Raw genomic sequence first — 144,179 nt, 5'->3', positions numbered from 1 at the left:
AGTCAGCCCGACAGAACCAATGTATGTTTCCCTGGAGGGCACCACGCAGGCAAAATAAACGAAGGCTCATACTGCCGCTGGGTAACAAGGAGCACCAGCATACACACACAAGTGCGAGGGAGCAGGTGTGAGTGTGTGTGGTTGTGTGTGCACGCGCACATATGAATCTCCCTCACACAGACATCAGGAAAATGTGTCCATCATGCAAAATTAAAAATACGTATCATGAGAGGCCTTCTGTTGGCGCGAACTGCACTTAGCACTGCAGGGACAGATGCAGACAGGGTTCCTGCTCTCCAGGGACTTGCCACCAAAGAGACAGACCAAGGACACCAATGCAACAGCGAGGCACAAAGTGAACTGGTAAATGGGCACAACGGAAGGAAGGATTTGCAGAGGCGGAAACTCTAGAGCTAAATCTCAAGAAGGAGCTGGACTTGCCCCCCAGTGCATGGGGGGGGAGGGGCAGAGGAGGACAGTGGGTTGGAGGGATGAAGTGAAGTTGAAGGGGTGTCCCTGACAAAATAAACAGAGGGACCTGGGAGGGGGAGGGCAGGTGGGGGCAGAGCCGGGAAGGGAAAGAGAAGTTAGATATCAGCCTGGAAATAAAAGGATACCTATGCACCTGTGGCACCTGCACTTGATCCTACAGGCAATAGGATCACATTTAACTAAGACCCACAATGAACTGAGAGCAGCCCAATAATAAGAAAAGCCATCTTATTAGCTAAGTAGCCTATGGACTGGCAAAGAGGGCAGATGCTGGGGGAGAAGGGAAGAAGAGTGATGAGAAAACCAGTTAGGAAGCTGCCGCCATTTTGCTGGAAGGAGGTATTTTGAGAGGATCTGAGTTGAAGCAGAGGCGGCAGGAATGAGGGGTCAGATCTTAGAGCTGCTCCTAGACCGGAAGACATGTGCCTGACTGAAGAGAGATGGTGACACAACAGGTGATCCCAAGATTTCCAGAAAGGACTCCGCACCGACCAGGGTACGGGCAGAAATTGTTCACTGATGGTGCAGTATTTCAGAGACACGAAGCCAGGAGCCTGACTTGGTTTGTCCCATCACAGCAGAGCCGAGAAGAAGAGTCTGGTGGACTTTCCTCGGTACGACGGACTCAGGAGCGAGGCAGCCTGTGTTTCAACCTAGCTCTCCCAGCTACTAGCTGCAGGTCTCCAAGCACATTATTAACCTTTCTGTCCCCAGTCTCTTCACCTGAAAAGAGGAGATAACAGTAAGATCTATTTCACGGGAGTAACATGTACTTTAAAGTAAGAGCCTTTAAAGTAAAAGCTCTTAGAAAAGAGCCTTGCGGGTATTCAACGCCCCATCAGAGCTGGCTGTTTCCACTAACATGTCTACACAGCTACGTATTATTTCCCTCCGTTTCATAAAATAAGAAACTGAGGCTCAGGAAAACCCTCTCTTACACTGCCAGTCAGAGGCAGGAACTTGTATCTGCCTGTCTTCGAAGACGATGCTATTGGCCCTGTGCTGTGCCGCTTCCGGAGCTGCTGACTCAATTGCGCTCCAAGAAGTACGTGGAATCCCCATGGCCAGTCCCCACTTGAAGAGCAGACTTGGTTTGGCCTGGAGTTTTCGAGAGCACCTACACAAAAAAGAGGGTGGTCGATGCATCAGTTTCAGAGACGAACAGAATCCTGCCTCAGGATGTGGGTGAGGATGCCACCTCCTCCGGGAGGCCTTCTCAGACCCCCCCAAGTCAGTGTTAGCTGGCGTCCATTCACTGCACAGCAAACTGTGTGTTCCCCCATTCTAAGCTATGCCACTACTGTGTAAGCGTCTCTCCCGTAATCTCTGCGTCCAACTTGTCTATAAGCCCTACGAGTTCAGGGGTCGTCCCTCTTATTCAGCGCAGTATCTTCAGCTTCGGGCAACAGCCTGGAACACTGAATGTGCTAATTAAATGTGTTGCATGAATGATTCCAAGTTCTAATCCTGCTTTTATATGTATTTGTGTCAAGCGGTTGTATTATATGGTTAACAAAGGCCACATTCCTTGGTCATCCTGGGATAGGAGATAAAAGTCCCCTTTCCAGTCGTACATTAATTGAACGTGGCAGAAACCACTGGCTACCTACTCACCAGCTCTTCCTTCTCCTATGAACAGGGCAGCAATGAACACGATTCTAAGGAATGTGCCTTCTTCTAAGGAAGAAGCCAGCCATGGCATCTTAGCACAGACTGTCATAACAAAATACAGCCTGGATGGCAGAACAGAAACTTATTTCTTGGGGTCCTGGAGGCTGGGAAGGCCAAGATCAAGGTGCTGATAAGGTAGGTTTCATTCTGAGGCTTCTTCTCTTGGCTTCTAGCCAGCCCTGTCTCACTGCACCTGCTCACAAGACCTCTGTATTTGTGGAGGGAGAAGGGAAGAGGGAGAGAAAGAGACAGACAGACTGAGCGAGCACTCTGATGTCCTTAAGGGCGCTAACCTCGGCTCGAGGGCCCCAACCTCATGACTCCATCTAACCTAACTATCCCCCACCAAACCCCATCTCCAAATACCATCACATTGGGGGTTAGGACTCAACATACAAATGTGAGGGGATACAAACATTCAGCCTGTAACACATAGAGATCTCATTCCCTTTTGCCAAATACTACATTTCCCAGCCTGCCTTGCGACCAGGAATGACCAAGTAATCCAGGCCTGGCCATCAGGACATAATGAGGAGTCTGCTAGGAGGCCTGGGGGAAAGAGTCTCCTAATACAAAGACTCCCTCTTATCTTCTCTTTTGGTTCCAGTACCAATTCCTATTGGGGGGGGGGGTCTCCCACAGAGCACCAAGTAATTTTCCAGATACCAACAGGGTGCCCGAGAATTCATCTCAATTCTGACACTACCTAGAGAGAAGTTCAGATCCCACAGGTTAAGGGTTCGGTCCTGCAAGACTGGCCACTCCAGTTGAGATGCCAGTCACAAGGCCAGGTTATTACTGCCTGTGTTTCTGACCAACCGGCTACAGATCAGAGGGTTCGAACAACCTCCTTGGGCTTGAGACACCAGCCACAAGTCCAGGTGTTAGCTGTACTTCTGACCAACGGGCTATAAAGCAGAGGTTCCCACGACCTCCTCCTCAGGTTCAGTTAATTTGCTAGAATGGCTCAGAGAACCCGGAAACAGTTTACCTACTAGATTCCTGGTTTATTATAAAAGGATGGAACTCAGGAACAGCCAAATGGAAGAGACGCATAGGGCACAGTAGGGGAAAAGGGGCCGGAGCCTCCACCCTCCCTCCAGGCACGCCACTCTCCCCAATCCCCAGATGCTCCCCAACCTGAAGCTCTCTGAATCGGGGTTTTACGGAGCCTTCAATACACAGGCATAACTGATGAAACAATGGGTCACTGTTGACGGAAGTCCATCTCTAGCCCCTGCCCTTCCTGGTCAGCAGGGGGGAGCTGCGAATGGAAGCTCCAACCCTCTGACCATAGGCTCACCCCACTCACAATCAGTCCCATCTTTTGGTGCTTTCCAAAGGTCACCTCATTAACATTACAAAAGATACGTTGACACTCTCAGGACTTAGGAAATCTGAAGAATCTGGGGAGCTGTGAGCCAAGAATACGGGGTGAAAACCAAGAATATGTTTTTCTTACCAATCATAATATTGCATCCTCCCACCCTCTTCCTCCTGCCTTAAACACTGCTCTATGAGCACATGGCGTCTGGCACCATTCCCACCATCTCGTGATCACCCGCCAGTGACCACAAGGCCCACGTGCTAAAGATGACAGAACAGAAAACTTGAAGGTACCAGTGTCCTGGGCTATAATTATTAAGCCACTGTTCCGGAAGAACTTCCTTCTTCCGGGCAGCTTACGACGTGAGGAAAGTCACGTTTAAACCCACTGTTAAATGGGAATTGTTACACGTAGGAGGGTTTTTCAAACTCACACTGAGCAAAATGCATGAAACGCTTTAACGCACACCCACTCTAATGGGATTCAGCCACCCAACCAGAATTGTAGACGGCGGGGATTTGCAATCAAGTGAACACAACACTCTTTCTATTCTGGGAGAAGACACCTGTCGTTTTGGAAATATTAAAGAGTCCCTACATCACCAGAGAGTTTCTGTTCCTCTCAAATTTTGTACCAAGGGGTCATACATAACATTGCAGGACAGAATAGACAAGAGTGAGAAATACAGATTACTTCCTTTAAGAAAGAAGAGATTAAATCTCTTATTCATAAGAAACCTAAATAATAGACAAGAATCCAGAAACTGAAGGTGTGGTAATATCCAGCTTTTTTATCACTTGCAAATTATGTTAACAAGTGCAAAATTTCATATGTTAAGGAGAAAGAAAAGTCTGACAAGGAACGCCACTCTTAAGATTCGACAATACTACACTGAGAAATGCTTTTTAAGTATTGGTTCCATTCCGTACGCTCTTTGAAAAATGGTTTGTCATGAGTTGACTCAAATGATGAAGTTAAACAAATCTCCAAAACTACTTGCAATTTGTAGAATCGGCTTTTGTTGTTTTATTGTTATTGTTATGTGTGTTCTACCCTCTTGCCAATCAGTTTTCCACTAACATAAAACACTTCGATTCTGGCTAAAGAAGCCACATTTTGTCATTTAAAATTGCAGAGAACATCCTTACAGGACGTTCTGTGTAACAACTCAGTGTTGCCATAACAGACATGAGACAAACTCAAACTTTTTCTGAGGCACCTAGAGGTGTCACAGGCAGCTTTTTTTATGCAACCCCTATATAATTTATATTTCAAGATGACAGGTTAAACCACACAATTGCTGTCTTAAAAAAAAAGACTTAAATTACCCCAAACATCTCAAAATGCCTACAACTTCTTCCAAGAGTTCTCAGACTCTGTCCTTAAACGCATGTAAGTAAATATATTTAACTGAGAAGAAAATCCTACTTTGCTGAGGGGCGGGTAATTACCTCTCTAATTTTCCAGGCTGGCATCTCCTCAGAGACTCTAAACTCTACAGGTAGCCCTATGTTTAGTTCACCTTTAGAGAAGTCAGCCAAACCATGTTAGAGATCTTGGCTCTAAATAAACGTAGGTTAGGATAAAAAACAGCCTGAAAAAGGAGCTTCCTCTAGGGTTTCAGGTCTTAGGGTTCTGCCAACAGACGGTTCCAGGGTTGCGATTTAAGTCCCTTTGTGTCTTCAAAATCTCTCTTAAGAAGCCAGACTCCTTTTTCCCCTTACTCATTCATTCCTTCCTCTGCACTCAGCACATTTCATCAGGAGCCAAAAATGTCAAACACTTCCATGGGTAAACAGAAATCTAGTGGCCTGTGTGTGTGTGTGTGTGTGTGTGTTAACACGTGCTGTTATATTATGAGAGGTGACAATGTAATCTGCCTGAGGCACCTCTCTCTCCATCCATGCCAGGCAGGTCATTTTCTTTTTATCAGAAAGGAGAGCAGCTCATCGGGTTTTAGAGCATGTTGACACCAATGCTAATAAAAGCGAGATAAGAAGCGGCTGCCCTTAAGGTGCCGGAGCCTGTACCCGGCCTAAAACAGATACTTCACAGTTCCTGCACCGCAGCTGGAGCTGGAAAGTGATCTGACGCCACAATGCCTTAACCGCACACACCTCAAGCAGGTAACAGGGTTGTTGTAAAGTGCCGCAGGGATAGCGGAGGTGCCTAACTCTGGCGATCACTCCGCTCTCCTCTGGGCGAGCAAGACAGTTCTTTTACGAAGGCAACGACGAATGAGGACCCTGACTTCCCAAAAAACCAGCAGAGGCATGGGATGCAAGCTGGTGCAGCCACTCTGGGTAACAGGATGGAGGTTCCTCAAAAAACTAAAAATGGAACTACCCTGCGACCCAGCAATTGCACTACTAGGCATTTATCCACGGGATATGGGTGTGCTGTTTCGAAGGGACACATGCACCCCCAGGTTTATAGCAGCACTATCCACAATAGCCAAAGTATGGAAAGAGCCCAGATGTCCATCGATGGATGAATGGATAAAGAAAATGTGGTATCTATATACAATGGAGTATTGCTCGGCAATCAAAAAGAAGGAAATCTTGCCATTTGCAACTACGTGGATGGAACTGGAGGGTATTAGGCTAAGCGAAATTAGTCAGAGAAAGACAAATATCATATGACTTCACTCATATCAGGACTTCAAGACACAGAACAGATGAACATAAGGGAAGGGAAGCAAAAATAATATGAAAACAGGGAGGGGGACAAAACAGAAGAGACTCTTAAATATGGAGGACAAACAGAGGGTTGCTGGAGGGGGTGTGGGAGGGGGGACGGGCTAAATGGGTAAGGGGCAGTAAGGAATCTACTCCTGAAATCATTGCTTCACTATATGCTAACTAACTTGGATGTAAATTTTAAAAAATAAAAAATTAAATTAAAAGAAAAAAAAAAACAAACCCAGCAGGGGCAGGAGCAAGATTCATGGTAAACCACGAGTCTGAAAAATAGTCCTAGCAAACTAAGAGACCCGTTAATCAGTAGCTTTCAAACTTTTCAAGATTTAAATAATTAACTTGAAAGAACTCTTACCCAAAGGTATACGCGTATAAAGTACACAAAAGGGGCCAAGCTCTTCTCAGGCGCCCAGCTCCCGCAGCAGAGCCCAAGTGGTGCCCAGGTCCCAAGCGCGTGTGCAAATCACTGCACCAGACCCTACCAGCCATTCCGCCGTTTCAAGGGCAAAACCTGAGATTTTATTCTTCTTTCTCTCATTCTCTCTCCTTTCTTCTGCTCTTGACAGCCATTAGTTCCTCAGGATCACCTCTGACATGTAAAGTCCCCAGTGAGACCCCAAATTCACTTGCAGATAATCTAAGAAACAAACACGCTAAAAGACTGGATACTTTCTACAACCTACCCTGACAAAGATTTACACACCTTTTCCAAAAGGTAATTTGGCAATATGCATCAAAGGGCCTTAAAAAAAAAAATCGTTCTGTCTTTTGACCTTATGTTCTCTTTCTAGGAATTTACTCATAAAAAAATTTCCTAAAAAGTGCACGTCAGGATGTCTGAACAAACTTAAACACAGCATTATTTATGCTAATAAAGATAAGTGAAGGGGTGCCTGGATGGCTCAGTCAGTGAAGCGCCCAACACTTCGTTTCGGCTCAGGTCACAATTTCACAGTTTGTGGAATCAAGACCCGCACCGGGCTCTGTGCTGTCAGTGCAGAGCCTGTTTGGGATTCTCTCTCTCTCTCTGTCTCTCTCTCTCTCTCTATCTGCCCCTCCCTTGCTGTGCACACTTTCTCTCTCTCTCTCAAAATAAATCAGCTAAAATAAATAAATAAATGAAATAAGCTAAATGGTCAACAAAAGGGGACTGTTAAGTAAGTTAGTACAGATATGATGGCATCTCCTGTGCTTTGGCCCTACAATGCTTCTTTTTTTTTTTTAATTTTTGTTTTTAACGTTTATTTATTTTTGAGACGGAGAGAGACAGAGCATGAATGGAGGAGGGGCAGCGAGAGAGGGAGACACAGAATCAGAAGCAGGCTCCAGGCTCCGAGCCATCAGCCCAGAGCCCGACGCGGGGCTTGAACCCACGGACCGCGAGATCGTGACCTGAGCTGAAGTCAGACGCTTAACCGACTGAGCCACCCAGGCACCCCCTACAATGCTTCTAATATAACAAAATTATAAAAATAAAAATAAAAAAAAACTGTGACAACTCTATATAGTACTATCTAGAAAATATCAATATAAATGGATTGATAGACAAATTACAAAATTTACTTACTGAACTGGAATAGTAAATTTAGTACCACCTTCCTGGGCAGAAGACACATAGTATATGTTGTATCCTAAGAAAGGCAACATAAAAGTTTATCTGAGGCTAACTTGCTGGGAGACACTATATCCTGGCATTACTGTAATTACTGTGAAGTCAGTATGATATTCTATTTTCTAACGTGCTCACGTTCCACCTTCCTTTTCCCTTGACCATGACGTTGGTGACTTCAGGTGGGCCTACGGGAGGAAGTCCCACTAGAAATAATGGAAGACTTTCAAGAGCTCTTCCAAAGGTCTATGCCTGCTCTCATTAAAGTCCAACTCCATGATAAACTGTGTCTCTAAATATTTCCACAGACTACGCCACAACAGGCGACGATGTACTGTCTATTCGGTGCCAGATACTAAGACTACAACAGATGAATAGAAGCACGGACCTTGTCTTCGAGGCCCTCGCCAACCAGTCAAGCGAACAGATAAACAGGTATAGTGAGGTAAAAGCTAAGAAGTGTCTAAAACACTGAGGACGGGAAAAGCACAGAGTCTCAGAGGAAGAGGCATTTGCGGAAATGGCTTGCAAACGCTGTCATTTTCTCCCTCTCTGGGTGCCCCTGAGATGGGAAGATAGGGGTCTGAGGAGAGAAGGACAGCTGGAAAGGCACTGAGGCTGGCGTCCTCAGGGAAGCGGCCCCCCGGTCACAGCAGGAGGACCAGGCGTGAGGTGGCGGAGATGAGAGGGTGGGGGCAAGGGTCGGCCGCAGATAATAAATGACACTGAAACAAGAGGAACCTCATCTGGCAAGCCCAGGGGTCGGAATTTTAACACGCAGCCAGGAGTAAATCCCTGAGAAATTGTGAACAGCGGAGCGACACGGCCACTTCACACCTTGCAAGGTGGCAAGGAACAACCTGACGGGAGGGAAACAGCAGGCCGAGAGCCTAAGGAAATCCAAAGGGCCCGAACACAGGGCTGGCGCCAAGATGAAGAGATGAGAGAAGGGAAGACGTGGGGACGGGGGCCAGGGCGTGGGAACCAACCGGATGAGGCACGGGAGGGAGAAGCGCTGCCCTCCTTCTTCTGGAAGCCTCTCCTCAAGTCTTCCCAGCGCCCTCTCGCTCCTTCCCTCAGTCCGTCCTGTCTGCCGGAAAGAATCCTCCCCTGAGAGCTCTGCGCTGACAACCCAGGGGACGCCTGCCCTCCTACCCTGCTTCACTCCTCCTCAGAGCATTTAGAACCACCAACAGTAGACCCATGTTTACTTGTTTATTTTCTGTCTCTCCCTGCAGCACTGGAGCTCCATGAAGACAGGGGCTGCCTGCCTGGTTCATGGCCAGATTCGGCAACTTAGGACAGGGCCTGGCACACAGGAAGGGCTCAAAAAATATTTGTTGAGTGAGGGCTCGACACTTGTCTGGAAGAGAAGGAAGGAAGGAGGGAGGGAGAAGGCAGGCAGGCCCCTCAGATTTGTGGTTTGAGTACCTGACTAAAATGTCATGTTACCGAACTGACATCAGTATACTGGGTGGGGCGGCGGGCGGGGAGGGAAGATGAGAGACGCCAAGACTGACTGTTTTGAGTTCTAGAATATTTCATCTGGCCAAGGATGGCACCGTGAGAAGTCATTAATAAATCCTTCCCACTTAAAAAAAAAAAAAAAAAGACAAAAGAGAAATCAAGGGGTAGCAGGGGAGGTCCTGGAGCAACTTTTCAAGCAGGGTCTCCTTTCTTGGGTGTTCCGAGTGTGAACATAATCTGAAGACACTGACGCTGAGGGTGTTCGCTGACTCACCCAAGGTGGCACAAGCTGGAAAATGGCAGAAGCAAAACGAAAATTCTCCGGGCGCCCCCATCCACTACACAACAGAAGCAAACCAGAGTTAGTGACCAGAACTTTTCATATACTTTAAGAATACTATTAAGCTTTCCCTCATCCTTCTCCACGTTGGGATGCTTTTTAATTCAGGGTTTCAAATTTATGAGAAAAGATGGCTTCCACTGCCATCATGTTCTGTATCCAGGAAACGTACTGCCTGAGACTGACCTCTGAAGTCTCTAAGACTTAGTCCCGGCCAATTACACTCGCTGTGTCGGAATTTCTTTACCATGAGGAGGACCAAAAGAAAAAAGTCTTAAATGAGATAATCACCATCCACCGCTGCACTATGCCCCCTTCGTTCTTTATCTGAAATTTCAATTCACGCCTCACAACTCGCATCAACGGACCTCCCCATCCCTTTGCAACATCCCACAAAGACCAGAACAAACGTTTCATCCTGTCAGCTAACCCCAGGTACCACCGGGCTCGCGTCTAGTCCCTTAAACCAATGGCCGGAAGCTGACAGAATATGCGAGACAAGACTGAGTTTAACTGGCAGAGGTGCTCAGATCTGCACTGTGCTATCTGAAACTCAGACCACAGGAGACAAGAGTGCACTTTTTTCACCGTGGCAACAGATTCAACCTCTTGGCCCTGTGGAAGCCATCTGAATAAATTTAACCAAAAGGAAAATGAAAAGAGAGAGCGAGAGAGCGAGAGCGAGAGAGAGAGAGAGAGAGAGAAAGGAAAGAAGAGGGAAAACTTCCTATCTTCTGATTGAGGATATATTCAGCACTCTGATTTTTTATGCACATCTGATCATGCTGCTGACAGCCTTGGAAGTTAAGTAATATGGACTGCTGCACAGAGGTTTCAAACCTTGATGGAAACCAATGGCAGGCTCCTTTTGACAGTCCAATAATGACAAGCACGTTGCAGGCCAATGCCCGTCATTCACCAACATCTCCAACCTGCTCCTACTGCTGCACAGCGACTAAGTGGAGGGTCAGAGGTTAAGCTCCAAGAAGCCAGCGATGAAGGGCAACTGTCATGCACCACTGCCTATTGTGAAGCAGCAAGGAGTGGCTGTCTCCTCCAGAACATGCAAAACGCTCTCATTCTGTCCAGGCAGAGACACATCTGAAGGTCCTAAATGAGACCATCGCCAATTCATGAAGCGCCAAACTGACAGCATGCCATTCAAGCTGTCTCCGATTTGACTTTTTTTCCTATTTCAAATCACAAATGCATGCAAAGTATACAGTTAAGCATAACTCCTCAGCCATGGTTTTAAGCAGGCTATGCTTTCGACACATTCGTAGCCTCAGACACATACACAATCTCAGATCCTAAAAAAAGGAAAGAAAACACAAAATTAATTTATTCTTCAGGGAGTTTCTAATAAAGTATATAATGCCACATGGCACAGAAGAACCCAGATGACAGTTTTCTAGGAAAGTTCACAAATTGTGTGCAAAAGAAAATAACCTTAAAAAGGAATGATTTCATCTTATTACCATATAACCAGGAGAGCATAAGACTATAACTATATGTGCGGAATTTTATTTAATGAAAGCAAGAGAATTTTAAGTATGCGGTAATTTATCAATGCATTTTATAATTTTTTATGAGAATATCACTCACAGATTATTCAGAGTTTACATGTGACAGAAATACATCCTTCCATAATTCTAACTTTGAAATCTTCTTGTTTTTTCTGTAATGGAATGACATGATCCCACTCAGATGTGTGTGTTAATATATATTAACAAAGAGATTTCATCTTTATTGAGTAAAAAGAAATGTCTCATCTTATTTAGAAGCCTATGATTGTCACTAAAAGTGACCAGCTAGGATTAAGAATTAAGTTGGACAGGTCTTCTTATACCCTTTTCACCAACAATAGGATTTCTATCCACAAATAGAGCCATAAGTGGCCCTCATCAGAGACAGCCTTTAGCGGAATGAACTTGAAAATGAGCCTTCTATAAAGGTGTTGGTCTATACCAACTATAGCACTAAAGTCACTCTTTAAGCCCTGATCACTATCACCCACTCTTCCTTAAGTAAGCCTGGGGAGAGGAGATAACCTATCAACTATAAGGAACAAAGCCAGAACACCCCATCATTAAAGCCTGTACAGGCTGAGGTCAACTAATTGCCCTATGCTCTAGCAATAAGAAAGAACACAGCTAGTTTCTGACACAGAGATTGAGAAAACCAAACGCAAGTTATTTTAAGTAATGTATGAGCACGCATCAACCTGCCATTCCCAAGCAAAACCAGAAATTACGGTGTATAAACCCAGATTACTATACGTAGTTCTGATCAAGAAAAACCTCACAAGCCGCAAGTACTGATTCACATACTATTGGGACAACTACTTAAATAACACTGTTCAAAACAAAATAGCTAAGTGAGCATTCTGCAATGTAAGAGACTTGGTAAGAATGTGAATATGAAATGACGTCTCTTTCCTGAGGGATAATTTTAGGGGGAAAATTCTTTACTTCATATTCAGGCATATATGGCCCACAAAATCACAAAGACTGAATTCAGAGACAGGCACTTCTTCCCCAAATCCTTTTATTTTAGACCTGGGTTGCAAACATCAAAGCTTAATGTGAACCAATACAGGACAAATAAAAGAAAGTACACCTTTGAGACACCCCTAGAATCTACTAATGCCATTCATATTCCTACGGGATAACACAGAACAAAAACTTAAATGGCTTCAAAAAACAGGCTAGCTGATTAATTAGTCCCAGACTCATAAGGGGTAACAAGAGGAAACCAAGAATTTAGGAGCGGCAGATCCCAAGAAAAATTTTGCATGGCTAAGTCCAATGCTCGAATTATTATACTGGAGGAAAAAGAGGGTGTGGTGCCTAACTGTTCTGTCACCCTCAGATCCGAGAGCTCGGCTAAATTCCCTCCTCAGGCCTTCCTGCTCTGTGACTCTGCATGAAGGGGTCCCCACTTGATCCTTTCATGCAGATGACAAGAGAAGGAGAAGTTGGCTGGACATCAACCTGTGGTCATAAAATCCATCCTTCGTTTCCCCTCTTCAAAATATCCTGGAGGCAGGGGGGACGAGATAACGGCAGTTGGTAGGAATAAGGCGGGTGGGCACGTTCATTTCGAGGTAGAGCAGGACAGTTTTTCATGAACATTCAAAAGGAAGAGCCAACCCTCATATCCAGTCTCTCCAACCCAGGACACGGTAGATACTCAATAAATGTCTGAGGAATGAATTGATACATGAATACTCAATACCCCTTGTCAAACTTTCTACTCGGTTGATACGTAAGGGGAACGCACCAGAATAGCATTTTCTTGGAGAGAAACATGGGACACATATCCTGGAGAGATCAGGAGGACAACCACTGTGCTCCACTTTCCCCATTTATCCCAAATTTCACTATCTAAAAGGTTCTCCCACATGTATATACATTCAGCAAGATTCAAAAAAAAAAAAAAAAATGTTGCTACATTCAGTCAAATGTGATTTCAGTCAAATCAATGACTCCTGCTATTTCAGTGTTCCACAGATCAGTGGAGATGAACAGAATTCCCACAGTGGGAGTTGGGATGCAGAACGTGGTCTCAACAACTGGGCCTGGTAGTTGTTCCAGAAAGTCCCATTAGACCATTAGACGGAGACGACGATAATTCTCCCTCCTCTTAACATGCGGCTTTTTATCAGGCCCTCAGTGATATAGTGACATAGCAACTAATTTTGTTTACCTTTCTTCTGTAAATGAAGCCAAAAGGCCTGATGCTCACTGTTGGAGTGTAGAAATATTGCTGCATGCTCATGGTGGTGGAGGGTGGGGAACAAAGCCAAATGGAGGGACTGCTCTTCTCTGTGTCCGATTCCGCAAGGCGAGATGCTGCGGTGAAGTGCCTAAGTGCTTTGAGATCATCAGTACAGAAGTACCAGCTAACCCAAGCAGGTGCCCTGCTCTCGGCCGAACAAAAGCCAGACACACTCATTTTACCATATTCATTGTACACGGAACTGTTCAGTGCAAGGAGTACCGGTTGCCTCCGGGTCATGAAATAATACTAAAAACTTTATAATCATTCATTGATTAAGTTCTCAGCATACTCTATCATTTGAATCCAATGGGAGCATAAAGAGCTATTTGTGAGGTCAACCACGGTACAGACAGATGCTGACATGCTATTGATGGCAAGGTGGAAAGAAATTGCTAAATACAGCAGATCAATACCTCGTTTCACTGTTACAGCCTTCTGCAGACATAAAATATATATCTTTACAGCTACAAAAATAATAATAATGAAAGTGGGAGATAAATGCTTCCCTCAAGGTAAACTATTTGATTAGCTAAGGGCAAAGGTGACAGCAGCAGTTACACTAAAGTAACTTTATAGTCTTAAATAAAAACAGGAGGAACAGCAGTGGATGAAACGGCAAAATGAATCGGGACACACACAGGCGATTCAGATACAGCGCTTTAAAAAACCACAGCGATAGGCAAAGGGCCACCAACATCTAAGATTTTCCTATGGTCCACAAATCCAGTTTCCTGAGATCTATTCGTCATATGGCTTTACACAAAACATTTCTAAATAAAGCATTTTCTGTTGTGGATGGAGAACAAATAGAGAGCCGAGGACAAATAAATGTGCTATCAACTGTAACGAACAAACAAAAAGCTCAACTTTCGGTTTATACACAATTCCATTTCACCGGAAACAGTGAGAGGCAACCAGATCTTTAGCACCTTACTCGATACATAAAACAAATTTGTAACATGGCTCTTGGCCAGAGGGAGCTTATAATCTCTCTAGGGAAAAGAGAATTACAGGAAACACCACTAGATGTGAGCAATAATAAGATGCGATACCTATTATGACCAAATGTCAAGATGCACGGTATTGTGCCATATGCAAACTTACTGTTGTTACCATACATTCTGACATAGGAAATAAGGTCAGCAGGAAAGAGATGAAAGAAATAATCCTCAAAAGCTTCATGAAAGAGGGAGAACTTGAGGCAATTCCTCAGGGATTGGTAGATCTTATACAGTATCATCGAATTAGTTTTCATTTCGCGGAGATGAAACTTGCTTTGTAAATCCCCACAGTTTGAGATTAAAAACAACCAAACAAAATTTACCATCAATTATCTGAGACATAAAGTCTCGTAGGAATCTTTAAAAATAGCCTAAAGGGTATTTTTGTTTTCAAAAAGTTATACCTCCTTTTTCCCTGCTAGCAATGAACTGCTAAAAAATGGGGGTGGGGGGCGTGCTTTACTAGAAACCACAACACTGAAATGTCAGGGATTATGTAAAGCCCTTCAATGAATATTATTCTAAAAAAATATTTACTAATTACACAGAAAACAACGATCACTCAGCATTTGTATGGCATTTAGCAATTTATTTTTTTAATCTTTTTTAACATTTATTCATTTTTGAGAGAGAGACAGAGCACGAGTGGGGGAGGGGCAGGGAGAGAGAGAGAATCCGAACCAGGCTCCAGGCTCTGAGCTGTCAGCACAAAGCCCGAAGCGGGGCTTGGACCCACACCATGAGATTATGACCTGAGATGAAGTCGGACGCTTAACAGACTGAGCCACCCAGGAGCCCCACATTTAGCAATTTAAAATCAACCTGCTAAAAAATAATAAAAAATAAAAAATAATAAAAAAAATAATAATAAAATAAAATAAAATAAAATAAAATAAAATAAAATAAAATAAAATAAACCTGTTAATCTAGGACTGACTTATCAGATGGCATTCATTTTCCAAAAAAAAACCATGGGAAATCTTAACAGACCATGATACAATACCACACCTCTATATAGCAATAAACAAAACATGTTAAAAATAAAAATAAATCTCAGTGCTAGAGAAGCAATGAAATTGTAATGTAACTATAACTGAAAGGGAAGGAATAACTACATATTTATTTTTCCTCCAAATAAGAATTTTTTTGAAAAAAGCTGTGCAGTACCTGGATGGCTCAGTCGGTTAAGCATCCAACTCTTGATTTTGGCTCAGGTCACAATCTCAGGTTTGAGCCCCGCGTCCAGCTCTGCACTGACAGCACAGAGAGCCTTCTTGGGATTCTCTCTGCCCCTCACCCACTGGTGCATGTGTGCACACACATGTGCACACAGTCTCTCTCTCTCTCTCTCTTTCTCTCTCTCAAAACAAATAATAAATACTTTTTTTAAAGGGCTGCTCTAGGGGCGCCTGGGTGGCGCAGTCGGTTAAGCGTCTGACTTCAGCCAGGTCACGATCTCGCGGTCCGTGAGTTCGAGCCCCGCGTCAGGCTCTGGGCTGATGGCTCGGAGCCTGGAGCCTGTTTCTGATTCTGTGTCTCCCTCTCTCTCTGCCCCTCCCCTGTTCATGCTCTGTCTCTCTCTGTCCCAAAAATAAATAAACGTTGAAAAAAAAAAAAAAAAGAAAAAAAAATAAATAAAGGGCTGCTCTAAGACCTATAAAAATGGAAAAGAATTTTTATCAATTTTATAATTTATTATCAGTTTATATAAATTACACTAGCTTTTTAGTCTTTGTTTTGGGAAAAGAACATAATAATGTCTCTAGCATTCTTCTGCAGAGGAAATGCAATTGAACCACAACATTTACATCCTCCAGCAATGCACATCCATTTCACTAACTGTGTGGTGATGCGGCAGTCTAGGACACCCCACATAAACTAGAAGCTTTTTTTTATCCTAGTAAACTAGAAATTCTATAGGTGGATGAAGGGCTCCTAGGTCTCAGTGTACTTTAGGCTCTCTCGATAATGAGCATTTGAAAATTAAGTCTCAGAAAACAATCAGTAAATATTTACTATTGTATATCTGTCAACAAAGTTGTGTTACATATTTCAGAGGACGTGTGCATACATATATATGTGTGTATATAATATACATATATTTTTTAATACTTTCTCCTCCAAAGAACTTGATACTATGTTGGGAGAGAGAGCTGGGGGAGTAGTGGATAAGACAAGAATACTAAAAGCCTTCTATTTTAAATCATATTTGTATCTACATAGCATTTTTAGTGCTGTGCTCACGACTCTGCATGCATCACAGAACCAAAATACAATCTGTAGAACTAAGAAATACTAAGTGATAAGCGCTACAAAAACATGCACAAATTGCTACAGGAACACAGAAAGGAAAATTATTTTTAAGATTTTGAAATGCTTTTCATATTACAAAAAGGAAATAAATGAACTAAGTATTCATCTCAAGAATTCAGTAAAATAAAAACAAAAGCAGTTTAAGCAAAACCGAAGGAAGGAAACAATAAAGATTGAGGTAAAAATTAATGAATTAGCATAACAAATTCAAGAGATCGTTTTAAAAAAAATAGGTCACAAGCAAACAGAATCAAGCTTTGAAGACATTAGATGAATACATAAAATTAAAAAGAAAAAATAAAAAATATGGAATTTTTTATTATAAAACTGCACAACTCTATCTTATAAGCCAGAGAATGTTATGTTCAGTGCTGTGCTAGTAAATATGAAACCTCAATTTCTGAGAAAGCATAATGACCAAAATTTACTCAAAAGGAAAAAACTATATAGCCCACTAACTAGAAAAGATATTGGTACAGTTATCCAAAAATTACCTTCCCGGGGCGCCTGGGTGGCGCAGTCGGTTAAGCGGCCGACTTCAGCCAGGTCACGATCTCGCGGTGCGTGAGTTCGAGCCCCGCGTCAGGCTCTGGGCTGATGGCTCGGAGCCTGGAGCCTGTTTCCGATTCTGTGTCTCCCTCTCTCTCTGCCCCTCCCCCGTTCATGCTCTGTCTCTCTCTGTCCCAAAAATAAATAAACGTTGAAAAAAAAAATTTAAAAAAAAAAAAAAAAACACAAAAATTACCTTCCCTAACATCACATGAAGAGTTTTACAAGTAATTTAGTTCAAACATCCAAGGGAAAAATAATTCCAATGTTTTTTAAAAGGCTCTAGAGCACAGAAAGAGGAAAATGGTACAAATCATTTTATGACACAGGCTTATCTATGATAGCAAAACTTGACAAAAGAAAGCACAAAAAGGAATGTTTCCCAGCATTTTAACAAGTAAATTATCTTCCCTCTACCATTTGCTGATGAGGATCAGCCAAAAGAGTTTTATTAAATTTTACTAACTATGGTTTGAATTATGACTATAACATGCATATTAAATATGGCTCACTGAAGATTCTGATATACCCTGGGGGTACTACCATCCAGCTTCCTTGGTAATCACTGCTATAGACCCATCTTGCTTTCCTAATTGAAATACTACAAGGTTGAATTCAGTAGTATGTTAAGACATAATGTGACTAAGTAGGATTTATGCCAAGAAACCAATATTAGAAACTATATTAACAGGTTACATTCTATCAATGAAAGTCAGACATTACCATCTAAATAAATGTCTAAATGTCAAAAATATATTCAACAAGGGGCACCTGGGTGGCTCAGTCGGTTAAGTGTCCAACTTCAGCTCAGGTCACGATCTCACGAATCGTGAGTTCAAGCCGCGAATCTTGAGTTCAAGCCGCGAGTCAGGATCTGTGCTGACAGCAGAGCTTCAGATCCTCTGTCTGCACCACCACCACCACCACCACCACCACCACCACCACCCTGCCCCACTCTGCCCTTCCCCTGCTTGCTCTCTCTCTCTCTCTCAAAACTAAAAAAGCCATTTTTAATATATATGCATATATATATGCACATGTATATTAAACATGAATTCAACCTCAGTCCCTAGAAAAAAATAAACTAAAAATCAAAGATTATTGTCAGTAATTACCATTACACTCAATACCAGAATCCTGAAACATAAGTAGTAAAAGCATGACTATCACCTCTATTCAAAGGTTTTAGACAAAGTAATAACACAAGAAAAAAAAAAAGGGAGGAGAATATAATTACTGAAGGGGGAAAGACCAAATTTTATTTGCAGATGATTAAATTATATGCCTAGTATATGCCTAGAAACCCAAAAAAATCAAACAAAAAATATTAGAATAAGAATATTTCTATATTGTGGCCAATTACAAAAACAACACATAAAACAAGCTTTCCCATGTACCACTCTAAAAGTATAATTTAAAAATATCCCATTTGCAATAGTAACCAAAAATAGTAATCAAATTATGTAAAATATACAGTAATAAACCCAAAAGGTAATAAATAGTACTTACTTGAATAAAATTACAAAACTTTATGAGGACCATGAAAGAGAGCTTAAATAAATATAAAGACAAATCACATTGTGGAATGAGAAAAAAAATTTTTTTAAGTTTATTTTTGAGAGAGCGAGTGAGAGTGGGGGAGGGGCAGAGAGAGAGGGAGAGAGGAAAAATCCCAAACAGTATCCACACTGTCAGTGTGGAGCCCAATGCAGGGCTCAAACTCACTAACCACGAGATCATGACCTGTGTTGAAACCAAGAGTCGGACACCTAACCGACTGAGCCACCCAGGCAACTCAGATGAGAAAAATTTTTTGCCATAATTAGTTCTTTCTTTTTGTTTTGTTTTTTTTTTAATGTTTATTTTTGAGAGAGAGAAAGAGTGCTAGCAGGGGAGGGGCAGAGAGAGAGGGAGGCACAAAATCCAAAGCAGGCTCTAGGCTCTGAGCTGTCAGCACGGAGCCTGATGCAGAGCTTGAACTCATGAACCATGAGATCATGACCTGAGCTGAAGTTGGACACTTAACTGACTGAGCCGCCCAGGCGCCCCTATTTCAGTTCTTTCCAAGTTAAGTTATAAATTTAATGCAATAATAATTAAAATACTAAAGGGATGAGGTACCCAAGAGACTTAAAAAAGTGATATTTTAAGTTTATCTGGAAAAATTGTTAAGTTGTCTCCTCCTTAAAAAAGAAGAGCCAAAGAACTTCTAAAAACAAAGAACAGTCATGCAGGTCTTGTACTGCTAGAAACTGGAAGGCATCATGAAACTCTGGTAATTAAAATGGTGTATCAAGAACAAGAGACAAAACAAAAGAATCAATAAAACAAAATAAAAACAAACAAAAAGCAGATCTGAGTATTTCAGCATTCAAATCAGTCAATTAATTTGCATAATTCCGAGGTGGAAACTGGTGAACCACCTGGGAGGAAAAGTTAGATAGCTACTCCATTTCATACACCAACTAAATTCTAGATGCATTACAAGAATGATATAAAAATATAGGGGTGCCTGGGTGGCTCAGTCGTTTGAGGGTCCGACTTCAGCTGAGGAGGTCATGATCTCACAAACGTGAGTTTGAGCCCCGCGTCAGTCTCTGTGCTGGCAGCTCGGAGCCTGGAGCCTGCTTTGGATTCTGTGTCTCCCTCTCTCTCTGTTCCTCCCCTGCTCCTCTCTCTCTCTCAAAAATAAATAAAGATTAGGGGTGCCTGGGTGGCTCAGTTAGTAAAGTGTCAAACTTCGCCTCAGGTCATGATCTCACAGTTCGTGAGTTCAAGCCCCGTATCAAGCTCTGTGCTGATAGCTTAGAGCCTAGAGCCTACTTCGGATTCTATGTCTCCCTCTCTCTCTGCTCCTCCCCCACTCATGCTCTGTCTCTCTCTCCTTCAAAAATAAATAAAAACATTAAAAAAAATTTTTTAATAAATAAAGATTAAAAAAACTTTTTTTTAATATTAAAACACAAAATACCTAGGACATATAAGTGACTAATTCAACTGATAATCAGGTGGGAAAAGTTTCCCTATACATAAAGAACAAAAAATTTTTGAATAATAAAAATTCAAAAGTAGAAGGCAGGCAACAAACAAACTAGGAAAAGTATTTCCATCAGTTGATTAACGAAAAATAACATCCCTAATATTTACGAAGTAGTCTTACAAATCAACAGGAAAAGACAAACACACATTACCAAAATGGACAAAGGCTATATAAACAAGCAAATCACAAAAGAAATATATTGTTGGTCAATAAACACAATGAGAGGGAATTCAACCATATACTCAGTAATTAAGAAAATACAAATGGGGGGGGAAGAAAATTCAAATTAGTTCTACAATGAGCTCCTACTTCACCTCCTCCAAATTGGCATATATTTTTACTTTATGCTAATTCTCAGGGTTGAAGAGGACATAACAAACGTGTATTCTCAGGCAGTGTTTCTTACAGTAGAAACTGGCATCACCTCTCTGGGGGGCAATCTGACAGTGCAAACTAAAACTCTTTACAAATGTTAACCTGACAATTTGCCTTTTTTTAATTTACCTTGTGGAAAATACCAGAGGTTTGCACAAAGATTTATGTGCAAGAATGGTCACTGAGAGATAATTTATAATAGCAGGAAAAAAAAATCCGTATGATGAAATAGTACATAATGAAAATCCATATGATGAAACACTTTATGTTTTGTTTAAAGTATCTTATATAAATATGTTGTAGATAAAACTGGGCTCACAGTGATATACTGGGCATATAATAGGCATAATAAGAATAATATAGTATTTTAACAAATACACCAATATACTAACACAGAGGTTATCCCTGGAAAATTATAGGCTTTTTTTTTTTCCTGCTTGGTATTTTTTTGTATTTTTAAATTTTTCTAATATAACAAACTATCATGTAATTGGGAAAAATAATGTTTTAAATAAGAAATGCTTAATTATCTGTGCCCCACATATTGTTGTCATACATTTACAAAGCTGTCTTTCATTAGCCGCATGTTAAAAATAATTTCACTACCTAAAGTCACATCCATGGTAATATTAATCACAGCTAATGCTTACAAAACACTTACCCAACGCTATTCTAAATACTTTCTATATATTAAATCATTTCATCCTTAGACTATTATTATCATCTCCATTTTACAGTTGAAGATTGAGGCTCCAGGAGATGAGGTGAGCTGGCCAAGATCGCTCAGCTAGTAAGTAGAGAAGCTAGGGAGAAAACAAGGCCGACTGGGTGCAAAATCCATACTCTGAAACACACAACAGGCTACTGTCTCTCCTGATAAACTATACTATAAAGCAACAAGACTGATTTACAATATATATGTCAGAACATAAACAATCAAATAAGCACTATCCCCTTTAAAGTAGTCTCTGTGGGAAACTATACATATCCAAAAATGTGGTCACTGATCAAAACATTTTTGGAAATCCTTCCTTTGACGGTCTCCAGGGGGCAGTAAAAGTGAGAAAAGACGAGATTTCTATCAAACAGCTAGGAATCATTCAGCCGCGAGTCTTAAAGTGTGATTAAACTGCACAGTTCTGCTTTTGGTAACACAAGAAAAATCGATGAGGCTGATTTTACTATTGCACCCATACCTGGTATCCGCTTCCAGGAACTACATTCACAGGAGGCTTTCACCACTTGCTACCCTGCAATTACCGTAATCATTTGCTCACTGAGCCGAGGTCCTCCATGGCAAAGATTATATCTTACTCATCTTTGCATTTCCAGCCTCTAACACAATTCTTGGCACAACAAAGAGTACTGGTTAAGTACCTCTGAAGGAACTCTAAAGAGAATGCCATACATACAAGTGCTCTGAGCAATGACAATATAGAAGAATGAATAAAAATACCACAAGGAGAGCATCTGAGCCTGTGTACAGGTAAACATATAATGTAGGTAGAGACTACGATGGAAATTTTAAGGAGTAATTCTTACAATTCTAAATATTAAGGAAGATAAAACTGAGTTTTTAACAGGTCTTCTTAGGACGATTCCTAGCTATAGTCATTTCACAAAACACAAGGAGGGGGAGTAGATATGCCTCATTGTCTAAAAAGCAATCTACTGAACCAAGGATGCAGAAATAACCATAAACTTTCTCAGACAACGATGCAAAAACACATCTGCTACACAGAAGACACCAGGATGCATCCTGCCTATGGGTTCAATCGACAAAGCACAACGTGGTGTCTGAAATATAAATCAAAGCACCTTACATCCCTGGTACTTATTGACATTTGCTACCTGCAAATTTCTAATATGTGCAAGATGGGCCTATTTTTATTTACAGCACAAACCACAGACTGAATGTAAAACAAGACGCTTAATAAATCCAGGGGAACATAAAACACCAGCATAACTCAGACAGCAAGACAGACACTCACTCCTTAATTAAGTGGGTGATGTTCTGTTTAAAACAAAAAGACAACCCTGGGCTGCAGCTAAGATTAAGCACTCAGTGTTGCGAGGGAAACGCCAACCATTTTCGGGGCAGAGGCTTTAAATCATGAAAAATAAACCATCTGATAGTCTGTATTCAATAGTAAGTAGACAGTCAGGACACAGACTGATTTGGATTAACACATTTTCAGTTATAACAAGTAATTTTACAGAGGATTAGTATCTTGATGGTCTGATCAATATGAGGCACCGCTGCCATTACAGATGAAGAGAAAATTGCCCCTCTGGTAATAAAGTGTGCGTGTCTTCGTTCTCCTTCATTTGCTGAGTCCATTACAGTAATGGTTCCAGCATTAACAGCTGGGGCAATTTAAGCAGCAGGGGTCTGATGAATTTAAAAGCTGGGCACACTGGCTACTCATCCTTTCCTCTCCTTCCAGGCTGCAGAGGCAACTCCTCGGCCTGGCTGCCTCCAACACGAGGATCGTGTTTCATGAGAACAACGGCCACGGTACGATTTGCCAATTATTGTCTCATTAATAGTGTTACCAGTCAATAATGTGACTAAAACAAAAACCGCTCGCAGCACATTGGCTGCTGATCCTGCAAAAAACTGCCAACTATTTACCTAAATAACAAGATTGACGTGACAACAGGCTAGAGTCCACATAAACTGGAATGTTTTCATTCATTTGCCTGATGCTAGTCTCTAGCCAAACACAAAACAAAAACAGAACGTTCGCGCTGACAGGGAAGAAAAAAAAAATCGTCAGCAAAATGTTCCATCTCTGTTCTCAAAAAATGGCAAACTGGAAAACAATGAGATAATGGACTGCGGTGCACAGAAACAGAAAATCCATATTAATACAGCCTTGAGACTTTAATCATGCCCAATTCAACAGTGAGTTAAGGTTGCCACATCAGCCCATTTTATATGATTATTAGAGAAATGCTGGCCCTTGAGGCTCAGCCTTGAATGATCCAGTCACTAAATGAAGGCGCCAAAGGGCAGACTTAGGGCTAATGCAGAAATCAGAGCACCAAATTTTCTGATCACAAACGGTTATGAAAACACTCATGCACTGGCAACATCTCTCTCCCTCAGATCAGCTGCAACACAATTTGGTCCTTCAGACTGAGTTTTCTACTTCGTTTCTACCAGCTGTAAAGGATCTCAACTGCCATTTATCCATATGGCAGTTCTTTAGCATAAAGGAAGGCATGGTCCCTTTGCAAGCAGGTCATTTCCAAAACTACAGAGCAAATAAATGATCATAATGGCAACAGGACAGATGCTCACAGCACAAACAAAAATGTGAGCCTAGAGCACCTATGCAAGGTTCAGCTTTCAAACATGCACTGGCCTTGCAAGAGAAACACGATGCCAAGGCCAAGGGTGTGGAAACTTCCTACCGATGTCAATCTTAATCTCCTGAACGTTTCCTAACCCGGCCCCAAAATCCCCAAGATTCCTCCCAGCTTCCACTGGAAAATCAACTGGTGAGACAGTTTTGTAAAATAATACAAAATCAGTGAGTATATAACAGAAGGTCACATGAATGTGGTTAGCAGAACTCTAAATTTACCTTCTCTGAACTGCACCTTTTTTTAAGGTTCCAAAAGTACCACCTCAACTATAAAGTTCTTGTCTTCTAGAGATTAGAAAGTCATAATTTAAATGTAACTTTATCAAGAAATCTGCCATAATAAACTAGCACCGACAAAATACACCAATCCTCCAGGGTAAATTAGCATCTTAAATTTAAAGGGAGCACTAGAAAACAATTGTTGGCAGTTGCTAAAGCATGTGCCGAAGAGAAGAATCCTATTTCTCAACATTAATACCTATACCTATGGTGTGTCAAGTAATTTAAAATCCATATTTAACCATTTTGCATTCTTTCTTTCAGGTTCCAGCTTCAGCTCTCACTAGGGCAAAGCCTAATGACCAATAGTAACGGGTGATGCTTTGGGGGAATTCACTCATTCTTTTGATAAATCTGTATGCGATATTTACTATGTGCCTGGAACAGTGTGAAGTGCCAGGGATACAATGGTGAAGAACAAAACTACCCACGGTATCTACTTTCTCAAAGCAAACAGTCTAAATGCCAATACCTGTATTGCCAGACTTAACCACAATAGAATCCAATCGGCAGCCGGGGAGCCAATACGATCATTATTAAGGGTCACATGTAACCTGTATCAGATACTGGAGGCTCTCAACCATTCAATCTTCAACAGACACTTACAAATGTCTCTTATGTGCAGGATACTCTGCTGGGTACAATACAGAGAAGTAAGGATGAATAAGAAAGACACCAACGCAGTCTTCAGAGAAGTGTCTAAAGCGTCTAAGACTTTTCAAATGGCTATTTAGTTTTCAAAACCAACACAAACATGGTAATACAAAGTAACAAGAATTCAATGTGACTCAGTGGGTTAGCTAGTTAACTTTTCAAGGAAAAATACTTAAAGTGTTTTGGAAACCATGAATAAACTAACCCTTCTATCTAGAGAAGGCAATCCAAACTACTAAATAGTGATTAAAGGTTGAGCCATACACTCGAAGAGAGATCAAGCAAAAGATAAAGAGAGACATTTGGGGGGGGGGGGGGCGGATCACACACTGGAATACGGCAGGAGAAGTTTTAATTTTTTAAGTCGGCTGGTCATTGGCCACCACCAAAAATGTTCTACATTCAGTTTCCTAAATCTGTGACAGATAAGCCGGCAATATAATCCAGGATGGTCCATAGTGAAGGTAGGGACCAAAAGAACCTTTCCAGAACCTTACTAAAATGCCAAACTGCAAAAAACATAAAATAAAACTGAAGTAAAAAGACCCAATGAACACATACACAAACCACAAACTTCCTTTTATTCCACTATCATATTTATAACTCACTAGACAGTATAACATAAGGTTTATCTTATTAAATGATATCAAGAAAATAGCCACCAAAACAGAAGACTTTGTTAATGATTTTTATTTGAAACAGCAAGTTTATTCTGGATATGTTCCTTCACTGATAAAAGTGTACATTACTGGGGCGCGTGGGTGGCGCAGTCGGTTAAGCGTCCGACTTCAGCCAGGTCACGATCTCGCGGTCCGTGAGTTCGAGCCCCGCGTCAGGCTCTGGGCTGATGGCTCAAAGCCTGGAGCCTGTTTCCGATTCTGTGTCTCCCTCTCTCTCTGCCCCTCCCCCGTTCATGCTCTGTCTCTCTCTGTCCCAAAAAATAAATAAATGTTGAAAAAAAAATTTAAAAAAAAGTGTACATTAAACAAAATTATCATGTTCCTAATAAGTGTACAGCCCTCTCAGTAATAAATCTTAACTAGTTATATTTTCAGTATTTTTTAAAAAGATGATCTTATCCATAGGAACCTTTGAAACGAACTTGGAATTCAACATCTACACCTTTTCACTCCATGACTGAAAAACAGTTCTAATACCCTATCAAAATACCAATGGCACTTTTTACAGAACTAGAACAAGGAATCCTAAAATTTGTATGAAGCCACAAAAAATCCCAAATAGTGAAAACAATTTTGAAAAAGAAAAACAAAGACGGAGGCATCACAACTACAGATTTCAAGTTATACTACAAAGCTATAGTAATCAAAATAGTATGGCACTGGCACAAGAATAAACATATAGACCAATGGGACAGAACAGAAAGCACAGAAACAAACCCATGAGTATATGGGTCATCTAACCTTTGACAAAGGAGGAAAGAATATGTAATGGGAAAGTCTCTTCAACAAATGGCGTTGAGAAAACTGGATAGCTACATGCAAACAAGTGAAATTGGACAACTTTCTTATACCATAAAAAAAGATTAACTCAAAATAGATTAAGGACCTAAATGTGAGACCTGAAACCATATAAATCCTAGAAGAGAGGATAGGCAGTAATTTTTCTGCCATCAGTCATAACAACGTTTTTCTAGATACGTCTCTTGAGGCAAGGGAAAAATTAACTATTGGGAGTTCATCAAACTAAACAGTTTCTGCACAGCAAAGGAAAAAATACACAAAATCAAAAGGCAACCTACCAAATGGGAGAAGGTATCTGCAAATGACATATCCAATAAAGGGTTAGTATCCAAAATATATAAAGAACTTATAAAACTCAATACCCAAAAAAAACAAATAACCCAACTAAAAAATGGGCAGAAGACAAGTACAGACATTTCTCCAAAGAAGACATCCAGATGGCCAACAGACACAGGAAGAGCTGTCCAACATCACTCCTCATCAGGGAAATGTAAATCCAAACTACAATGAGATATCACCTCATACCTCTCAGAATGGCTAAAATCAAAAACACAAGAAACAACAAGGTTGACAAGGATGTGGGAAAAAAGAACCCTCTCGCACTGTTGATGGGAATGCAAATTGGTGCAGCTACTGTGCAAAACAGTGTGGAGGTTCCTCGAAAAGTCAAATACAGAACTACCCTACGATCCAGTTACTGCACTGCTTGGTATTTACCAAAAAAATACAGAAACACTAATTCAAAGGAATACATGCACCTTCATGTTTATTGCAGCATTATTGACAATAGCCAAATGATGGAAGCAGCCCAGGTGTCCATCAATAGATGGATGGATAAAGATGATGAGATATATATAATGAGAGTGAAATATTACTCAGCCATATAAAAGAATGAACTCTTGCCTTGTGCAATGACACAGTTGGAGCTAGAGCGTATAATGCTAAGTGAAAATAAGTCAGGGAAGCACAAATAACATGATTTTACTTATATGTGGAATTTAAGAAACAAAACAAAGAAACAAAGGGAAAAAAAGACAAACCAAAAAACAGACTCATGACTATAGAGAACAAAGAGACGGTTACCAGAGGGGAGGTAGGTGGTGGATGGGTCAAACAGGTGAAGGGGATTAAGAGACACTTACCATCCTAAACCTCATAAAGGCCATATATAAGGACCCACAGCTAATATCATCCTCAATGGGGAAAAACTGAGAGCTTTCCCACCAAGGTCAGGAACAAGACAGGGACGTCCTCTCTCACCACTGTTGTTCAACATAGTACTGGAAGTCCTAGTCTCAACAGTCAGACAACAAGAAGAGATAAAAGGTATCCAAATCGGCAAGGAAGGGCTCAAACTTTCACTCTTTCCACATGATATGATGCTCTAGGTGGAAAACCCAAAAGATTTCACCAAAAAACTGCTAGAACTGATACATCAATTCAGCAAAGTCGCAGGATATAAAATCAATGCACAGAAATCGGTTGCATTTCTATACACCAATAATGAAGCAGCAGAAAGAGAAATCAAGGAATAGATCCCATTTACAATTGTACCAAAAACCATAAAATACCTAGGAATAAACCTAACCAAAGAGGTGAAAGATCTACACACTGAAAACTACCGAAAGCTTGTGGAAAAAACTGAAGACACAAAGAAATGCAAAAACATTACATGCTCATGGATTGGAAGAACAAATATTGTTAAAATGTTGATGCTACCCAAAGCAATCTACACATTCAATGCAATCCCCATCAAAATAATATTAGCATTCTTCACAGAGCTAGAACAAACAATTCTAAAATTTTTATGGAACCAGAAAAGACCCAAATAGTCAAAGCAATGTCGAAAAAGAAACCCAAAGCTGGAGGCATCACAATTCTAGACTTCCAGCTGTATTACAAAGCTGTAATCATCAAGACAGTATGGTACAGGCACAAAAAACAGACACATCGATTAATGGAACAGAACAGAGAACCCAGAAATGGACCCAGAAATGTATGGCCAACTAATCTTCAACAAAGTAGTAAAGACTATCCAATGGAAAAAAGAAAATCTCTTCAGCAAATGGTGCTGGGAAAATTAAACAGCGACATGCAGAAGAATGGACCTGGACCACTTTCTTACACCATACACAAAAATAAACTCAAAATGGATAAAAGACCTAAATGTGAGACAGGAAAGCACCGAAATCCTAGAGGAGAAAACAGGTAACAACCTCTTTGACCTTGGCCACAAGTTATTAAACAGGTCTTCAGAGGCAAGGAAAACAAAAGCAAAAATGAACTACTGGTACCTCATCAAGACAAAAAGTGAAGGAAACAATCAACAAACTTAAAAGGCAGCCTAGAGAATGGAAGAAGACATTTGCAAACAACATATCAGATAAAGGGTTAATATCCAAAATCTATAAAGAACTTCTCAAACTCAACACCCAAAAAACAAATAATCCAGTGAAGAAATGGGCAAAAGACATGAATAGACACTTTTCCAAAGAAGACATCCAGATGGCTAACAGACACATGAAAAAATGCTCAACATCATTCATTATCAAATGAAAATCACAATGAGATACCACCTGACACCTGTCAGAATGGCTAAAATTAACAGCTCAGGAAAGAACAGATGTTGGCAAGGACGCAGAGAAAGGTGGAACGCTTAAGCATCATTGGTGGGAATGCAAACTGGTGCAGCCACTCTGGAAAACAGTATGGAGGTTCCTCAAAAAATTAAAAATAGAGCTACCCTATGACCCAGCAATTGCACTACTAAGTATTTATCCAAAGGACACAAAAATGCTGATTCGAAGGAGCACATGTACCCCAATATTTATAGCAGCACTATCAACATTAGCCAAATTATGGAAAGAACCCAAATGTCCACCAACTGATGAATGGGCAAAGATGTGGTATACAGACATAGATGTAGATATGGATATATAGATATATAGACATATAGATATACATATATATAAACAATGGAATATTACTTGGCAATCAAAAAGAATGCAATCTTGCCATTTGCAACAACGTGGATGGAACCAGAAAGTATTATGCTAAGTGAAATACATCAGTCAGAGAAAGACAAATACCTTATGATTTCACTCATGTGTAATTTAAAAAACAAAACAGATTGGGGCACCTGGTGGTTCAGTCGGTTGGGCATCCAACTTCAGCTCAGGTTATGATCTCACAGTTCGTGGGTTCGAGCCCCGTGTTGGGCTCTGTGCTGACAGCTCAGAGCCTGGAGCCTGCTTCGGATTCTGTGTCTCCCTCTCTCTCTCTGTCCCTCCCCCACTCATGCTCTGCCTCTCTCTCTCAAAAATAAATAAACATTAAAAAAATTATTTAAACAAAATAGATGAAGATAGGGGAAGGGAAAGAAAAATAAAAACAGAGATAGAAGGGAACGCCTGGGTGGCTCAGTCAGTCAAGCATCTGACTTCGGCTTAGGTCACGATCTCACGGTTTGTGAGTTCGAGCTATGCTATGTGGTAACTAACTTGGATTTAAGTAAAATTTTAAAAAATAATAGTAAAGCAGTTAATTTAGCTATTATAGGGGGAAAAAACAAAAAGAGTACACTTATCATGATGAGCACTGAGTAATGTATAAAACTGTTGAATCACTATTCTGTACACCTGAAATGAATACAACATTGCGTTAACTGGAATATAAAAAAAAAAAAAAAACAGTTCTAATATTTCTGGACAACTTCAAAAGGAGTCTCAGGTGTCTTATAAGGATACATCCTTAGACAGATCTTAGGAAGGAATTCCGTGATGCCAAGACCAGGTTAAATAGATCTTCCTGAGGAAGGAATTCCAAAACCTCCATAGCACAATAGATCCTCCTTGCTATCATGTCCTGCTCCCATGATAAAACACAGCACTCCACTGTTGGTACCTGTTTAATTATTACCTTTCATGGAAAAGTGGCCAGTTCCATGGGACCAAATCTGCCATATTTCCCCATGTGCCCCCAAAGTACCAAATCTGGTACTTAACTAGATTCCTCATCTGAACCACAGAACACAGAAAATGGTTTGAATGACTATTTTCTTAATTCCTCCAAAGGTGGTACACACTTTATACCATTTGAGAGGCATAGGACAGAAGTTAGTGGAACCCCAGTTGAGAAAAATCTGTCCAATTAGCTGACCTAAGTTTTTACCGCATGACTATTCTGAATATAGGCTAAAATAGCTATGGGGATCAGACAGGTGGAAATGATGATGCCAATGACATGATGGTGGTAACAACATCTACTTTGAAAACATGCTAGAATGTTCCAGGTGCTTAACATATATCACACTTAATTCTCACCATGACCGTAACTATCACCACAATTTTATTGCTAATGGGCAAAGCGGGAGTGTAGCAAAATGGAAAATCCATTTCCCATCTAAAGGGGGAGCCAATATTCAGCTGTAGTTACTACAGTGCAGGGCAGGTGTTGCCAGATAGTCTAGCTTTCAGGAGAGCCAGACATCCAGATTTTTATCTCAACTTTGTATTAGAAAATAACTCAAACTTTCAAACACAGTTTGGGCCAAGTAAAACACATTTACAGGCAGGATGAATACGTGAGTTGTAAATGTGTGAACTCGAATGGCCCCTACCTTTCCGCAAAAACATACGTGCCAAAAATGCATAATCTGAATCTCATTAGGAAATATCAAATAAGAATCCTGAGATAGTGTACAAAACAAATATCCTGTAGTCATCACAAATGTCAACAACGCCTTCCTCATCACAAATGTCAATTGTCATGAAAGAAAAAGAAAAGCATAAGGAACCAAATTAAGGAGACCAGATTAAAGGAGGTTAAAAGAAACCAGATGCATGACAATGAAAAGTAGTGTGTGCTCCTGGATTGGAACCTGGGCCAGGAAAAAAAATGCTAGAAAAGAAATTATTAGGACAATTCACAAAATTTGCATATGGACTTTGGATTAAATGGAGTATTTTATCAATGTTAACTTTCCTGAACTTGACAATTCACTATGTTTCTATGTAAGAGAATGTCCTTGTTCTTAGTAAATAGATGCTGAAGTATTCAGAGGTAAAGAGGATTGAGGTTTTCCAACTTCCTCTGTAATGGTTCATTAAAAAAATAGTAATAGTGGTTCCTGTGTGTCTATATAGGGTGAGAGAAAGTGAAAAAGCAAATGTGGCAAGACGTTAACAACCCGGGAATCCGCACGACAGGCCTAGCAGAGCTCTTTGTTCTACTCTCGCAGCTCTTCTATAAATTTTAAATCGTTGTAAAATAATAAATTATGTCATCGGAAAAAAAAAAACAGAAACATGGGGGCAGCTCTGCATTAGCAGAGGGCTCTCTGGACAACCAAACTCATTTGAGGCCATACCTACTGTGTCCCTGGCACAGTGACCAAACCTAATCACACTGGACCCTCACGGCACCCACAAAGGCAGCCATTCTTTTCTTTCCTCTTTTTTTTTTTTTTAAATTTACATCCAAGTTAGTTAGCATATAGTGCAATAATGATTTCAGGGGTAGAATTAGTGATTCATCATTTACATATAACACCCAGTGCTCATCCTGACAAGCGTCCTCCTTAATGCCCCTCGCCCATTCAGCCCACCCCCCACCCATACCCCCTCCAGCAGCCCTTAGTTTGTTCTCCGTATTTCAGCCTCTTATTGTTTGTCCCCCTTCCCTGTTTTTATATTATTTTTGCTTCCCTTCCTTTATGTTCATCTGCTCTCTATCTTAAGTTCCACATTTGAGTGAAGTCATATGATATTTGTCTTTCTCTGACTAATTTCACTTAGCATAATACACTCTAGCTCCATCCGTGTTGTTGCAAATGGCAAGATTTCATTCTTTTTGATTGCTGAGTAATACTCCATTGTGTATATATATATATATATATATATATATATATATATATATATACCACATCTTCTTTATCCATTCATTCATCCATCAGTGGACATTTGGGCTCTTTCCATACTTTGGCTATTGTCGATAGTGCTGCTAGAAACATTGGGGAGCCTGTGTCCCTTCAAAATAGCACACCTGCATCCTCTGGATAAATACCTAGTAGTGCAATTGCTGGGTCGTAGGGTAGTTCTATTTTTAATTTTTTGAGGAACCTCCATAGTATTTTCCAGAGTGGCTGCTTGCAGCTTGCACTGCAAAGATTAGCAGTGCGAAATCTTTCTCCGCGTCCTCGCCAACATTTGTTGTTGCCTGAGTTGTTAATTTTAGCCATTCTGACACGTGTGAGGTGGTATCTCCTTGTGGTTTGGATTTCTATTTCCCTGATGATGAGTGATGCTGTGCATTTTTTCATGTGTCTATTAGCCATTTGGACAGAAGCAACCATTCTTGACTCCATTTTCTGTCAGGAGAAACTGAAGCACATGCCAACCCTCCCTCCCAACAGCAAGGAAATTTTAAAGGGCGTGATTCCAATTCAGACTATCAAATACTAATCTGGACCATACCACTGTATGTCTTACGAAAAAAACGCATGAATATACCTTGCTGTTCTCTTACCCTTGAACATAGATTAAATAAATGTTATCATGAAAAGCTAGATAACATTTGTCCAGCCTTTTTATTCACCTCCAAACTTGGAAACTGTATAAAAGCCTGTATATAAGCAATCACAAGAAGAAAATACAATCTAAGCTATTTCAAAAAGAAAAACCAAAAGTAATTACCCATTATGGGGATGATAAAGTTTAATTTAAAAAGCAAACAAGAAATCTTTGTGACCTTGGGATAGGTAACGATTTCACCGATATGACACAAAAAGCATTAATCATAAAAAGCAATATCAATAAATTGGACCTTTATCAAAATTAAGTACTTTCGCTCCTCAAAAAACCATTAAGTAAACTAAAAGCCTGGAAAACAATGTTCACAATACATATCGCTGACAAAGAATTTATATCTAGAAAATATAAAGAGCTCCTAACACTTTATATTAAGAAGACAATCCAGCCAAAAAAAAAAAAAAGAGCTGAAGATTAGAACAGACACTTCACAAAAACAAATATCTACATAGTCGATAAACACATGAGAAGCTCTGCATCGTCAGACGTTTGGGAAATGAAAATCAAAACCACAATGAGATGCTGCTGCACACTAAGATAGCTATAATCTAAACGACAGTAGCAGGAGGTGACAAGTATGTGAAGAAATTGGAACCCTCAAGCATCGCTAGTGCAAACATAAAATGGTGTGTCCGTATTGGAAAACAATGTCTTAGCCCATTCAGGCTGCTGTAACAAAATACCACAGACTGGATGGCTTATGAACAGCAGAAATGGACCGTCCCAAAGGCTGGAAGTCCAAGATCTACGTACCAGCATGGTCAGGTTCTAGTGAGGACCTCCTTCTGGGTTGCAGACTCCAAATTTCTGGTTGTGTCCTAACACGCCAGAAGGGGTGAGGGGCTCTCTCAGGCCTCTCTTACAAGGGCATTAATCCCATTCTTAATCACCTCTGAAGGCCCTACCTCCTAATACCATTACCTTGGGGATTAGGATCTCAACATAAAAATTGGGGAGGACTCCGAGATTCATACCAAAACAGTACAGTACTTTCTTAAAATGTTAAACATAGATTTACCATGGGACCAGCAATTCCACTCCTAGGCAGCTATCCAAGAGCTTAAAGGAAAATATATGTCCATATAAAAAAAGTAGTATATGTTCACAGCAGCATTTTTCATAATAGCCAAAACGTATAAATAACCCCAAATATCCATCAACTGGTGAACGGATTAAACAAAATGCAGTGTATTCATACACTTGAATATTATACTATTCAGTAACAAAAAGGAACAAAGTACGGATACCTCTCAAAACATCGTGTTGAGTGAAAGAAACCAAACACAAAAGGCCACCTATTGCCTGATTCCATTCACAGGAAATCTCCAGAAAAGGCAAATCTTGAGAATAAATGATTAGCAGTTGCCTAGGGATCGGGGCGGGGGGGTGAGGGGGGTGGAAATGGAGATTAACTACAAATGAATACACACCTTCTTTAGGGGATGATGAAAACGTTCTAAAATAAAATTATGTTGATTGTTGCGCAACTCTGTAAATACACTACAAATCACTGAATTGTCTGTCCACTTAAAATAGGTGAGTTTTGCCAGTACAAAAATTGTACCTCAACAGCTTTTTAGAAAAGATACTCAACCTCATTAGTCATCACTGAATGCTAATTAAAGCCACCATGAGATACCACTACACGTCCATTAGAATGGCTAAAATTTTAGAGACTGACAACACTAAGCATTGGGGAGGTCACAGAGCAACTAGAATTCTCGTACACAGCCGATGGAGATACAAAATGGTGTACTGGGTGTGTATAACATTCCCCAAAATGACATGTCCAATCTTAACCCATGGTAGTTGTCACTGTGACCTGCTCTGGGAAAGGGGTCTTTGTAGATGTAATTAAATGGAGGATCTTGAGATTAAGATCATCTTGGATTTAGGGTAGGCCCTAAATATAATGACTGGTGTCTTTACTAGAGAAAGGAGGGGGGGAGATTTGACACACAGAAACACAGAGAAGGTGACCAGGGGAACACAGAAGCCAAATAAAGTTAAGTTGCCCAAACCAAGAAATGCCAGGAATCACCAGAAGCTACAAGAGGCAAGGAAGGGTTCTCCCCTAGAGCCTCCAGAGGGACCATGACCTATCAAAACCTTGCATCCAGACTTACCTTTAGAACTAAGAGAGTATAAATTTGTTTTAAGACACCAGGTTTGTGGTAACTTGTTCCAGCCGCACTAGAAAACTAACACAAATGGCAGAATCACTTTGGCAGTTTCTTAGAAGGCTAAACAGAGAACTCAACAATTGGAATTCTGAGTGTTTACCCAATAGAAAGAAAGACAAAGATTTATACAGGAATAGTCACAGCAGCATTTTTTACATAACAGCCCCACACCAGAAACAATTCAAATGTTCTTCAGCAACAGGTGAATGAATAAACAATATGTGGTAAATCCACACAGTAGACTATCACTCAGCAATAAAAAGGAATGAACTATTGATATATACATGACAACATGAATAAGTCTCAAAAATCATTATGCTTAATGAAAATAGACTCAAGAGTTCATACCGTATGTTTCCATTGGTATGAAATTCTAGAAAATATGGACTCATCTACAGCAAAAGAAAACATTATCAGTGGTTGCTTGGGAGCCAAGGTAGGGGAAGACACTGACTGCAAATTAGCAAGAGGAAATTTCTAGAAGGGACTGAACTGTTGTCTATGTCAACGATGATGGTGGTTTTGCAGGTGTATACACCTGTCAAACTCATCAAATTGTACATTATAAACGGGTGCAAATTATTGTATGCAAATTACGCCTCAATAAAGTTGATTAGAATATGAGAAAGTAGGTCATGAGTAACTGAACATCTCCTATTTAAGATTTAAAACTCAATTGCCTATACTTTGTTCTAACCGATGATACTGTCATAAGCAAATTTTAAATAAATATCAAAGAACTTCTTTAAAGAAAACAGGAAGACAACTTGCTCTATCAATTCAACATGTTTCACCAGCAGAAAATGGAAAAAAGCTTTGAGTCCGATAGACCTGGTTCTGAGCCCTAGTTCCACATAGCAACCAAGTGGCCTTGGGCAAGTCATGATTTCCTTAAGCCTTGGTTTCCACATCTGTAAAATGTGGAAGACATGAATAACTTATCTCACAGGCAACGGTTATGGTTTCAGTAGAGTAAAAGCTTCTTTGTGCATGGATTCTATCTTAGCTAAAGTCATAATGCCAGTGTCTAGCAAATAAATAATAGGTGCTCAATAAATCTTAACAGAATAGATGGATAACACAAATGTAAAGCTAAAAGGTGAGAAAGACATCATACACAATGCCACTGGATGACATTTCTCTCTTCCTTTACACTGTTGCGGACTAATGCAAAAGAATCTTCCCTTCCCCTCCCTTTCCCCCTGTGGAACCCATCTTCAGTATTCTGTCCATATCACAGGCAGACCCTAGCATGGAAACTTCAGGTCCCCAGTGCAACCTGGTCATAACTCAGGTCATTATAGGGCAGATTTTATATTTTAAATCCATAGAAGTATTCCCTAAGACAAACTCACTTGTAGGATTCGAAATTCTACAAGAGCAAGAACTGTGTGTTATATTTATAATTGGTTCTCACTTCTAATATTTGCCTAATATAGAGTAGGCAACATAACAGCATGTGTAAAGGCTATGTAACCAGAGAGAGCAGAAAAGAGGGCCTTTTAAAAAGGCCAACGTGGCTGATGGGCGAAGAGTGGGCAGAATGTCATGTGGGATGTCCAGGCCATCATAGGCCATGTGAGGTTCTGTCTCTCTCTTGAGAACAACAGGAAGTCATGGAAAACTTTTAAACAGGTGGTTGGCAGAGGAGGGAGGAAGGAAAGGGACATGATCAGATTTGCATTTTGAAAAGATCACACTCCATAGTGTGCAGAAGAGACTGGCTGTGTGTGAGAAAGGGGATGAGGGGACAAAGGAGTGTTAGTGTGTAGAGTGAGTGCAGGCCAATAAGGAGCCTGATGCAACAATCCATTAAAGACATAATGGTAGCTTGGTCCAAGGTGGCAGAGATTGAAAAAATGGACCGGTTTACCGACGTATTTAAACAAATCAACAGGACTTGATTTGGGGAATGAGAGAGAAAAACACTCAATTCTTCTGAACCTCAAGGCTTCGCCTGTAAAACAGGGCTGTTGATACTCCATCTGCATAATATCTATCTTGAAATCTGCTGCAGTGAGAATATGAAATATAAATTTTACGAACTTAACGCAGAAACTGACATGTAATAAATGCTTGTAATAAATGACAATAAATAAATGCATGTAACAAATGACAAAACAAAACGTCGCTATAGATGTTATTATTGCCATCCCATGGAACGGCAACTACCTGAGGCTGAACCCCAAAGGTAGAAAATAGGATTGTAGTTAGATTCATACCCGCTGTGCTGAAGACACAGAACAAAACAGGCAACCACTGAGACAACTGTTCCAAATAAATACATCTGACCGCACAGATATTTCATCTGAACCAATCTCGTCCTCATTACCGAAGAGAACGCACAACTGTTACGATCACAGTCATCTGAGAGTCCGGTAAACTGAGGCACAGGGTAGCTACAAAGCTGACCAAGGAATGAAGTGCAGAAGCAGGAAAAGGAAATGGGTGTCGTGATTCTCATTGGTGAGCTGATCCAACAGGATGCTAGGCCTGCATCCTGAGCAGCACGAATGTAATACACCCCAATGTCTCTGGTTCCCTTGCTGACAAGGCCTTGTCATCCCCTGGCTTAAGACCGTGCGTCCGTTCGCCAGGCAGCCAAGCCCTTCCGGTTCCCGGCCCCTAGCTATACGTGCACCAAAGATCCCAGACTCTGGAGAAGCCCACATACCTTAGCTTCGCGCTCTCGTTCCTCGGCGGTCGGGGTCCGCTTCATGCTGCCGCTACAGCCGCCTTCGCCACTGCTAGCCGCGTAGATTCCTCGCTCTGGACCCCGCCTCCTGCATGTAGTTCTCTCGGCGTCCTGCTTCCGCCCAGCTCCATGCTCCTTCAGAGCCTCGAGAACTACCCTTCCCAGGATGCAAGGCGGCGACGCCCGAGAGAGCCTCGGGGTTTGGGGCAGGAGAATTTCCCAGGGCCGACAGCTACGCAGCGAGAGGGCGGGCGAGGGCCGGAGGAAAACTACATTTCCCAGGAGGCAACGGAGCCTGCCATGTTTTTCCCGTGCTCCTCACGGCCAGCAGCCCAGCACGCTGTCGGCGCTATAGCAACGGTAGCTAGCTGCGGGGAGACAGTGGCGGTGAGTACTCTGGGGGAGGTGAGGGGGACGGAGGTGGCCCCACCCTCTACCTACAGCACGGGTGGGGGTCCTGGGATCCGCTCTACGGCCTAGAGAAGGCCCTAGAGTTCTGCTTGCGTGAAAAGCAGCCCAGCACGAGACACCACATCCTCAGGCCTGAATCACAGCCCGCCCATTATCCCCACGCCCAGCACCGGTTTGAAATTTTACAGCCCAGCCTTAAACCAGGCTGATGAGAGTTGATGCTGCCTGCCGTGCCTTTCCAAGTCCTCCTTCATATAGAAGGGCACATAAACACAATTCGCTCCTTAACCCTGGGTTAAGAGTTGGTTGGTAGCCCCTTTAGCCTCTTAAATGGCCTATTGTTGGCTTAGTGATTTATAATTACTTGTTTATGGTTTGATTACCCCATAGCCTGTTAACTACAGACAGGCGGGGATTTTGTTTACCATTTTAGTCTCAAAGCCAGGTTTTCATTTAAACATTCAGTAAATATTAATGTCGGTCTTGCATCAGTGCCTTGCATCAGGCCCTGTTCCCTACAGCTGTGAACAGGACTGATACCCGTCTCAAGATGCTTCTGTTTTACTTACTAGGTGACAAACTGGTAGTCAACTAGTAAACAAATAAGACGATTTTAGGTAGAGATGACTGCTACAACAGAAATACACAGTGATGAAACCGGAGGGAAAGTAACCATAGGATGATCAGGGAAGACATCTCTGAGGAAGTGGCATTTGAGCTGAGCCCCAGAGAATGAGGAGCCAGCTAATGCAAAGGCTTTGAGCAAGGCGAAGGGGACCCTGGATTTGAGGAACCTAATGTAGGAGTGTGATTGGGCATGGTGAGCGAGAAGGGATGACATGAGATGATACGGAGAGGCGTTGCAGCGTGGTGCAGGATTTCTCAGCCTCGGCGTTGTTAACTTGTGGGGCCAGGTAATTAATTCTTTGCTGTGGTTCCCGTGTACTGTAGGATGTTTAACATCATCTCTGGCCTCTGGATGCCAGTAACACTGCCCTCCACCTTCCCAGCCATGACAAAAATGTGACCAGACGCCTACTTCTTAGGTGTGTGACCTTAGGCAAGCTCCCTAGGATGTGTCCAGGTTTTTTCATTTGTAAAGTAAGAACCATTTGTGTAACAACCTCACAGGGATATTGTGAGATAATTGATTAATTCCTAATCAGAGCACTCAGAAGAGTGTCTGGCACATTTTAGTAAGCATTCAGTAAGTAAACGTTAACTATCATCATCGTCGTGATCATAAAAGCTACCATAACTCTGTCATGGCAACGTTACCATTTTCACAAGTGTCCTATGTTTAAACTGTTGATGATTTGCTTCCTAAAATCGACCTTTTCTGTAGTAGTGTTTCCAGAAGTAGGAGATGATCTCTCAGGTCTATGTCTGTTAATTGTTTGTGTCACAACTGAATGCAGTGGTTCTCAGCCTTCGGTAAGTTACAGTAAAAGTTATGAGCCCTTTCCCTAAAAGATAGTGTGCATATACAAATATGCATACAAGATTTGATAAACCATCTCTTGGGTCCCAGACCCTAAAGCTCCATGGATTCCCTTCATTCAACAAGTATTTAGCAAATGCCTGCTATGTGCTAAGCTCTGTGCTAGCCTCTGAGAGTACAGGACAGAGGTGCACAGGACAAATTTGGTACTCTCTTGGACTTTACATTCTAGGCCCGCCGTTCTAGAGATTGAGAACCTCTGCCTTAGGGCATCTCACTGGTAGTTTGCATTTGGCTTTCGAGGTAATTTGAAATGAAAATACGAAATCTTTCTTTTTCCGCATACTAGACATTGCATGGACCATTTACATCCACATACAAAACTGAGTTACTGTGGGGCATCTCTGTGAACAATAGAAACTGTAAAGATGCCAGAATTAACTGGACAGCTTGTATGTTGAGGTAGGAAGCCCTGGGACTAGGCCTCATGGCGACAGAGACAGGACAGAACAAAAACTCAGTGGGTGAATTTATGAAGCATCTTTTTGCAAAACTTGGACCTACCCACTCATTTGCGCACCAAACTGGAAATTAATATTCAAGTAGTATTGACCTTCCAGGCAAATGTGCTCACTGCTATTAGTTTACCATCTCACCCTTAGAATAACTCTGTGAGGTCGGTATTATTTTCTCCATTTTTGAAGTTAAGGAACTGAGGCACCTGGCTGGCTCAGTTGTCGGTAGAGCATGTGACTTCTGATCTCCAGGTCATGAGTTTGAGCCCCATGCTGGGGGTAGAGTTTACTTGTATACATACATATATACTATGTAAGGGTGTGTGTGTGTGTGTGTGTGTGTGTGTGTGTGTGTGTGTAAAACAAAGTAAGATGACCTTTTAAGAAATACTGAGATTAAGGAACCGAAACTCAGACTAGGTGACTTCACCAGCTAGTAAATAATAGAACAACCATTTGAATCAAGTTTCTGACTGGTTTTTTTCAAAGTACCTGCTTGCTTTGGGGGGCACAAAAGGGAAAGGGGGATGGAGAGGAAAGTATTTCTTAAATTAGGGGGGAGTTTGTTTTTGTTTCAGACAGAGAAATAAGAAGAGAGAAGGAAGAATGATAATCTTACCTCATTTCCTAAGCAAACTATAGGAAATACACTGTTGAAAGGAACACTGTCTCCATGATTGAACGTAGTATTACTTTTAAAATGAAGCTTTCATCTTCTTCAAGCAGCACATGTGAGCATTAAGAAGTCCATTAAAGTCATAGTGCCTTATTCATTTTATTTGGTTCATTCCATTGCATAATGTTGTATGTTGAGAAGATTTTATTTGAATTTTCTTTTCTCCGCAGACAGGCCATGTCTGGTCCAACTGATGAGACGGCAGGAGACCTGCCTGTGAAAGATACAGGTCTAAACCTCTCTGGAATGGGAGGGTTACAAGGTACGGCCAGCTGTTATTTATTATCGTTATGAACTTTGATCAGTAACTTCTTTTCTGTTAATTTAAAGTATTTCTGATATCCTCACCAATGAAGCCGTTTAAGTAACTATATAGCTCTTGATTGGACTAAACAGGCACATGGAGAGTTTAGAACAACATATGGTATTTTACTGCGTGCATCAATTATCAACAGCTCATAGAAACTGTAAAATCCCCCTCTGTTCTGATAAAGAATTGTTATAAATCATCTTTTTAAAATTCCACACATCAGTAGGAACTACGCAGAGAGTATCAAGCCTCCAAACCGAATTGCCTGGTTTAAATCACATTCACCATTAAAATGTTTCTTTATGTTGAAATTTTATATGGCAGGAAATGCCATATTTAAAAATTTTTGCCTTTCAAGTAGAGTACCTCAAAATGGTTTGTTTATCCAAGCGATATTGACTTTGTTTTATCAAATTAATATACATTAAAGGTTTTCTTTATCCTTTTATCACTTAGTGGTTGCTATAGAGCTCAAGAAGCACTTTAAAATTGAAAAGGTAAAATAACTGCTTTGAGGAACAATTGAGAGTGTAGAGCTATGTTTTTGTGTATACAGCATGTCGTGCCAGTGCATTTGTCATTGAGATGGCTGGAATGTAAAATACACTCCATTAAAGTGTCTTCATACACCTGTTCGTTAGAACAGTTCAAGTGGCCATCTTGAACTACCACAGAAAGGTGGTCAGTATGCTTTTTATTGAAAAAGATACGTCCAAGTCTACAGATTCTATTTTTTAAAATGAAAAGTATGTATAAGCTTTGTTTTAGGTTTTTGGTAGAGTACCAAGTATTCAAATACCAATAAATTTTAATTGTGCAAAGCTATTTATTGGAATTTGCTACTTTAAGTTCAATTCTTGCCCTCAGGAACGCACCTAGGGGCTTTAATCTTTGTCCATTTGTTCTTTGTTTCTTTTGGATGATTGATGAAAATTAGCCAGTGATATGGAAAATACCAAATTTAAGCATATATATAAAAAAAATACATATACATGCTGAAAGATATAAAAGTTCTTTTAAAATATGTAAAGTAGCTTATAAATTTGTAAAGGTTGGTTGATTTCGTTGTGTGGACTTGCAAATTTTACAGTTTATGTTCTGTAACCCAAAACACATACATAGCCCAGAAATATATCCTGTGTTCACCAAATTATTGTTACAACTCTTTTGTAAAAAACAAACAAATAAAAAAAAACTTTCAGATACTTTGACTTTTAATTTGTTTTTTTCAACATTGAGCATATAAATTGAAAATCTTATTCGATCAGAATTCTCTTACAGTCTTAAAGAATGGTCATTTCAATATTGTTTGAATGGATATTATTATTGCTGAAATCCTTAAGATTGCACATAAACTGTAATAGCAAAGATTTTTATTCTCCCCTCTGCTTGGTGACATAAACAATGTTATAACATTTTCTACAACAATCTTAATTATATGTCAGAAAGGAACAAAGATGAGTGCATCAGAGATTATATTAATATCAACTGTTACCATTTTTAGAGACTATGTTAAGTAATCCCACTGTTAATTACCTTGGCATTTTTACAGAAACTTCAACAACACGGACAATGAAGTCTCGCCAGGCAGTGTCACGTATCAGTCGTGAGGAACTGGAAGACAGATTTTTGCGCTTGCATGATGAGAACATTTTACTTAAACAGCATGCCCACAAGCAAGAGGATAAAATTAAAAGGTTATGATAAAAAGCTTTTAGCTTTTTTTCCTGACTCTGTAAAGTTTGGAGGATATGCTGTTTTATAAACTTAATTGAAAACTCCACCTGGAATCTTTTTTGGAACAAGGCAGGTTGTAAATAAATACAATTTTTAAAAATGGAAAATCTTACAAAATAGAATAATAAACCAAAAAGATTATGAGTGTTTATTATGTCTGAAGTTGCTATTTGAAAGCAAGAGCTAATAACTAAGAGTACAAGTGTATCATATCTATAAATAACTTCTGGTTTAATATTTATAGTTTAATAAGCAAATGGCCAAAGCATCTGTTTTTTAAATGTCTTGGCTTTAAAATGAAAGTTTGAAAAAGTAATTAGCTATTCTAACTTGTTAGGATACACGTTCCCTTAAGATTGGGGGTTTACTAATGAAAACCTCACTTCAATGTCTGGAACATATTTAACTTTGCTTGGATTAGTCTAGAACCTATATTTCAAAGAGTCCTTACTGTTTCTAAAGAAACATTGTCACTTGATTTGTGTGCAAGAAATTTTTACAGGGGTAACTTCTTAAGAGTAGACTTTCTTTCATTCTTTTTTGTTCACAAACACCATTACTATCTTTGGAATGTATGGCCTTAAAAACAAAGAAGTACATTCCCATTTGTAAGCTTGCACAGGCCTGTATTCATATTCATGTTCTAGGCTAAATGGAAAGGTGGGACAGCCATGGAAGAAAGATGATGGTATGGGGAGGGGGGGTGGGGGGGAGGTCTTTTCTGATTAGAATTTATCCTGCTAAGAATTTATCTGTACTCTGTGGGCTTTGTTTTAATGACTCACTGACCTGCTGGGTGGGGGGCTTTTGAGTTCATTTTTGAGTCCTGATAACTTGGTTTTTCAAGACCTGTGATTCGCTCACCTGATTCCTTTTCTGACCAGTAACACACACATGTCCTATCAGAATGAGGAATGCAGTCTATGACCACAGAACCATTTTTTTTCCTTTGTAAGCCTAATTGGCCAGTTAAATAATTGAATTCACAACCTTGACCTCATTAGTAATCTGTCCTAGCCAGAAAATATAAAACAACCTAATAACGAGCCATGTAGTTTAATAGAAAAAGGACTCGGCTAGGAGTCAAGTTGTATACATGTGTTCTATTATTTCTCTGCCACTAGCCTATGGTATTAGGCTGAAGCCATTTAAGCTCTTGGGATTTTATTTTATATAGCCCTGAGAGTAGTGAACCAAGGACCACTATGACCCAAAGCTCTAAATCCTTTCTGAATTTTATGCCACTGACACTACCTACAAACATATGTAAGACTGCTTTTATTTATTTTTTTAAGATTTTATTTTTGAGTAATCTCTACACCCAACATGGGGCTCGAACTTACAACCCCAAGATCAGGAGTCACATGCTTTACCGATTGAGCCAGCCAGGCGGTCCAGAACTGCTTTTAAATTTATCCTTAAGATGGAATTAGTATCACGTTGGTATAAATGTAGATTTGATAAACCACCTTTTTAAATAAGTACTCAAACTTTTACCAGATCACTTATGATTCTTCAATGTTACAAAATAATCACCTGAAACAAATGAAAATTATTGCTATTCCTGTACAAACATGCAATCTTAGGTTTCTTGACAAAAAGTTTATTTGTACATCCCTGAAGGAATTTAAAGCCACTCTATTGATGTGCTTTGCTTTCCTTCAAAATTTGGGTCATTTGTTATTCTCCACATGTTGACTGACTTTTTATATTAAACCTGTGTCCTTTGGATGTAATCTCTATCTCTGTGAAAGTCTCTTGGTAACAAAAGATTCAGATATTTAGCTCGACATCTCAGTTGGATGGCTACAGTATTTCTGTGGCTAAGCCACTGGGCAGGGCTAAGGATGCTAAACTCATTAAAGGGATAGATAGAGTGTGTGGCTCTGTTGGGCTTATGATACCTGCCCCAATTTCCCAATGATATATCATTCTCTGGATTAGGTGGAAAAGGAACTAATCCATTGATTATTTTACTAGAGTGTTTGTGGTACTCTTGGATCTTGGTTTTTATTATCCTATATCCCTTATAAAGCATGTTTAATGGATTTGCCTCAAGGGAAAGAGAAAACAATCTTAACTGATTATGTTATGCATAGCTCTCCCTGATGCCACATGCTGTAGGCCGGGTAGCCAGAAGTGTAGATAGACCTGTATTACTACCACTCTTACAGAGGACTCTGCTCAGGGCAAAAAAATGTTGTTCTATGACATCCCAAAGCTATTAAGGATTTTTTTATTTCACTTTTGTTCTCTTAAGTAAAAGCTTCTGTCCATAACCATGGTAAAATAAAGCAAACCCCATTTAAAGAAAAATGAAGTGAGTTTTTATTTTCAATCTCCGTCTGGCTCTTTATAAAAATAGATTCACTATAAACCAGAATCAGCTATTGAAGATGTGCGACCAATTTTGTAAAGTCTTGAACTTGTGTCTCTCATCAAAGCCACCTTTTCTTTCTTGTCCTGCCAACATTTTTCCACTCACTGTCAGGCATGTTTTCCGTACGTGTATATTACATCACCCCCATGTGCCCTTTCTGTCTTTTGTTCTGTCTAACCAGTTTTTATCAAAACTTAAAAGAATGAAAGGTATAAACTCCTGAGATGTCAAAAGCACAACTTATGTCTAAATTTAAAGGTAGCATTAAAATAATGCTTCTTGCATCTGATTACTTTCTGCCATCAAACACGAGGATTTCTTGTTCGAAGCAGCATTTAGTGGCACATTTTGGTTCCTCTGAATTTTTCACTGGGCTTTTTATAAATGTGTACCTGTGCATTCTAACCTTCTTGTATTTGTAGTATGTCTTAATTCTAGAGAAACTGAAAACAGTCCGCCTAAAACTTAGCAGTGCTGCAGTCTTAACACTTTTCAAAGCTGTAACTTACTGTGGCTTGCATATTATAACCCACCACATCCACAATCTGTAGCTACATTTAAGTGCATACAGCATTCCTACATAAGGTCATGCGTTAAAAATTGCATTTGAGGAACATATGGAGTAAATATGTGTCCTCTCTTTACTAACCTTAAATGATAAGCCTTAGGAAACTGTTATTTGTCAGTGCTATAAAGCAGATTGTTGCCCAGTGGTTTCAATTATCATCAAAGGATTCTTCACAGGCAGTAATAGTTACATCAAAACCTGAAATTTATTATTCAGGTTCTGCACTGAAGTCCTCACAGTGATTATGTTCCTTTCAACAGAATGCATTTTATGCTGACTTCTCACATTCCTTTTCATCTTTTTATTATTTCCCTAGAATGGCCACCAAGTTAATACGGCTAGTTAATGACAAGAAAAGATATGAGCGGGGTGGTGGCGGCCCCAAGCGGCTGGGACGAGATGTGGAAATGGAAGAAATGATTGAGCGGCTGCAAGAGAAAGTGCATGAGCTTGAAAGACAGAATGAAGTCCTCAAAAACAGACTCATTTCAACCAAACAGCAACTTCAAATCCAGGGTTACAGGCAAACACCGTACAATTACGTGCAATCTCGTGTTAACACGGGGCGTAGAAAAGTGAATGAAAATGCAGGCTCACAGGAATGCCCCAGGAAAGGTAAAGTAAGCTTATATTGACTTATATTAGATCCTAAATGTAACTCTTTTAATAGGTTGTTTTACACACACACAGAGTTTTATTTCCATATTTTTCATGGTTTTGAGTAACTTTAGAAAGAAAAATGTTTTTGACTTGCTTTTTGATAAAATGTTAATATTAACATGAAGATCCTTTTATTCAAGAATCCCTAGATCACACCCAAATTTGTTAGGTAACACCTTGAACGTAATTCTTATCCTGATGCGGGAGATACATGTGCAACCGTAAAATAGAAGTTTAGTTTGAGTTGGTTTTCTGTGTTGCAGACGGAAATCGCATTGACTCAGGCAAACGAGGAAACCAGCTAGTTTGCTTATTTATGATCGCACTTAATTTCTTTGTCAGAAGGCTGTTTATAAAATTTGCAGAATTGTTTAAATCCTTCATCGTATGGCAACAGCATGACAGTGCAATATGGGTATAACTAAGGGTTTCAAAAACTGGGTTCCTGCTCCTCTACTTACTGTCTGGTGACCTTGGACAAGTCATCTGATCATTCTGACCTTGATCTTTACATGTAGGATAAAAGGATTTAAGCAAGTGACCATAAAGGCCTCCTCTGTCTCCAAAAATGATCATAGGTCAATCACTTTCCTCATTTTGAAAATGAGTCCCGTAAAACGTACCCAGGTTACAAAGCAATTCAATTGCATAGATGAAACTTAATATGAAAAGAACCTAAATACTTCTAATAAAAATCCCCAATTCTCTCTGCCCATGATGAACTTACTTATTTATGATGAAGCGAAAAATCAGTATGTATTTTAAGTAATATTTTTAAAATTTCATCAACTAGGGAAGGAAATAACATGATAGCCGTAATTGATCTTTGTTTGGAACGTGCTTCACATCAAGACCAAACATTTTGAGGGACACAAAAAAATCATGTAAAACTTTCATTTCAATTCATTGAGGAGAGGGAAAAAATGCCGTATAAACAGAAAAGGAGAAAATTTTGTTCTATTTTTTTTTCTCCAGACTGATTATTGACACTATCTCTTCCCCAGGCAGAGTTCCCTGGAAGTCACCAAGGCCTCCACCTAGGAGACAGCTGCAGGATGGCAGGGCTTAGCTACTCTAGCTTGTGAGGTTGGCAACAGACTGAAAATAACCAAAGCAATCATAATGAATTATAAATTAGAAAATTATTCTGCTGCTAATTAACGTGGAAGAGAGCACTTGACCACTCAGAGCCTCATTCTTCCTATCTGTAGAATGGAGTGATAACAGCAGATTAGCCAAAAAGTCAAGAGATGGTAACGCCATGGTAAAATATGTTACCTTTCAGAAGTCACCTATCCACTCCAAAACTTAGTTTTGGCATCTGTGACTATAGCTGGGCAAGATGATCTCTAAGGTCTGTAAGGTCTTTTATACTAAATAAAAAAGCAACACCCAAATTTTAGATGAATATGGCAAACTAATCTAGTACTATGAATTGCTGTTTAAAAAGAAGAGTCTGATGGAAGTTTTCTCTTATGGAGGGGAAAAAAAGAGCTGCACAGTCTTTACAGTGTGACTACATAGCTTGAACTTCTCCTTGTGTTTATACAATCTTAGTAATTCAGGGGCACCTGGGTGGCTCAGTCGATTAAGCATCCGACTTCGGCTCAGGTCATTTATCTCACGGTTCGTGGGTTCAAGCCCCACATCAGGATGTGTGCTGACTGCTCAGAGCCTGAAGCCTGCATCAGATTCTGTGTGTCTCACTCTGCCCCTCCCTCACTTGCACTCTGTTCCTCTCTCTCTCTCAGAAAAATAAACATTAAAAAAAAATCATACTAATTCAAACCTTTTTCACTGCTTGGTACGGAGTCCAAGAGGTAGAAGCTGCACAAAGTGCTAACTGGTGATGAATACGTTCTCTTTCTGGGTAAACTCCAGGCACCATTATCAAGGTTGATACCTTAGTAATCTGAATAGACTCTCGAAGACTGCCTTTGAGCTTGGGACTTAGGCCACACTTGTCAGAAATATCACAGCGTAGGGTGGCCACGTGCAGACGGTAGACCCTCTCTGGCTATGAGCAGCCTTGCCCTCAAGCTGCTGTACAAATACTACCTTTTTCTATGCGTGCCTTGTCAGGATAAAGCATGGAAAGTACTGGTTTAACGTGCGATCATTGTAATGTAGAAAGAATCCTTACTGTGAAGAACCGGTAGAACAAAGATTTTTATCAAGTGTGTATGTTTTACAATGTAACCATTGGCAAACCACTATTACACCATAAGTATTAAGATTATTTTAAGGATAGGGGCGCCTAAGTGGCTCAGTCAGTTAAGAGGCCGACTTCAGCTCAGGTCCTGATCTCACGGTCTGTGAGTTCAAGCCCCACATCAGGCTCAGAGCCCGGAGGCTGCTTCAGATTCTGCAGAGCCCAACGCGGGGCTTCATCGACCGTGAGATCATGATCTGAGCCAAAATCAAGAGTCGCACACTCACCCGACTTAGCCACCCAGGCGCCCCAAGAAAGAATTTTTATCTATACCTCGTATCTGAGACTATGCTCCACTAAAAATCTAAATTATTTGTCATATTTAATCTACTTGAAACTCTAGTTACTTAATTATTTTTTAAGTGTAATCCAATCATGTAATTAAAATCATGTCTCACTTTTAACAACGGGACTAGACTTGTAAAGTTGCATGTAACGACTTTTACAAGAAAAACTGTATTTTTAAGGCAGCAGCAAAATTTTTTATTTAAAGGAATCTCATTCATGATCACTTCTTGAATTACCTTTGTTTAAATGTGAATTTTCTTATTGAGATGGAATAAACCAAAGTGTAGAACATTTTGATTCACACTCACAGTATCTGTGAGTCGCACAAATGAAGATCAGGTTCAAAATGTAAGGGCAAGGAATGTGAATGGCTAATGGAAAAAAAATTTTTTAAATCTACATCCAGGGATGCCTGGATGGCTCAGTCAGTTAAGTGTCCGACTTTGGCTCAGGTCATGATCTTGCAGTCTGTGGGTTCGAGCCCCATGTTGGGCTCTGTGCTGACAGCTCAGAACCTGGCTGGAGCCTGCTTCAGATTCTGTGTCTCCCTCTCTCTCTGCCCCTCCTCCACCTGCATTCTGTCTTTCTCTCTCTCTCAAAAAAATAAAACATTAAAAAAAATTTTAATAAAAAAATAAAAATAAAAGTCTTTAGCCAAAATATAGGGGGCGGGGGGGAAGTTAAGTCATTGGAATCTCTTTCCTTCATACCTGAGTTTATATCGTAAAGCCCTGAATTGAAGACTTTGGTTCTTTCAGAATGACTTTAGGAGTTATAAATCTAAGTGGAGTCAAATTATTTCTAGGTCATTTGGTTTCCATAGCAGAATTTGTTTAATGGGCAATACTTACTGCTGTGTGCACTTGATGCCAATGATACTCCCTTGGGCAATGGATTTCTAAGTCTCTGCACTATAGAGCTCCTGTATCTCAGTACTTAGGAAATTTTCTTATATACACATTTCTTTATGATAGCAAATCAAGAGTCCTTCTTTATTAATTTCACTTTTATAATCTTGCTGATTGACTTTTAGGTATTCGCTTCCAAGATATTGACGTAGCAGAAACTCTACAACCCATGCTTACAAAACATGGCAACAGTTTACTTGAAGAAGCCAGAGGAGAAATAAGAAATTTGTATGTATTCTTTTTATGGTCATTTTAGAGCTTTATTTATTGATTGATCATGTCTTTTTTGATCCCTCCCTTTCCTTTATTTTAAACACAATTGGCTTATGTACAAATAATTTGCTCCGCTAAATACATCTTGATCCGTGGGGTAAGAACAGATATTATAGAACATGTTTCCAATAAAATGAGGCAAATGAGCAACTTAACCGACTGCATCAATGGAGGGGTTTATAGAATAGTCTCTGTATTACAATTTTCTCCCCAAAGGAATGGCGTAAAGCCCAGTCATTTAGAATAGTATAAGCTTTAGAGGCAGCATTATCCACGCTCAGAAAAATTACAGGTAATTTTTTTTTTAATCCCGAATTAATTAGCCTTTTTGCAGTTAAAAAAAAAAAAAGAATTGGAGGGAGTGGCTTAAAAGTTTGGAGTTATCAAATACATATGGATTTCAGATTTTGTTTCACTGTGATTCTATAGCACTGCATTCTTCATCATACTCTGGTTTTGAAAAAGTTACTTCTGCCGCATTTAGCTTACCTCTCCAGTTAATGAAAGCCTCATGGCTTCAGTGTCTGTGAGTCACAGCAATGAAAATAAGGCTCCACCTTATCGACACGCGTTTACCTGGATCATCAAAAAGTAACCATTCTAAATGAGGAAAGAAAACATAAAACAAAGCATCACACTTTAGACCATTGCTTAAGGATAGTGTGGGCTTCAAACTAGTTCTTTTGAATATTTTATTTTATTTTATTTTGAATATTTTAAATACCAGTTATGGCCATGACTATCCTGTAAAGGAATAAAACCAAAAGATTATACCTAATCTTGTTACCTGCTAATAGTCTGAAAAACCAGGTTCATACCAGTTTCCTGAGGCTCAATACGCTGGGATACTGCCACCCATGGTAGAGATAAATAAATATATGCAAAAAACCTCTGTTCTGTTTTGCAAATTTCTTGCACCCTCTCTCTCTCTCTCTCTCTCTCTCTCTCTCTCTCTCTCTCTGAAGTGTTAATTTGAGTGATCTATGCATATATACATAGGATAGAACAAAAGCATATAAATTATCTATGACCAGGTTGTGGAGGACAAAGTAGGTAACCCAGTAACAATACTTAGTGAATTGAAGTGAACCAAAGTCCAGGTTATTGCGTAGGATATTATTATATAAAAAGCAATATTTTGAATTGTTCCATATGCACTTCTAACTCGTCACATTTCATCTACTATTCACTATGTCCAGAGGCACCTAAGCTAAAATTTTTAACTCTTACTTGCTCTTTATTATGAAGGACTTTCTTTGTCCTGATCTTAAATACTGCAGATTTTTCCTCAAACTACAAATTCTTGTAAACGTTCTTTATTTCAGAGAAAATGTTATTCAGTCACAAAGAGGCCAGATAGAAGAGTTAGAGCACTTGGCTGAGATCCTGAAAACTCAGTTGAGGAGAAAAGAAAATGAAATTGAGTTATCTCTTCTTCAGCTTCGAGAACAGCAGGCTACAGATCAAAGGTATGTTAAAACAGAAATCTCACTTTGATAAGGTCAAAATTAGTTTAAAATACTTTATCATATGCCATGGAAGGATAAGTCTAGTCTATTTTAAAAATCATGTTTTCACTTAACATTCTTCATAGAAGCCGCTCTAGACCTACTAACTGCTATCAACAACTCTGTATAAGAATGTTTCTCCCTAACCTACTCTGGCTCACCTTGTTCCCCCACTCTTTGGCCCCTTTTGCTGCATTTACCATAACTGTAGGAAGTTCTGATGCCATCCAGTTGCACCCACCGAGAGAAAGGTGTGTGACAAGGACCCAGCTGTTGGCATGTCTTATGAATAAGTCCAGCCTCATTTAACTTTTTTTTCAACACTAAAAGTGCCGTAATACGGCACCAAGTTGTTGGGGTTGTTTTACCCCAAAAAGATGCTTGTCACCTCTCCTAATATTCAAAATCTGCTTCAAATTCTGTTGATTGTCATGGATGACAGTGGAGACCTTTAGTAGTCTACTTGCTGCCCCTTCAGTGTTGATGTTTTGTAATGTATACAATGTTCTTTTCCATCCTCCTTTGTCAGGTTTGGTTCTAATTCCTCTCTCTCATTTTGTATTTCCACACTGTGTTTCCAGCAAGACTCTTCTTACCATGTTCTTTCTTGAATTATTTTCTCCCCTTTGTTCCTTTTTTTTTCTTTTGTTTCCTTTTCTTTCCTTTCTGTTTCTTTTTGTGGACCAAGGAGACCTAGAAGTAGAGGGAGTGGTATTTTGAATTTCCAGGTACCCATCACTTAGCTTAAATGATCACTACCATGTTCCCGATCTTGTTTAACCTATCCCTTCAACTTTGTTTTCTTGAATTAATCAGCCTCAGCCAGATGGGATGTCATCTCACGTAGGAATACTCTAATATAAATCTCTGATAGGGAATTTGTTTAACATGGCACCATGCTGTTATCACATCTAACAAAATTAATTGCAATTCCTTAATATTCTCTAGTACCCAGTCCCTATTTAAACTTCCCTGAATCTGTCTTGTCCTGTTTGTCTGAATTGGAATCCAAATGAGGTCTACACATTGCATTTGCTATCTCTTAGGTCTCTTCTTTCTCTCTTAGTGTCCTTCAAACCAGACCTCGAGCCTCTATTCGTTTTTCCCCTCTCCAGTGTATATGATGTCATGCTTATGTGGCTAAGTTCTCATTTAGAAACACCAGTATGATTTTCTAGTCTTTCATTTCAGATTCAGAGTTTAGTCCCCCTTTAACAAACTAACTTGACACGGTAATATTTGAAAAAACTAGGAAAATATGCCTATGAGACTTGTTTTAAAAACAATAAAGTGGGCTGAAAATATACAAGAAGCTTTATATTTCAGAGACTCAAAAGGTTAGTATTCTCTCTCTTAATTTCTGTTCCTAAAAAGTTATGTGTAAAATTTAATTAAATTATATAATGAAATTCTATATGTTTAGTGATGTTTATATACCCTTCTAAGGACAGGGCAAAAGAAACATGAGTCTTTTTGAGAATTATATTAGGGGATGTAATGTGAACCCTGATTCTGAACCAGCTTGAATACCTAGAAGTCATCCATGTTCCCCCAGGAAGAACTGGTTTAGACTTGGTCTGATTGGAAAACCAAGACATGATTCCTTGTGAGGAACAGTGCTAAAGGACCAGACCCCAACACTGAATATGATCTTAATAAATTGCCAACAACCATATTTAAGATATTAGCTAAATATGAAAATTCTATACTTAGACCAAGCCCAAGCTTAGAGCCCATCCTTACCACCTTTACTCGACAGCTGAGTAGCAAGGTTATCAGAGACCACTTTCTGTGTTATACTTCCTAAATTCCCAAAGAGTAGGATGGATACTGTGTTGGCCATTTCCCTCTTCCAAAGGGGTATGATCACCTAGGAACTTGAGTGTTCAGTTCATTGAAATGGAAATCCAAAAGTCCTTCAATCCTAGGACTAGAACAGCAGAAGAAATAGAGTGATAGACAGGTATGCATGTTTTCTCCTACGAATGTTGTCAGCAAGAGACACCAACATATGCACCTAGACGAGTTTACCTTAACAACTAAACTATGGCCCTCCCTCAGTAGCAGTTTCTTTTGTCACATCAAGAAGTAGAAGTAGAAACAAAATGAGTATTACAGGTAAAGGAACTTTTGCTGCAGAGGCCAAAGAAATAAACTTTAGTAAATAGCGTATTGTTCCTTGAAATACAGTTGTTGAAAACTGAAGAAATGACTTCCAATAAAGGTCTTTAAGTCTTTTTTTCTTGTATGTTTACACATAGCTCAAAATTTTATGTGTCACAGCAATTTTTTGAGACTAATGGAAAACTGTTGAAAAAAATGTTGGGGAGAATATAAAACTTGGTATAATTTACTGTAAAGAAAAATCACAAAATGGAAAACATATTTAAACTTCTCTTTCACGGATACATTATTTCAAATTTGAAATTCTAGAAGTCTGATCAGGATGTTGGGCTCCTTGTTCTCAAACATGAACCTAACGTAGTTGTAATCTTCAGAGTGCAGTGCTTGATATTTATGGCAGAGAGCCTTTTCATAGAATATTACAGAAACTCTTCGTAGTATGTGTTTAATAGACCAGTTTGGTTTGGCATCAACTTGACATAAACTGTTGGTTATCCAAAGCCCTTAATTGCTTTGAAGTAAAAGCCCAGTGCTGTTGTTTTTTATTAAAATCATGTTTTTTCCTGTGATTGTGGTCTATTTTGGAAGACTGACTTGTGATTTTTGCATATGTTCTACATAATGCCTCATTAGCAAAAAATCTTGTATCATTTACAAGTAGCCTGAATGTCTGTGTTGTTTTGAACAAAAATCCATATTAAAATTTAAACAATATAAAAATGCACATTTTCTGCTTATTAAAAAGGCCGTCTTAAATTAAATGCAAAGCAGTAACCAGTGAACACATGTACGTGAACATTAAAATCAGAATGATTTTACCTTTTATTGGCTTTTTCAACTCCAAAAATATTTATACTCTTACCAAATGTGTAACTAGTTTGTACCAAGTAGTTTTTTTTAAGTAAATGTTACAGTGTTTACCTTCTTAATTAAAAATCATGTAAGTTCCCTAATATCCCAGTGGAGGAAATTTAACCTATAAATGTTCCAAACACTCTTGACTTGCCCTCTTCCCTTTGGTTGACAGCGGACTGTCAAATCTCAAAACAGAGAATCCTTTTGCAGCCATGCAGTGTCAGAAACAACTTGGCTTTAAGGGCCCCATCTCTCCCCTCTAGGCACACGCAGGATTACTTCCTAGCTCTCTTAAGTTCTTCCCCAGCCTTTTATTTTGAAAAATTACAAACCTACAGAAAAGTCTTAGGGATAGTCGTGTGAACGCTCACACGTACCTTTCACCCCTTTGCATATTTGTGAATGACACAAGCCTCTTCTGCATTCTGCACGTGAGGCCTTTTCCCTTCTTCCTCCTCCTCTCTACTCTCTCTCCCTCCCTCCCACCCCCAATCTGACTTAGATGCATGTTGGGGCGCCTGGGTGGCGCAGTCGGTTAAGCGTCCGACTTCAGCCAGGTCACGATCTCGCGGTCTGTGAGTTCGAGCCCCGCGTCAGGCTCTGTGCTGACGGCTCAGAGCCTGGAGCCTGTTTCCGATTCTGTGTCTCCCTCTCTCTCTGCCCCTCCCCCGTTCATGCTCTGTCTCTCTCTGTCCCAAAAATAAATAAACGTTGAAAAAAAAAAAAATTAGATGCATGTATCATTTCACCCTGTGTACACTTCTAAGTATCCTCTAGGAGCAAAGATATCCTCCTACGTAACTACAGTATGGCTATCACATTCAAGACATTCAACAATACAGTAGCATCACCTAATACACAGTCCACATTCAAATTTCCCAACTGTATCCCTTTATAACTCTTTTTTTTTTCCCCAATAGCTGGTTGTGGTTTGTTTTGCTTTGGTTTGATCTAGTATCCATTCAGGGATCATACATTGAATTTAATTGTCCTGTCTTTTAGCTTTCCATTATTCTGGAGTGGTTCCCCATTTCCAGCCCATTGATAGTTGTTTGCAGAACACCCCTCAATTTATATTTGTCTGATTGCCCGGCCCCCTAATTTAGAGGGCACATCTGGTCCTTGGATGGAAGGGTAACTGGGGCCGGGGATAACCACGCACACATTATTATTACAGGCAGGTGATCTGTCACTTTTTAAAAATATATCCACCAAGCTTGGACTGTTGTTTGAATACCTTAGAATTTGCCCAGTGAAAAGTATCGCACTCAAATACCATTTCTTTCATCCCCATGTTTTTTATTATTAATATTATCTAAGATTGTCCTGTGATAGCAGCTTGACGTATTTTCTCAGCCCTTTATCTGAACCACAGAAATTGTCACAATTAATAGGAAAACTAGTGTGTTAGTGCACAGTTGAGAGTGGAGAGAAAGCTAAAACTAGGAACATCTCAGAGGAAGGAGACCACTTAGAAGAGTGGGAGGAATTGATCTTTTAGAATTGGATTTGACTGTCGGCTCCCTCACATAAGGACTCTGGCCAAATTCCTTACTTCGCTAAGCCTCAGTTAGCTACCTCAACTGTGAAATGAAGCGATTGAAACGGGCAAGTGGTTCTTCCCTACCTTTTAAACGGCAGCTAATTTTATCCCTTGGGAACTCGTGTCTCTGAAAGATTTTGTCTGCCGAATAAGCAGCATTTATTAATTTAATCAATTCAGTGTGCTTTTTTTTTTATTCATCAAAGACTTACATCATGCCAATCACTGCTTCTGATAATTATGAGATAACCTGTTTTATTGAACTGACTTGGTATAATTCTATCAAAAAATAAAAACAGGGGTGCCTGGGTGGCTTAGCCGGTTAAGCATCCGACTTCAGCTCAGGTCATGATCTCGTGGTCCATGAGTTCGAGCCCCGCGTCGGGCTCTGTGCTGACAACTCAGAGCCTGGAGCCTGCTTTGGATTCTGTGTCTCCCTGTCTCTCTGCCCCCTCCCCGCTCATGCTCTGTCTCTCCCTGTCTCTCAAAAATAAATAAACGTTAAAAAAAAAAATTTTTTTAATAAAAAACAATACAAAACCTTCACTTTTGCAACTTAGTTGCTGGTGAATCTCTATTTCCCATTGGGCTTTTTGATATATTAAATATAATTCTCAGATTCCCATTACTAGCTGGAATCCATTAAACTTGATCTTCAAAATGATCCTTTTAAGAAAATCAGCCAGGATTTCAGGTCTTCCCGCCTCCAACCGGTCCTTCAGAGTCCTCCCTCCATTTTCATAAAAGAGTGGTTATATGCATGTGGAGCTTGACGTAATGTTTCTCTCCATTCCTTGTGGGTGTCAAGAGTGGGAAAACACTGAGCTCTGATTTATATTTTGACCCACCACCACGAGAAAGGTATGATCCAGAGGCAAATAGACAGACACAGATGAATTTTTTCCTTTATGCAATCTTAAAACAGCATTATTTTCACCTATGAAGGCAGGTAGCAGTTTAGAGCAAAAACGGTTGCATTTCAAATAGACTTTCCTCAGCTATTTTAGTAAAGCCATTCCATTTAGTTTACTAGCAACCTTCTGTGATCTTACTCAGTATTGTTACTTTGCTAGTGATGGTTGTCTGTGTATCCCTAGTAAAAGCTATAAATGACCTACATTTCTTGTAACAATAAACTTACATAATGTCTGCCACCGTTTAAAAAAAAAATGTACCGTAGAGGTGTTTTAATTTTAAGGTTGTTTTCAACCTTATCCCCCAAGTTCAGTCAGCCTAAAACTATTATTCAAAAAGAGCCTCTCCACTCCGTCATAAATATTTTACTCAACTACTGTCCCGAATCTCGTAGCCTAGCTTCTGTATTCTACAGCCCTCTCTTCTAAATGGTGTTAAATACTACATTATAACATTTTTGCCTCAAAAAAATCAAGAGGCTTTCTTGAACATCCATAATCTTTACTGTAACAGAGTGAAATGGCAATGGAGGTTCGGGGGGTGAAGTGAGAGAATTATGTGCCTGGGGAATGAAGTATAAGAAACTTTCACTGGAGGAGATTTTTGCCTCTTAAGATTTCATATTAGACTATACATTACATAGCTCCACTGAAAGTTTTTCCTTCTCCAGTATATCTGAGGTTTTAAGTTTCTGGATTTATTATGGCACCCAGTAGCAAAGCCAGAGTCAAGTGTTTTCAAGGCTTCCATTAGAAATTCCTTTTTCAGAGTTTATTGCTTGACTGTTTCCAATTATATGAGGGAAACTTGGCACATAGGTTGTTGAACTGGATTACTTTTTTCAACATAAAATCTAATTTATTTCAGTTTGTTTTTAATCTAGAGATGGGCCAACATCTCTTCCAACCGTTGTAGAAGATTTGATCATAATTCTAAATAATATGTCTATAAAAAAAAAAAAACAAGAAAAAGAAAAGAAACCGCATTTTCCAACTTAATTGCCCAAGGTTTTTTCAAAATCCTTGTTGAAAAATTTGAGAAATTTATTTTTACAAAGCACATAATTAGTCTGCTTGATATCTGTTTGCAGATCATTTCAGCATGTGTAATGCAGCATGTATGAATCGCTTCAGGACTGTCAAGAGTTCCTCTGAATATTTTTACCGTGGATTGTTCTTTCTGTTAGAATGTCATCCTCCTGAAGATGTGATGTTCCCATCACAGTGCGTGAAACAGAGCAAGAAAGTAGGATGTGGTGGCCACTCAAAACACCACTTATAAAATGAGCCCCATCTCTGTGCTTCAAAGGAAGCCAACCTGAGACCCTCCTCCTAGTGCAAAGAGGTCTAGGACAAGCCTCTAAGCACCGACCCTGGCCCCCTCTTGCCTCTTATCATCCTCACATCCCTTGTCAGCTTTTTGTGACATTCCTTCCCTCTTGTCCCTCTCATTTCCACCCTCATTCTTTTATCACATTTCATCTGTGTAAGGATGTTGAGTCAGTTGTCAGGTTGGAGACGATTTTTCATTGTACGCCTTCCTAGAGGCCAGACCACATTTATCACATTGTTGATTTTGATCTTTTATGTCTTAGCGCTTGCAGCTGAACAGCCAGTCGTCCTTTCCTTCTCCCTGTTAGCCTCAGAAATATCTAATCATAGTAATGACTCCTGGATAAAGCCCCCAAAACTGACACTTGAAAATAATTCTTAAAGACATCTGCAGGTGTTGCACGCAAACTGATTTCTGTGTAAAGCACCACATGATTATTGTTGTTTTCTAACTAGTTCGGTCATCCTTGTGCCCACCTGTTGGGCATTACTAGCATAAAGTACTAAGTCACTTTTCTTGGCAGTATTTTGAATGAAAAGTTTGATCTTCAAGGAGTTTAAGGAAAATATTCAAGGAAGCATCCACCAGTTAAACCACCCTGAGCGTTTTTGGAAGATGCTTAGCAGCCTTGGCCTTGCAAGGAAAATTCAAAATTAAAACCTGCTATTTTTCTGTGACCCTAGGTGGCTGAATGGGTTATTGGGACTTAATTCTTGCTAATATCATTAAGCAAGTATTATTACTCAAACATATATATGTATATTTTCTTGAAAATATTAACATTCTTAAAAACTGGAAGAATAAAATATCAGAGGCAACTAAAAATATAAGAAAAGATTTGAAATTATTTGAAAAAGATTCTGTCCTTGCATAGAATAACTGTCACTCGTTGTCGAGTGGTCAAACCAAGTAATTCTGAGGAAAACAGATTAAGCTATGTTTTGACTTCTAATTATGAAAAAAAGGGGGGGGATACTGTCTTTATTAGACTTGTTTAAAATATATTTTTCCTTCGTGTTCTGATGTTTTTGGCGAGTACAGATCACATAGTGGGGAATCATAGTGGGGTACTGCTGAACGTGTGCTCAGAACTCTACTAGTTAGCATGTTTTCGGCACAGAATCATTTTAACATTGTGTTAAGACTGTATCCTGGGTACGATCCAGGTTCTTGGACTTGTTTATCTTCTGTGTGAGGACAACTAACTGTCCGATGCCAAAATACAATGAACTTTCAAATATCAAAGAGGAAAATTAAGTATTTCAAGTCCTCAGCTGGTTTACAGATGTGTGAGCTTTGTAGTCCGTTTTCTGGTTCCAGTAGGGCATTGTGACAATTTTTCCAATATGTGTACACTAGATAAAGTTTTGGAAGTAAAATTACTTACTTGAAGTCCTGAAATAATTTTCTGAATCTAAAATTTTTACGTTTACTTTTTTTTTAAAAAAAAGAATGAAGTCTAAAACTGGGCCTCACAATTTTTGAAATACTTTTGAATATAAAACGTATTAAAGAACCTTTCTCTGTCAGGCAAGTAAGTGCCTTTTGAAAACGGGTATTCATTTAGGTCTATGATTAACCTTTAACAAGATCTTCCTGTTAAATTCTACATTTGCTTTAATCTCAGTAGGAAAAATACAAGCTAGTATTGCAGCATATAGAGTTTCTATATACCCTGTGGACGTTAAATGATCTCTTACAGCTAAAGGCACATCTGCAACATATTTAAATGCCAGCTTTGGGCATTATTAGTATAAAATGCTAAGTCACTTTTTGGGGAAATATTTTGAAAGGTTGAAACTCCAGGAGGAAACTCCAATGAATGGTAATCTTATGATACCATTTGTTTCAAGGGAGTGGTAGGAAGATGAGTGGCTGTCTTGCGCATTTTTGTCTTAGGGGAAAGTGGTAGTAGGATAGTCCTCTTTCAAGTAAGTCCGAAGTGCAGGGCGGCACGATCGCTGTGCTGTATAGACTGACGTCCTTTTGCACCATCTTTCAGGATGCCGTAAAATGGTTTTAAGCGCGTATTACAAGATGTCAGAGAGGTGACCCAAGTCATCAAATTTGGGTCTCCCTTCAAATCCTGAGAATCTATGAATTTATGAAAGTTCAAGAGCAACGATTGGTTGGCTTTAAATAATGCATCTGTCCTACGTGTATGTTAAGCTAAAAACCCTGTGACTGATAAGCAAGTGTGCAAATTTTTCCTAGGTAACTTTGTAGTGAAAAATTATGATTCCACCACAGGTTGTTTTCTTTTGCCTTGCATTTTTTACTCTGTCTCTCTTTTTCTTAAACACATTGTTGAAGGTCAAACATTCGGGACAATGTAGAAATGATTAAGCTTCATAAACAACTCGTGGAGAAAAGCAATGCTCTTTCAGTATTGGAAGGAAAATTTATTCAGCTTCAAGAGGTACTGTGATCATTTATCTTATTATGGTGATACATAGACACAAAGGTTCAAAGAGAGTGTTTAGGTTATACTTTTTAAATAGAATGGTTGTAACACTACAAAGTTATTTTTAAAGATGCCCTTTTTATTCTTAAACGTGTATTATTTCACTTCATGTGTTATTTGTAATTTATAACTTAATAGCTAAAGAAATAACTAACCGGTTGGACTGTTTATAAATACCTGTGTCATCTTAAAATAATAAACATATTTATCATAAATTATCTCATGCCAAGAAAATTTATTTTTAATTCCTCTTCTCTGAGTTCATATGGGCACATAGCACTGAAGGGTTAGACGTTTTTGCATATATCTTCAGTTCTAAGCATTGATGAAATAGCCAAGACAGACCAAGTTATAAATAGGTCAGTAACCAGGTTTTGTTCAATCTTTCTCTGATGTGTTTTGTTTTGTCACTGTCTCCCATTATCACAAAATATTTGAGACCCGTCATGTCAGCAGCTATCAGTGTACTTCTTTTAATTCTTGATCATTCAGGTCGACAATACTTGGGACCCTTCATCCCTATGGTTGCTTTAACAAGATTGTGGCCCTACATGAATGTGCCATCGGAAGGTTCCTGTTGATTGGCACTGCATAATTAACATAGATTCTGGAATTAATGAACTCCCAAACATTCCAGATGAACACAATTCATATTAAACAGTACTTTCTCTGAAGTACTGAGACCAGGAAAGCAGTAAATTGATGGAAAGCATAGGGTCATCGGAAGCCTAAATTTACTATTGAATTAGATAAATATTTTTAAACTTGTACTCTGGTTTGTGCTTTCCATCCTGCAGGAACCTCCTTAAATGCAAACTAATAACTGTCTTCCGTATGAATATGAGGGTTTATGAAAGAAAGAAGGCTAATTGCAGAGTGGAGACAATAGCCCTGTCTACCTATAGATACAAGAGGGAAATTCAGAAAACATGGAGCTGAGGGCCATTTCTAACATGGGGAATTAGGAAAGAAAAACAAAAAAAAAAAACAATGATATTACCTTCTGTCACTTTGACCACCTGACTTCCATTTAACAGTGATGCCAGGTACTTCTTCCAGTACCAACAATTGTTAAGTGTCTGTTATAGCACAGGCTCCTCTTTTGAGGACTGATGTTGGGTAAAGAAAGGTTTGACAGGTTCAGACCAACAGCTTCAATGAATGAGGTAGGAAGCCCAGGAAAAGCTGGTTAAAGATAATGTGTTATAATACCAAGATTAACAAAAATTGAACTTCAGTTACTCAATAGCTATGTTTGTTTTAAATGATTGAAGAACTTCAGATTTTATCCTTTTTTTTTTTCTTGAGAGATGCTGTGCATACACATGGGCAAGGGAGAGGCAGAGAAAGAAATCTTAAGCATGGCCACCTCCAGCACAGAGCCCAATGAGGGGCTCGATCTCACGACTGAGATCATGATCTGATCCAAAATCAAAAGTCATATGCTCAATTGACTGAGCCACCCAGGTGCCCCACAACTTAAGTGATTTTAATTAGCACATGAACCATTACATGTTATGGCTATGGTCTCTGTGAAAAGACTTTAATATCATCACCTTTTTTATTTATAAAAAAAAAAGTAGGGACACCTGGGTGGCTCAGTCGGTTGAGCATCCAACTTCGGCTCAGGTCATGATCTCCTGTCATGGTCGGTGGAGCATGTGACTCTTGATCTCAGGTTGGTGAGTTCAAGCCCCACTTTGGGCATAGAGATTACTTAAAATAAGAATAAAAATTCTTTAATTGAAAAAACTTCAGTAACTATTTTACTGAATTGAAAATTTTAACCTAATTGTATTAAAATCAGAAGCTAACCTTCTGTTAGGCTGTTTATATGCTGTGGTGACAAATCCTTTCAAGTTTCATTATCTGTGGTCAGCATTTATTTTTGACCCATGCGGCACCATTTTTAGACAGCATGTCCAACCACTGTAACCACAACAGAAAGAAAAAAAATTTGCCAAAACCAATTTACTCACTGGTCACTAATCAACCAGTCAAAAACTAGAAGGAAGTAAAATAAAACACAAAAAGTTTGCATTATGTGACTCTGTGCTAAGAAAACTATATTCTTTTCCTAATTATACACTTGGGTCAAGAGTGTCTCCACGGACAAGTAGCACATATACTTTGTGAGGTGAAGAATAAACTGTATAATGTGAACTTCAGGAGTAAATTCACTTATAAAATTGCAATCACTTATTTAACATGGAATCCAAAAATAATTTCGAGAAGATTTTGTTTTGTAGAAGCAGAGAAGTCTCCGGATCAGCCATGATGCCTTGATGGCAAATGGAGATGAGCTAAATATGCAACTCAAAGAGCAGCGTTTAAAATGCTGCAGCCTTGAGAAGCAGTTACATTCCGTGACATTTTCTGAAAGAAAAATAGAAGAGGTAAGCTCCCAAGAGGTTATTAGCCATTAGTTGTGTTAAAACTTCTCTGTAACTGTTTTGAAAAAGTAAAATAGAGACATTCTAAGCAGTATATTTATTTAAAAATCCCAAACTACATACACGGTGCTTTGAGCACAGCAAAATATAGTCCGTTTGTTATGTGCAAGGCACATCAGTGCTTAAAAATATGTGCCAACATGCTGATATCCACTGTTCACCTAAAGGGTTGATTCTTGAGGAAAAAGAAAACACATTTTGAACTTACCTGTGGAACCTAACTTTCTCAGCCTTAACATCTTATTAGCCATTTGAGACACCAGGACAAAGGAATACACATCTGTTTCTGGGGAGAAGGAAGGATATTCTGTTCCGCAACATCAGCAATTTTGTGAAATTATTTAATTTTTTTCCTAGGAAGTTGTTTGAAAACTCATCTTTCTATTATCACGACTCACATCTCCCAGCGAGCACAATCTCTTTCTGTAGTCTCTTAAATTTGTTCTTAAAAAGAATGAAATAAAGCAATGAAATAAGATGCTTACATTCTGTTCTGATCTTGCGAGAATCTTTACTGTGTCTCATACTTGCATCAAAAGGGAATTATCAAAATGGAAATGAATTTTAAGAGTACTCTGATCCATGGGAAAGGATTGTTAACTACACAGTATACTGGTGAATAAAACTTTAAACATAAATGCTAGAAAGAAATACAGAGAGCTACATTTTAGTCATAAAGGTATTAATGATAACCCTCAGTTTATTTCTAAAAATGTCATTCATCAGGATAAAGCAAGGTATACAATTTTATCTATTCATTCATTTATTTAAAAGATGTGCTGCCAGCTCTTTGTAAATTCCAGGTAACATAAGAAATTAGGTCTTCAGAGTAAATTGTGCTTAACGCAATTTATTTGAACCACGAACCAAAAGAAAGGTTAATCCTTTTGTTTTTAATGGGCCAATTAGAAATTAACACAAAATTAATACAATGATGGAATTCATTGGGGAGGGAAGTAAAAAAATATGTTTCCCAGACTTCATAGCAAACTTTTAACACATTCTTTATTGAGTTTTGGCACATGTCAGCATAAAGCAGTGCATACGTTTCTACTAAATTAAAACAAATATTAATTTCGTGTTTACTTAACAACTTAGAAAAAATCAGTGCTAAATTAAATGCAGACAATATTAGTTGAGTAGTTAGCAGCTGCAATTTAAAAATCAAGACTAAAACATGTTAGCCTCCTCTCGTGTTATTTTATCCCCATGTAGTTTTGATATGATAATCACCTAATGTGTCATTTTCTTTTCATTTTAGTTGCAGGATAGAATTAATGACTTAGAAAAGGAACGGGAACTTTTAAAGGAGAACTGTGATAAACTTTATAACAGGTAAATCATGATACATGTGTTCTCTTGTTCTCTTCTTTAAGATGTTTTATATCAAAGCAGTAGATGTCAGAATATCTAATATTGATTAAAGAATTAGCAATGGGTGATTGCGAAAAATATATATGTATCATAAAAGAAAAATAGAAAAATAAGCTTTTGGGGAGTGTTTGTAATAAGCTCTTTAACCTGAGCAGTAATCTACGACTAGAAAACCGTTATCAGTTTGTATCACTTATTGAGCATAAACCGTAAGTGAGCAGGCACTTTGCTAAATATTCTTCATATTAAAAGTTTCTTAGAGCAACCTGGAAATGTGGGTATTGTAAATGCCCATGTTAAGTTTATTTATTTAAATAACCTCAACACTCAACGTGGGGATCAAACTCACAACCCTGAGATCAAGAGTCACATGCTCTACCGACTAAGCCAGCCAGGCGCCCCTCAAGATAAATTTTTAAGAGCTACTTCAATTTTGTCTTTTAATCTACTTCATAATTATGGTATTTTAAAAATGAATCCCTTCTGATAATTTTAGGAACAAAATTCTGTAACACAGCTAAGTTTAGTTAAGTGGTACAGATATCTATCTGTGTGCGTGTCTATGTATATATGTGTATTTTTAAGTCTTTTCAGTATGTGCTAACTGATAAAGGGTAAATACAGGCTTACATGAAAGTAAATTTAGTATACATACTGGAAGATGTATGTTAGAGCAGATATTCAAAGGTTGCTTCTATTGATAATATTCTGAAACGTCACAAAATAGCCATCTGATGTACCAACACACTTTTTAACACTGTGTTTTGTTTTTTTTTTATGTTTTGTAAACTCAATTTACATTTTATAAGGTAAACAAATACCTAAAGAGTATAGAGATAGGCTGTTATTTGTTTTTACTTTGAAAAGATACACAGATTAATGTTAGGCATCATTCCAGTGGCACGGATCATCTATGTTGTTTTCCCTACTAGTGTTGATGGTCCTTACACGAAGTGGCTCATGATGTTAAGAGTTATCGATAGCAGGGGCACCCAGGTGGCTCAGTTAGTTAAGCATCTGACTTCGACTCAGGTCATGATGTCGCAGGTCATGAGTTCGAGCCCCATGTCGGGCTCTGTGCTGACAGCTCAGAGCCTGGAGCCTGCTTCAGATTCTGTCTCCCTCTCTCTCTGCACCTCCCCCACTCACACTCTGTCTCGCTCTCAAAAATAAACATTGGGGCGCCTGGGTGGCTCAGTCGGTTAAGCGGCCGACTTCAGCTCAGGTCATGATCTCGTGGTCCATGAGTTCGAGCCCCGCGTCGGGCTCTGTGCTGACAGCCCAGAGCCTGGAACCTGTTTCAGATTCTGTGTCTCCCTCTCTCTGACCCTCCCCTGTTCATGCTTTGTCTCTCTCTGTCTCAAAAATAAATAAACATTAAAATAAATAAACAAACATTAAAAAATAAAAAAATAAAAAACAGTTATCAATAACAGATTCAGACATCAGTTAAAATAATATCTGGGGCTCTCTAGCAAGGATAGACTGGTTAAAAATCTTTATGTGGTTCTGCCTTGGACCACTTCCAAATCATTTGGCCCCATGGCTTTGTTCTGGCCCCTCTCTCATGAACCCTGATTAATTTTACCTAAAGCATTTATTATACCTCCTTTTTGTTTTTAAGTTTGTTTACTTATTTTGAGAGAGAGGAAGAGGGGAGGGAGAGAGACAGAGAGAGAGGGAGAAAGAGAATCCCAAGCAGGCTCCGTGCTATCAGTGCAGAGCCAGATGTGGGGCTCAAACCCAAGAACCACGAGACCATGACTTGAGTTGAAATCAAGAGTCCAACACTTAACCGACTGAGCCACCCAGGTGCCCCTATATTCTCACTTCTATAGAACAATACAAGGTTTATATTGATATATATCTAAGGATTTGGTAGTTACGTGTTTGAAATTTCCAAATTTCAGTATATAGATCACACAACCACTGCATTGTAGGGCAGAGAAAATAATGTTATCCCCATATTTTAGAGATGAGGGAATGGAGAGTCAAGAAACATTAAGAGACTTGTACGGAGTCACACAGCATTGCTGAGACTCCAGTAAAGGACCCAAACCCAATTCTTTTGACTCTAAAACTTGATTTGTTTTCCCCCTGTGCTTCACTATCTCTCTGATTTTAATTGCATTGGAAAACTGGTTCTGTGGAAGGGAAACATTCATGGAATAATAGAACTACCATACATTCAGGAATTTTTATTGATTTATATTTATCTTCAACATCTTGTAATTTCAAATAATTTAACATGGTCTTAATACAAGAAAATAAGTGCCATTTGGCCCTTCCTTACACTTTTTCTACTTCCCTATTTGAGGATTTACTGAACATACCTTCTGGGAATAAAAAACATTAAACTTAGCTGGGAATAATGCATAACTGGAATTTTGAGAGGAACATGTTTTTCTCATATTTACTTTCTCACCGTGAAACTTTATCTTTCCATATTAGAAGATGATCTGAGAGTGTAAATCTGACTTTGAAGGGTTTTTTTTTTAATGTTTTATGCTTGAGCTACATTTTTTCCTGTCACATTAAAAACAGACTTCATTATGCTGCTTACACTTGAATTTTGTGTGAGGTATATGGAAGTAAATGTGTGTAATGAGTGTCAAAACATTTTGTGTCCAAAAAAAAATTAATGTCACTTAAGCACAAAACCCAGCAAGCGCACATGATAGCAAACAGAACTGTAAAATTCTCTAATACAAATTTTTAAAATATAATATGTTTTCAGAAACAGTTGGAGAAACTTCTACAAAAATCATTGTCATCTTTAAAATTCTTTAAAGCTCTTGTATTCCATGGCACTGTTACCATCATTGCCAACAACTAGTGCTCATCAAAAACTAAATAAAATTTACTCCCTGTTTGGTTAGTCATAGTGATAGCATGTTTTTAAAAGGGAAGCATTTGTTTGTTATTCAAAACTGGCTAGTTTTCAGGAGAAAAATATGATTTGCAGATTACATTCTCATCTTCCTTTCCCAAATGAAATTTTGAATGTGTTTATTACTTGACATATGACATATTAGAGAATCATCTGGTAAGATAAAACCCTCATGTTAGTATTTGGAATGAGCTCGTTTTAATATGAGAAAACATTTTTGATACAATGCCAAGAAGTAAGTATAACCTTATTTAAGAAATACTCCATTTGAAAATTCAGAATAAACGTTTTTGCAATTAAATCTATGTGGTCAGAGAGAAACTATGCTACGATATTGCAAAGCTGTGCCCATCTTTGAAGTTAGTATAGTTTTAGGGTGGTAGCTCTCATGAATACAATAGTCCTTCAGCTGTAGTATATATGTATGAATAACCTGGAAAACAGCAAAATGTAGCTTTTACCACCCCTTTGGAACTTCCCTCCCCCAGCCTCGAGCCATCACCATCCAATTCAGATTTAGTCAATTTGGGACAGGATCCAGAGAATCTGTTAGAGGTGGTTTTAAGGCATTAACTCCCTGAGAGACACTAATACCTATTTTAAGAAAAAAAAGACTTGGTCTAGTTTTTGAAGATGGTATCAACCATTTTTGAGAATTGGGTAAATCAGGTTTTTACAATGTAATTAGTAGCCATCTAATATCCAAAATTCAGTGGAGCCCTGCTGACCACCCATAGATTTTCTGGGCTCCCTTTCTGTAAAGTGAGCACCTGTCCCCTGCAGTCTTCTAGGAATCATGAAAGCCCATATGATCAAATATGAGCACTTTGTGCTTCTCAGAAATCAAACTGAGTACATTCGGGACATTATTTTCTTTCAGTAAGTGAATTATCCCTATGTAAATATGTGTTTAATTTCCATTAGGTCCTAACTAAAGTATCTGTGGATTTCTTCATGGATGATTTAGAGCTTATTCTTCCCTCTCTTTCACATTAGGGTGCCCTTAAACATGGGAATAAGTAGAATTTCTTCTGCAAGAAAAAAGCCTTAGGGTGGAGATGAATTCTTTAGCCCTTATTTCAGTCTGATCATGTTGTTGATCAACAGTGTGTGAGCTGACCCATGACCGCCAGTGGACGTGCCAGTGAGCACAGGCACCAATGGACATTCAGCTGTGGATGGACATTTTCTCACTTCAGCAACATAATGTAACAAACGAAATGTGCACACAGACCAACTATGATTTCCCCCCCCCACCCCACCCCCAGTTGTCACTGTAGGCAATATACAAAAACATTTTCATGAATAAAAGGTTCTCAAAGACTGTTCTCATATGCAGATTTAATCATGTACACAGCCTTTACAAAGAAAATGGAGCCAGATGTGGTTCACCATTTATAGTTACACAGATGGCTCCAAGCACAGAGGAATACAGTAAATTCAAAAGGAATTCCTCATGAAACTCCAGTGGAATGTAATCCTAAATTTAGAGGGAAGATAGCAGTGGACTAAATTCAGATTGACTTATGCTGATTTACACTAGTATTTTGTGGGTTTGGAAAAACCAGGCTGCTAAATTGTTCTTAATTTAAACACATACAGCTTCTGATGTTTCTGCCAGATTAACTGTTGGTGATCTTTTTGCTGGTACTAATGCTATTGGAACACTACTGTTTCTAATTTTTGGCGTCTGATATAATGTATAATTGTGCCTATTTCATCATGCTAATTTTTTTTTCCGGGTAGTACATGTTTCTAATAATACAAGACACACGCGCGCGCGCACCCCCCCCCCACACACACATACACACACACCCATATACCCACATACATACATATGTGTGTGTTTGGTTTATATAATTTGACTAGACACAGAAATTATATTTGTCTTTATTTTAAAAAGTGAAAATGTAAAGGAATATTCTTTAATATTTAAAGTGCATATTTTGTTTGGATTTCATTTAAGTCTAGGTAATTGTACCTTTGATCAAATTAACTTAAAATATTGGTATATAGATTCATGCATTTTTTAAGGTTCCATATGTGAGATGAGAACATTGATAGAAGAAACAGATGTCATATTTAGAGAAACTTCTAGAATTTCATTTATTTTTAAGTTCATATTATTTTAAATGCAATAAAAGCATTCAAAATGTAAAATAGATACATAATTCTGTTCCTTTGAAAGCTATGCCTCCCAGAAAAGTACCTCTTTTGGAATAAAACCTCAAGACTAGCTGGGAGCAGCATTAAGGGCAATTTTCAGTAATAAGTTTTTCTTCCATTTGCTTCATCATCAGTACAAAACCAGATTTTATAAATTTTTGTTTCATTTACTGGGTTTAAAATAAGGAGAAGGGTCAAAGCTGCTGATAATTATTCAGTCATATCAAGCTTCACAGATAATAGTTTTCTGCTGAAATACAGATCAAGATCAGTTTTTCCAAAACCTGGCTATCACCTGCAGAAGCTTTATAAAACTCTGGATTCCTGGGCCCCAAGATCTTCATTTTTAAATCTCCCCAAGTGCTTAGTATAGCTGGTCCAGCACCAGTGTTTAGTTTATCAGCATTTGGAAACCACTGGCATAAATGAATGTTGGGATTTAATCATGAGTGGATTTTAACACTGGTTTAAAATCTTCATCATTCTTACCAGGGTGTTCTTACCAGGTTTTCATCCCAATCACATTACAAGTAAAACTTTGTTCTTAGCCTGTTAATGCGGTTTAGTTTTTTAGGACAAAAACTCCATTATCACTACTTCATAATAGCAGAGTTGCCGTCTTGTATTTCGGCGTGTTATCATTTCATGGCTGAAATTTTGTGAATATGGTATTAGCACGGACTCTGTAAAAGTTTCAGATTCTAGAAGTAGAGATCAGGTGGCGAGCCCCTTTTTCTCGGTTTTAAGAGGGTTTGTATGTGGGAGAGAATAGTTTTATCCGAGGCTGATGGCTGAGGTTTGGAACTGCGGATTCCTCTGGAGTATGTACAGTATCTGAATTCCTTTACTAGTCCCACAAAAGCTGCACGCTGCCAACTTTTCTGACTGGAGAGCTCTAAATTAAGGCCAGTTCCTTTGCTCATCCCACAAAGCCTTTCATGTTTCCTAACCGCAGCCTGAGAGAGGCGCCTTGGTTTCAACAGCAGCAGACCAGCATATGTTTACTTAATTCCTAAGACATGATGACAGTGGTCTCTGTGCCACTAAAAGCTTTTCTCTTTCGCGTTCTCGGTCGAGGCCGATCTCCAGGCTCTCCTCTGCATGTCATGTGTGTTTTGCAGTGCCTTCAGTGCTGCCCACGAAGAGCAATGGAAGCTAAAGGAACAGCAGCTCAAAGTGCAGATCGCTCAACTCGAGACTGCCTTAAAGTCTGACCTAGCAGACAAAACTGAAATCCTTGACAGAGTCAAAACCGAAAGAGGTACATGCAAAACCACTACCGACTTGTCTCAACAGCCATCCACTTCCATGCGTTTCGCGGTCACTTGAAATTTCCATTTACTCAGCCTCGCGTAGAAGCCCAAGGAATTTTTTTTTTTTTTTTTTGGTCAGAGATACTGTCATTTAGGTGGTCTTTTAATTTTTTTGTTGAGCCTTCTTGTGTTCAGCAGTCAACAAGCATTTCTTGAGCCAGGCACTGTTCTAAGTTCTGGGGGTACAGCAATGAGCAAAGCCAAGGCCTTGCCCTCACGCAACATAAATTCTACAGAGAGAAACTGACAGTAATTAAACAAGCATGCCACATGTCAGGTGGTGGCAAGGGCAGTGGGAACAAAAACAAAGCAGTGTAAGATGACAGAGTAGAGAAATAGTTGCTTACTGGTTTTGATAGGTCAAACAGGGACGATCTCTGTGATAATGAGATATCTAAATCTACTCTGTGACAGTGAACTTAAATACCAGGAAGACTTGCCAAGATGTCCCTGCTAAAATAATAATCATTAATAAGTTTCATGTCACAGATCTCACCCCTCTCATCTCAGGGAAATAAAATAATCATAATTAATGTAGATGTCTGATTTACTAGATTATACACACAAGTGCACAACAGGGGAATTGAATTATTTGCTTCAAATGTTGTATCTGTTGTTCATCCACTACGCAAACCAAGTGATGTGATAATAAGGTTGCTTCTTTTGAACATTTGTAATTCTGTTGCATGCAAGCGTTTCAAAGTTTAATGCAGGCTCCGTTAAAAAAAAAAAAAAACAAAAACAAACAAATTACAAATGTAGTCAGTACTCTATTTATTGATTTAGCTCACAATGCCATATTTTATTAACTATAAGAGAGAGTTTTTTTTCCCATTTTGACATCTCTGAAATTGGGATGCATCTTATAAATGATAACTTTTAAAATTATGGTCTTTTTCCAACACTCTAGGAAGACTGTAATCAGAACATTTCTTACAATAGATGTAGTCTTAATTTCAATGAAACATATGTGCAGTATTTATTTGCCAAGTGGTTAAATTTCATGAAAAATTATTTGTGAATTTTTCTCAAGAATATTGTGAAGAGAATGAAATGGTGACATGATTGGTGACCGGGCAGGTATTTAAAAGTTTTGATGTCAAAGATGTATCGTTCCTGATTTTAATGTGGTACTTAACAGAGTACTTTTGTTTAATAGTTGCTCAGTAAATTCTTGTTGACTGAAGGAAGGAGAAGCACTCTATATTTCCCGCTTTTTTCCGAAAACAGATATAAACTGCTCTGAAAAGAAGAGAAATGAAAACAACCTGTCTTATTTGTGTGCTTTCTGTATTTCCCTAAATATCAAGAATTTCAAAACTCTTATCTCTAAACATCTGCATTGGTCTCTGGAAAGAAACTCTTAAGGGAATAGAATCTTGGTGGTCTTTTTTTAAGACCTATCTGTTGTTGTTTAGTTATTTCCAAAGATTCTTTTAAATTATTAAAATTACAGTTGCAAAGTTATTTTAATCCACCGAATCCATTCTTATTTTTTTCACTAGCTTTTGTGTCTTCTTGGATTTTTTGAAAGATTAAAAATAATTCACGTATACCATTAAAAAATCCAGTGAACAAAAAAATTTCTAGAAGTCACTCACTCCCACACCCCACAAGATAATCACTATTAATATGTTTATGTTTGTCCTTCCAGAGTTGTTTGTATGTGCACAGGTACAGTTTTTATAATGTGCTTTTTATCTTTACTATGTTATGAAACCGTTCCTTGAGTATAAATATAAACCCACATCATCATCACTTATAATGTCTGTCCTGGTTTTCCATGTGAGGATGTACAAAAAATTGCTTAACAATCTTCTACTGATGAATTTTTAAAGAGTTTCAGTTTTGTTAAGTATCATAAACATCTCTCTACACAAATATTTACACATTTATTCAGTTGTTTTCTTAAGAAGAATTGCTAGTACTGAATCTTTATTTTTAAGTCAACTGTTATTTTAGTTATTTTGCTTGAATACCCGAAGTTTATAAGTCTAATGACTGAAGTTTGGGATCGTTTGGTGAATATGTTACAATGGATTATAAGAAAAATATTACAGCCTTGAACCATTTTTTTTTTCTGGGAAGTACTAAACAAACAAAAAAAAATTGAAAATCTCTTTATAAGGAAATCTTTCAATATGTAGAAAGTTCCTTTTTGTCTTACAGATTTTGAAATTGTTTCATTCCACTTTGAAGTCTCTTCACACATTTACCTTTTCATTTGTCGAGTGTTCTTTGCCAGAAGATGTTTCCCTGGCTTCTTAGACTCATTCATCTAACTGGCAAATTATTTTTAGAGAATACTCACCTCTTTATTCAAGGTACAAATTAGTTTCAGATTGTGTGAATATGTGGGGGAAGAATATGTAAATGCAGTTTGCATTTGGTTAATGCTTAAATTAACTGCATGTGTTTAAGGGCCCTGCTTTTGAAAGTTCCTTTCTATCTTTAGCTGAAATGCATAATTCAGCATAATGCATATGGTTATATTGATCACAGCTGAAGATATTAGCACAAAGGAGCTCTGAAAATTGTTTAGTTGGATTGTTCTCCGCACTCTGCTTATTAATGGTGTGCTTGAAGAACATAATTTTAAAAGAGTGAAATGTTATCCCATTTGAATAAAATGCTGTTTAGCTTAACCTGCTTTTTGTCAAATCATAAGGTAAGGAGGTTATTTTTCATCTTGTACAGGGTGCTTTGATTTTTCTTATTATAATCCAGCAAGGCTATCTCTTGTTTGAACTACAGCGTCTCTTAAAGACCCAGGAATTGTATCCCCAATAAACAGTTTGAGAAAGGAAAAATACTGTGGATAATTCTACATAAAATCTAGTAGAGAGAAAGTTACTCATATTCAGTAATGTCTTCCCCCACTAATAAGCTATTTTCCCACTACTAACACCCTAGTTTTAAAAATATCCATGAAACGGGGACATTGTTGACACAGAAATCAGCAAAGGAAGAAACATTTGAATAAGTTCATGTATACCTACTAGCATTTCATTCTTAGAACCCTGCTCTGAAATATTGAAAGAAGAGAGAAACAGGAGCATGAAAATAGTAATCAGAAAACGCTCTATCTGGGGGAAGGGGCAATAGTCCTGTCCTTTACACTTTACCTCGTCATCAGAACCCCTAACCCGTTTGCAGGCCAAGAAGGAAACTACCTTTAGTTTTATATTTTTCTTACTATATTTACCTTTTTTCTGTTACCTAACCATTTCTATCTAGATTTTTTAACCTAATCAACAGAAAATAAAGTGTTCTGCATTCTTACCGTACTCTGTAACTGAAAAAGTTGTTTATCTCCTCTAACAATTCATATTTACTATTAATCCTAATTTTGAGTTGAAAGACAAATAGTTGACCTTTACCTTCAAAATTTCCGAGTACTGTTCACACTTGTGAACTCTTATTTAGGTCACTAAATATTAGCAAAAGGATAACCTTTTAACTTTTCATCGATAAGATAAAAATGTTTATATATTTGATATTAAAATGTCTCTGCATACTCTAGAGTCACTTTTTTTTTTTTTTTACTTTTTAGTTTTCCAGGAAATATGTGACATTAAAAATATCCAAATTTAGTCCATTTCTTCTTAATTGTGTAATTTACTATTTTTACTTACATGCAGTATGTATATCCCAAGTTAAATCTTGGGAACACAAAAGCATTATAAACGTCAGAAATGTATTTTTGTATAACATGCATTCAGCGTGCAAATGTATTCATGCAAAGAATTCTTGGCAAATGTGTTGACTTGCTTTTTTTAAGAAAAGGAAACAAAAATGTACAACTTGAAGACTTTTGGTAAACACAAATCTTTGAAACTAGGATGAAATTAGTGGAGACACTTTGGATGACATGGTTTAGAGTTAGTGAACGGGGAGCCAAAAAGGAGGACACCTGACCCCGACAATGAACTCTGTTGAAGAGTACGCTTAAGAACATGAGACCAAAGAATAGATTTGTTAGCTTGCTTTTTTTTTTTTTAAGTTAAGCATATGTTTAATGCAGGGAGTAAAAAATTCGTCTCTTCATGGATTTATTACTATTTTCTGTAGCTCTGCTCTGTGCTCCTGATTGTGGGTCAAGGCAAATGAGAACCTAGGTGAATGTAACCTATCTCTATTCCTTAACAAGAGCTCTGAGTCCATGTCTTACTAATTAACAGCATGAACTCAATGAATAAAGAACACACATGAATTATTACTGATGCTACCATGCCCTGGCTAAGAATCCATTCCTCCTATCTTAGCAGATTTGTTCAAAGTGTGGTTGATTAGAATTACAGATTTAGTTATTACCAAAGAAATTATGTTGTTTTAATAAAAAGACTTAATGCTAAATTGGAAAAAGAAAACTCAAGGAAGTCAATTAAAACACTAAAAGACAAAAAAAAAAAAAAACAACTTTTTTTTTTTTGCATGCCTTTCAGGACCCTTAATAAGTAAGTAAAAATCATAGATTTAGAAACATATTTTCTTAGGTATTTTAGATAGAATGTTCCTTTGAAGTCCCAGAGGCCACAATTTCCTTATATTAATACTATGAACTTCAGTCTTCAGTTTTTGATAAGAAACTGGATCATATGGTAGACACATGATCGTGTTCATTTGTTCCTCATTCTCCTGCTGCCTTTGTCTAGGTGCTAGCATAATTTCCTCTCTGACCAGAGCAATGCTAGATCCAGCTTGGTGTGTATCAGGAATTAAATTAATTTTAAATGTGTTCTTACCTCATGCTCTCTTACCTTTCTAATGGCATTGACTTTATTTTTAAGACCAAAATGAGAAACTCATCCAAGAAAATAGAGAACTACAGTTACAGTATCTGGAACAAAAGCAACAACTTGATGAACTTAAAAACCGCATGAAGTTTTACAACCAGGTGAACTATTTTCTTATTTAGGAGATAAACTCCAAATCTGTATCTAAATATTTTATACACAGAGGAAACACTGTACTACAAAGCAAAAGAAGACAAATATATTACTTGGTTAATTAATTCATGGTCATTACGCAGCTTGCATTTCAGAAGGAGATTCTGAATAGTCGGAATGTCTCTTTTACTTAGTTTATTAATTCATGCTATCAGGCAGCTTATGTTCCGTGAGGATAATCTGCATAGTTGGAATGTCTCTTGTACTTTCCATTAATATCTCATTGTGAGCTTTTACTCATTCTGTCTTTTGCAGGACAGTGATATTAATGCTGATGAATTGAGTGAAGCTCTCCTGCTTATAAAGGTAACTTTCTGAACTTCACCATGAATTTCATGTCTACATATAACTGTTTCAGCATAATGATGACCCTTGTCTGTAACCCTTATACTTGGAGAATAAATTATTCAGGAAAGTGGTCAGGTGACATTTACTTACAGCATATACATATTTCATAATGACATCAAAATTACATTAAAATAGACCTCAAAAACTCTTATTTAAAGCACTTTCTCCAACTGTACAAATATTTCACTTTTACACACCTCACTATAAAACTAATCAACAATTTTGTCCTAAGAGACCTTGGTACACCCTATTATCTTAAGTAAAATATTGAATTATAAATGTTACCAGAAGATATTTTTTCAGTTCTAGGATATTCTGTTATTTATAAGAAGACACGAGAAAATACATTTCTTTCCCTTTAGATCAACACTGTGTAGCATTTAATCAATTGAAGAAATAGAAATAAATGTACATGATTCTTCTTTATGTCATGAAGTAATAAACTGTTTTTTGAATTCTCTGTAATTGTTCCAAATGTCTATCTAAATATATTTTCTGTATCAGGATTGTTTTATTCCTGATGGAAAATGGAAATATATCTGTTTTCAATTAATGATTTTTCCTTGCCATATCTATATTAATTCACATGATTATATTTTAGAAACTCTTATTTCAGTAAGAAAACATGTTTTTATTTTAGGCTCAAAAGTCACAAAAAAATGGAGACCTTTCCTTTTTAGAGAAAGTAGACAATAAAATTAACAAAGATCTAGAACGCTCCATGAGAGAGCTACAAGCAACTCATGCAGAAACGGTGCAAGAGCTTGAAAAGACACGAAACATGCTAATTATGCAACATAAAATTAATAAAGATTATCAGGTAAGGTGCAACACTAACTCGGAAAATAGATTTTCCTTAATAATCAACTGATGATTTACTTTTCTAAGCAGTGTTATGTATTATCATCTGTTATAATCTCTTATCATTTATTACCACATGCCTGGAATGTGGCCTCATAACTAGGTACTTAGAGTCAGTAGTTGAAAAACAAACTATGTTTTTTTTAAGTCCCTGGTTTTAGAGACCAAACACCAGCAATGAATTCACCTTTGCTCGTATTAGCACATTCTGCAAATGGGTTATAGTTATCCTGAAGTCCTGCCACAACCACGTGTGATTGTAGCCTGTAACAAACGGGAAAATCACCTCCATGGGAAGGGATCTCGGGTTTTGTTAATTTTACTTCTGATTTATGAACATTGCCAAGCATAATTTTCTAAACTGTGAGCTGTTTCAGAAAACCATGGTTTACAGCTTCTGGTATCTCCAAGATCTAGGAAAATGCTTGTCATAGTCGCTTTAAAAAATGAAAAGGGAACTAATCCTAAGTATTGAGACTTGTTATCTCCTCTTTTTTAGATGGAAGTTGAAGCAGTGACCCAGAAGATGGAAAATTTGCAGCAAGATTATGAACTCAAAGTGGAACAATATGTTCATCTTCTTGATATCAGAGCTGCACGCATTCAGAAACTAGAAGGTACGATGCGCACAATTCTTCGTCTACAGTAACTAGACGAGTAGAGTTTACGACAGTTGAAAATGTCATCCAAATCTACACTCACGATTTCTCTTTGCTCTATTTTTTTTTCTCCAATTCATAGCTGTAAGGAGAATTTACCAGAAAGGTTGTTTTTATCTGATTCTTTTCCACTCAAGAATTTTTAGTAACTTTCTACTGCTTTTTGGATCCAGTGTTGCAGGCAAGATTTCAAAGTAGTTTATGGAGCACGGCAGAACTAACTTTACCACCTCATTTCGAGTTTCTCTTCTCAGCAAGCTATGCCTCGCAGCCAGACAAGTCTGCTTGCTCTTTGTCAGATTCACCTTTCTCAGTCCTACCACTGGATCTTTGTTCCGCCTAAACCTCCTTTATAGCCAGCGTACACCCTTTTTACCCTGCTTCGAAATCTAACCAAATGCAATGCATGCCGATGCCAGGAAGCTGGCTCTCATCACTCCTAACCATTCATGCCTCTACTTGAAATGCCCTTACAGTGGTTTCCAGACTTAGGCAAGTATGAAAATCATGTGGGAAACTTGTTTCAAATGTAGCTTCCTGGGCCCTATCCCTGGAGATCCAGGGGCCCATGATGCTGCTATATTTAGAAATCCAAGCGACTCAGATGCAGGTGCAAGACCACACTTTGAAAAACACTGCCTCGGTACTTACCATCCTTCCTCTTATGTACTCGGAAAGTATGTTTGGGGACTGTATTATGGAAGTGTTCTTTATTGTTGGAGTTTTGCAAGTTCCCTGTGATGGCAGGATACGTTCTTCGATGCCAAGTACTGTGTCTCTCTTTCATGTCCCCTGCCATACAATGTTTAATGTATGGATCTAGGCCAGCAGTAATTCTACACTCTGAAAAAATCACTGAGGATCCCAAGGGCCTCTTGCTTCTATGGGTCATACTTACTATACTTCTAGTAAGAATTAAAAGTGAGAAATTTGGAAAATATTTATTTTATGTCATGCTAAAATAACAGTAGTAAATCCGTTACATGTTAACATAAATTACAGTATTTATTTTTAAAAAGCTGTATTTTCCATACCAAAAAAAAAATAGTAAGAAAAGTTACACTGTTTTAAATTGTTTTCCTTTTTTTTTAATTGTTTGACATTTTTACAAACTTTTTGGTGTATACCTTAATAGAAAACAGCTGGGTTTTTAAACCTGCTTCTGCATTCAATCTGTTATGATATCACACATCATGTAGAGTTTGGGAAACTCCATCATACACTTGTGAGAGAATAAGAATGAAAAAGGCAAATGACATGTCAGGATTGTTTTAAAAATAGTTTTGACCTCACAGGCCTCCAAAATCCGTTTCAGGGACCCTCAGCATTCCCAGACCACACTTTGAGAACCACTGCTCTAAGCAGAAGGGTTCGATCCGCCTGAACAGGGTTTTCCAGCAGTCAAAGAGCAGTATGTACCTTTTATTTCAAGTAGTACTCAATAAAAATTTGCTTAATAGAATTTTCCTGAATCACACGGAGGTCACGTAGCTTGGGATTTTCATTACTTTTGGTCTCACTAAATCTTCACCAATATATATTATCAGTCCCCAATATTCACTGATTCATCCCATAAACCTGCTCAAGCTCTTCCTGCATGCTAAGCGAAGTGCTGGGCAGTGAGAAGCCAAATAGGAAAGAAAGCTCGGGTCCCACCCTCAGCGAACTCAGAAGATGGAGGAAGTAAATAGAGTATCCCTTCCCGGGAAGAGTGGGAAGCTAGGAAACGCGAAAGATGCGGAGGAAACGTTAAGGAGAGATGCCTACTTACACCTGAAGACTCGGGGAAGACTGCCACGCAGTAGGTTTGGAGTCTCCGAAAGCTAGAGAATTCACCACTAAGTAAAAGCAAGAAGGGCCTTCCAGGAAGTAGAGGAGGCAGGTAAAAATGCCCTTAATGTGAAGGGCTGCCATTCATTTGCAAATGAATGACACCACTCCTGGTTAATAAGGGGAGGAGGATCTCCCAGCAAGGCTGGAGAAAACCAAGTCATCCAGGCCCTGCTTGCCACCCTGAGGAGTTTTGTTTTTGTTTTTAATTTTTTTTTTATGATTTATTTATTTATTTATTTATTTATTTATTTATTTATTTATTTATTTTGAGAGAGAGAGAGAGAGAGAGAGGAAGCACAAGTCAAGGAGCCGCAGAGAGAGAGGGGGAGAGAGAGAATCCCAAGCCGGCTCTGCACTGTCAGCACAGAGCCCGACGCGAGGCTTGAACCCACAAACCGTGAGCTCATGACCTGAGCCGAAGTCGGACCCTTAACCGACTGGGCCACCCAGGTGCCCTTGCCCCCCCTGAAGAATTTTAACCTTAATTACCTAACTAGAAAACCACTAAGCAGTGTTTAAGGTGGACAGTAATACACCAGAACTGCATTTGGGAGATTATGCTGTAGTTACTAGGAAGAGTGAGTAAGATCTGAAGGAAGGAAGCAGTTTGGGTTCCATCATAATCTGGGTGATAAACACTGGGAGTGTAAGAAAGGTAGCATTAGTGGACAGAGAATGAACAGGGGCAAATTTGTAACGACTTAGGAAACACTGTTGAATACTAGTGATGTGGGAAGAATTAAGAGAAAGGGAAACTAGAATGATCCCGTGGTATCAAGCTTGGGCAACTGGAGGGATGCTGACATCAGCGCCTGAGATTCAAAGTACAGAAATAACTGGAAGAGACTACTCTTTGGTGTTAGATGCATGCTATTTTGGATATATCGAGTTTGAAGTGCCAAGGGGATATCTAGACAGAGGACCCAGCAAGGCATCAGATCTCTGGGTCTGGAATTCAGGACATAAATCTGAATTAAAAATAGAAAGCTTAGGGTGCCTGGGTGGCTCTGTCGGTCAAGCGTCTGACTTCGGCTCAGGTCATGCTCTCGGGGTTTGTGGGTTCGGCCCCACCATGGGGCTCTGTGCTGACAGCTCAGAGCCTGGAGCCTGCTTCGGATTCTGTGTTTCCCTCTTTCTCTGCCCCTCCCCCACTCCTGCTCTGTCTCTCTCTGTCTCTCAAAAATAAATAAACGCTAAAAAAAATTTTTTTAATAGAAAGAGGAGAGTCTTCAGCATATTTATAGTAGCAGAAGTCATAAAAGGGGGAGATTACCCATGAGAATATGTCATCTAAGGAGAGGATAAAAACAGGACCCCAGCAAATGATGAGAAAAGGAAAGAAACCCTAAAAGAATGACACAAGAGGTAAAAGGAGAAGCCGGGTTGATGATGACATGGAAACCAAGGTAGGACAGAGGTTCAAAAAAGAGAAAGTGATCATCAGTGTCAAGGAAGGAAAGAAACCACCTAATACAAGGACCAAAGCCCATTCAATCTAGCAATTAATTCATTGCTGGTGACCTATTCTGGAGCAGTTTCCTAAGAAAAGTAAGACAGATACTATTCGCAAGAAGTTGAAGAAGAGTGTCTGTTAGATGTGGAGTTGTAGACTCCAGTATACATTATTCTTTCCAGAAATGTGGATATAACATGGGGATAAAATATGTATCTAGAAAGAGATACATCTGTGGCTCCTGAGTGGCTCAGCTGGTTGAGCGTCTGACTTTTGATTTCAGCTCAGGTCATAATCTCACAGTTTATGACTCTGAGCCCCACCGTCGGGCCCCGAGCTGACAGTGAGGGGGCCTGCTTGGGATTCTCTCTCTCTCTCTCTCTCTCTCTCTCTCTCTGCGCCCCTCCCCCGCTCACGTGCTTCCACATGCACTCTCTCTCTCTCAAAACAAACTTTAAAAAAAAAGAGATATATCTGTTTAAAAAAACAGCTTTGTAGAAGTATAATTAACATACTTTAAACTGCATGTATTCAAAGCATACAGTTTGGTGAGTTTTGGGCCCATGGATACACTGTGAAACCATCACCGTAATCAAGACAATAAACATTATCCATCACCCCTAAAAGTAGGAAAGTATGTATTTCAATAAGCTGAAGGGAAGGAGCCAGCAGAAAGAGAAATCGACTCTAAAGGAGAGAAGGTAATAAAGCAGAAGCAGAGGAACAGGAAGAATCCAAATATTTACCTCAGCTGTACTTTCAAAAGCCTTTTCTTCTTTTTTTCTTTTTCCTCTTCCCTGGTACAGGCTATATTCTAACTTGAGTTGTAATTTTGTTGTTAATAAGCGATGTCAAAACCAAGGACGAATTTTTGTATACTACAGTATTACTCACAGAAAAACAGTGTGGTCACAGAATTTAAGATTGAGACTCTTCACCAAAAGCACTTCGGCTTCCTACCACTTCAAAAGCCAGTTTGTATCTTCATATGTCAATATTTAAAAATATCTAAACTGTGTGTCTTCTCTTGCAGCCCAATTAAAGGATATTGCCTATGGCACCAAGCAGTATAAATTTAAACCAGAAATCACGCCAGATGACTCTGTTGATGAATTTGATGAGACCATTCACTTAGAACGAGGCGAAAACCTATTTGAAATCCATATCAACAAAGTAACCTTTTCTTCTGAAGTTTTACAGGCGTCTGGAGATAAAGAGCCTGTCACTTTCTGTACCTATGCTTTCTATGACTTTGAGCTACAGACCTCTCCCATAGTGCAAGGCCTCCACCCAGAATATAACTTCACTTCTCAGTATCTTGTTCATGTTGACGACTTATTTTTACAATACATTCAGAAGAATACTGTCACTCTTGAGGTCCACCAAGCTTACAGCACAGATTACGAAACACTTGCAGCTTGTCAGCTGAGATTCCATGAAATTCTAGAAAAAAGTGGTCGCATATTTTGCACAGCAAGTTTGGTTGGTAAGTACAATCTTATAAGCTTTGGATGTGTGAGTCACTAATTTGGTGTATAGGTTACTATGATGCTCTACATTAGTATCTTTTCTCGTATGGATTCAAGATCCCTTGAGGCTGTTGGACAGTGTTCTCTAACTGAGCTGCCCAGAATAGACTGGACTATCCTAAATGTCATTGAGGATATCAGTGCAATGGCTATTACTTTTTTAAAAGCTTCTAAGTACATGTATTTATTTACCGTATCGATACCCTTTTTTGATCAAATGTTAATTGTAGTACATTCATCAAATATTCTGTAAGATCATTTGATATCAATGTTAGCAGGCATTGGAAATACAGGGGTCGGTGCTAAATAAGACAGAGCCCCTGACATCGTGTAGCCTACCTTCTAGAGGGGAAGACAGGCCATAAAACAAATATATATCTCATCAGATGGAGAAAAATGAACAGGATAAAGAGAGAGAGAGAAGATGGCGAACTCAGACAAAGGCATCCCTGATGGGTGACATTGGTAGAGACCTGAGTGAAGATCCATGACAGGATCCGGGGAAAGAATGTTTCATGCAGTGGAAACACCAAGTACCAAGGTGGAGGGACAAGCATGACATATTGGAGGAGCAGCGAGAAGGCCAGCGGCTAAAGCAGGAAAGCGATTAAAACAATAGAAGGATGACTACGCCAAAATAAGGCTGTCAGAGGAAGGCAAATAGCATATGATTTCACTCCTATGTGGAATTTAAGAAACAAAACAAATGAGCAAAAGGAAAAGGAGGAGGGGCGAACCAAGAAACTCCTTACTGTAGAGAACAAACTGATGTTTACCAGCAGGGAGGTGGGGGGGGGGTGGTTAAATAAGAGATGGGTGTGAAGGAGGCACGTCTTGTGATGAGCACCAGGTGTTGTATGGAAGTGTTAAGTCACTAAATTCTACACCTGAAACTAATATTACACTGTATGTTAACTGGAATTTAAATAAAAACTTTTTTGAAGATACACTATAAAAAGAAAAACAGAAAACCAAGGGGCACCTGGGTGGCTCAGTCAGTCAAGCATCCGACTCTTGATTTCAGCTCAGGTCACAATCTCACAGTTCAAGCCCCATGACAGTGCGGAGCCTGCTTGGGATTCTCTCTCTCTCTCTCTCTCTCTCTCTCTCTCTCTCTCTCTCTCCCACCACCACTCTCCCCCCTTCTCTCCCTGCCCCTCCCTTGCTCTCTCGCTCGTTCTCTCTCTAAATAAGCTTAAATAAAAGAGAAAAACTATGGAAGGACTAGGTCATGCCGTAAAAACTTGTAGGTCTTGTAGGTCATGGTGAGGAACGTGGAGTTTTTATCTCTCGGTGATGAAAGTCATTGGAGAGTTTTGAGGGGGGAAGTGACATGATCACACATAGATTTTATTTTTTTAATGTTTATTTATTTATTTCTGAGAGAGAGCGAGCAGGGGAGGAGCAGAAAGAGAGGGAGAGAGAATCCCAAGCAGGCTCCATGCTTTCAGGTCAGAGCCCTACGTGGGGCTCAAACCCATGAACCGTGAGATCACAGTTAAGAGTCGGCTGCTTAACTGAGCTACCCAGGTGCTCCCACATGTAGCTTTTAGAAAAGCTGCCTTGGGTGCTGTAGGAAGAAGAGTCTGTAGGGGCCAAGAGAGAAAATAGGACCATTATCAGGCTATTGCATTAATCTGTGGAGAGATGATGGTGGCTTGGATTCAGATGGTAATGAGCGAGGCACCTTGGTACAACCTGGCTGAGTTAGTTGAGCTTCAGGTTCTTGATTTCAGCTCAGGTCATGATCCCAGTGTCGTGGGATTGAGCTCCAAGCTGGGCTTGGAGCCTGCCTGAGATTCTCTCTGCCCTCTCCCCCCAACTCGCACACTCTCTCTCTCTCTCTCTAAAAAAAAGAAGAAGAAGAAGAAGGTAATGAGAAGATTGACAAATGATTATTTTCAATGTATATTTAGTTAACTGTTCCTTTAAGACTTGCTTATCAATTGTATGTAAGGTAATGAGAGAAGTGGAGGGCCAAGATTTCTGGCATGAACACCAAGGAGAATTGTGAGCCCATTTATTGAGGTAGGCCTGAGAAAGGAAGGCCTGAGGAAGAAAATCAAGAATTCTGTTTGAACAAGTTAAGACTGACCTGCCTATTGGACAGCCAAGTGGAAATGGCATATGGGCTGCACTAACTAGCCCAAAGGTCAGGGATAAAGATATGAAAGGGGGAGTCATTACCATATTGAATATATTTTAAGCCTTTAGCCTAGGTTATAACACATGGAGAATGAATGTACAGAAAGCAGAGAAAGTGGCCAAGGACTGAGCCTTGGAAAACCACAGAATTTAGAGTTCAGGAGGAAGAAGAAACACCAGCAGAGGAAAGTAAAGAGTAGCCAGTCACTTAGGAGGCAAACCAAGAGTATACAGTATCCTAGAGGCCAAGTAAAGAAACCATTTCAGAATGATAAGAGGGTGACTTAGCTTCCGGGGAAGGATTTTATTTTATTGATTGATCACAGGGGTAACATAAAAATCAAAGTCAAAAAATAAAAAAGTGAACATTTTTGCCATAAAATCTCTCTCCCACTCCTGTCCCTCAGCTACCGTAGGCCCCCTCACCAAAGGCTACAAATTTTCACAAAGAAATTTTAAGCATATACAAGCAAATATGTGTATCCATAAATATTCTTGTTTTAGGACTTTTTTGTTTAATGATAGCAGATTTGAATGAAGTATTATATGTTGACGAGAATGATCCATTAGCGAGAAAGAAACCAATGAAGAGAATGGGGAAATAATGTTAATAATATGGTATTTTAAGAAAGTTTACATATAGAATATCCTCTGTTCACCAAATATTGAGTACCCGTTATGTACTAGTCCCTCTGGTAGGAATGTATCAATGGAAACCACAGCCCTGGCCCTCAAGAAACTTAAGAGTGCAGGTAGAGAAATAGGCTGGCGAATGGACAGTTATGTGAAAAGAGTCAATGTTCTAATGAGAGGATATCCTTCTTCTCTGGGAAGGAGTCCTTAAGTCCCCCAGGAGCTATAGGGGAAATCTTCACAGAGGAAGAGTGATGAAGAGCTGCCTGAGTCAAAAGGAGCACTGAGGGTGTATGGGGGCAAACATCATGCGAGCATGGCTCGCATATATTTGGCACAGCTGTGGCATTTATCCCCGTACTGGTGGCACAGTAGAGAAGTGGAGAGGTGCCCAAGATCTCTTGGAAGTTGAATCACAATGTGGAGTATCACATTTATAATTGTGGGCTTTCATATTGTATCTGTCAGTCTACATTGAGTGCAACTTATTAAAAACAAGCTACTGTCGCATCAGAAAGAATCTGTGGAGTATTTAAGACAGTGTTTAGTTTTTTCTTTATATTTTAGAAGGATTGAAACAGTATAAATTGGAATATCTCAAGCATAATTTGACATAGTTCTTTAATAATACTTAACATACAATGAAACTCATGCTTGCAGAAGTAACTTTATTTTCTTCAGCTCTGTTCTTTGCCAATCACACATCATTCGTGCAAGTCATATATTATTTTACTCAGTATAAAATTTTAACAGTGAGTTATGCATTGGTTTGTAGGAACTAAAGGAGACATCCCAAATTTTGGCATAGTGGAATACTGGTTCAGATTACGAATTCCCATGGATCAAGCAATTCGACTTTATCGGGAACGAGCAAAAGCTTTGGGATATATAACATCAAATTATAAGGGGCCAGAGCAAATGCATTGGGTGAGCTGGTTGGACTTTAAGACATTTTTATGACACAGAAATTTTATAATATGTCTTTATATGTCATGCTTTAAACCAAAATCATTTTCTTTCATAGCCATCAAGTGACTCTTTTTAACTTTTTATTTTGAAATAATTATAGACTTACAGGAAGTAGCAAAAACAGTACAGAGAAGTTCTATGTACCCTTCATCCAGCTTCTCCCAGTTGTAACATCTTAAATAACTACAGTGCACTCTCAAGACCAGGAAATTGACATTGGTATAATACCATTAACTAGGCTACAGACCTTATTCAGATTTTTCAGTTTTTATATGCACTCGTGTGTGTGTGTGTGTGTGTGTGTGTGTGTGTGTGTGTGTAGTATTAGTTCTGTGCAGGTTTATCATGTGTATATATTCATGTAACTGCCACCACAACCAAGGTACAGAATTTTCTAATACCACAAAAGAACTCCCTTGTGCTACCCAGGGCACTTTTGAAAAATAGAATTGCAGTTCTGTGAATTAGAAGTTTAAATGCAATTCCTCAGAGCAGCATTTCCCAAACTATGTTTTATGGAGCCTTACTGGCCATACTTCCAAAAGAATGCCATGATCCAATGAATGCAGAAAACACTAAAGTAGGCAAAGTTAAATAGAGTCCTTGACTTCTCATGTATAATAAGAATCCCAAGAGGAAAGCATAAAGTATGCACTTGGGTTGAGTAACAAAGGAATAAAATATAGTTGAAACATTTTGGAATGTCTGCTCAAGTCATAGTTATCTTTTTTCATTTGGACTGCCGTCACTCCCAACCCATGGGGTTGAGCCTCCAGGGGCCAGATTTACGTTCAGTGATCCTGTTCTCTCCTGCTATCCACCCGACTATTACTAATGATTCAGGGATATCCACCTGACCTCAGTTGAGCCAATCAGATTCTGCCTTTTTTTTTTTTTTTCAGGAATAGAATGTAGTAATTCATCACTTACATATAACACCCAGTGCTCATCCCAACAAATGTGTTCCTCAATGCCCCTTTAGCCCTTCCCTCCACCTAACACCCCACTAGCAACCCTCAGGTCTCTGTACTCAAGAGTGTCTTATGGTTTGTCTCCCTCTGTTTTTATATCATTTTCACTTCTTTTCCCTTATGCTCATCTGTTTTAAATATTAAATTCCTCATATGAATGAAATCACATGATATTTGTCTTTCTCTGATTTATTTCACTTGGCATAATACATTCTAGTTCCATCCATGTTGCAAATGACAAGATTTCATTCTTTTTGATGGCTGAGTATTATTCCATTGTGTGTGTGTGTGTGTGTGTGTGTGTGTGTGTGTGTGTGTGTGTACACACCACATCTTCTTTATCCATTCATCTGTTGATGGATATTTGGGATGTTTCCGTACTTTAGCTATTGTCAGTAGTGCTGCTATAAACGTTGGGGGGCATATGCCCCTCCAAACCAGCACTCCTGTATTCTCCGCATCCTTGCCAACATTTGTTGTTGCCTGAGTTGTTAATTTTAGCCATTCTGACAGGTGTGAGGTGGTATCTCATTGTGGGTTTGATTTGTTTTTCCCTGATGATGAGTGATGTTGAGCATTTGACATATGTCTGTTAACCATCTGGATGTCTTCTTTGGAAAAGTGTCTATTCATGTCTTTTGCCCATTTCTTCACTGGATTATTTGTTTTTTGGCTGTTGAGTTTGAGAAGTTCCTTATTGATTTTAGATTCTAACCCTTTATCTGATATGTCATTTGCAAATGTCTTTTCCCATCCTGTCGGTTGCCTTTTAGTTTTGTTGATTGTTTCCTTTGCTGGGCAGAAGCTTTTTATCTTGATGTGGTCCCAATAGTTCATTTTTGCTTTTGTTCCCCTTGCCTCTGGGGACATGTCAAGTAAGAAGTTGCTGCAGCTTAGGTCAACGAGGTCGTTGCCTGTTTTCTCCTCTAGGATTTTGATGGCTTCCTGTCTTACATTTAGGTCACTCATCCATTTTGAGTTTCTTTTTTGTGTATGGGGTAAGAAAGTCGTCCAGGTTCATTCTTCTGCATGTTGCTGTCCAGTCTTCCCAACACCATTTGCTGAAGAGACTGTCCTTTTTCCATTGGATATTCTTTCCTGCTTTGTGAAAGATTAGTTGGCCATACATTTGTGGGTCCATTTCTGGGTTCTCTGTTCTGTTCTATTGATCTGTGTGTCTGTGTTTGTGCCCGTACCATACTGTCTTGATGATTATAGCTTTGTAATAGAGCCTGAAGTCCGGAATTGTGATGCCTCCAGCTTTGGTTTTCCTTTTCAGGATTGCTTTGGCCATTTGGGGTCTTTTTTTGTTCCATACAAATTTTAGAATTGTTAGTTCTAGCTCTGTGAAGAATGCTGGTGTTGTTTTGATAGGGGTTGCATTGAATGTGTAAATTGCTTTGGGTAGTATCAACATTTTAACAATATTTGTTCTTCTAATCTATGAGCATGGATTATTTTTCCATTTTTTTGTGTCTCCTTCAGTTTTTTTCATAAGCTTTCTATACTTTTCAGTGTATAGATTTGTCACCTCTTTGGTTAGGTTTATTCCTAGGTATTTTATCAGATTCCTTTCAAGAGAAAGCAAGACTCTTCATGCTTGGAACATGCTTGGGAGCCATAGGGCAGCCATCTTCTTGCTGTTAAGCAGCAAAGGAAAGAAAATGGGACTGGAGAAAGAGAATAATGAGCAAACACACAGAGAAAAATGAAGACTAGATTGAGAGGAAATTCTGATGGTTTTCCAGTCCTATTACCTTCCTAAGGCCCACTCACATCTCTGCTCTATAGTTCGATGAAATAACCATATGGGCTTACATTAAAGTCTCTTTTGTTGTATTTGCTAGACAGAATTTGTTTCTATAATTTTCAGTTAAAGAACTATGACTAATATGACAGATTCCCAAACTTAAGAAAGAATGGCACCTGTTTCCCAGAGATCATCTTTCTGGACTAGTATTCTTCAGAACATACTTTAGAAAGTGCTGTAATGGAAAAAGGAATTAAAAATAGAGAGACCAGGTTATTTATTTAGTTTTGTAGTTTGTTTTTATACTTCCATTTTCTGGCTTGGGTGAGTCATTTGTTGGAATTCCAACTTTTGTGGGTAGATTTGGAGTGAGAAGCAGAAGGGATACTTTTTAAAAAAAATTTTTAACGTTTATTTATTATTGAGAGACAGAGAGACAGAGCATGAGTATGGGGGAGGGGGGGCGGGCAGAGAGAGGGGGAAACACAGAATCTGAAACAGGCTCCAGGCTCTGAGCTGTCAGCATAGAGCCCGATGTGGGGCTTGAACCCACAAACCGCGAGATCATGACCTGAGCCGAAGTCAGACGCTTAACCGACTGAGCCACCCAGGTACCCCAAGAAGGGATACTTTTTAAATCATTCCACTCAACATTCTATAGTTGAATACAAACCAGCCCTGGGAAAGCAGTATTGTGATTCCCTTTTCAGGCTTGCCCTCTCCACATCACCGATGTCTCTACCAAGGGCATTATGACTTTGGTTCTATTTCACCTTCTCCAGTTAACTTCTCTGGAGTCAGAGGTTCCAGATGCTCAACCCAGATTCAAAAATGCTATGAAAGAGGGGCCTCTTTGTGGAAAGTAGAGAAATTTCCAATGCTAAACTGAACAAGGCCCTGGAACACTAATGTTTCTTTGTCCCAGGTCATCAGCTATGGTGGACTTAACAATTAATTGGTGTATTTGTTTGCTAAAATACTTATGCACAGGCTCCCTGAACTGTAGTTCCAAAAGGGGCCATAGAGTAACTTCTAGCTCTGCCTAATAATTCCTGTCACTCATCTTTCTTCTGGAATGTCCTCCCAGTTCTAGCTTTTTCTGCCCTCTAAGATTTATCTCTCACCCTGTTCTCTTGTTGTTATAGCAGTTGAACCTCACTATACTTGCTGTCTTGGGCTAATATATCTGCTTCCCCAAACACCATTGGTTGAGGATGAGGGCCAATCCAAATGTAATGAAATCATCTCTCTAGGTGGGCTCCATCAGGTTCACTGGATTCTTACTTAAGAGTGGGATATGATCTGAATAGCTGGAATGGTTGAAGAATTAGCTCTTAATAGTGAACTAGAGGACATTTGTCATTGGACCCATCTGTTAACTTTACTCATTAGTCATTAAATAGAATTAAAGAATATCAGGTGTTTTTTTTTTTATTTTTTATTTTAACAGCAGTCTCTCCATGTATACCCAGTCTTCTGTGTTTATTGCTAATCACTTAAGATCACCTGTTCACACATGTTCTAGGGAGTATTAGTTTTGAGAAATTCACTGTGAAGTTGCAAATATGCAGTTCTTTGTACATTTACAAAATTATTTTGTTTGGGGTTTGGCAGCTGCTGTTGATCTTGTCACTGTATTATTACTATAATATAAATATGTATTTTTTCCAGTCAAGTCAGCAGGCACCCAAAACTGCTCAGCTCAGTTCTACTGATTCCACAGAGGGCAACTTAAATGAACTTCATATTACAATAAGATGTTGCAACTGTCTGCAGTCCCGAGCAAACCACCTTCAGCCACACCCATATGTTGTGTACAAGTTTTTTGATTTTGCAGACCACGATACAGCCATCATTCCCAGTAGCAATGATCCACAGTTTGATGATCATATGTGTTTCCCAGTGCCAATGAATATGGATTTGGACCGATACCTTAAGTCAGAGTCTCTGAGTTTTTATGTGTTTGATGATAGTGACACTCAAGAAAATATTTACATAGGAAAAGCCAATGTGCCTCTGATTTCACTGGCACATGACAGGTGTATCTCAGGTAAGTGTATTTCTTGAATGTATGAAATTGTAAAAACAAACCTAAATTATACTTTAGTTATGGATATGGTCTGTCTATAACTAATCTTCCTAATGTTCTCAAATAATCCTCAACTTTGGGCCTATGGGTTTTTTTTCTAGTTATTTTTTTTAGTAGTTCTGCAGATTACAATATGTGTCTTAACTTATCACAGTCTAAAATTAATACTAACAGTTCCCCTCAAAGTATAGAAAGACTGCCCCAATATAATTCCATTTCCTCCCCTGTCCTTTGTGTTATTATTGTCCTATATTTATATATAGAATGCCTATATATGTTGTAAACCCAACAATACAATGTTATAATTATTGCTTTGTATAACTTTTTGTCTTTTAAGAAATTAAGAGAAGGGACAATATATATAGGAGACTCTCACATTGACTTATGCATTCATCACTTCTTGTATTCTTTATTTCTTCCTGTAGATTTGAGTTACTGTCTGGTGTTGTTTCCTTACCCAATGTAGCTCCATTGCCTCCCTCTCCTTTGTGCTGTTATTATCATATACTTTTTAGTTTTTTATAAGTTAAACAAGAGTTTACTATTATTGTTTTATGCATTTGTCTTTTAAATCAGTTAAGAGAAATCTCAAAAAACATATTTATACTGTAATACGTAATTACCTATGTAATTACCTTTATTATTCTCTATTCCTTTGTGTTGATTTGAGTTACCATCTGGTATCACTTCCTTTCAGCCTAAAGGACTTCCTTTACTATGCTTTGTAACTCAGGTCTGCTGGTATGATTCTCTCATTTGTTATCTAGGAATGTCTTTATTTTGCTTTTATTTTTGGAAGGATAGTCTTGCAGGGTATAATATTAGTCATCAGTTATTTTTTTCTTTTGTACTTTGGGTATATCAGATGACTAATTTCTGGAATGTATTGTTTCTGATGATAAATCAGCTATTAATATTATTATGGTTTCCTTGCACTCGATACTGTTCTCAAGATTTTGTGTGTGTGTGTGTGTGTGTGTGTGTGTGTGTATGTGTGTGTGTGTGTGTGTGTGTGGTTTTAAACAGACGATGATGTGTATAGGTGTGGATCCCACTGTGCTTGTCCTATTTGGAATTTGTTGAGCTTCTTTATATGTAGGGTAACCTTATGTACCAAATTTGGGAAGTTTCTGTTTCTTCATTTTTTTTATGCCTTTTCTTCCCTCTTGGGCAGAAAATGTGTGGGCAGAAACATACATGTGTGTGTTTAATGGTGTCCCACAGTTCTCTGAAGTTTTATTCATTTTTATTCATTTTTTCTCTGCATATTGGATAATCTTTATTGGTTAGTCTTCAAGTTCACTGATTCTTTCCTCTGCCAGCTCAAATCTCCTATTGAGCCCCTCTATTGAATTTTTTCATTTTAGTAATTATACTTTCAACTCCAAAATTTCTATTATGTTCTCTCTTTTATAAAATTTCTATTATATTTTCTGTTTTATAAGTTATTATCATATTTTCTTTTAATTCTTTAAATGTCAATTTTTTAAGTTCTTTGAACATATTTATAACAGCTGTTCTGAAGTTTCTGTCTGCTAAGTGTAACATCTAGACACTCTCAGAATGTGTCTATTGATGGCTTTTTTCCTATATTTTCAGCATACACTCGTGCTTCTCCATAGGTGCCATGATTTTTTGTTGTTCTTTAAAATTGGACATTTAGGATACTATATTATAGCAACTCTAGATTTCAACCCTCCCCTACTCCACAGGGTGGTTCTCTTGCTGTTTTTGTTTGGTGACTTGCCTGAACTAAATCTGTATCTTTCCCTCATTGTACCCACTGATGTCTCTGGTAAGGTTTTATTTGTTTGTTTAATTTTAAGTTTGAGTCAGCATAGTTTAGTGGTCAGTCATTGATTGGTGAAAGGTTGCACTTAAACACTTTGAGCTGGTTGGCTTCCCACCTTTTGTCTATGAGTTAAGGAATGGGTTGGGTAAGGGGTTTTCAAACTTCAGGCAGTCTACAAGTCTCGTGTTCAGCCAGGGAAGTAGGTTACTAGAGTCTGCTCTGACTCTTACTGTTGTTACTGAGTTTCTGTAGATTCTCTTAAATAAATGCTTCTCAATTTGTTGTACACCTTTGTTTAATTTCCAGAGCCGTTAAATGGTCCAGTTTTATTATTTCTTTCTTTTTGTGGAAAGGATTTACTGAGCTCTTCATTCCGTCATTCTAGAAGTCCCACCTGTGCCTGTAATAGAAGTTTATCATCTCCTTCTATTCCATATATCATCTTTATTCTTTGGTTCTAAGGTCTAGAGTTGTTTTGTTTTTTCTTTCCCAGCCAGCCATTAAAAGATGTGTGAAACCCTTGAGTCAGAACAGACTCTAGTAAGTAAAGGAAGGATACCCCTGAAAAAAGTTATACTTGAAATATAGTTCTGTTTTTTTCAAGTCCAAGATTTTTCAGTATGACTAAAATTTGTGACTCTATATTACAGTTACAACTAGGTGATACTTTTTAAAATTACTATTTTAGATGCTTTGTTTATCTTATGGACGTTTGTTTGCTGTGTTGCTATTAATTGGGAATAATTTAACAAATCCCAGTAAAATATATTTTAAATTATGATAAAAATTATCATAAAATTAAAAATAAAGTTATAAAATTATATGGTAATATGAAGTCTTCCTTTGATATATAAATTACTTGAATTTGTGAAGTTCTAATATATTTTTCTATAGAGACAAGTCTTTTGCAAGAATATTCAAGTCAAGATGAAGGTTGATTTTTGAACTATAACCTAGATAATATCTTAGCAGAAGGCTAAGAACTCTGAATAATCTCCAAATTTAATTTCATTGAATTAAAATATTTATAAGTTAATTTTCTCATCTAAGAGTCAGTATTATCACTGAGACCTTAATTTCTGAAAGCAGTCTGCTTGAGAGATGAACCTATCATAGATTATTTTGTCTTTATTCTCTAAGCCATTTGAGGTGTGAGTAAAAACCAAAATTATTTTTAAAGTCGTGGGTAGTTCTCTTTGTTCTTCTTTAATTCTTATGGTAACAAAATTTCACTCTAGCATTAATTAAAATTTTTTTTCATAATTTGACAGGAATATTTGAGTTAACAGATCATAAAAAGCATCCTGCAGGAACCATCCATGTTATATTGAAATGGAAATTTGCTTACCTTCCACCAAGTGGATCTATAACTGAAGACTTAGGAAATTTTATACACAAAGAAGAGTCAAAAGTTGTTCAAAAACTACCTCCAACATCCTCTATTAGCACAATAGTTGTAAGTAACCGTGACTCTAGCACTAAAGAAATCGTTTAAAAAGAAAGAAAGAAAAAAATAGCTGAAGTCTTATCTAAGTGCATGTTTATCATACTCACTTTAATGTATTGATTTATCTTAGGCACCAACACCTAAACCAAGACAGCGTTTAACACCTGTAGATAAGAAAGTATCTTTTGTGGATATCACCCCACATCAGAGTTCTGTAAGTAGTAAACACTGAAAATACTAATTTTTTTCTCCCATAATAAGTATTTGAAATACATGATATAGTTATAATATACTCTACCTGATTTCAAAGGAAACCAGTGAATAAAATGCTTCTTTTTCCTTTAAATGTTAGCTTAATAATTTGGCACGGTTTAGAAATGTTAATTCTTCTTACTCTTTGATCTAAACCCTCCTTTGGCTCCATCTATGTCTCCAGCTACTGCTTTAATCCTCTGTCCTCATTTATGGGGAAAAAAAATCCCTTCAAAAAGTTGTCTTAATTCTGTCATCCTTTCTTCACACTGTTTCTTGAACTCACTCTAGGCTAATTCATCCTCATTTCAACCACCCGTGCTAAGGTCACGATGACTTTGACTTTGCCACAGCCAATAGTCAATTCTGAGTCCCATCTTCATCTCCCCATAACATCTGACACAGTGGAATACTCGCTTCCTCTTCACTTGGCCTCTGGAACACTGTGCCTTTCTTGCCCTCCAACTTTACCAGTTATTTTTCTCACTTCCTTGGACCAAATCTCTCAAGATTGAGGTGCTTCAGCATTTAAACTGCAGACCTAGACGTCTGCTCAGTCTGTATCTACATTCAGAGGTCTTATCCAGTCTCATAGTTTGGGTTTTTTTTTTTAATGTTTATTTATTTATTTTGAGAGAGAGAAAGCATAGGCGAGGGGCAAAGAGAAAGCATAGGCGAGGGCAAAGAGAAAGGAAGAGAGAGAATCTTAAGCAGGCTCCACGCTGTTCCATGAACCACAAGGTCATGAGCTGAGCCGAAACCGAGAGCCAGATGCTTAACTGACTGAGCCACCCAGTCACCACCAATCTCACAGTTTGGAACAACATCTAGATGCTGATACTCCCATATTTGTATCTTCAGTCTTGATCTCGCTGCCCAATTCCAGATTTATTTTCTTCCTGCTTATTTCATATGCATTGGACGTCTAGTAGAAACCTAAACTTCACATGTCAAAACCCAGATGTCATCTCACCAACCCTCTTCCAAAACGTTTCTTTCATTGTTTCCCATTCTCATAAATGACTGACCGTTCAACCAGTTGCACAGTCATGAAATTTCAAAGTCATCCCTTTGGCATTTCCTCTTTCACATCCCACATCCAGTTCATCCACAAAACCTGTCAGCTATACTTCCAAAACATATCCCGTAGTCAGTCATCTCTACTCTCACCACTCGAGTTACCATCATCATGTCTTTTGGACTTTAAAAAAATAATAACTTATTTGTAATTGACATATCTCACACATAGGTAAAGGACATGAATCTTAAGCACACAGCTCAGTGAATAGCTACACAGCCACCACCCAGAGCTTACAAAATACCTGGCATATACAGTGCATTTCATATATATGTGCTAAGTAAATGAATTCAAGAATTACTAGTCAGGCAGTATTTAATAGCTAATACTTACTGAGTGCTTATTATGTGTCAGACACTGAGCTAAATGCTTTATGGCCACTGAACTCATTTAATTCTCACAACAACCTTAGGATCATACTAGAATTATTCCCTTTTAAAGATTGGGAAGGTAATGTTTACAGAGCTTAAGTAACTTGCTCAAGGTCAAAGTATTAGATCTGGGATTCGAACACAGGTAGCCTGATTCCTACATAAATGATCATAAATATAAAAAAGATGTGCATAGAGATGTTTGTTGCAGCGTTCATCACAACAGCTAAAAATGGTGAACCAGTTATATGTCCAACACTAGTAAAGTGGTTCATTAAATTATGATACATTCATTTATTTTAATATTATGTTTTATTAAAAATTATGTTTACCCAAAGTTTCATACCAAGAGAAAATTTTATGTTGTGGTATTAAGGGTTTTTTAAATGTAATAGGATATATTGTATTTATAATATAATTACTGCTATGTAACCAAGAGATTTCTTTATTTGCATTAAAAATTAACCATAAAGAAAAAGGTAAAAAATAAAAAGAAATCTATTATTAACAGATATTACCATTGGGTAATGAAAATATGGATTTGTATTAATTTCTTTTGCTTTCTTGTTTATCTTTCACATTTTCTTTTATTTAATATTTTTTAATGCTTATTCATTTTTGAGAGACAGAGAGAGACAGAGCATGAGCAGGGGAGGGTCAGAGAGAGAGGGAGACACAGAATCTGAAGCAGGCTCAAGGCCGAGCTGTCAGCACAGAGCCCGACACGGGGCTCATACCCATGAACCGTGAGATCATGACCTCAGCCAAAGTCAGATGCTTAACTGACTGAGCCACGCAGGCACCCCTATCTTTCATATATTCTATATTGGACATGTTTACTTTTAAAATAGCAAAAATGATAAGCTGCATTTTAAAAATACACATCAGTTTATAAATCCTGGAAAATGATTGATTATAAATTGATTTTTGATACAGTTAAAAAAGAATGTTGATCATAGAAAGTACATTATCTATCCTAGTACATGCATTTTTTTTAATCACATGAGTAATGTATAATCATTATAGAAATATTAAAAAATACAAAGGAAAATTTAAAAACATTAAAAATAAAATTAAATTTCCCCAAATCTATATGTCAGAGATGGAATTTTGGTGAATTGTCTTCCACACTTATTCCCATGGGAATATACACATTGTTGGCTTGTTTGTTTTTTAACAAAAGCGTGTACAACTATATGTATTGTTCCATAGCTAGCTTTTCTACCCAACGCTGTATTGCGTACTCTCTCTGTCAGTGTCAGTACACTTGTACAATGTCAGTGGCAGTGACAGTGTCAGTAAGTACTAATAATGATCTACATTATTATTTTTTTCATGGTTACAAAGAACTCAGGTATTTGGATGTACCGTATTTTACTTAAGTAGCCCTCTACTGTTGGACATTTGCATTGCTTTCAGTTATAAACAGTCCTGCAGTGAACTACACTTGCCGTTCTTAAATTGTGTATATACCATGATGAATAGCAACCATTGTACTGAAATACATTAACTAAATTTAGGGACAGATGGGTAACTACGATATTTACTCACATATATATGTATATACGTGTGTGTGTGTGTATGTGTGTGTGTGTGTGTGTGTGTGTGTGTGTGTGGATGATTTGAGATTTAGTAGTAAATACAAAATAACATACATGCATGTTTTTACATCAATAAAAGGAGATAACTACTTCTCCTGAAGATGGGAAGGAAATTTCATCAGAAGTGGAGCATACACCAGAAATAGAAATTAATATGCCAACTCTTTCACATATTCCTGAGGTATGTATTTGCATTAAAATTCTTTCAAAAGGTTTATTTGGTTCTTAAAAGACTTTGTATTAACATGGATCAAGAAATCATAGCATTATCCTATTTTTGTGTACAACTTCCTGGGAATAGAAGGACCAAAAATATGACAAGGGTTGTAACAGCTACAATTATGCTGATATTAGCAGGTAGTAAATAGATATATGAATTAGAGTAATCTGTAAAAGTCATTTTGATGTTAATGCATTTTTCATTCTTGGTTTATAATAACATTTTCATGTATCTGCATATTATCATTTGTGCAATTTCGGTGATTGTTTTCTAACGAATCACTTATGTGTAATGCTTGTCTATATATTTAAGTCTCAAGCTTGCATGCTTTATTAATCCAGTGTTTCAACAAGTATGTATACATGTGATCTAAGCAACAGTGTATCAGTGTGCTTTCCTTTCTTCAGGTTTCTCAAGGAAGCAGTGTAACGAAGGTAAAAGAGAATACTGAGAAAATAGAAGGAAGAGATGATGATGTGTCTTGTCTCTCTGAGGGTCAGCTTGCAGACCGAAGTTTGTCTTCTTCAGAAGATGAAACAGAAATAACTGAGGAACTAGAACCAGAAGGTGATTTTTTTTTCCTTTTTTTAAGTTAACATTATTTCCTTCTTTGCTTTATTTAATCTGTTAAGAGCATGCCTTTGGGGCGCCTGGGTGGCTCAGTCAGTTGAGCATTCGACTTCGGCTCAGGGCATGGTTTCACGGTTCGTGGGTTCGAGCCCCGCGTCAGGTTCTGTGCTGACAGCTCAGAGCCTGGAGCCTGCTTCAGTTTCTGTGTCTCCCTCTCTCTCTGCCCCTCTCCCCACTCGTGCTCTCTCTCTTTCTCTCTCAAAAATAAATAAACATAAAAAAAAATTTTTTTAAAAGAGTATGCCTACAGGGCATCTTCATTTAACAGTGGATCTACCTCATGATACCTATCTCCCGACAGAAATGATGGGACAGAGTTCAGTCTCGTCAGCTACGGTCAGGGGAATGACTGCACACCTTCTTATTTCAGCTTGGAGTGCCCCACTAGCATCCAAGTATAACTGCTGACCACGTGTCCAGTTTATATTTTAAATAATTTCATATTCTCTGTGGGTGTTATACTATCATCTGGATTATTCTAGAGAAATTAACTTTTTAAAAATTAAAACTAAGAAGTCAGACAAAAAAAGACAACTCATGACAGTATTCAATTTCTATGAATATCTGGAACAGGCAACTATAGTGACAAAGCATTGAAGTCGCTCCCTGGGGAAGGGCAAATAGGAACAGAGAGATGCAAAATAGGAGTAGATTATCGGGGGCACGAGGAAACTTATGGAGTGATGGATATAGTCACGATCTTAATTGCGGTGATGATTTCACAGAATTATGTATATGTCAAAATATAAAATTTTGCATTTTAAATATGTGCAGTTTATTGTACGTCAATTGTGCCACAATAAAACTGCAAAAAATTTTAAAGATGCTTTTAAATACTAAGAGTAACTTGATTTTTTGCACAGTATAATTGGTTAGGCTGTTAGAAAACACCTATTACCCTGTTCTCTTTAAAAAGATTATTTTTAGGGGCACCTGGGTGGCCCAGTCAGTTGAGCGTCTGACTTCGTCTCAGGTGATGATCTCACAGCTCGTGAGTTCGAGCCCCGCGTCGGGCTCTGGGCTGACAGCTCGGAGCCTGGAGCCTGCTTCGGATTCTGTGTCTCCCTCTCTGTCTGCCCCTCTCCCGCTCATGCTCTGTCTCTCTGTCTCTCAAAAATAAACAAATATTTTAAAAAATCTTTTTAAAGATTATTTTTCAATTTCACAACAAGCTATATTTTTATTATCTTTGTTTCTACTAAAACTGAACTTGGAATTTTCAGTCGGTTTTTTTTTTTTTTTTTTCTCTTTCCTAAAATATAATTTAGGGGCGCCTAGGTGACTCAGTCGGTTAAGTGTCTTACTCTTGATTTCGGCTCAGGTTGTGATCTGACAGCTCATGAGATCAAGCCCCATGTCAGTCTCTGCGTGGAGAGCACAGAGCCTGCTTGAGATTCTCTCTCTCTCCCTCTCCCTCTGCCCCTCCGTTGCCTTGCTCTCTCTCTCTCTCTCTCTCAAAATAAATAAATAAACATTTAAAATAAATGAAATAAAATGTAAAAGTAAATATCTTTGCTGTTAAAAAAGGTCTAGATGTAATTATCATATTGTTCTTTTAAGGTTGTCCTTATGACATGTGCTTATTTCTGTCCATTTTACAAGGTATATTTGCTTTAATAGACTTAAACTATTGAGTTTTATTTTTTAACAGATGAGGAAGAGAGATCAGCGTCTGACAGTGATGAATGTATTATTCCTGGTCCTGTCTCCGAGAATATCAAACAGGTCAGTAACTTGATGCCAGCTAGAAAATTGTAAAATAAAGTTGTCTTCATTCGTAGTGTATCAGTCTTCATGTATGAAAATCTTCGGGCAAAAATATTTCTGGGAAAATGCTAATGTATTTTCACAGTCTTACCCATACAATCGTCTAGTACAAAATAAATTTATATGTAGTTTCATAATGTGATGGGTGATAACTTCTGGAGTTAGTTTGGCTTACATGTTAACAATACCTAACAATAGTAGCTTTAATAGTTAATTGATAAAACCAGTTGACTTCCCTGACTCCTTTTCAGAACCATTGTACAAAGGTATGTTAAATCACATCTCAACTTTAAGAATTCAAAATGTGATATTGCATTCAAAACTATAATAGCTTGCAAATGTGAATTCATACACTATTCATATCTAAATATGTCCACTGATAAACTATTAAAGTTATTTCATTTCTGCCAAAAAATTAAACCCTGTTAGATCTTGTATAGTGTTTACGTGTTTTGTAGCACATTGCTGAAAAGTAGTATGTAAATTCAAATTTTGAAAAGAAAATTGTACTTTAATTTACATGGGAAGTATACCACTTAGCGGAGCATTTTTTATTTTAAGGGGGGGCCATTTTTATAAAGTAAGTGTAAGTAAAGTAAAAAGGCTCTAGCTTTTTCTGTTCATCTACATTAATTTTCCTGAAATGATTAATTGTACACCATTTTTTAGAATTTCTACTTTTTGGGTAAGAATTGGAATACTTCTTTCAACTCTTAAAATTCTCAGCTTAACCTCTTTGCAGAACAAACCCAAATGCAAACAGAATAGTTCATCTGTCCAAAGTTTTATTACCATTGTTATTAATTATAATACCACCTGACCCATGCATCCTGATATATGGAGTCTTTTTTCTTCAAAATCAATAAATCAAGGAAGAAATCTTGAATATGGTTTCCTGGACACTTTTAATAAAGCATTTAGTTCAATTAAATTTAGCTTTTTTGCTTTATCAAACCCGAAATTGTTTATCAAACTGATGAATAGAAATTCCATGCTGTCTATTAGAAAATTGTGATAAGGGGAATTAAAGGGAAAATGGGCCCCTTGTGTGGATAGCCATTTGTATTAGGGTTTTCCAGGGAAATAGAACCAATAGGATATATATGTATAAATGTCTACATATAGAAAGATTTATTATAAAGAATTGAGCCACGTGACTGTGGGGACTGAGAAGTCCCAGGATCTGCATTCAGCAAGGCAAAGACCCAGGAAATGCAATGGTGTAGCTCCAGTCTGGGTCTGAAGACCGTAAAAGTTGGAGTGCCACTGGTACAAATTCGAGCTGGAGAGCAGGCAGGCAGAGACCCGACAAGAGTCAGTGTGTTCCATTATCACATTCAAAGTCAGGAAAAGACCAACTTTGCATGTGAAGGCCAACAGGCAAGAGGAGTTCTCTCTTTTTGTTCTCCTTTTTGTTCTGTTTAGGTCTTCAATTGATTAGAGGAGGCCCCACCCACATTAGAGAGGGCAGTCTGCTTTACTCCATCTACCACCTCAGATGTTAATCTTATCCAGAAACACTCCAAGGACACACCTAAGACAATGTTTGACCTATGTCTGAATAGCTGGTGGTCCAGTCAAGTTGACAGATAAAATGAACTATCACATCATTTTATGAAGAATGTATTCTCATTACACCCAGCACAGTAAGCGTGCATGTTTGAATCAGACATTTCTTCCTGTATATCTTCCTTAAGAACTGCTTCAGGTAGCACTTTCAGGACAGTGACACATGGCTTTCATCAGAAGGAAAGGACGACTTGAATGGTGCTTCTGACCTAAGCACATCCTGCGTAACATGTCCTTTAATTATCACAACAATCCTATATTCCTTAGCATCTACTCTGTGTCAGAAAAGAAGCAATCCCTCGCCTCAAAGAAGTCACAGTCTGCAAGGAAACACAGTCACAACGTAAGGTGGTCGGAGTTAGGGGAACGGAATGCACAGGGTGCTGCTATAGGAGCATTCAAGCAAGTACCCAACAGCATGAGGGACCCTCATCAAGGATGACTTCCAAAAGTCAGTGAAGCTTGAGCCAAGTGTTGAAGGTGATGAGGAGTTAGTGAGAGCCATAGAGGGGTCATTTCAGGACAGAGGAATGATAGCATAAAAATTAGAATGTGGAGCATAACTTGTTCTGGAAATTCAGAATGGTTTTAGGGTGGACTACATCTATGGCACACCTACCGGGCCCCAGGAGAATATGCTGAAAAGGTAGACATGTCCTCAGCGTTGAGGCCTCTCGTGTATCATCCAAGGAGGCTGAAGTCTATCCTACAGTTCTATGAGCGGCCAATAAGGGCTTTTAAGGGAGGGGGAAGATCACTCACTCATTAAACAGGTATTTGGGGAGTATTTGCTGCATTCCAAGTTTTGTTCTAGGCCATGAGAATATAGCAGTGAATAAGAGAAATAATCCTCTTGCTCTTAGGGAGTTTACACTCTTGAATTCAATTTTAAAAGAAGAGAGGCACAGAGACTAATTAAAAAGTAATTAGAGAACCCTACTCTGGTTCTCCCCATTTGATAAGATTTTTTTTAACCAATTGCCTCTACCCTCTCATGTCACAGAATTGAGACTAAAGTAGTATCCTAGATAAGTATCATTTATGCCAATTACACTGTGAATCTGAATTACCTGCTACACTGTATAAGCACTTGAAGATCACCCAGTTTCCTCCTTGCATGTTTCAGAATCTCTCAGCTCACAGTTATTTCTTAGAAATGTTGATCCTTAACAGGAATCTAACAGATTTCCCAGGACTTAGACATATTACTTGGTTCTTCCTCTTTTCTTTATGTCTGTGATGTATAATTAATCATAGATTACTTCATTTTGTTTCATTTCATTTACAACATTTATGAGCTTCACTTTGTCAGAGTGAAATGCTTGTCCCCTCCTTTTCTTTCCAAAGTGGCATAATTAGTGTTAGCATCTTTTTTAACAGGCTACATAAAGTTTAGTGGCTGGATTAAATCAAGTCATTAACATAATGTGCTACCCAATTTGCCCCTATCGCTCTTCGTTTCCAGGACATCAAAGGGCCACAGAGCACCAGTGTAATTGGGCCTTGCTGGCCTGTCAGATTCCGTCAGCCTGACGACTGATTCTTTTACTAAAAAGCTTCTAGGCATGATAATTAAGTGGGGTGGGGGGAGTCTGAGAAATGTAAAACTTTGGACATTTCTCTATGAATATTTTATTAATTTGAATAATCAGAAGTTAACAGTATCAATTTGATGTATAATACATTGATTAAAAGCCTTGTTTTAGGTCCTTAAAATAGACATCAAAACCAAAAATTTGCATCTGCCATGACACTAAAAAAAAGAATTAACAATCCTCCTTTCGGAGTGTTTCTAGTTTTATCTTTGAAGCAACACAGCTTTCCATTTTCACTACGAAATGTATGGCCATCAATTCACAGATTTCTTAAAGTGCGCCCACAGGTAAGAATGGGAAGTCACACTCTGAAAGAGCAACGGACTCTTCTGTGCATTGCATATTTACATCGTTCTCTTTCTCTGTTTCTACTAATGGCAGTTTGGTAAAAACTGCCATATTCAATTGGACGAAATTGCAATTCCACCTGGAAACCAGGTCCTCTTGAACAATATGAGCTGGCATTCCCAGGTGACTGCAATAATGATGTTCAGCAAAATATGCTTTAAAGATTTGAAAGGCAAAATGCATAAAGCAACTCACTACTTTCAGAATTCATGTATTAAAAAGTATTAAATCAGGGGGCACCTGGGTGGCTCATTAGGTTAAGCATCCAACTTCGGCTCAGGTTATGATCTCACTGCTCGTGTGTGTATGTCTCTCTGTCTCAAAATAAACGTTAAAAAAAATTAAAAATGAATAAAAATAGAAAGTATTAAGTCAGGGCACCTGGGTGGCTTAGTCAGTTAAATGTCTGACTCTTGGTTTCTCATGGTTCATGGGCTCAAGCCCTGAGTCGGACTCTGAGCTGATAGTTTCGAGCCCGCTTGGGATTCTCTCTCTCTCTCCTTCTCTGTCTGCCCTTGCCCCGCACACGCACCCGTGCTCAAAATACATGAGTAAACTTTAAAAAACTTATTAAACGATTTCAGAATCAAACATGATATCCTGTCAATGTGTAAAATAAGCCCCTCCCGCTGTTTTACATACGGACGCTTCAGCTAGATAGAGCACGTTTCAAAATATATTTTAGGTGAAACCAGAAATGTTGAATTACTCTGCTGGTAGATCCTTCCAAAACTATTTTTTATGTTTTGCAACTTAATTATCTCTTACTAATATACTATGGATGTCTTTCCATAGTAGTATATTCCATTTCTTTTAACAGATGCATAATACTGCAATGCATAGCCATACCATATTTATTTAAATAAGCCCCTTTTGAAGGACCTTTAGGTGAGGGCATCTAGGTGTCTCAGTTGGTTGAGTGTCCCATGGAGCCTTAGGCTTCTTTCAGTTTTTGCTAATGCAAACATTTCTGGTTACAGTAACAACGTATAAAAATTCCTGCTTCCTCACATCACACCTTTGCCAAACCAATGGTGAAGAAATTACACCTCACTGAAAATTCCATTACAAAGAAGCCAAGAAAGAGGAATATTTATATACACATACGTACACATTTTTATATGAGCATACAGACACAACATTTAGGTTTATGTAAACCAAGAAAATGTCTAGAAATATATAATCCAAACACCATTAGCAGTGAGTATCTCTGGGACATGGTCAGGGCAGGGGTCAGCAAACTATGGCCAATGTGTCAATCCCAGCCCTCTCTCTACCTGTTTTTGTAAATAAAGTTTCACTGAAACACAGCTACACCCATCATTTACCTATTGTCTATACTGCTTTCACTCTAGAAGAGCAGAGTTGAGTGTTTGCAACAGAGACCATATGGCCTGTGATGCAAAAATTATACAAAACGTAATTGCCAACCCCTTTGGCAAAAAATTGCCGAAAACAAGGAACTTTTATATTTTACTTTTGGGATTTATATTGTTGGATTATTTTTTTTAAGTGTATTTATTTATTTTGAGAAAGAGAGAGAGTGAGCAGGGGAGAGGCAGAGAGAAAGGGAAAAAGAGAATCCCAAGCAGGCCCCCACACCATCAGCACAGAGCCAACATGGGCTCGAACCCACAAACCATGATCATGACCTGAGCCGAAATCAAGAGTCAGGCGTTTAACCTGGTGCCCCTCTTGTTGGATTATGTTTAATGATGAGTATAGACTCCTTCCAGAAAGGAAATAATTTGTAAGCTAAGTCTGTACTAAAATGTTAAATAATAACTAGAGAACAGTTTCATATGAATATCATGGAAGCTTTTTTGCAAATATCTTAGAAAGGGACAACAAATATACGTTGAATCTTTCTTGGTTTAGAGCAGTGATTCTCAAAATGTGGTCCCCAGACCAGCAGCGTCAGCGTCACCTCAGAAACTGTGAGGATGCAAATTCTTGGACCCCACCCCACACCTCATGAATGAGAAATTCAGAGACGGAGGCCCAGCAATCCGTGTGTTATTGAGCCTTTCAGGTCATTCTGGGGCATGCTAAGAGTTTAAGAACAACTTTAGGGAAAAGTGGTACTTCTCACCGTGACTGCACACTCAGATCACCTAGAGAGCATTTTTAAATGCCAGGGCCTGGCTCCATCCGGATCAGCTAAATCCGAATTTTGTTTAAAGCTCCCCGGGTGATACTAATGTGCAGCCAAAATTGAGAACCACTGTACTATAACATCTGTTTTCAATGATGGTGAAAGTGGAATAGCATATCAAAATCACCTGAAATTGAGGGTAATTTTTAAAATTCTCTCCTTCCTTCACATTATTGCCATAGTAAGCCACAGTTAATGATGGAAATGTGTCATATCCCTCAGGTGTATTAGGACAGGAAAAAATATTCCAACCATTGCTTTAGAACATGTGGTAACAAGCTTCTGTAATTTGCTGACCATTATAGATGCAGTAATTTTCATGGTGTATAAGGGAGACCATGACAGTATTCGAAAAATAAGCCCTCTTAACTCTAGCACCATTTTGATCTCCATCACTGAAGTTTTCGGTATTTACATTATTTGTTTAATATGGGTCTTTCACAGAACACGTGAGAAAAGATAAGTTACTGCCACTGATGAAAGCTGGGTTTTTTTTTGCTTTTGTTTGTTAAAAACATTATTGTCTTGACAGTTTGAGTTTCTCTTTACTCTTCTTTCTCCCAAAGAGCTTTTAAGAAACCAAATATTTTCAATCAAAACATGTATGAAGAATGGATATGATTCCTAATAAGGGGAAGTTTTAGAGCCTAGTGTGAGTTGAGAGGACTTTTTTTTTTTTTAAGTTTATTTATTTATTTTCAGAGAGAGAGAGAGAGCGAGCACGAGCAGGGGCAGAGAGGGAGGGAGAGAGAAAATCCCAAGTAGACTCCACACTGTCAGTGCAGAGCCCAATGTGGGGCTCAGACTCACAAACCGTGAGATCATGACCTGAGCCGAAACCAAGAGTTGGTTGCTTAACTGACTGAGCCCCCCAGGCTCCCCTGGGAGGACTTTTTTTTTTTTTTTTGAGATGACTCTGCCCACCCCCAGCCTGAAGAAGGAAGTTGTAAGAATCACTATTTTTTTTTTTTTAATTTTTTTTTTTTCAACGTTTATTTATTTTTGGGACAGCGAGAGACAGAGCATGAACGGGGGAGGGGCAGAGAGAGAGGGAGACACAGAATCGGAAACAGGCTCCAGGCTCTGAGCCATCAGCCCAGAGCCTGACGCGGGGCTCCAACTCCCGGACCGCGAGATCGTGACCTGGCTGAAGTCGGACGCTTAACCGACTGCGCCACCCAGGCGCCCCAAGAATCACTATTAATCAGTGTGCATTCCTACCCTGTTTACCTATGGCTCTGTCAATACCAATGGTGAGCTTTTCTTAGAACTCACCCCAATTAAAATTTTCCTCTTAAAGGGCATAGACATAGATTATAACCTTCCATGTCCATTTTATATCTTATCAGTTTGCTGTATAGTACCAAGTTCTACCTACTCCTATAGGTAGGCTTTGTTTATATTTATTTACACACATACACACGTATGTAACACATTTTTGTAGTGATAAATGTAATACCCATGTAAATTCATGGAACCATTTGGGGAGTAATTTGAATTTCTCACCTCTATCCCTTAGCAATTCTTCTAAGAGAATCATTCACATACACAAGAAAACATAAAGGAATGCAACATTGTTTGTAATAGCAAAAAACTGTGGACACCTGGATTGTTCATCAGTAAAGAAATAAGTGGACTATAGATTATATATGCAATATAAATGGAATTCTATAGAACAGTTAATATATAGGAATTGGATTTTAATTATAAACGTGAATAAATCTAAAAATATATAGCATTCAGTGAAAAAAAACACAAGTTGCAAAATGATTGATAGAGGCTGATACCACTGATACAAAGCCTAAAAACAGAACAATACTCTGTGTCGTTTATGGATATATACCTATGTTGTAGAAAGTATAAAAGCGTGTTTGGGAGTGATACATACCAACTTAAGAATAGTGGTTACCTATGGGGGGATGAGAAAGGAAAGAAAGGAACTAGGAGGTAGGGGCTTTACCTGTATCTAACTGAAATGTTTCATTTCTTCAACAGTAATAACAAAAAAAGTTTGAAGCAGATACAGCAAAATGGTAACATCTGTTTTAGACGTTGAGTACTTGAATATGCCAAATTATTTTCTATACTTTATAATTTTTAAAGTTACGGAAATGCTTATTCACTGTAGAAATTTAGAATGAAATAAAACTCACATGTAATCTCACCAGAGTTAGAGTTAAATCTAATGGACTAAAACAAGTTGAAAACTTTTATCATAGGCCATCCTCAGTTAAGGGATACGATGTTTAAGGACTGTCAAGTATAATTAGTTTTTAGAAGCCTAACAATTCAACTCCAATGTGACTGCTCTGATGCTTGAAACCAGAGGAAGAATTCAGCATGATCCTCTGAAGTAAAACATAAAAAATTTAAGCATGCCAATAAAAGCTTAAGTAAATACTGTAGAAAAATATGGCCTAAAAAGTGAATTAGCATCAGTCAGGAAGCAATGGTGGAATTGAGCCAAAATCATGAGAACTTTTAACTTTTTTTCTCTGCGAGTAATACAAGCTGTCATCACATTTCTAGATCATTCAATCACACAGTATGGAGTGTCCATCTATACAGGCAAGTAAAAATAACTTCTTACTTGAGTGACTTCTATTACTTCTGTTCACCACCGTCGACTTTTAAATGCTTTTTTTTTTATATGCTAACGTCAACATCTTGCTAACTAGAGATGTAAATAGGGCACTTGGTGAATAAGACAAAAGTAACATCATACTTAGTAACAAACGTTCACACATACAGAATAGAAGACAGGAAAAGCCTAAAGCCTATACCGTGTGGCCAACTTACTACATGTGAAGGCTACCAATACCCTACAGAAGTACAATTGTCTTGTTCTAGAGATCCTAAACAGACATTATGATGCATCTGACTGCAAAGACTTGTTTGAATCAGTGTATGGTTATCCCTTGCAAGTCTCCTAGTGGAACTTTTCATTGTTTTATTATGAAAAATTGGAAAAGTTCAAAAAATAGTAACCTCCCATCTCAGTTCCACAATATTGACCTGTCTTTGAAATACTCTTACTTAACTGAAACCTTAAACAGCAAGATTTCTATATATTTTTCAACAGTTAGTAATAACCAACTTACCAAAACACGGGAGACACAATAAATATTTGTTAAAAAAGAAAACCTAAAAAAAAAAAAAATGCAGCTACACCTTTTACTGGCAATATACAAAAGATATTCTGAATATATAAAAAATATTCAGCCTCCCTTGACTCCATATCTTTAAGTATTTATTGAGAGCCTACTATGTGCCAGATAGGATGTTAAATAGCAGAAGATTAATAGGACAAGGCTCTGGCCTCCAGGAGCTCACAGTCTACAGAGAAGCAGATAGGCGCAAAAAAAAAAAAAAAAAAAAAATCCATGAAGTATAACGTGACTAGAAAGTGTAGTAAGGACCCAGAGGAGGAACCAGCTCACCCTTGGAGAGTAGAAATGCTATCCTAAAAGGACAGCATGTGTGGCCCAGGACATAAAATAAGTAGAATTTTGTCTGGTGAAGAAGATTTCAGATGCAAAAAACCTAAGCTATGTAAACAGCACACCACTGGTCCCAGAAAATGGCTAGAGTGTAAGTTAACAGGCTTTCAAGCAGAAAGGGTGATACCTGATTTGTTTTTAGGGAGAGAATTCAGCCGCAAGAAGGGCAGCTGAGACTCCAGACCAGGGATTAGGGGCAGGAGTGCCTCGCCTCTCTTCTAGCCGTGAGAGTAGATCCCTTCGTTTCTGAGCGTGTGCTGCATGCCAACAGCAATGATGTCATAAGCAGGGTAGCTTGCGTCCCTGAGTCCCCGAGTTTATAGGCTGGTACCGTACATCTGCGTCCAGTTCGGCCGACCAGTTCTCTTTCATGATCCCTTCTCATTTCTCCCTTGTTACTCCGTCAAACTGCATGCTAATACTAGGCAGCTGTTGAGTGAGTCCTTCCCCCAGATCAGATGAGAACCTAAACAAATTTCTCTAGAGATAAAAATGAAAAGAGAAGCCACATCCTGTTTTGTCTTTTTATCCCCAATAGCTGATACAATGTTGAAACACAAGCTTTCAATAATCTGATGAATCATTGTGTTCAGGAAGTGGCATGAATAGGGATGGGTGATCTCCAGGATGTGGTGGGTATGAAAAATGAAAATGGCAACCGTGGCTCCGAGGTCTCCTGGCTGTAGGGTGGCCAGGTGGCTGGTGATGTCACCTGAGATGGGAAATATCGGAGGATGAATGAGATCAGGGGAGAGGGTATGAGTTCATTTCTGACACGAAGTTGTCTGACTGAACCGTCAGTCAGACAGCTGATGTACTTCTTAATCTTCAAAATCTTTATTTACAATCTAGTTGAACTTTTGATTCACAGAGGCAAAAACACAACCAGAATTGTTCCAATGTTGAAAAATAAATTGGCTAGCCCCGGTAGCCAAAAGGTATAATGTTTAGAAAATTCTTTATTCAGACAGAGCATGCTTCCCTGGATATATACTATTTGGAACTTATCCGTCTTCTAATTTATTTTAAGTTGATTTATGTAGCATAAAAAGAACAAAGATGGGGCGCCTGGCTGGCTCAATCTGTTAAGCATCCAACTCTTGATTTCGGCTCAGGTCACTATCTCACGGTTCAAGGAATCAAGCCGCGCATCAGGCTCCGCACTGACAGCATGGAGCCTGCTTGGGACTCTTTCTCTCCCTCCCTCTTTGCCTCTCCCCCACCTGCTGTCTCCTTCTCTCTCTCTCAAAATAAGTAAACATTTTTTAAAAAGACAAAAGGGGCACCTGGGTGGCTCAGTTGGTTGAGTGTCCGACTTCGGCTCAAGTTATTCAAATCTCACCATTCATAAGTTTGAGCCCCACATCGGGCTCGCTCCTGTCAGCCTGTCAACACAGAGCCCGCTTCAGATCCTCTGTCCCCCTCTTTCTGCCCCTCCCCCGCTTGCGCTATCCCAAAAATAAATACATATTTAAAAAAAAAACAAAGAAATGGTAACTAATAACTTCTATACATAATATTAGAAAATTTAAGGGACATGGGATAGAGGTAATGAGGCTCGAGGGGGAATAACAATAAAAAACTGGACCAGAAAGGAGATGATGCCATGTAAGGAATTTAAAGCTCTTTTAAATTTATTTGAATATGATGGGTTTTCTTTTGGTTTGTTTGGTATTGATGTTTTTGCTTGTTTCTTTGGCTGTAATCTACTTTCATTTAGAATTCTATTTTTGTATATAGTCTTATTTGATAACCTAAATTCGTCCTTACAGTAATGCAAGTTTTTATATGGGGATTGTACACTTAATATATTATTAATAAAATAACCGGTTAAATAAATTTGATTCCCCTGCTATTTATAAGTTCATTTGTCTCTTCATTGGGTTCTGTGATAAACAACTTTAAATTCTTCTCTGCACAACGTAGAGGTAACCATGCCTCTCAGTGGCTATTTTCCTTTAATTCTTTTGTGCCAAGGCAGGAATATTTTATAAGATGTTATTGTTATAACAATTCTGAGTTTTTCAAATTACAAGGCATGTAAAAAGACTTAATTATGCAAGGTGCTCCATTTGAACCAGAATTATAAAATGTGTGTGCGCATGTGGTATTCTGACAACCACGATGCATTTTAAGGAAAAAATAATATCACTTAAAATATTTTCTTTCCCATGTTAGTCTTCAGCAAGCAGAGAAGGGCTTTTCTGAAGTGAGGTTAGACAATAGAGCCAACTTCATTTTTTATGCACGTGAACGGAGAGGGCTCGAGGTTATTAGTTGAAACCGAGTAACCTTTCCAGGCTTCCATCTCTTTCTTTTCAAATTTGAATATGAAAAGCATATTCAAGTCAAAGACCATCACTTTAATGACATTTGGCAGTCATTTGATTTATTAGGTTTTAGAAAAAATTTTCCTTTAAATATTTCATCATACTATGCTAATCCTAGTAATATTGCCAGCTGCAGCCTCGTACCTGTATTAGTGGAGACAGAATGGTGTGGAATTTTCTCTGTCATCCTAGTAAAATTTCCATGAATCTACTGAATAATAAAATAACCTTATTGAAATATTCAGATTTGGGTTTTTAGTTAAAGTGTCTTAGAATACATAATAAAAGAAAATGTCTTTTGAAAGAATGGGGCAAAATTACTTCATCAAATATTGAGGGGGTTTGACAGCAATAGAAATTGTTCTTTATGGGGATATTTTTACAATAGGATAGTTATGCTTTTCAGTTTGATTAATTATATTATATGCTTTGAAACATCTAAGTAGTCACTATGGTGAATTTGCACAACTGATTTATGTTTGACAATGAGTTCCTAAAAAGTTGCCATATAGACAGGTCCTGGTTTCAGGATTTTCTAGCGTGCTTCTGAATTTAGTAAAGAGGGGTTTAGTAAAAGGGAATGAAGTATAAATTTAAAATTGTAAAAAAGTTTACAGTTCTAAGGGAGGAGTTACCTTGGTGTGATCTAATTTTGAAGTCAGAGACTGTTGTTTGTTTTAAGTCATCACTCAAGGAAACATATATGGCTTGTATAATAATGTCTGTGACACCAAAATGTATTAAGTAAGGATTGAAATGAAAATTACACAGTAAAACTGTTATTTGTAACTATTAAATCTGTAAAAATGAGGTTAAAAAAATAAATCACAAGGAAACCTGTGTTAAATTAGGTAGACAGTTTGTTTCTCTTGTTTGAAAACATTACTTATTGAATGAAATATGTTGTGGCAGAATATATAAGACAATGGACTATAGTTTCTGCTCTAGTTAATACGGATTCATATAGCAACGTATACTAGCATAATCGCTATGATGTATTCAACAGGCTTTGATCTCTAAATAACTGAAACTTTCTCAGGTACAATAGATTAAATAAAAGCAGTGATAAACATGTACTTCATTACATAGTTTGAAACAAGGCCAAGTGATACTTGTCATTCTGAAAGCAATCGGAGATGAAGATCTCATAATCTTCGGCCCTGATAGACTACTAGTGGGGTATTTATAGCCTCAAATGTAAATCAGGAGACTATTGCCATGACACTGTTAACTTCAAACCCTGGGGCATTAGAATCTCATTCTCTCTCTCTCTGTCGTGAATAATCTATCATGTGTAACTACACAGTCGTGTACAATGTGTTCCAAAAAAGAAACCCATTGGCCTTCATGTTTTATTTAAAATTGATAGTGAAAAAGAGTAAATGGGTTTCTGCTCATTTGTTTTATGTTTCTTTGTTGTTTTTTGTTTCTGCTCTTGAAACAGCCATCAGAAAAAATTCGGATTGAGATCATAGCTCTAAGCCTTAATGATTCTCGAGTAACTGCAGATGACACTATCCAACGGCTGTTCGTTGAATGCAGATTCTACAGTCTTCCTGCTGAAGAGACACCTGTGTCACTTCCAAAACCCAAGAGTGGGCAGTGGGTCTACTATAACTATAGCAATGGTATGTATGGTTCATTTATAATACAGACTTTTGTTTTTGTCTTTCAGTGAAGGTAGCTGTAGGAACAAGGACAAAGTATAATTCTCTAATGTTCACACAAAGTGATGGAAGTCTCATCAGAATAGATTAATAAAAGTCAGGTCTGTAGCATCAGGATTAAGAATTCAATTTGAAGTAATACTAAAGTTAAGAGAAAACAAAAGTGGTAGGAAAACAACCTCTCTGGGTGTTCCCGCTATATCACAGAATCAAAAGAAAAATGTCACACGTGGGTCTACAATTGAATCAAAACGTATAATGTTTCGAGGGGGATAAAAAAAAACTACTATCTTTTTAATCACGATCCAAACAATTCCGTGGCCTAATTTTTTCTACCTTTCTGATCAATGTCCTCACATAGATGTTTTTACAATATATATATACACATGTCTCCCAGTGTCTATATGTTCAGGATTTTAATTGAGTGACCTAAATTCTTAGAATACGTTTTCATGTTTTAGTCCACACATGCGTTGATAGCTGCAGGCAGGTTGTCTCTTTTAGGGCTTCACCTATCAGCTGGTTGCCATCTAAGTCAGACCCACCTGGTACCCTGTAAATTCTTAGATCAGCCGACTTTAAGATGTTTTAGAGAATCATATATATCAGTATATAATTAATGAGGAGTAAAAATATCATATCAAGCTGACATGACCCTATGATAAAAACTGCTTATGAAGTTCTAAAGCCCTATATTTAAACAAACCATAAAGATGGAATGTTGCATTATCTTTAGCAAAAACAGGCCATCTTATGCTAATTGAACACTAATATTTTTACTCCCCAGTTTCATAAATTGTATTTTAATCAACATGTGTAATAATGCTGTTGATTGTATGTATATCAGCTACTGGTCATGCGGTAAAAATACAGATGGCCGTGGTTACTTCTATGTGTGTGTACGCATGTGCACACACCTATTTTTAGAAATGTGGTCATTGCTTGAGACAGTAACCATGAGCATTCCAAGGTCTGTTCTAGTCTTCCCTGGATCCACAGTTCTTACTAGTTACGTGAACTTGGGCAAGCTATTTAAATTTCATGGGATCCTTGTTTCTTATCTATTGAATAAGGCACCCTCTTAGATCTCTTCCAGCTCAAATTCTATAATTCTATAATGACAGATAGGTTGAGAAATCACTTAGGAAGCAAATAATATAGTCAGGACAAGAATCTGATTCCTCCTTCCTTTCATTGACTTGATATAACAGAAACATTTCCAAAAATATTTTCTCAAACTTCCTTAGAGATATTTTACCTGCAAAGTGTCAGAAAAGTAAAACACACCAAATATTATTAGTAATGAGAGAACTGTTTAGACAACTAATTATAATGAAAATACCCCCAAGAAAAGAGACAAATTCTTCTGGCTTTTGTGTTATTCTTCTTTTTTTAAAAAAATTTTTTTTTCAACGTTTATTTATTTTTGGGACAGAGAGAGACAGAGCACGAACGGGGGAGGGGCAGAGAGAGAGGGAGACACAGAATCGGAAACAGGCTCCAGGCTCTGAGCCATCAGCCCAGAGCCTGACGCGGGGCTCGAACTCCCGGACCGCGAGATCGTGACCTGGCTGAAGTCGGACGCTTAACCGACTGCGCCACCCAGGCGCCCCTGTGTTATTCTTCTTAAAGGTCAGCAGTAGAATGTTTGGTTGGACTGACAACAAAATTGCTTTTTAGACATTGTACATGGAGAAGTTTGGCCTGCTGCAGAACAGATTGTTTTTATTTGCTTAAGAAGCAATGCAAATCATTCTGGGGATGCAACCTGTTAACACATCCTCAAGTGTCCTGAATTTTGTATCGTTCCCACATAGTAACCTAGGTCTTTGCAGGGTTTTCGTTGGTTGGTTGGCATTGGTTCAGATATATTTTTTCCTTTTACTGCAAGATACCCCTACTATCTAATTGGTATTTTAAGAGCTGCTTATGTTGCTAATGAAAAATCAGTCCTCCAAAAGCAACAAGAGAACCAATAATTTATTAGAAATGAACTCAGTAGAAGTGTTTACTGTATCTTTCTTCAGCTTCTCTTCCTACCTATTGAGATTCAACTATGTAGTATTTGCAAAGTTGATTGAAACAAATTTTAAGGATATTTAAATCCCTTCATGGTGGGAGGGGAGAGGACCGTACTTTGTGCTTCCAAGCAAAATAATGCTGTTTTTTTTTTTAATCTACTATATCTGAAAAACTGTAGTCTTAGGTCATCAGCAAATTCTGAGAAGTCATGAAAATTAACCTTGTAGAAGGCTTTATTTTATTTTTCACTCAATTATGACCTAGTGAAAGTGTTTATTTTTAAATTATTATATTTGCATCACCTTCATTGCAGAATCTCCTTGGATCCTTGGTTAATAAGTAACTATCTCATCTAATTATTGTAATGATTTGCCATTCACTTGTGACTTGAAGTAAAAGGTCAATATAATGCAGCCTTACATCTCCCAAATCATATTAAATGTTAATGAAAGTAATTTTATTTCCAAACTGTTTAATTCAGATGGAAAATCTAAAGGACAATTAGTACATGCTGTCTTCTGTTTGAATGCCATACCAGTTGAGAGGTGGACTGAACCTCACAATGATTTTTACCCTATATAATGGCTTGAATCTTTTCAAAAGGGATTTGTATCCTGAGGCCTAAGTTGGGTACATAAAATGAGAGGTTTAGTCTAGTGATCCTCATGATTATAGCCCAATTCGGTCTTGATTAAGAGGTGTTAATACCAGGTTCACTTACACAAAAAACAGATCTTCTTAGGGTTCCTAATGCTGGCAGGAGCGGGTGGGGAAGCAAGGTTGAATTCACTTGCTAAACATTTGTAGCAAGAAGAAAACATTTGTGTTTTGTTGGGCCTGAAAATTTTGCTCAGAGAATGCTGACAAAGCAGGAAAATAGTTTGGAAAAAATAAGATTGATGGTAGGTCTGAAGAATGTTGTCTGGGCTGAATAAAGCCTTCTAGGGAATTGACAGTGGGAAGAAAAAAGATTAATGAAATCGTCCAAAGTTTTTATGAGACTTCTACAGATCTGGACCCTTATCTGTGAGCATTGAACAGTCTATGTTTTGGAACAATTAAAGTTTAATTCAGAAGATGAAAATGATGCGGACTTTACATTCTGTCACTAATAGGAAAAGAAATTTGGCAAAGATGAGGATTAGGGGAATAACACGCCAACACAAAAAGTTTTCTGAGATTCAAGGTTATCAGCCCTTTGTAATTAAGCCATCTGCATTTCTTCTGCCAATGACACTGATAAGAATATAAAGATCTTTCCAACCTGCATAAGTGAGGGATAAGTTTTTAATGGTAGACAATTCAAGATCAGCTTAGATATTTAGACTACTATTTGGAACCTTTTTTGAGACATATGCTTTCAATAAGTTCATGTGAAAATCTAGCAAGTCTTAAACAAATGTGATTTCTAATGAGAATTAAAGGCAAAAATAGCTTAATTTTTGGAGAGTTCTGATAGTTTTCAAATCACCAGAGTTGCCTTTTATTTTATTTTTTTACTTTATTTTGAGTGAGAAAGAGAGAGCACCAGCGGAGGAGTAGAGAAAGGGGGAGAGAGAGACTCCCAAGCAGGCTCCACACTTGGGCACAGAGCCCAACTCAGGGCTCAGACTCACGACCCATGAGATCATGACCTGAGCCAAAATCAAGAGTCAGACGCTTAACCGACTGAGCCACCCAGGCACCCCAGAATTGCTTTTTAAAAGACACATTTGAAGTTTTGAAACTGTAGATTTTTTTTTTAACCATCTGGTTCCATAACACCAAATGGATGTCCTTAGGACCATGACCTAGAGGTGGCCACAGTGTTCCGATGTCCCGCGTGTTCAACACAGAAGTGTTCATTGGCAAAGGGATGTTGAGCTGCAGCCATGGTTCTCTGTGTGGGACGTCCCAATCAGCAGCAGCAGCAGCAGCTGGGAAGATAAAAATTCTCAGGCCCTAACCCAGACCTGCTGAATTAGAAGCTCAGGGTGAGCTCATTAATGTGCATTTTAACCAGCCCTCCAGGGGATGCTGGCATACATTAAAAGGCAAAGAACCTCTGGGCTAGATTAAGACGCCCACCTTCCAGGCCTTGTTTGTGCAGGCAGAAGAGCTGGACTTCGAATTTGGTAACCTTCAGAGAACTAAGCTTATCGGTAAAGAGCTTGAGTTTTTTCAAAAAGGAATTTTAAAAGCTGTTTACCCCAAGAGAGTGAAGGCCCCTGGCTGGACCAGCTGAACCTAAGCAATATCCTTTCCTGAGAGAGTTCAAGGAGAATGAGATGGCCTCCCGTGATACAGGTACGGAATTCTCTCTCACACTGCAGTCTGTGTTAATGACACGGTTGCAGCTTAAACAGCAGGAAAAGTTTTGACTTCCTATGGAAGAAGGGGACGTTATAGCGTGGAGGTTAAGAAGGCAGACTCTGGAGGCAGACTTTGCTGGGTTCTGCCACTTTCTAACTAGGTGAGCCTGAGCAAATTACTTAACTTCTCTGGGTCTATTTAATCATCTGTCAAGTGTGGGACAGCATGGTCCTTAACACATAAGAAAGGTATTGAGTGCAGTACCTAGTACATAAGCATCACTCAACAAATAATGGCTGTCACTATTTTTATCATTGAGAGAATAGGAAATACAGTGTGCTGGCCAACTGGATGGAGCAGAAGCAGGGGTATCCCTGCTATACCATTTTTTCACCAATTTCAATGGTAAAGGTGGTCTGTTTTGTTTTTAAGATGTAGAAATTGCCATGTAGTACAGCAGTTCAACTTCTGGATACCTACCCAAAAGAATTGACAGCAAGGACTCTGACAAATATTTCTGATGAATACATAGCAGAATTACTCCCAATAGGGAAAAGGTGGAAATAACTCAAATGTCCATCAACAGACAAATGGGTAAAGAAAATCTATATATCACAAGGCAACATTATTTAGTCTTAAAAAGGAATGAAATTTGGGTAAATGCCATGGATGAACCTTGAAAAAGATTTATGCTAAGTGAAATAAGCCAGATACCAAAGGACAAATATTGCATGGGTCTACTTGTAAGAGGTACCCAAAACAGGCCAGTTCATAGAGACAGAAAGTAGAATAGAGGTTACCAGGGAGTGGGGAGGAGGGAGGTGGCAAGTTACTATTTAACTGGCACAGAGATTCAGTTTGGGATGATGAAAACGTTCTGGAGGTGGATGGTAGTGTGAATGGACTTAATGCCACCGAGCATATGCTTAACAATGGTTAAAATGATCAATTTTATGTTACGTGTATTGTACTACATTAAAAAAAATTTTTTCGAACTACTGAGATTTATCAGAACTGGCCTAGTTGAATTGAAAGACTAGCTAGATGCTGGAGTCTGAACCCATTCTTTTTTGTTTTTCTTAATCACTGAGATAACCCTTATCTTCAAACAACAGAGACCACTATAGTTAACAAGACTCTGTCGTGTATTTGAAAGTTACAAGAGTCGATCTTAAATGTTCTTATCAGAAGTTAAAAAAGAATGTGTGACTCAGGGAGGTAATGGATATTAATCAAACTTACTGTGGAAATCATTTCTCAATATATACGTATATCATTATGTTATACACAAGATTAGTACAATGTTCAAAGTCAATTATATCTCAATAAAATGGGGGGGAGGAAATGATCCAAAAAATTATCACCAAAAAACCCCCAAAATTATGTAGACCATTATGGCTTTTAAGTTTTAGAACTCTGAAGTCAAAAAAATATGCTCAACCGTCTCTTGAATTGGTGGTGATTAACAGCAAAAACAAAAAATTCCCATTTGGGGAAAAAAGTTCCCATTTGGCTTGGTGTACTGGTGGCCAAAATGAGGTGCAGTCTCCCAACATTAGTGGTACTTATCCGTTAGCAAGCCTTTTTAGCACTGGTAAGCAAAGCACTAGACTCACAAAATACTCTGAACCTTTTGTCTTTTTTGATTGCCGTAAATCTCCGTAACCTATATAATTAGTCACATTCACTGATACTGCATTATGCAAACAGCAGTAAACCAAGAGCCACTCTTTGACCTTGGTTCTCACTTCTCTTAAATCCTTAACCCACCCCTACACAGACACTTATGTGTCTCCCACCCTGTGTGCCTCAGTGCCCAGCACGTCAACGGAGCCAAATGACTAAATGAACTGATAGCATGGTAGTTTGAGATTGGACTAAAATTGTCCAGGGAAACATTCTCAGTATGAAATATGTTCTTTCCCAGCGGAGTCTGGCTTTGGAATTGTCATGGTATCTTTCACCCTTTGTGTACTTTTGATCAGGATAGTCTCTAAATTGAGAGCTGGTCACAGGGGAGACTTTACCTCCAAAATGGCATGTGAAAAAGAAATGTCTTCAGAAGCTAAGGCATGGCTGAAAGGCTGCTGAGCTGAGAAAAAATAATCAGGTTGAAAATTGGAGGGTTCGCACTCTGAGATGCCATTTTCCCAAACTGCAGACGCTTATTTACAGGTTCAAGTGCTCACTGCCTTCTTCCTGGTGGGACTTTAGATCAGCTATCTCCCCTCATATTTCAGCCAAGTAAAGTCTGGCCACATCCCTGCAGGCCAACATGCACCTTTCAAAACCAAAGACAAACTTCCTACCCTAAAAAGCCTCTCTCCCTTCCTCCACATTTCTCTCCCATACCCCCCACCCAAACACCAGTAAACGTCAGCCTGTGGATTTCCTCAACCCAATACGCTAGATGCCTCTTTTATTGCATGTTGTGGCAGGAGAGAAGGATTAAATTACCGAGGCTGTCAGAAAGGACAAGCTCTCTGCCATACATTATCATTATCACTCGCTTCTTGGGTGAAAGAAAATGCAGTAAATCCCTCAAATACAAAGCAATAAAGACCGCTGGCTTTTACTGTCATGACTGCCAGTGCCATTAACAGGCAGTGACAGCGATGTGGCACTCTTAGATGTTGCTTGTATCTTTTCTGACAGTGTGCACATAAACCTGCCAGTGACATGACATTAGATCACATGACTATTCGGATTTGACTCTGGTTTCCAGAGCCGCTTTCTTTTCCCAGGCATACAAGTGAGGTGGCATGACTTGTGTCTCGAAAAACAGGTATTTATACAAATACAGAATGGTACTAATGTGGCATATTCCTGAGTGACTTCTTCCTGTGGATTTTTTTTTTTTTTTTGGTATAGTGATCTACGTGGATAAAGAAAACAACCAAGCAAAGAGAGACATCTTAAAAGCTATCCTACTGAAACAAGAGATGCCCAATAGAAGGTACCTTTAGCATTCTAAATTATCTCATGGCTTCTGTAAACATAGACCTCCGTGGCACGGTGTGGCGAAAGAAAATGTATAACGAGGAATCAGAGAACCTGACTTCTCTGATTTCACTCTGTATCCGTGAATGAGTATGTTTCCTCTCGGGGTCTCTTTTCCTCCCGGAAATACAGGAGGCCTGCATACCATACAGAGTAACTGTAAAGATCCCACAGAGCCTGCCGAGCAAAAGGCCATACAGTATGTATGCAGGACCCCATTACTGGCCGAGTAGAACTGCAAAAAGCGTAATGTAATTGTAAGGAGGGTACACTCTGGAGCCAAATGGTTTGAGTTCATGTTTCATCACCTACTAGCTGTCTGACCTTGGATAAGTATCCTGTGCCGCATATCTTCTCCATCTGTAAAATGGCGGTAATAATACCATATAGGGTTGTTGTCAGGATTAAATGAGATCATATGAGTGAGATGGCCGGAATAGAACCTGACAACACAGTGGGCAATAAGTGTTCGATGTCCTCAGTGGAAGTGGGAGTAATATCAATATTATTATTTGGAATAGCTCATCAGCCTTTCAGACGAAGTTTACCTTCCTATCATTGTTTAATTCACTTCATGTTATTTTGTTAGTCTTTTTATTTTTGTTTATTATTTTATTTTTTGTTATTATTTATTTTACTTTATTATTTTATTTATTATTTTTATTATTATTATTTATTATTTTATTTATTAATTTTTTATTTATTTATTTTTGCAAATTTGAACAGAAGACTTTGCAATTCCGTTTCGGGAGAGAACTGATACCCTTTTAAGAAGGAAACACCCTGATGTTACTAACTTCCTGCTTTTGCGTGAGCGCCCACGTTGTACAGTTTGAGGAGTTACATGAGGTGCTGCCCATCAACCCCTCTGCTGGCTCTCTTCCCTTGGTCTGGGTGGGCCCTTTATCTCTCTGTTGTCCTCTTCTCCTTGCCTTTGTGGTCCACAGATGACACAGCCTCAGAAACGGAGCTCACCCCTGCCCACCTTAGAAAGAGGCTCAGATTCTCAGTTTTCCTAGAGGGCATGAAGTGAATGTTAAAGACATTCTGTTTTTCAAAAGAGCCTCCAAACTAGCATTTGATCTTCTAAGAAAGGAGACTGGAATTCTTAGTTCTTAGGATGTGATCGCAGCTTTTTCATTAACTCCTTGAAACACACATGTCAATTCTTTGGATCTCAGTTCTGAAGCGGTGCTAAAAAAACAAAACAAAACAAAACAGAAAAACAACCCTGTTAATTAGCCTGGAGCTCCGTTTTTTTCCCAGCACGGTTGATAATCATTCTTTACCTATTTACTTTGTCTGCTTGAGCATCTTGCAGAGCCCCCTCGCAAAGCCCCTCACGTACCATCAGTCTCCCAGGGTTATCCCAGGTCCCAAGTGGTTACATAGCACTGACCGTGACATCTGCTTCTCTGCAGTCAACAAGCTGGGTCATCACTGACCAGGACTGAGCTCTGTTCCCACAGACAAGCCCTGGGCTGGACTTCCCGATCTTTTCCGTCTCACTTGTCTACCTCTGTGTTCACTTTGTTTCTGGAATGTCAGAACCTATTAGTAGCACCCCTCAGCCGGGGAGAGCAATTGTGTTTCCTCAAAAGTGTGTATTTTTTAAAAGACAGATTCTGCTTTAAATGTAGACCTGCCTTTCCTCAGAAGACCTTCTTGTAACCAAAATAGTATTAAAAATTTTTTAAAGTCCACAATAAATGTAATGACTCCCAATGACCCATCCTTGTTTCTCCAAATTCTCTAAATGACCCCTAGAGACACAAACGTTCGTGTCATTTTGAGAAAAACCGAGAGAGGCACTGTAGGTGCAGAGTGATGGCGGGCTGACGGTGGCATAGCAAATGCCCGTAGCTCTGAAGTGTGCACCACTAACCTCCGTGGCAGGAATGGGGCATCATGGGAGAGAATGGCCGGGCCCACTTTTCTCCCTGACGGTATCCTTTTCTTCAGGAAAAAGGAGGAGTTTGTGTTTACATGTTTCCACAGCCAAAAGACCATTGTTATTCCAGTGAATGTTCCCACCTTTTACAAATACAGGTCACATTACCTCACATTATTTAAAGTATCTGCTAGTTTATAAGAATTCATTTTCTCAAGCAGCAACCCTCTTGGGTTTTGGAGATAGTTTACAAGGCCACAGTCAGAGAAGTTTGGCCAGGGTTTCCTGACACACATAAAATTATGTACATTGATGATGAATTACATACAGCACCTTTGCATCTTGCCCCATGCTATATTTGCATATACAATATATATGCATATATTTGCATACATATTTGCATATATTCCGTCACTTTGAAATGGAACACCTGGGTGACTCAGTCCATTGAGTGTCATACTCATGATTTCAGCTCAGGTCAAGATCCAGGGTTGTGGGATTGAGCCCTGCATCGGGCTCTACACACGGATCCTGCTTGAGATTCTCTCACTCTCTCCCTCTGCCCCTCCGCCCCCACCCACATGCATATGCTCTGTCTCTTTCTTTCTCTCTCTCTCTCTCTCTCTCTCTCTCTCTCTCAAATAAAAATAAATAAATAATATGGAGGTAACACATTAAAGTGGGACTTTAAAAATTATTTATGTGAGGGGCGCCTCAGTCGGCTAAGCATCCGACTTCCACTCAGGTCATGATCTCGCAGTTCATGAGTTCAAGCCCCACGTTGGGCTCTGTGCTGACAGCTTGAAGCCTGCTTAGGATTCTCTCTCTCTGACCCTGCCCCACTCACGCTCTGTCTTTCTCCCTCTCTCTCTCAAAAATAAATATACATTTAAAAAAGAGAGAGAGAGAGAAAGTATTTATTTGAAGTCATAGCTTTGACACGGACTTCAAGTTCTTTTTTGGTTTCATTTCTTCATTTCAGCTATTCTGTTGAGCAGCTCCAACATGACATCAGAATTCTAATATGTAACCCTCACAGGTAACCCTTCAGCCCCTCTATCCTGTTTTATACAAAAAGGAATTATTTCAGAATGAGGAAAGAATCAAAAATATTACACGATTTAAGGAGCTTTAGTGCTTTCTGATTTCCTTAATAACAACAAGTGACATTTGAGGTCTAAATCTTGATGTCCAGCCCAGGGCCCGCCTTCTCCAGTAAGCCTTCTTCAGATGAGCCAGCCTTCAGTAGGATCGTCCATTTTGCAATTCATGTAGTAATTCAAAAACCGTTTATAATCTCCTATATAGGTGTCAGGAGCTAAATGCTGGACAAGGTGAAGTCCCTGAACTTAAACAGAGTTTACATCCCACTGAGGAAGGCAGACACCAACAAGTAAACCAATTACATATTACAATAAGTACAAAGAGAAAGTTAAACAAGTTAGAATAGAACGGTGAAGGCAGATCTAAGGAGGTGACAAAAAGCTGGATAGTGAGGGATGAGAGAACCCAGTCATGTCATGAACAGCCTCAGGAACACCATTCATTCCAGGCAGAGGGAGCTCCAGGCACACAGGAAGACATAGAGGTCTGTGTCTAGGACCCGGCAGAGGGGTTAGCAAGGCAGATTTCGCTGGGAAAGGAAGAGTTTTGCAGGAGGAGAGGGAGGAAGAGGAGGCAGAAGCAGCCCGTGTGTCGCTTCCCGTCTCACCTCCACATGGGTACTTGGCATCTCCCCCGCTGTGTCTGTCCCGGTCCTCAGACTGGGTCCTCTTCGGAACGCGAAACAAGGTGTCCACTCTGTTTTGGCTTAAAGCTGAGACGTAAGATGTATTCTGTACAGTTTAAACTAAGCCAGACTGTGGCTTTTACATTATCTTAGTGCACCTTCTTTCCTTTTTAAAGCTTGACTTCGCAGTTTCTTAATTTCCTATTTGACATCTCACTTGGCTCTCTGTAGAATTCAAAACAAGAAATACTGAATGTGGGTTTCTAGCCATTTCTCTGGCATTTAGAAGGGTTCGTTTTTCTTCCTTTTTGTCTCAGAATTCTCATATATTCAGTGGAGGTAAAGGTCTGCATTTGTAAAGCGATAGAGATATGATCCTTAAATATGAGACAGTACAGGAGGATAACACTTAACAATATTAGTGCGATCTGTACAACCTCTATTTTTCTGTAAGCCTTGTGGATGTACAGTGTGCATCAACTTGTTTGACTGATACAGTCATCGTATGATTTGGCAATTTCAGTTTTCAACAGAAACGAGCATTCCCCAGGTCTTCTTCTTCTCTTCCATTAGAAATGTAGAAGCTTAAGCAGTCCTACGTAGATTAATAATGATAGTCATAAAAGTGGAAACACTGTGTTTACCATATTCCAGGCACTGTTTACATGCATCATCTCATTTGAGTGCCCGCAAGAGCCCTGAGATAGGCATAACTCTTCCCATTCTACAGATACAAGATCAGAGAGGTTAAGCAATGTGTCCGAGGTCACAAAGTTAATAGTAGGAAAGCAGAAACTGGAACTCAAAACGGGTGCCCTTAACCACTCCATCCTAATCCCTCTATTTTATGCATCATGTAAAGCATTCAGTGTATCCACTTAACGGACCAGCATCTGCACTCTTGACAATTATTGTGTGGATAGGTATTGCCTTTGATTTCAACCGAAGGGATTCGTAATCAAAATGTATTGCTGACTGATAACAGGGACTCCATAAAGGAATTAAACGTTGAATACTTATTTTCATCAAGTTAGTTAAATACTATCATATTTACCTATAAGCGTTTGCAAAAGATTTTCTTCGTGCATATTTTTCAAGGCATGATTTCTCGGAGACTTAGAATTTCATCTAAAAATGTTATCTCAGAAACAAGTTTCTTGTCTTGTATCTGATTTGGGATGGATACGTTCTGAAAATGGTTAAAATGGTAGTTTACAAGCATCCATGGTTTAAGTTATGCTGCCAAGACATATCCAAAGAGTACTTAACTGTAAATTCCTGTCATTTGGTCAATCCAAGTGTGTTTGGCCTCAGCACAAGCCACTAATTCAAATCAGTTCCATCAGAACCTTACAATTATGTGTCTAAAAGTAAAATAAAACTTGGATGCTATGATTGTGAACTAAAACATTGCTGAAGTAACACAAACATTTCATGTAGCTCTTGGGCAGAGTTACCACATTTACCTGACGTGACTCAGGATGTTACCCCGCGAGCGCCGTGTCTGCATTTCGCGGAACACATATAGTTGGAGAGACTGCTTAGTACTCACTCTGAAGGTGTACGTTTCTATAGACAATGTTGCATTTCTTTTGAAAACAGGGCCCTGATCTCCCTGGTCCTTCTCCACTCGATCTTTCTAACTTAAAAATAGATGTGTCGGGGCACCTGGGTGACGCAGTCAGTTAAGCATCCGACTTCGGCTCAGGTCGTGATCTCACGGTTCGCGGGTTCGAGCCCCGAGTCAGGATCTGTGCTGACAGCTCAGAGCCTGGAGCCTGCTTTGGACTCAGTGTCTCCCTCTCTCTCTCTGCCCCTTCCCTGCTCATGCTCTCTCTGTCTGTCTCTCTCTCTCTCTCTCAAAAGTAAACATTAAAAAAAAAGTAAAAGTGTCAAAATATGATCAGATAGTGCGTATTAGAACGAACATCTGGTTCTTCTCTTTACCTAGTAATTTTCTCAGATTCTAGAGTTAAATGTTAATCAGCACTTGGAAAAGTGGATTCATGTTCATTTGAAGGCTGGGTGTGCTATAATAATTGTAATAGTTCACGCAATAACTTATCTAACCTCACGTAATTTGCTTTTTATTGGAATAATTGGAAACTTTGAGATTTCATACTTAGTGATAAAGCCCCATTTGGGAGTTGTGTTTCATGGTGATTTTTTTCGCACTGTGTGGTGATTCTCTGTTTTGTCCCTTCTCAGCATTCGCTTCACTGTGGTCAGCGACCCTCCAGAGGATGAGCAGGACCTGGAGTGTGAGGACATTGGCATAGTTGATATTGACCTCGCTGACATGTTTCAGGAAGGGAGAGACATCATCGAGCAAAATATCGATGGTATGGGTGGAAGGATTGCTCAATTTGTACAATTGCTGAAATCCAAATTCTTTATTAAAACCTTCTTTTTAGTTGGCTACAGGGACGTTGAGTCACACGCTGGTTGAATCCTTTGCAACCCAAGCTGACTTCTTCTTGAAGCTGGAAGCTTTTCCCTACAATCCCTCCCTTCCCCTCCCCCCTCTGCCCTCCTTTCAATCAACAGAAATTTTAAAATAATTAATTGCGCTTCACGAGGAATTATTCATTTTGGTAGTGTTAGGGGTGAGTGTGTGACAACAATGTGGCCATTGGATGTTTTTCGTGTTGTTTATGGAAGCTTCCTGCTGTCAAGCCTTATTTCAGCCAAGGCATGTTATTCTGAGTCATCATTATAGTATCTTTTGCAAGGCTTCTCTTTAATACAGTGTCACAACCCAGTGATGGAGCCACTGCAGATAACTCCAAGCGGTACCACTCACTTATTTCCTAGCAGGATTCAGGGAGGAGGAGAGGATTCCTGACAAAATGTACTCTCCTGGATTTTCACCTCAGAGGCATGAGTCCCGTCGGTGCTTACTTTCTACCCTCTGTATCCTTACAGAACATATTTAGAACATGCTGAAGGAACTGTGCTTTATGAATCAGACTTTTAAAAATCATACCGAGGATGACCTGGGTTGTTCACGGTAAATGGAGAACGGAGGCCGAGCTCTGGTCTCCTTGGTCACGTTAGCGGAGCCATGTCTGGGAAGCTGTCCATGGCTTGTTTACTCCTTTATTCATGCATTAAATGAACACTTATTTGAGCACCTCTTAAGTGCCAAACACTCTGTTACACCAGAGTTCATCTGCGGTTCACACGTCAGGCCGCCTGTCCTGAGAATGTGCTAGAAGATCAAGATCAGAAGTCAAGATCAAGCCAGATAATTAACCGAATCGGAAACCTATCCTGGGAAATCCTCATAAACCACACATATTACGTGACATTTTGTCACAACTTCATGTAGCACAGAAAAAAAGAAAAAAAGGATGAGAAGATTAAAATGTTACCCTAAACCCTCTTACAGACAACCAGAACCAAGAGAGTCTGACAAAAATGAGGAAAATTATCTCTGCTGTATGTTCTTACTCCTTTCTCCAGTCAGTGTTGTCTCGCGACCCATCCTCTCATTCTGAGAGTCCCCGTGTGGCCATACTCATCTGACGCAGCTACTGTGGCCATGTTCTGAAAGAGAGGCAAACCCTTAAACACTGGCCAGGTCAGGATTCTAACACTGGGTTCTGTGCCAGACAAAGCAGCAAGGAGTCCCAACAGAGAGGTGTAAACTCAGGGGACCGAGCTGGGGACCACTTGGGCCCTGTGACCTCCCCATCTGCTCAGGTCAACCTGAGGCTTTGTATACCAAGTTGTGTTTAAAGGTTTCCTCAAAACAAAGATTTGGGATTGTCATCTGTTATCCCTTTTAGGCTTTCTTTATTCTAGCTTAGAAATTCCGATCCTATGTGCGAACCGTTTTCTTCCAGCCTTTCCACTAAGTAAACTTCAGGATAGATCATGAGTCTTAAGTCCACAAACAACATGTATGTACACATGTGATAGACCCGAAATGTGTCTCTTCAGACACACATGACAGGCTTCAAGTTTTAGATTTCTGAGATGCCAGTGAACTTTGGACTCTTATAAAGCTGTTTTCACCTTTTCTTTTTTTTTTTAAGTTTGTTTATTTAGAGAGAGAGGGAGAAGGTGTGTGCCTCATGAGTGGGGGAAGGGCAGAGAGAGGAGAGAGAGAGAGAGAGAGAGAGAGAGAGAGAGAGTCCCAAACAGGCCCCGCGCTGTCAGTGCAGAGCCTATCAGGGCTCGATCCCCTGAACCTTGAGACCACGACCTGAGCCGAAATCGAGAGGCGGCCGCTTAACCGACTGAGCCGCCCAGGCGCCCCCCGTTTTCGTCTTTTCAACTCCTGTCTCATGTGGCCTATCTGAAGAAAAAAATCGGGTGAGTGATATTCATACTCTTCTGCTATTTTTCTCCCTAGTTCTGGATGCACGGGCAGACGGTGGAGGCATTGGCAAGCTCAGGGTCACAGTTGAAGCACTCCAGGCCCTACGGTCTGTCTACGAGCAGCACAGAGAGGACCTGGAGGCTGAAAGAAGCCGCTCCAGAGGCATCTCCTCCTCCCGAGTAAACACTCACATGAAAGCCCTGAGATGAGATCTTTGTAATCACTCTGGTGTATATAATCTATAATTCATGGGACGCGGGGAGGGGGAGGTCCGGGTCGGCAGTGTTCAAGTTTTGTATACTTTTTCATTTGTTTATTTTGCTACTCCCTCCTTCCCACGACTGCCACCCCTCGGGACTTCAGTTCTCCACCATGGGCAGTGCCTCCTCAATAATTCATACCTACATGATAGCATGAGAAAGCCCATTTGCATTTTCGACACTTTCTTATGAAGAACTGACATGCAATTCCCATTTTTATTTGTAATAAGCAAAAAGGAGAAATCTGAGAAAACCTAGGAAAAAGACACACTTTTATGTTATCCCTAATCGTCCCACTAAATGGAATGCCTACGATTAGCCTCATTAAGAGTTTTATACTGTGAAGATTTTATTAGAAGCAATATATGAAAATTACTTGGATTAATGTGTTAATCTTCCTCTTTAAAATGCTAATATCCATTTTATGCACATTAAAGCTCAGTATGCATTTTCTTTGATGCATGCAGTTTCTATCAATTAAATATAAAGGAGGAGACTCGGCACCAACTTCTGAAATTACTTCAAGTTTTCGGTTTTCTTTCTTAAAAATCACAGTTCTTCCCGTTTGTATGGTTTTTATGTATTTGCGATGGTGATACGGGATCCAGGGACGTGAAATTTATACTTTGAAAACTTAGCTTATGACATAGGAAAAAAATTATTAAAAGTATGGTTCACATTCTGATATGCTTAGTTAGACCTGAAAGGAATATCTTTTTTTTATCATTTTTTAAAATTTACATCAAGCCTTGTACAAAGGTGGGGTGGATCCGGATAACCAGATCCTCGAAAAGCCGCTCAGAAAGTTAATTTTCTAGCTTTTACCCAATCTCACTGAAGGATTTAATTGATATTTTTAATGGAGCCGTGAATCAATGCTGCAAAGGAATTGTCTCTAGAGGTCTAGGATATAATGCATTTCATTTTTTAATTTACTTTTTTATTTGTCATTTTCTTCAAAGGATTTTTATAGGCCGTGGGTTTTCACTGTTTGCAAACAGGCTATGTTCCTTCTTAAGCATATGTAAAGTATTCAGGGAGATAAGTAATTTATTAAAATCTACCTAATTTGCCGTGATATATTAAATCTCTGCTTCAGTGATCACAGACCATTTCATTTAGAGAATTAGGCATTCCCTCTTTGTGTGATTAAAGCTCTGGAAAATGAGTTCTTTGCTCCTATTTGTGAACATTCAAAGCCTGCTAATGGCAAGAAGATGGAATAGATTATGAGACAATTCATTACAGTTCAACAGAAAAAAAAAAGCAGCTATAATGCAAAAATGCAAGTATGAATATCTGCATATAGTTTGAACCATCTGTGCTCTAATGGCTTCAATAATGACTCTCGTCTTTAGGAGGCTTTGAAATGACATCCGTACAATATTAATTTGTTGATGTACATTGTGGGACCAGTAGAGTACGATCTGACCGCAGAAATCTATAAATTCTGTCTCTACCATTGGGCCTCCCTGTCTGGGGCCCGCCATCTCCAAGAAGAATCTTGCTCTCATCAGACTCTGCAAATCTTCATAATAACTCATTCCTCTGGAACCTTCTAGAGACCGCAAACATCTGCAGACTAAACCTCTCCAATCCTAGTAAACAGCCACATGTTTGTTGTCACTTCAGCTGGCTCTGAGCTCATCTTTTTGGCCTCTCTTTCTAGCTTTCTTTGGCTTCATGCAGTTACGGTGTCATTAAGGCCCATAATATTCCCTGCAGTAATTTAAAACAGCCGGATTATACCCTGGGATTAACTGAGTGGTTTTTGAGACATTTATTGTGGTATTCTCCCAGGAGGTTTGTATTATTGTTTTAAAACGTTACATCCCAAACTAAATACCCTTTCTGCGGGGAAAAGAACCGGACCGCGCTGACTTCTTATGATCTTTAAGTGGAAAGGGGGAGTTTTTATCAGGAATCTTCTGAGACCTCGTCAGTCGGGTGGAATGTATACCTCAGACACGATTAGAGAACCAGCCGTGTTTCTGTCACATTCACGTTTGCTTGTATAGATTATCAAAGGTCTCTTTTCTAGCCTTAAAAAATTTCACCTTGCAACTACGTAAATTTTTACAAGTCTCCTTTTCTTAAGTAATTGAATAGCTGCTGACACATTTTCAAGTGGGTAAGTCGTACTGAATGCCATCGTGGGGGTGCTTCGAGTGGGTTTCGGAATCAGTTTGAGAAGAGTTTTTTATCCTGTCTCGCACTGACCAGAGTTCACTGAAAAAAGTTCATCGCCTTTTGGATTATGGAGCAACGGTTTTCTCTTGGCGAGCCAGGCCTGTCCCATTCAGTATGGCTTGGGGGACAGGGTGCGGGCAGGGGTGCCGACAGGGGCCTTGCCACACAAAGACACCAGTTCAAGGCCACGCTTCTGTGAACTTACAGCCCTTGGTGTAAACGTACGCAGTCCACTCAGCACTTTCCGGGGCTGTAATGCTTTTAGTTTGGAAATATAAATAGAGATGTGATGTGGGATGTGGGAGAGTGTCTTTTACATGGTTTTCTGCCTACTGTAGTAGAAATGTCAAATTCCCAGCCACTGTCATGAGAAGCAGTTGACAAAAATAAGTTTTATGGTTTACAGTGTGGTTTACATACAGAACATTTCTCTTCACTCTCAATTTCAACATGTTTTCCAAATTATCATGGTTTATTGCCATTTAACTTAAATTAGTTTTTTTTAAGAATAAATAGAGAGTATATTTAATCAAATAAAGAACAGCCATGTTGAAATTCCGCCGTTCCCGCCGTTCACTCGGTACCACGAAACACAGATCGTTTCTATGTGTTGGGAAGAAGAGTAGGCTCAGAAGTGGTCACGTGACTTGGGGGTTTCTGCTCACACCCATGTTCCCTGCAACAAAACATAAATTATTTTAGTAATCTGACATCAAGAGCTGTGACAATGAAAACCACTTCTTACACATGTTCTGACAAGAATCTGATTAACATTTTTGTGGATATGGAAAATAACTTTTTTTAGTCAGACTGCCACTATTGCTGCATTTAGAAGGATTTCCTTCTTCGCTGGATACAAAAATGTGTTATCATGTCTGTGAACAAATATGAGGATAAAGTGTCGTCTTTGTGTGGTACAAAACAACCAAGGGAGAGCTCTGGGGATATAAAATTATTGAGTGATTGACAATATCAGGATAATAATTCATCCCTAACTATGAGAGTACATTTCAATAAGTCACTCATGCCTGAAGGCCTCTGACTACCTTGACAAAGAAAAACTGAGCCCGTGACTTATTATAGATTGGACAACATGCCTAATTAGATCCCTGAATGGGAGCAAACATCTCTACATCCCCTTTGTTCAGAACAAAACAACCTCCAGGTCAACCGGAAAGCTCCAAAATATCAAAGATGTGGAAACAAGTGTTTTAAAAACTGAAAATACAGAATTAGAAAACATCTCCTCATCCCAATCTCTCTTATCCTGCAAGATAGATTTTTCACTTCCATTTCAAAGAGCCACCAGTGGACTGCACTTTACAGTCTAACCTGGAAAATTGGGCCCATGCTCTGGTATTGTGACACCTTTTGTTCTTACCCTTTCGTTTTCCATGTAACATTGACTCATGTCTTTAAACCGTGTTTTTCCTCCAGTTGTTCTGAAGTAAAATCTGGTTCTCTCAGGCTTAGAATATGGCCTCTTTTCTGTGGTGGACGGCATTGTCTTCTGCCTTTTGCCCCTCCTCACTCTGTTGAGATTCACCTTCCTCATCCCTGTAACAGCATCACCCCTCTCTTTACTGTGCACCATTGGTTTCCTTTATAAATCAAATTCACCCTCTTGATCTTTCTATTTCTGTCATCTGTTCTGTTTACACATATTCATTCCACTAAACATTTCCTCCCACCTGTCTCCCTCTACTCATTTTTAGTTAGTCAAGTCACATTTTTTTTTCCTTTCTCTTCTCTTGGTGCTACTTTATTTTTTTTTAATTTTTTTTTCAACGTTTATTTATTTTTGGGACAGAGAGAGACAGAGCATGAACGGGGGAGGGGCAGAGAGAGAGGGAGACACAGAATCGGAAACAGGCTCCAGGCTCTGAGCCATCAGCCCAGAGCCCGACGCGGGGCTCGAACTCACGGACCGCGAGATCGTGACCTGGCTGAAGTCGGTATTGGTGCTACTTTAAATACCAGCATCTGTGACAGATCCAATGGCATTCCCAAAACCTGCCCTTGTGTGACGACTTCTCTTAATTTACTGTGATGCGGGGGGGGGGGGGGGGGGGTAGCACTTTTAATCAACCATTATGAAACTGAGCAAACAGCAAGCTAATTTTTGTCTTTGCTTTTGTAGCGAAGTAACAGAGGCTGGGACTCAAAAAGCTCTCAGGAATCACTGGTAAGGAGCTGAAGCATAAGGAATTTTTTTTTTTTTTAAGGAAATGTGTCATTAAATCAAGCTTTATGTGGCATAAATGTGTTTTGTCCTAGTTACACGTGCCATCATTAACAATAGGGGAAATTAGATAAATTTAAGGAAAAAATTGAAGAGACTATACACAACCCAAGATTAGGGAGGTTTCTCTTTTTTTTTTAATTTTTTTTAACATTTTATTTATTTTTGAGACAGTGAGAGACAGAGCATGAACAGGGGAGGGGCAGAGAGAGGGAGACACAGAATCCGAAACAGGCTCCAGGCTCTGAGCTGTCAGCACAGAGCCCGGCGCGGGGCTCGATCTCACAGACTGCGAGATCATGACCTGAGCCGAAGTCGGCCGCTTAACCGACTGAGTCACCCAGGCGCCCCGATTAGGGAGGTTTTTCTAACCAAGAGAGCAAAGACAACCTATAAAATAAGAGATAGATGTATTGTGTAAACATCGAGGCCAGGTAACACAAAACAGAATTCAAGGTGGAAAAGGAGAGACAAGGACTATTTATACCGGTAAAAGGAAAACAGGTCAAAGATATAATGAACAGTTACACACCTAACAGTACAGCTTCAAAATATGAAGCAAAAACCTGACAAAACTGCGGACAAAATATTGCGGCCACATGAGTTTTACTAGATTTTAATTCTCAGAGAGTGATAAATCAAAAAAGGTTTTGTTTTTTTTTAAGTCTAGAGGATGTGCTTAATGTGTTTACCAACCTCAAGCAAATATAGAATGCAAATGGAAAATTAAAAAAAAAATCAACCATGTACTCAGCCACAAAGGAAGTCTCAATTTCCAAAGAATTGAAATCTTGTAGACTGTTTCTCTAAGCAAAATGCAGTAAAATTAGAAAGCAGTAAAAGGATAATTAAAACACAATCCTATCAAAAAGTTAAAAAGATGTGTTATTATTGTTCTGCATCCTAATAGGACAAGAAATTACCCGTTCCTACTACATAACTAGGAGAAAGAAAGTTCTACGGACTTCACCTTACATGTGAGTGGAGGAAATAAACCTCAGCTCAGAAGCCCACACTAGAGGAGGAGCAAGGCAAGGGCTGAGCATAAGAGAAGTGAGTGTGACAGGATTCTAGTGGCAGCAGAACTCAGCATCAACTCAAGGTCCCTCAGTAGGGCGAGGGCATGCTGAGTGGGGAAATGCTGAGAACATGTCCGAGGCCTGGTGGGGCAGTTATTAGCTACTGGAAAAATGAAAGAAAGGCACTTGAGAAGTACATAGGACCAGAGGTAGTAACCTTGGGAAGACATCTGGAAGAGAGGGAAGCACTTTGATATGGGGAGGTATCCTTGGAGACGTGATAGTGAAATGAAAGAAAGAACCAGCTGAAACTATGGGCCCCACTGAAACGAGATAGTATCACTAAATGGTATTATCATTAAAAAGAAATAATTTATTAAAGAAGCTTCACTGCAGCCACAGAAGAGGATGGTCTTGAGCTAAGAAACCCTGTAAGCTACCCAAACCTCTTCCCTGTCTATTGGATTATCCCCTCTGGCCTGTCCAGGAAAATCCAAAACAAATCAGTTTTACTTAAGCTGCCCTGTATCCATATTGCATGAGAAGAGAAAAAGAAAACTTTTCAGTAGGATGGAGTTCTACCCAGTAATGATGAATTTGATGGTTTGGATTAGCCTTCCTGTGAGAACAAGTAGAAAATCTGACTTTTTATACACACACACATATTATATATGAAGTGTTTGGAAACATCAAAATGCCACCAGCTACCTAGGCTATAGGAACTCACAGGGACAAGATGTGGGAACAGAGGAAAACCAGAAGGTGAGCCAGGCATTAAAGCCAATTTGCTTCTAGAGGCATCTGCCAATTTGAAAGCATGAGTGAGAAGCTGAACAGAGCTTTCAACAGATTCATGGGACTTTGAAGAGCAAAAATTGGAAACTTAGAGTCCACCAAAGACAAGAATTGAGAGCCCCCAGTAAATCCTTCAGGCTCAAATCATTCCTGCATTTTTTACGTACAATGTTTAGTACACATTAAAAAAAAAAACTAGGCACGTGAGGAGACAAGATCATGTGACTGAAGACTAAGACAACAAACAAGTGAAATTGCCTCAAGTAAATCAGAAAAAGGAGTCATCATCCATGAACCTCAAAAAAAAATGTTTAATATGTTAATAGAGTTAAAAAACAATCTTAAGAAATTTGACATGGAAATGGATGTTCTTGAACAAAACCAACTGGAAATTTTATAAATGAAAATTACAAATAAATTAAGAATTCACCAGGTGAGTCTAACAGCAAATCAGACACTGAAAGATGACTTATTGAACTGTGAAAAAATTTATTTAAAAAAAATATTTATTCCAGGGCACATGGGTGGCTCAGTCAATTAAGCATCTGATTCTTGATTTTGCCTCAGGCCCTGATCTCATGGTTTTTGAAATCGAGCCCTGTATCAGGCTCTGTGCTCTTAGCACAGAGCCTGCTTCGGATTCTCTCTCCCTCTCTGCCTCTCCCCACAGGTGCACATGTGCACGCTCTCTCTCTCTCTCTCTCAAAACAAATAAACATGAAGAAAAATACAGATATTTCATCTTTTTAAAAAAATATCCATTCTTGGGCGCCTGGGTGGCTCAGTTGGTTAAGCGTACAACTTCAGCTCAGGTCACGATCTCTCAGTTCATGAGTTAAAGCCCCATGTCAGGCTGTGTGCTGACAGCTCAGAGCCTGGAGCCTGCTCCGGATTCTGTGTCTCCCTCTGTCTCTCTCTGCCCCTCCCCTACTCGCACTCTGTCTCTCTCTCTCTCTCAAAAATAAATAAACATTAAAAGAAATTTTTAAAAAATCCATTCTGATGCATGGAAAGTAACCAAAAAAGGGGAGGGTGGGTATTACAAGACATAGGAATGTATGGAAAGTGGTACCCATAATTGAAGTCCCAGGAGAGGAAAAAGAGGATTAGAATCAATATTCCAAGAGATAATGACTAAGACTTTTTCAGAATACATATGAGGCACAGATACAAGAATGACCTCATTCTGTATGCCCAGGCTTGGTAAACACAAAATCACTGAAGACACATCCTAGAAAAACTGCTGAAAACCAAAGGAAAAAAAAGTCTTAAAAGCAGTCAGAGACCTAAGACAACACTACGACTGAGAGCTGACTTAGCTGAGACTGTGGAAGCCATTAGAAAATGGTATTAAACACTTCTTGGGCCCTACCTCTTCTCCCTCCTTTATTCACAAACAAGTGAGTTACCACCCCAGGGGACTTGACCAATGGGAGCCAGGAACCAGTGGATAAATACTCCCCCTCTCCATGCCTCTGGCAGACAGTCCTGAAGTACATTCTATAGGGTTCCGGCAGGAACAAGCCCCATCACTCACAGAAATGATCAGCTTGCCAATACAACTTTGCATTGGCTTTTCCGTTTCATTTCCCCCAGTCCCTCCTAAATTCTGGGGTCATTTCCCAAATAAAATTCCCACATGCCAAGTCCTTGTTTCGGGCCCTGCTTTGGGGGCACCCAGGCTGAAAGTAAGTACTAGGAGTGGCCCTAGAAAGCAGAACATTAGGATGGGACTCTGAAAAGGGGTCACTGACTAATCAGATGGTAAAAAGGATGACAGTATTTATGGCAAATGGTGTGATAAGCTCTGGCATGTGATAGATTCTTGATGACAGTGGATTAAGGTCAGAGCAAGGGGAAAGTGAAGCATCAGGTTATCAGCTTATCTACTTTACTAAATTTACGTGCTACTTCAACTTTTTTTTAAGCTTAAGAAAAACTTCAGTAAATGACAAACTCCAGAAGGCATAAAGAAAACCAGCCCTGATGCAAAAGAAAATATAATACCATATTCCAACATGAATTAATTATCATTAAACAAGCAATTGCAGATGCTGGGAGAAGACGTAGATCAGGGATTTAAAAACCCAAAATAGAAACTGACAAACTGGAACTAATGGGAACTGATGTTAGGAAAGAAACGAAAACTTAACCTTGAAATGACTAAACTAGAAGGTACCTGAGAGAAAATAAATATGGCTGAAAGTCGACGATGGAAGGGAATGAGTAGAAATGGAAGGAGCCAAGAAAATGAAAGAGGCAAAAAGATCCCGGGAGAAAATGATAGATAGATAATAGGCAAACATAAGTGCAGTTACAGATGCCAATGAGAAAATAGTGAAGTAGGACAAATATATGATAATAATTCAAGAAAGCTTTCCTGAAGTAAAAGTAGACCTGAATCTACACATTGAAAGGGCCCACCATGGAGGAAAATTGCTTCTAAATAGTCAACTCTGAAACGTATCTTAATAAAACAACTAGACATTAAAGACAAAATAAAGAAAAAATAATCCTTTCTGGTCCTCTAGGCAAAAAGAACAAGTATGTATGTATGTATGTATGTACGTATGTATTTCATTTAAACTTAAATTCAAGTTAGTCAACATACAGGGCAGTCTTGGCTTCAGGAGTAGAACCCAGTGATATATCTGTTACATATAACACACAGTGCTCATCCAAAAAAATGCTCTACCCAATGCCCATCACCCACCCAACCCATCCCCCCACCCACCACCCCTCCAGCAACCCCCAGTTTATTCTTTGTATTTAAGAGTCTTTTATGGTTTGCCTCCCTCTTTGTTTTTATCTTATTTTTCCTTCCCTTCCCCTATGTTCATCTGTTGTGTTTCTCACATTCAACATACGAGTGAAATCATATGATATCTGTCTTTGACTTCTTTCGCTTAGCCTAATACACTCTAGTTCCATCCACATTGTTGTAGATGGCAAGATTCATTCTTTTTCATCGCTGAGTAGTATTCCATTGTATATATATACACCACATCTTCTTTATCCATCTGTCAATGGACACGTGGGCTCTTTCCATAATTTGGCTATTATAGCACTGCTATAAACATTGGGGTGCATGTGCCCCTTTGAATCAGCATTTTTGTACCCTTTAGATAAATTCCTAGCAGTACAATTGCTGGGTTGTAGGATAGTTCTTTTTTTCATTTTTTGAGGAACCTCCATACTGTTTTCCAGAGTGACTGTACCAGTCTGCATTCCCACCAACAGTGCAAAAGTGTTCCCCTTTCTCTGAATCCTCACCAACATTTGTTGTTTCCTGAGCTGTTAATTTTAGTCATTCTGACAGGTGTGAAGTGGTATCTCATCACTCATTATCAGGGAAAAACAAATTAGAACAAGTCTTTTATAATGAAAATGAAGTCAGGTTGGCATTAGATTTCTCAAGAGCAACTTAGGAAGCAATGCCTTGGTGAAATAGTCTTACCAAGGTAAAGTGTGAACCAACGATTTTTAGTTCAACTCAGCTAATCTTTCAAATATCAAGGCTATAGAAGAACAATTTTCATCATGGTGAAATTCATATAACACAAAAGTAACTATTTTAAAGAGAACAATTCAGTGGCATTTAGTATATTCACAATGTTGTTCTATCTAGTTCTAGAACACTTCATCACTCCAAAATGAAACCCTATATACATTAAGTATACCCTGTATACCCTATCAGCCCCCTCCCCAGCCCTTGGCAACCACCAATCTGCTTTCTGTTTCTATGTACTTGCCTATTTTGCATATTTCACACAATATGGAGTCATACAATATGTAACCCTGTTTGTCTTCTTTCACTTAACATACTGGTTTTCAAGGTTCGTCCCCGTTGGAGCATGGATCAGTACTTCATTCCTATCTATGGCTGAATAACCTTCCATTGGATGGATAATCAAAATTTGTTTACCCATTTCATTGGGTAAATGGACACTTGGGTTGTCTCTACCTTTGGACTACTGTGAATAGTGCCGCTGTGAACGTTTTTGGTGCAAGGATTTGCTTGAGTACCTGTTTTCAACTCTTTTGGGTGTAGTTCGAAGCGGGTCATGTGATAATCGTATGTTTAACTTTTTGAGGATGTGTTTCCTACAACAAATGAACCATTTTACATTCACACTAGCAGTATACAAGGATTCTAATCTCTCCACATCCTTGCAACGTGCATTACTCTCCCCTTTCCATTTTTAATAGCCATTCTTAGGAGTCTGAATTGGTATCTCATCATGGTTTTGATTTGTATTTCCCTAATGACATTGAGCATCTTTTCATGTGCTTGGTTACAGAAAAACAATTGCAGACATGCAAGAATTCAGGGAATATTGTACTCGAGCTCTTTGTGAGGAATCTATTAGAAGACCACCTTCATCCAACTAAGATGTGAATGAAGAAACTGTTAGAACTAGTGGTAAGCATGAACTATATTTTACTACAGATCTTCTACCTACCAATATATATACCAAGAATAGTATATAGAAGTTATGTGCTCTGATGAAGTAGATAATTTTTTCTAGTAAGAGAAAAAGGGGAAAAAATGGAAAAGTAACATAAACTCATTAACTTCACATAGATTATAGGTAAGGACCAAAGACACCATGTAAAGCAGACAAACCACATAGTAGAAACCTAAATAAAGAAAACATGAGCATTATATAAATATATTAGATAACTACTAAAACAAAAACACAAGTCATTTTAATCACCAACATTTTTTCTTTATTAAAAAGCAAAGAAAACAAACCAGAGAATGAAAACCACATGGTAAATATCCATAGTAAATGCAACACAAGATAATCAGACAGGGCTAAGATCAAGTATTTAAGTTGTAACCATAAGTGCGAATGGTCTGAACAAACTTGTGAAAAGAAAAATATTTTCAGATTGTCTTATAAGACAAAACTCAACTCTATACTATAAGAGATACTTCGAAAACAAAGTGAAATAAAATTTAAATGATGGGCCAAACTATACCAGACAAGTGCACATAAAGCAAGCCAGGATTGTGAACTTGATATCTGACAAGACGAAATTCGTGAAGGGAAAAGTGCTTAATGAGACAAAGAAGGACACTTTAATAATAGTGAAGGCCATACTTCACCGTGAAGATACAAATGGTATCAATAACTGCATCAAATAACACAGCAGCAACCTTCATAAGGCATAAATACAGGAGATAAGAGAAACACACGGAAGTACATTAATTAGGACAGACTATAGATCAACTCTCAGTTCAAGACAGGGCAGATTGGAAAAGAAATTATACACACACACTCACACACACATATATAATCTAAACAACATAATCCCAAGGTAGATCTTATGAATACATATTGAACCCTTTACCCTTATGAAAGAGAATATTTCTTTTCAAATACATGTGGAACATTCATGAAAATTGGCCATATGTGAGATCACCGAGAAATTTTCAATAAATTCTTTCAAATAAAAATAATGCAAACCAACAACATTGTCTTATCACAATGTAATAAAATAGAAAATAAAATCAAAAGGCACAAATTCTTTTCCATCTGGAAATAAAATGTTATTAAGCAGTTCCTTAGTCAATGGAGAAATATAAATTGAAATTGAACAGTTTCTTAGAAAAATAATGATTATGAAAAACCCTGTATATCCAAATCTTTGAGATACAGTTAAAGCAAAGAAAATGCATAGATTAAACATAAGAATGAAAACAAAAGTGTAACAACAAATGAAATATCTATCTCAAAAGTTAAAAAAGGGACAAAAAGTAACTCTAATGAAAGTAGAGAGAAGGAAATAGTAAAAATAAAAGCATAAATGAGTTAAAAACCAAAAGTAGAATTAATAAAATACTTCTATGAAATAATCAACAAAGTGGACCTAATCATTTATAAAAGAGAGAAAGCACGAGTACAAATGAAAATAGGATGGGGCACCTGGGCGGCTCAGTTGGTTAACCGTCCAACTTCAGCTCAGGTCATGATCTCATGGTTCATAAGTTCAAGCCCTGCATCAGACTCTGTGCTGACAGCTCAGAGCCTGAAGCCTGCTTTGGATTCTGTGTCTCCCTCTCTCTCTGTCCCCCCCTTTTATTCTACTCTCTCTGTGTGTCTCAAAAATAAATAAATATTAAAAAGAAAATAGGACAATGGGAGATTGGATATTTAATTGAGTTATTTTTAAACATCATGAGTCTAAATTGTATAATTCTTCGAAAATACTTTGAAAACCTAGATGATATAGCTAATTTTCTGAAAACTATAGCTTTTCAAAATTGAGCCTGGTAAAGAAAGAAAGCTTGAAAGATCAATTTCCACAGAAGAAATAAAGTATTATAATACTAATTCCAAAAAGCACCAGGCTCAGAAGGTTTTACAAGTGAATTCTAATAGCCTTCAAAGACTAGATCATTTTAATGCTATTCAGAGTGTTCCAGAGATATAAAAAGAAGGAAAACTCCCCTAATCTTTTAAAGAACTGCATATATATTGGAACAGCTTGAGAAGGATAGGTATTATCTCTGCTTTAAATGTTTGGTAGAATTCCCCAGGGAAGCCATCTGGTCCTGGACTCTTATTTGTTGGGAGATTTTTGATAACTGATTCAATTTCTTTGCTAGTGATGGGTCTGTTCCAGTTTTCTATTTCTTCCTGTTTGAGTTTTGGAAGTGTGTGGGTGCTTAGGAATTTGTCCATTTCTTCCAGGCTGTCCAGTTTGTTGGCATATAGTTTTTCATAGTATTCCCTGATAATTGCTTGTATTTCTGAGGGATTGGTTGTAATAATTCCATTTTCATTCATGATTTTATCTATTTGGGTCATCTCCCTTTTCCTTTTGAGAAGCCTGGCTAGAAGTTTATCAATTTTGTTTATTTTTTCAAAAAAACCAACTCTTGGGGCGCCTGGGTGGCTCAGTCAGTTAAGCGGCCGACTTCGGCTCAGGTCATGATCTCGCGGTCTGTGAGTTCGAGCCCCGCGTCGGGCTCTGTGTGGACAGCTCAGAGCCTGGAGCCTGTTTCAGATTCTGTGTCTCCCTCTCTCTGACCCTCCCCGTGCATGCTCGGTCTCTCTCTGTCTCAAAAATAAATAAACGTTAAAAAAAAAACAACTCTTGGTTTCATTGATCTGCTCTACAGGTTTTTTTAGATTCTATATTGTTTATTTCTGCTCTGACCTTTATTATTTCTCTTCTGCTGGGTTTGGGGTGTCTTTGGTGTTCTGCTTCTATTTCCTTTAGGTGTGCTGTTAGATTTTGTATTTGCGATTTTTCTTGTTTCTTGAGATAGGCCTGGATTGCAATGTATTTTCCTCTCAGGACTGCCTTCGCTGCATCCCAAAGCTTTTGGATTGTTGTAGAACACATCCAGATGGCCAAACAGGCACATGAAAAGATACTCAACATCACTCCTCATCAGGGAAATACAAATCAAAACCACACTGAGATATCACCTCACGCCAGTCAGAGTGGCTAAAATGAACAAATCAGGAGACTATAGATGCTGGAGAGGATGTGGAGAAACAGGAACCCTCTTGCACTGTTGGTGGGAATGCAAACTGGTTCAGCCACTCTGGAAAACAGTGTGGAGGGTCCTCAAAAAATTAAAAATATATCTACCCTATGACCCAGCAATAGCACTGCTAGGAATTTACCCAAGGGATACAGGAGCGCTGATGCATAGGGGCATTTGTACCCCAATGTTTATAGCAGCCAATTTCAACAATAGCCAAATTATGGAAAGAGCCTAAATGTCCATCAACTGATGAATGGATAAAGAAATTGTGGTTTATATACAGAATGGCATACTACTTGGCAATGAGAAGAATGAAATATGGCCTTTTGGAGAGAGTTATGCTAAGTGAAATGTCAGACAGAGAAAGACAGATGCCATATGTTTTCACTCTTATATGGATCCTGAGAAACTTAACAGAAGACCATGGGGGAGGGGAAGGAAAAAAAAAGTTAGAGAGGGAGACGGAAGGAGGCAAACCTAAGAGACTCTAAAAACTGAGAATAAACTGGGTGTTGGTGGGGGGTGGGAGGAAGGGGAAAGTGAGTGATGGGAATTGAGGAGGGCACCTGTTGGGATGAGCACTGGGTGTTGTATGGAAACCGATTTGACAATAAATTTCATATTAGGAAAGAAAGAGAAAAGAAAGAAAGAAAGAAAGAAAGAAAGAAAGAAAGAAAGAAAGAAAGAAAGAAAGAAAGAAAGAAAGAAAGAGAAAAGAAAGAGAGAGAGAAAGAAAGAAAGAAAGAAAGAAAGAAAGAACGAACGAACTGTATATATCAGGGTGCCTGAATGGCTCAGTCAGTTAAGCGTCCAACTTCCGCTCAGGTCATGATCTTGGGATTTGTGTGTTTGAGCCCCACGTGGGGCTCTGTGCTGACAGCTCAGAGCCTGGAGCCTGCTTGAGATTCTGTGTCTCCCTTTCTCTCTACCCCTCCCCTTCTCTCTCTCTCTCTCTCTCTCTCTCTCTCTCAAAAATAAAGAAACATTTAAAAAAACACTATAACAAGTCATGATCAAGAGGGTTTTATTCCAAGAATGCAACATGGCTCAGAAGGTCTAGAAACACAGCCAAAAACAAAGAAGAAGTTGGAACATCGAAGGTGGCATATCGAGTTAGTGGAAACAGACTACTCATAAATGATGCCAGAGCAGCTAAAAA

The 144,179-nt window shown here is 38.8% G+C and overlaps 2 protein-coding genes across 4 annotated transcripts in view; one reads left to right on the top strand and one right to left on the bottom strand.

Moving 5' to 3' along the window:
* The window catches only part of FTO (FTO alpha-ketoglutarate dependent dioxygenase), a 395,157-nt gene extending 357,099 nt beyond the window's left edge, over positions 1-38,058 (bottom strand). For 2 of the 3 annotated variants that reach the window (XM_047078416.1, XM_047078419.1), the window contains exon 1: positions 37,899-38,058. In XM_047078416.1, coding sequence (XP_046934372.1) covers positions 37,899-37,943 — 45 coding nt within the window. In that variant the 5' untranslated portion in view covers positions 37,944-38,058. The remainder of the gene's footprint in view (positions 1-37,898) is intronic. The other variant, XM_047078418.1, reaches the window with a different exon arrangement.
* Positions 38,059-41,074: 3,016 nt separating this feature from the next.
* RPGRIP1L (RPGRIP1 like) lies at positions 41,075-130,716 on the top strand. The gene is made up of 25 exons (XM_047078415.1): positions 41,075-41,224; positions 42,825-42,969; positions 46,274-46,572; positions 50,151-50,253; positions 51,624-51,767; positions 60,889-60,994; positions 63,289-63,435; positions 64,754-64,827; positions 71,044-71,183; positions 76,026-76,132; positions 76,440-76,490; positions 77,173-77,352; positions 77,893-78,010; positions 82,372-82,824; positions 86,421-86,572; positions 91,007-91,385; positions 94,488-94,672; positions 94,794-94,877; positions 98,045-98,146; positions 98,593-98,752; positions 100,467-100,540; positions 113,524-113,707; positions 120,932-121,016; positions 126,889-127,022; positions 129,041-130,716. Exons 1-25 carry the CDS (start codon positions 41,086-41,088, stop codon positions 129,214-129,216), a joined length of 3,921 nt encoding a protein of 1,306 aa, XP_046934371.1. The 5' UTR covers positions 41,075-41,085; the 3' UTR covers positions 129,217-130,716.
* The last annotated feature ends 13,463 nt before the right edge of the window (positions 130,717-144,179 follow it).

Source organism: Lynx rufus, unplaced genomic scaffold, assembly GCF_022079265.1.
Source record: "Lynx rufus isolate CCGP_SWC_20201006 ecotype Redwood Valley unplaced genomic scaffold, mLynRuf1.p SCAF_16, whole genome shotgun sequence".
NCBI classification, from domain to species: Eukaryota; Metazoa; Chordata; class Mammalia; order Carnivora; family Felidae; genus Lynx; species Lynx rufus.
The sequence above is the reverse complement of the archived record's forward strand: the minus strand, read 5'-3'. Positions and strand labels throughout refer to the sequence as shown.

Excerpts from the sequence above, each read along its gene's own strand:
- RPGRIP1L (XM_047078415.1), top strand. The coding sequence starts at position 41,086 with ATGTTGTATGTTGAGAAGATTTTATTTGAATTTTCTTTTCTCCGCAGA. Across the intron at positions 46,573-50,150 it reads ACAGGAATGCCCCAGGAAAG|GTATTCGCTTCCAAGATATT; the intron begins GTAAAGTAAGCT and ends ATTGACTTTTAG. Across the intron at positions 98,753-100,466 it reads TGAGGAACTAGAACCAGAAG|ATGAGGAAGAGAGATCAGCG; the intron begins GTGATTTTTTTT and ends ATTTTTTAACAG.